Raw genomic sequence first — 120572 nt, forward strand, 5'->3', positions numbered from 1 at the left:
TGAGCTGAGATGGCTTACACTTCAGGATGTCTTACCTCCAGCAAGCCCAGGTTTGAGGCTGCTCCCTAGCAGCATTCACAATGTTCATTCATATTTACATGTATTATTCTCCATGTCAATTTTCGTGTGTGTGTGTGTGTGTGTGTGTGTGTGTGTGTGTGTGATCTCTACTCAATTTCAGTTTCACGTGGGTTAGGGCAGGGACTAAGTATGTATTGGCTCAGAAGGGCCAGCTCTCATCAATTCTTTTAACACAAGTGAATGAGGAAACAGACTTAGGACAGAGGTAAACATCTTGATTTTGTAATTCGCTATAACTTATTTTCTCCAGTTCTTACCTGCCTGAGTAGCAGAACTCCATGGACTGTGATTCAGAGCCTGCCCATAGTGAAAGAGCTAGGCTTCTAGATCTGGCACAGAATCAGCTTATACTGCCAGGTAAGTAATAGGAGTAGAGTGAACCCAGGCTCACAGTTTTGCTCAAAAAGAAGAGTGCTTGCTTCGCAAGTACTAGGTGGTACTTGTGAAAAGCACATGTTTATATTAGACATGTTAGGCTCTCTGGTTCACAATAATATACTGTAGTCTTGAGCAAGCATCACGAGCAAATCTGGTATAAACCGAAGAAAGGATTATGATATTAAACGTTTGCATTTTCCAGATGTCCTTTTATGAATACACTACTGTTGGTCTGGAGTCTCTGGGTGATGCAAACAGTTGATCAGCTTAGCTACTAACTGAAAGGTTGGAGGTTCAGGTCCACCCAGCGGTAGTTTAGAAGAAAGGTCTGTTGATCTACTTCTGAAAAAAACAGCCATTTGAAAACCTTATGGAGTATAGTTCCACTCTGACACACACGTGGTCACCATGAGTCAGACTCAACTCAATGGCAATTGGACCTGGTACTAGTAATATTAGTCTGGGAGCATCTTATACAACCTGCTAACTACACTTGTAGAAAAAAAAAAACTGCCTAACTCTATGACACTCATGATCTTGAACTGGTTTTTAATTTCTCTGTACTTCATCATCCTTATCTCTCAAAGGAAGTTAATGAGAGTTACCCACTTTCTACAATTTTTCTAAACATAGCCTAGCTCCGTGAGTGTCTTAATTTCTTAGTGCTGCTATAACAGAAATTCCACAAGTGGGTGGCTTTAATGAACAGAAATTTATTTTCTCACAGTTTAGGAGACTAGATGTCAGAATTCAGGGCACCATTTCTAGGAGACTTTCTCTCTCTGTCAGCTCTGGGGGATGGTACTTGTCTCTTTTCAGCTTCTGTTACTCCATCCATGTGTCCTGGCATCTATCTTCCCCCACCTGTGCTTCCTCATCTCTGTGCCTAATCTGTTTTTTATATCTCAAAAATGGTTGGTTTAACACAACCTAAACTGGTATGACCTCATTGACATAGCAAAGAAAATCCTATTCCCAAATGGGATCACATCCACAGGTGTAGGGGTTAGGATTTATGATACGTATTTTGGGGGGACACGATTCAATTCATAACAGTAAGGTACAAACCAAAAACATAAAGAATTAGGCATTATCGTTATTGTTAAATAAATATGTAAATAGCATTGTTACTTAGAGGAAGGCCTTTGTGTTAGTGATGTTGCACACACTAGTGCCAGATTCAGCATCTATTTAAATCAACTGCAATCCTCTGCTTTATTGATGGTGATAAATAATTTCAACTGTGACAGGGAGAGTTTTTTTCTGTCTTCAGGATGAGGTTTATCCAAAGGTTTTAGCAAGACTATTTAAAGGTTGATGATGGTCAAAATGTTTGCCATAGTAATACGTAAGTTTGGGGAAGGCACAGAGGTCTTAGAGAAAGACAGATCCTAGTATGAGTGGCTCCAAGACTCAGGGAATCAGGGAAAGGAAAATTGCACCCTGAAGAACCTTTTTTCTAATAGCAGCAGAAATGCAGAAGGAGCACTCTCAGCTGGAAGTGTTAATTTATCTCAATTGTGCAGCAGTTTGTTGGTAGCCATACCACCCTAACACCAACTTTAGGTTAACATACCTGCTCATATTTTGGAAGGTTTTCTCAGAGGAGAAGCAAAGGCTCTTCCTCCAGAACGTTGGGCCTTAACAAGACTAAAGAAAGAAGCACATTCCTGTCAGTAAGAAACAGAAGTTATGGAGGAACGAAACCTCACAAAGAATCTCAGCCAGGAAAGCAGAAAAAAATTCTAGATCCTGGTCTTGTGATCATACTCACTGTGACCCTATAGGATAGAGCAGAACTGCCCCATATAAGCTCCTGGTGGGTTAAGAACTGCTAACCTTTTGGTTAGCAGCTATAGGTCTTAACTGCTATACCACCAGGGTTTCCAATCAACTCAATGGCAGTGGGCTTGGTTTTTTTGGTTGGTCTCATGATAAGCCATGTCATGGCCCACATCAAGATGAATCACAGATAAACCCCACTCTTGGGTAAGGAATAGCAACTCTACCTCAACTTAATTTTGCTCCAGCCTTCTTAGCCTAGGGGAAGGCAGACTCCTATGGACAGATATTGGAAAAGGAGAAGTGCAATAACAAACTCTAATCTCTGCTTGACAGGTAAAGGCAATCTCAAAAAGAAGAGAGAGAAATGATGTTTCATGTTGATACTGTCCCAGGGCTCTTCATAGACACTGGGGCCGATAGTTTTAGCAATTTTCCTCCACGGTCTTCAACTGAAATGTCTAAAAGCTTTGCTTTTCACATTTAAGCCTTAATCCAACTGGAATAAATTTTTGTGTGTTTTAAAGTCTGTAATATATAAAATTGTATCAGTACTACTTAATGAAGAGTTCATATTCCTGTTCTAATCTATGTCACCTATGTCAGATACCACGTTTCATTATTTTCTTTGGCCTAAATTTGTGCTATCCATTCTGTTCCATTGATTTATTTATCTTTCTCTGAAGAAAAAATGCGTATTAATTACTACCTCTTACAATACACCTAATATTTAGAAGGGCAAGAAGCTCTACCATCTTCTTCTTTTTAAAAATGATCTAGATTGCTGAAGTTATTTTATTCTTCCAAGTATGCAAATCTGTTGAGATTTTGGTTGAAATTTCATTGTGTGTATGTGTGCATGAATATACATACATATAAAATTTAAGAGGTAATTTTTATTCGATTGAACTTCTGTTTTCACTAACATGGTGTATCTCTGCATTTAAGTATTTAAGTATTTTTTTATATCTATCAATAATCTTATGCATATTTTCTAATATTAAACCATCCTAACAAACTAGGATTTCTCTCCCCCCATGGAATAAATAATCGTATTTTTCTTTGCATAATTTTCTATAGGTCTTATTATTTCAATCCCAAAATCATCCACTGTTTATTAAAATTTCCTGTCAGAGTTTTTAACTGCACCCAGGTTCCTCTCAATTTCATCTCTTTGAAGAATTCTTCCTCAGACATTTATGAAATTGTCTTAGTTATCTAGTGCTGCTACAACAGAAATACCACAAGTGGATGGCTCTAACAAAGGGAAATTTATTTTCCCACAGTCTAGTAGGCTAGAAGTCCATATTCAGGGTGCCAGCTCCAGGGGAAGGCTTTCTCTCTTTGTTGGCTCTGGAGGAAGGTCTTTCTCGTCAATCTTCCCCTGGACTAGGAGCTTCTCTGCACAGGAACCCAGGGTCTAAAGGATGCTCTCTGCTCCTGGTGCTTCTTTCTTGGTGGTGTGAGGTCCCCAACTCTCTGCTTGCTTCCCTTTCCTTTTATCTCTTGAGAGATAAAAGGTGGTGCAGGCCACACCCCAGGTAAACTCCCTTTACCTTGGATCAGGGAGGTGACCTGAGTAAGGGTGGTGTTACAATCCCACTCGAATCCTCTCAACATAAAATTACAATCACAAAATGGAGGACAACCACACAATATGGGGAATAATGGCCTAACCAAGTGGATACACACATTTGGGGGGGGGGGGACATAATTCAATCCATGACAGAAATCTTCCTGTCTGCTCTACTTTCCCTCTATATTGTATATACACTTATCCCTGTCATCCTGGAGTATCCTTCCACTTCTCTCTTATATTGCCTTTGCATCTCAGAGTATCTGTAAGGTATTTCTTAAGTTACTTTTTCACTTTGGTGGAGCATATCCTCCAATATATTCTCAGAAAGGGAGAATGGGAGGTAAATTTTATAAAACAATGTGTATTTCAAAATGTCTCAATTTACTCTCACACTTGATGGGTACTTAGATTGGGTGTAGAATCCTAGGATGGATTTCATTGTCCTTTGGATTTGAACCCATTGCTTTATTGTCTTCTAGCTTCCAGTGTTGATCTTCCGAAGTCAGTTATTCTGGTTACTGATTCTTTTTGTGACTCGTTTTTCCCTCTCTGAAATGTGTTATGCTCTTCTCTGTTTCCTCAATAATGGGGTAGGTATATGTATCATTTTACCCATTTTCCTGACTATCTAGAAATTACTTTTGTTTAGTGCTGTGAAACATACCTGATTTTTTTGAAGTTTATCTTACATTTTTCCTGTTTATTTTTGGAAGTAATACTGATTAGATATTGCACATCCTGAACTTTCCTCTAATATTTTTTTCTTGCTCTTTCATCATTTTTTGTCCTATTTACCAGTGTGTTGTTATATTTTATGATCTACTTATTGAATTTTTCATTTATAATATTTTTTTATTGCTAAAAAGGCTTTTTCCTTTTGCAATTACACCTACCCTTATTGCAATATTCACTGTGGTCTCCCATCTCTCTGAGTATATTTATATTGGCTTATTATTAGCATTGTTCTACCTATGTAGCCTTTGTTGCACAAGTTACTTATCTCTCCGAGCCCCCCGACCCCTGTCTTTTGGTACCTTTCTTAAACATTTTCTTATGATATATGGTGATTCTGATTTTTCTATCCATAGTTAAGATTAGAAAGTTGGTTGGAAGCTCTGACTTTTTGGAAGGAACTTGTCCATTGAGAGTGGACGTGGGGTTGAAGGGATCTGGGAAGGCTCACTGTGTAAGGTAAAGATTTTCGTAGGTTTCTCTTGCTGTCGGTATGGAACCTCGGCTTCAAATGCATCACATGCCTTCCAAGCCAGAGATCCCCTGTTTTATCCTCTTGGTAGAATAAATCTGGAGTCTTCTTCCAGAGAACTCCCGGCCAGGAGCTAGGAGTGCCTGACTTTCTGGGTAAGAGAATGTGAGTCTCCCCAGTTGTCACTAGGTTGATGTCACACAGTGCGGTAACTCATGGTGTCACACTTCCCCCCGCCCCCCACCCCGCCATGGACCTCCTCTCCTACCAGACCATACGGAATCCTTAGAAATGTTTTTTTGTGCTAATGTTACTCTTAAACTGTAATTCCCGTGTATCGCTGAATGTAATGGCAATACTCTTGACTTCACCAACAAGCGAAATTAAATTACACTTATAAATTACAATATCAACCGCACAGCTGAGCCGGCTGGGGGCAACCAGGATATCGGGTTACTCAAGGACACGTGAATCTCCGTTGCAAAAGCAAAAAATAAGCAGTAATTTACACTGCGGGGACTTGGGGAAAAGAGCCGGAACACAGCCACTCATTTCCTCCTGGGTGGCTGAGCTCTGGGCTCTCAAAATGGACCTTCATGCTCCCTAGGGTCCACAGATGAGGAAGAGATGGTGCAAGGGAAGGGGCTGGGGCCCGGCAGTGTCACACCCAACCGTGGCCGCAGTGGAGCAGCCCCCGAGCAGCAGCGACCGGTGCAGAGCCCCCTGGCCGGGAAGAGCTGGGCTGGGCTGGTGCGGGAGGGAGCCGCGACCTCTAGGCTGTGGGATGAAGTCCCAGGCGCCCTCGGGAGGAAATGGGGCCTCGCGGTGCTGTGGGGTGATCCCATGGCACCGCCCTGGCAAGGGCCCTGGCACCTCGGGGGCGGCAGTAGGCCCTTCTCCCTAGTAGGCCAGGCCGTGCTGGCCCTCGGGGCGACCCTGCGGGTTCGTCCGCAGCTCCGCCGGCGCTAGTGGCTCTCAGCAGCCACTAACCTTTGCGAGACCTTTCGCTTCCCTGCCGCCGAGGGATATTTTTATTTAAAAATAATAATAAATTTCTGCTGAAACCAAACCCAGAAAAAAAAGCCGTTGCCGTCGAGTCGATGCCCACTCCTAGTGACCCTATAGGACACAGCAGAACTGCCCCACAGAGTTTCCAAGGTGAGCCTGGAGGACTCGAGCTGCCCAGCTCCTGGTTAGCAGCCGTAGGACTTAAATACTGTGCCGTCAGGGTTTCCGAATCTCACTCCCACAGCAAAGTAGGGAAACGAAGAAATGACGAGGATCGGATTCGAACCCACGCGTGCAAAGCACAATGGATTAGCAGTCCATCGCCTTAACCACTCGGCCACCTCGTCTGCTTCTGCTAAAACGCTGCACAAAAATTTTATAGGTGGTCGTTTTGCTATCACCCCCTTCTTGACAGTGTCACCCGGTGTGGCTCGCACCCTCCACCCATTTCCCTAGTGACGCCACTGAGTTCTCCAGAAATGATTCTGGGAGTGGCTGAAGGGGCTGCCTTCCATCCTTACCCACCCACACCTTTCCTTGGAGTTGCTTCTAATTTGAGACCTAAGGCTTCTGCCTTTTGACCTAAATCGTATCCTCATCCCTCCACGCCAGTTTTACAATTTCGGGTACCCCTGCGTATTGTATTTAGTGAATGGAAACATTCATGCCTCACTGAAAGCTATTCCTTCTGGACCTTACAATACCTAGAAGGAACAGAAATGACAAGAGTGTTCTGTGACAAACTGCACTATGCCCCCAATGCTAAGCAGTGTACAAAAGTGGATCTCCCAAAGAAAAGCTGGGGAAGAATAAGCAATTCTGTTCAACATCACACTCGGTAGAAAACGAAACAAACAAAAACATCTCTACTTGCTCTCAAAAGGAAAAGCAAGTGTTGGCTCCACTGGGGATCGAACCCAGGACCTTCTGCGTGTAAAGCAGACGTGCTAACCACTACACTATGGAACCGCGACAGAGAGTGATGGATCTTGTTTTCAAATACAAAAGTTACCGAACAAATACATCGGTGAAGGTCTACAGTTATTTCATTCAAAACCAACGGCCTCACTAGAGGAGTGTGGGGGTGCAAGCCGCACCTCCTGACACTGTCAGAGGTGGTGACACCAAAATGACCCCCAGGCTCTCGGCGGCGGCAGGCGAGCCAGCCCAGCCAGGGGAGGGGCTGCCAAGGCAGTGGCAACACTGGCTTTGGTGTCACCAGTCACCCAGTGCGGTACATCGTCACCGTCACCACTACCCCTCCCCCATCACCCGCCAGTCAGGGTGCCAGAGGCTGAATTCGAGGGGGGAGGAGCTGCGGGGAGACGCGGGGGGAGGGGGCGGGAGGCGGGGCCGGAAGGGGCGGGCCAGGAGCGCGGCGCTCTGTCCTGCGCGGGGTGGAGCAGGGCCGGGACGCTCCGCCCATCAGGGGTGTTCCGCCTACCGGCCCCGCCCACCCAAGTTGTGGGGGGGTGACACCAGCCCTCTTGACGCCATTGTTCAAAAGGAGTCCTGGTGGCGCAGTGGTTAAGCACCCAGTTGATAACTGAAAGTTCACTGGTTCAAATCCACTAGCCGGAGGCTCCAAGGGAGAAAGATGTGGCAGTGGCTTCCATAAAGATTTACGGACTTGGAACCCCTATGGGACAGTTTTACTCAACTGGAAGGCAACAGGCTTGATTTGATTCAAAGACAGATAACCTTGTTTGAATATATACGTCTGTTCCATATATATATGTATATTTGTGGAATCCCCGTGCTAAATTACCTTTCCAGCGCATCTCGTACACAAGCTACGCTTCTGCGAACATTTGTAGACTAATCTATATACAGCCATTCATCCAAAATATAAATTTTTTTCAGCACCTACCTCATGCCAAACACTTGGTGAGGTGCTACAGATAGAGCACTGTAACAGTCAAAAATCCCTGCAGGTATGGACCTTACATTCTAGCTCTTACCAAATAACAGATGCTGAATAAATCTCTCTTTCACCTCCTCACCCCAGGTGTCCTATTCTGTGACACACTATAGTTCTGACAGGTCTTCCTCAAGCTTTGGGATGAATTAAACTGTGTACTTGGCCCTTCTCTATAGAGCCTTAGTGAAGAGTTGGCGTTTCCAAAGTCAAGCAGCCAAATAGAGGCTGTTTCTTGCAGGCCACAAAATTCTGTTTGATCCTTTGTCTGAACCTAGCGTCATAAGAATCGGCCTTGGGCTGTTGATGCTCATAATGACTCTCTCTCCCCTGTTGAAGTTAGAGGAGGTCAGACATGCCTCTACCCTCCAAACTTTTTACCAGTTCTGACACCAGTCGACCCTCTCACGGCACCGTCTACTTCTCTGCTGGGTTCGAATTCGTTGTAATGATCACACAGAACTCACAGACCATACTGACGATTACAGGCTTTATTTGGGAAGTAACAGGTTACAATCCAGGTTCAGGAATGCTCAGGTTACGGTTCTTCCATCAGGACAGCCCCTTATTAGTTGTGCCACAGGCAGGCCTTTCCCCTGGCCCTTGGCCTCTCCGTCCCAGGCCTGGATTCTGTCCTGCATGGGAAAGTGTTACAAAGCTTTTTTAGCTCTGCTAGTAAGGGCCCGAAAGCACCCCACTCTGGCAGCAAACCCCAGCCCAAAGGCACTCAGCTGTCTTGCTCCATAGGCCAGGAAGCCTGTTGTGCTGTCTCCTGCCAGTCTTCTGGTACTGCTGCCGCTGCTTCTCACCATCTCCAGTGTTACAGCTCTCATTCTATGTCCTGGTTCTGCTGCCTCTGCTGCCTCTCTGTCTTCCATGTTGCAGCTCCTCTTTCTATCTCCAAGTCTCCCTTCACTGGCAAAACAGGTCATTTCATTAAATATGTAATCACATGAAAGTGTGAGGAGGTTTAGATAAAGTAATTGCAGGATGCTACATGAACACCCACATCTCCTGAGCTCCTTACTAAGCTGACACTTTGGGTCAATTTGGGCACAAGAAGACACAACTTCAACAGATTGCCATATGAAAAACCATCTAATGCTGCCCGATACACCCCACTAGACCCAAGGTGATTTTGCCAGGTTTTTCTTCCTCATCAGAACTCACTGCTTTTACCCTCTTCTTCAGGGATGGCTCAATATTGTACCTAATAAAGCAAGCGTTTTCTGAGTCAAATTTGGGTACCTCCAGTGGGGTTATATGGAGATAGTGCAAATATTTTATAACTAGCCCCACAGTTAGCCCAACTGCTGTAGTCTGGAGGATACAAAGACAGTATCCAGGCCACAGGGAGTTCAGGGGAAAGTCATGGAAGTGGATGTAAGGATTGAACCTCTGACCTTGATAGCCCTTCCCACCAAAAAAATCCCATGGGAGAGCTCGTTACTAACAAATTCCTGGGCCCCTCACAATATGTGTACTAATTGCTTAATAAGAAACTAATTTGTTCTGTAAACCGTCATCTAAAAAGTACAATTTTAAAAAGTAAAAAAAAAAAAATCAATAAACAAGATTGTATCATTGGGAGAAAAAAAAAATCCTGGGCCCCACCAGCAACAGTTCTGACTCAGTAGGCCTGGACTTGAGCCAGGAATGACTTTTTCCTGAGTGCACCCACCTGATTGTGATGGCCACCTTGCTGGGACTGGGATTGGTGGTAACCAACTTGCAGGAGAAAGGGCCCTCTGCTAGGTTTCTGGAGCCAGCATTCTCCGAATATTCCAGTGTGATGGTCCTCAGTGTCAACTGCACGTTAGCATCTGCAAGTGAGCTTTTCTAATACACTTATCGTGATGGATCTATGTCCCAAATGTGAAAAGAAAACCTATACCTGTACATTCATTTTTCCTTTTTAATAGAGGAGGACATTTTTGACCTCTCGTTGTTGTTGTTAGGTGCCTTCTAGTCTATTCCAACTCACAGTCACCACTATAGGACAGGGTAGAAGTGCCCCATAGGGTTTCCAAGGAGCAGCTGATGGCTTTGAACTGCCTACCTTTTGGTTAGCAGCTGAGCTGTTAACCACTACACCACCAGAGCTCCATTGTTTTGACCTAGTAGCAAGGAAAATAACCCTTTAAACATAACTTCAGAAGTACAAACCATAAGAGAGTAAAAACATAAATTTGATTACCACCTGCTGTTAATTTTGTGGTTGACAAAGTCAATAGAAAGGTGAAGGAGTGGTCTAAATATTACCATATTACAAGGTCTAAAAGTCAATAAATTAAGGTCTTTTTTTTTTTTAGAACATATAATATTCCCCCATGTGCCTCAACACAAAAACTACTTCAACGTCAACAAAAACATGAGCAAATTATGGGAAAAATCAATGCACATAAGATGCAATTCAAACACCTAATAAAGGTATAAACAGATACCCAAAATGTTTAGAAAACATATAAGCTAAAAAAAAATGAGATTCATTACTACACAGATTACAAAGCAGAAAACTGGATGATGTTAAGAGCTGACAGGGTTAAAAGGATACACAGTGCTGGTGGCAGTGTAGACTAGAGAATAAATTGGGATTAATCAGCCATTTTGCTCTTATGTATATATCCCACAGATACCCTCACGCAGGTACATAAAGAAGCATGGATGAGGAAGCAGTGTTATTTGGAGTGGAGGCAATCTTTGGGTCCATCACTGGGACAGAAGATAGGAAAGACAAGTTGAATGCCCACCATGGGATTTTATACAGCAGTTAAAACCAATGAGTTAGGTGTACACTGGTCAACTTTGATGGATCTTAAAGTTGTAATGCTTAATAAAAGACACGAGAATATATAATGTACCAATTATAGAAAATTAAAATATACAAGCACAAAACAAAAATGTCAGTTTTGCACAACAACGTATAACCAAAGTAATACACAATGAATACATTAGGAAGACTGCTATGTAAGGAGAGGAATGGCAGTGGGACATGGGGACATAAGGCAATAAATCTTGAACTGCTGTAAGAAAGAACAATTAAGCACAGACTAGCCTGGGCAGAGAGAGCTGGGAACCCAGGTCTAGGGGGGCTGTATCAAAAGGAGAACTCACAAGTGATTTCTCATCCCTCCAGGGCCTTGCACCTAGTACATGCTCAGTGAATGCCTCTGTCCTTCCTCATCCCTCTTCATACAGCCCTAGGCAGTTATTGAAATATTCAGAATGCTGGTCTCATCTGTCCTTCCCCAGGCTAACCTGTATTTGGCCAAACATGCCAAAACCCCTTTTACATGTCCTGTTTAAACATGGAATCTGAGGTTTCCATGGGCTTTACAAAAGCTGGTCTCACCTAATGGGAAGGTTGTGGTATTCTACTAGGATACTCTTTCGGCCAAGTCGACGTTAGGAGCTCCCACAGCACCCTGTGGGGTTTGTTGATCACAACGTACTCTAGTTTTCTCTTTACTTCTTTGTATCCTCCACTCAGTTTTACAGTCTATGAGGACAAGAATCAAATCTGTTGTAACCCAACAGGACAATGAGCAGAACAAGACTGTTGCAGGTGCAAAGATATTCTATCTTGCGGAATTTCAGGCTTAAGCAATAGATCCCCTGTTTGGGGGGCGCCAAAGCTGTCTGAGAAATCTTGACGGTGCCTGGTTTGGGCAAACGGGAGAGGTGGCTGCGAATCTCCTCTCCATCAGCGTGTCCTCACCTGGACTTGCTTTCTTGTGCCAGGTGAGATAAAATAGAAGGAAGCGAGACAGTCTCGCTCAAGTGCGGTGAATTAGCTCAGAAAGTCGCTCCGTGGGTTCTGTAACTGCGCGGAAATTGGCAAATTTTTTAAATCTTACTCTGTCTCCCTCTAGAATATGAACTCTATAAGGGAAAGACCTTTTGTCTGTTTTATTCCTTGTCCTATCTTCAATACCTAGAAAAGTACTAACACACAGTAGTGGCTCAACATTTGTGGACAAAATAAATTAACGAAGAAATAAATGTACAGTATGGCGCAATATCCAATATTTCCTCTGGGGGGCGATAGTCACCGCGAAATAAGATGCCTTCATTTCCTTTTGAAATCATTTTTAAATTTGCTTTAAGGAATGCTTTTTTTTTTTTTTTTTTCTTAATATAGAAGTTTCTGCTTTGGTACGGGTACTGCAACATAGATGTGTTTCCTTTATCATGAATTTAAGTAAGTTTCTGGCAAATTGCCACATTTCATAGAAAAGTTATGAATACGATGTAAGTGAGCATCCTCAGGAGGGGCCCTGTGGCTTAGCTGGTCAAAGCGCCTGTCTAGTAAACAGGAGATCCTGGGTTCGAATCCCAGCGGGGCCTTCGTTGTTAAGTTTTGTGTTTTCACTTGCATGTTCCCTCTAAATAAGTCGGAGATGCTTGAAGAAATGTATAGCCGGTTGTATTGAATTGCTATTCCAATCATGGGGAGGCTATTTCCAAGAAATAAGATCTACAATATGAAAGGTTGAGATGAAGGGAAAAGGTAATGTGATTTCTCTAGTTGATGGAAAACAATGGGTTTGCAGAGAGTGGAGGAAAGGATAGTTACAAAGACTATCATATACTAGTTATGGAAAAATTCACTTTCAGTACATGATAAAGAATGACATTTAAAATTCTGTCTTGGAAGTTCATTGTCAGATCTCTTAATCTCTGATCTCCAGCATTTTCAACTAAATTATGGAGTTTGAGTGTCAGTGTCAGCCTAAGAATAAATAAGCCACAGCATTTGGTTTTGGGTCAGACTCATTTTTATTTTTGAGGTTAAGAGAGCACTGGTGACCTTTAGGCTCTCACCATGTTTACTTTGTACAATGCGAAGAATTGTCACATTTGTTTGTGTATCACTAGAAATTATCGGAACTCAATAACATTTTGAGGAAATAAATCAATAAATGGAGTATCACTACCTTGAATCTTAAGAGACCTTGTAGTCTAAAATGTGCTCTGTGTTAACCCTGCCCTGCACACTGAGCTTCTAAATTTTATCTAAAGAGATTCAGTTTATGATTGGAGTTCAGCCAGTCATTGTCTTTGCACTTTATTAAAAGTAGTCACTCATTATGCCTGAAATCCACTTTACATCTCCCATTAAAATTGATTTCAGTGTCCTGATACTATTCATACCAGTTCCCTTCTGTCTTAGTTGTCTAGTGCCGCTGTAACAGAAATACCACAAATGGATGTCTTTAATAAACAAAAGTTTGTTCTCTCACAGTCCAGTAGGCTAGAAGTCCTAATTCAGGGCATCAGCTCCTGGAGAAGGCTTCCTCTGTGTGTTGGCTCTGGAGGAAGGCCCTTGTCATCAGTCTTCCCCTGGACTAGGAGCTTCTCAGCACAGGGACCCCGAGTCCAAAGGATGTGGTTTGCTCCTGTCATTACTTTCTTGGTAGTATGAGGTTCCCCTATCTCTCTGCTCGCTTATCTCTTTTATATTCTCAAAAGAAATTGGTTTAAGACAACTTAATCTTGTAAATTGAATCTCATCAACATAACTGCTGCTAATCCCATCTCATTAACATCATAGAGACAGGATTTACAACATATAAGAAAATCACATCAGGTGACAAAATGGTGGACAATCACACAATACTGGCAATCATGGCCTAGCCAAGTTGATAGATATTTCTGGGGAACACAATTCAATCCATGATACCGTCCATCTGCTTCCAAAGAAATTCAAGCAAAAGAGATGGCCACAAGCCTAATGTAACTTTAAGAAACAACAAAGTGCTGTCCCCTTCTTGTGAACTGAATCCAGGGAAGCCAGACAGTATCTGTAGAACTATGTTATATATTAAAGCCTTATTCCTGCCCTATACTTACCAAAGCTCAGCCAGGGAGGGACAAATATGTTCTCAGGTACATATCAGTAAGCGACCCCAAAAAATCTTTGTCTGAAATATTAAATGGAGTACATAAATCAGAAGCCAAACTCTGTTAGTTACTCCAAACTCAGCCTACACATTGAAGGGAGGCTTCCTCCTGTATTAAAATATTTCTGGGCTACCTCATAGCTTAGTTGAATGATAAAACCAAAAAAGCAAACCAAACCCCTTGCAGGTCGAGTTGATGGCAGGAGATGAGACAGGATATATGGCACCCAAGTTATTTAAAGTTTCAGAAGGTAACTGAGATTCAATGAAGATCTTTTTTATAGGGGAATGATATGAAATCTGCTTAGAAAAAATAGCCTTTAAAACAGAATCAAGAGAGCAAACCAGACAAGCCAAAATAAAGGACTTTAAGCAAAAAGAAAAATATACTTTGAGAATAGAACGTATGACAGCTTATTAGCATTTGCTCTGGATTTATATATAAAACTCTGAAAATTATTTATAATGCTTTTTCTGTTTTTACACATTCTAAAACAGAAAGAATACTCCTCCCACAGAGGATTACATCCCAAGGGCCTCCTGCTCCTTGCTTTAATTCTCCAATGGGCTCATCGATTCACCTGGGAGTGCAGACAATCGCCAAAAGACTTGTATTTAAAGAGCGCTTTGACTTGGAATGCTGCTGTTGATAAACATTACAAGCAATTAATTAAACTGTCTTGAATATTTATGTATCTAAAACTAGTAACTTGGAATGCTTGTTCCATTAGCAAACAATTTCAGCACAGATTTGAAAATGGGTACTTACGAACAATTCAAACATACTACAGATGAATATATTACATGTTAATAACATTTTAGTAATATGAAATTAGTTCTGATCCTGCAGATCCCTGAGGTCAATTCTGAAGTAAAGCATCAGATTGTTCCAGAAAATTAAGAAGTATAAGGACAAAATTTAGAAATGAATTTTATTTGCCTTGGTTTAAAATACCTGTGTTTGAAAAGACATGTAGATAATCTGCTTAGATAGCAAAATACTCTGCGTTTAGTAAATAATAAGGAAAAATAATAAGTCTTTTAAAAGTCCAGTCTGAGATTGCTTATGAAAACTTCAAGTAAAATAAACTTAAAAAGGCCTATATGCTGCACTTACATAGATAATCAGGCTAGATTATGTTGTAATTCTACGTTTAACTTTTTGAGGAACCATCAAACTGTTTCTATAATGGCTACGTCATTTTGCATTCCCACCAGCAATGTATGAAGGTTCCAATTTCTCTACATCCTGGTCAACAGTTATCGTTATTAGGTACCATCGAGTCAGTTCCAACTCATAGTGACCTTGTGTATAACAGAACCAAACATTGCCCGGTCCAGCACCATCCATACAATCGTTGCTGTTTGAGCCCTTTGTTGCTGACATTATGTCAATTCATCTCTTTGAGGGTCTTTCTCTTTTTCACCCCCAAAAAAGCCAAATCCAGTGTGGTCCAGTCGATTCCAACACATAGCGACCCTACAGGACAGAGTAGAACTGCCCCACAGAGTTTCCAAGGAGCACCTGGCGAATTCAAACTGCCAAACCTTTAGTTAGCAGGTGTAGCACTCAACGACTATGCCACCAGGGTTTCCTCTCTTTTTCACTGTCCCTCTGTTTCACCAAGTAAGATGTCCTTCTCCCTGGATTGGTCCCTCCTGATAACATGTCAAAAATGAGGTGAAGTCTTGCTATCCTCGCTTCTAAGAAGCATTCTGGCTTGTACTTCTTCCAAGATAGATTTGTTTGTTCTTCTGGCTGTCCAAGGTATAATCAATATTCTTTGCCAACATCATAATTTATATGCATCAATTCTTCTTTGGCCTTCCTTATTCATTGTCCAGTTTTCACATGCGTATGAGGCATGTGAAAAATACCATGGTTATTTCCTCCTTTTTTTTTTTTACTGTAATTCTAAACCAAAAAAAAAAAAAAAAAAAAAACTATTGCCAGTGAGTCTGACTCACAGTGAACTGCCCCACAGGGCTTCCATGGAGGAGGTGGTGGACTCCACCATTCTACCGGTAGTGGGGTTCGAATCCACGTGGACACAGGCCCGTGGGATCTTAAGTCCAAAGCCTTAACCACTGAGCCATCCTGGGGATGCAATCACTCCAGTTGGTGTAAAGTGGTGCCTTGTTGTGGCTATGAGTCAAATTGACTGGAAGGCAACAGGTTTGGTTTGGTTTTGGAATGACCAGTAGGAGTCCTGGAGCCCTAAAGCCCTGGCAGCACAGTGGTTAAGAGCTACAGCTGCTAACCAATAAGTTGACAGAATCCACCAGCCACTCCTTGGAAACCCTATGGGGAAGTTCCACTCTGTTCTATAGGGTCGCTATGAGTCGGAATCGACTCGACAGCATACAATGACTGATGATGTTGGGCATCTTTTCATCTATTTATCAGTCATTTGTATGTCTACTTTGAATAAATGTTTATTCAAACCTTTTGCTTATTTATTAATTGGATGTTTGTTGTTTTATTGTTGAGTTTTAAGAGTTCTTAGTATATTCTGGATAGTAGACCCTTACCGGATACTGTACGATTTTCAAATATTTTCTTCCATTCTGTAGGTTGTCTTTTCACTGTCTTGATAGTGTCCTTTGACGTAGAAAAATTTTTAGTTTTGTTGAAGTCCAATAAATCTATTTTTTTCTCTTGGTTTTGTTATCCCATCTAAGAAATCGTTGTCAAATTGAAAGTTATGATGATTTACCCCTATGTTTTTTTTTTTTTTTTCTTCTAAGAGTTTTATAGTTTTAGCTTTTCAGGACTTTTATCTGAGTTAGTTTTTACATATAGTGTGAGGTAGGAGTCCAACTTTATTCTTTTGCATCTGGATATCCAGTTGTTCCAGCACCATTTGTTAAAAAGCCTATTTTTTTTCCTGTTGAATAGTCTTCCCTCGTCAAAACTAATTGGCCATCAATGTGTGGGTTTATTTCTGGATCCTCAATCCTATTTCATTGGTTTATATGTCTATTCTTATGCCAGTATGTTATATAAATGAGCCAAAAATTGTATTGGCCCCAAGTGGTTCACTTCTTCATAACAAGATGGAACCTATTAGCACCCCCCCCAAAAAAATACCCACCAGCTGCAAATTCAAATTTGTACATATGCGATTTTTTTAAATATAGCCCAAGTAAGCAGATTTTAGCCATTTGGAGCCTACCTGATGTACATATCTCACCAACCTGCACCGAACATATGCTAACCCTAAAAAAAACCATTGCCATCTGGCAAGTCAATTCCAACTCAGAGCAACCCTACAGGTCAGAGTAGAACTGCTTCACAGGGTTTCTGAGGAATGGCCGGTGGATTTGAAATGCCAACTTTTTAGTTAGCCACAGAGCTCTTTGGCACTATGCCACCAGGGTTCCCTGCTAACCCCCCTAAAGATTAACAACAACAACAACAACAAAAACTGTAGTTGTAAGGTCTTTAAAACCAAACCCATTGCGGTTGAGTAGATTCAATTCCCACTCACAGTGACCCTATAGGATGGGATAGGACTGCCCCAAAGGGTTTCCAAGAAGCGCCTGGTGGATTTGATCTGCCAACCTTTTGGTTAGCAGCCGTTTTTATACCACCAGGGTTTCCTGTAAGGAATTTAGGATGCTGCTATTCTTTGGAGCTCTCTGACCCAGAGACTCCCTACCTTGCTGCAGGAGAACATTGCATAAAGACAGGTAAGCTTTCTCCCTTCCCTTCCCTTCTCCTCTTCCCCATGGTTTTTCATGCCCTCTTCCCCCTCTGGTGGCTCCCTTTGCCCTTGCCTCTGGTAGACCTCCTGCTGTGTGGCCCTAAATTCATAATCCCCAATAAATAGCTTGCTGTGCAACACTGCTATCTTGTAGTCACATATTTTTCATTGATCAGCCTCAGATTCCCTCACTACACAGTACAACACTGTTCTGATTACTGAAGCTTTGTATCAAGTTTTGGAATCAGGCGTTATGAGTCTTACAACTTTGTTTTTCTTTTTCAAGATTGTTTTGACTATTCAAGGTCCCTTGCAATTTCATAGGAATTTTAGAATCAGCTTCTCCATTTTTGCAAAAAAGGTCATTGGGATTTTGATAAAGATTGCACTGAGTCTGTAAATTGCTTTAGGTAGTATTGCCATCTGTCTTAGTTGTCTAGTGCTGCTATAACAGAAATACACAAGTGGAAGTCTTTAACAAACAGAAACTTATTATCTCACAGTTTAGGAGGCTAAAAGTACAAAGTCAGACTGCCAGCTCCAGGAAAAGCTTTCTTTCTCTGTTGGCTCTGGAAGAAAGTCCTTGTCATCAATCTTCCCCTGGTCTAGGAGCTTCTCAGCACAGGGACCATGGGTCCAAAGGCCTCACTCCGATTCCAGCTCTTCTTTCTTGGTGGTAGGAAGTCCTTCTCCTCTCTGCTCAATTCCCTCTTTTATATGTCAAAAGAGATTGACTCAAGATACTACCTAATCCTGTAGATTTTGTCCTGCCTCATTAACACAACTGCCTCTAATCTTGCCTCATTAACATGTTGTTGTTGTTGTTTGGTGCCATTGAATCGGTTCCAACTCATGGCGACCCTATGCACAACAGAACAAAACACTACCCAATCCTCTGCCATTCTCAAAATTGTTGCTATGCTTGAGCCCATTGTTGCAGCCACCGTGTCAATCCATCTCATTGAGGGTCTTCCTTTCTCCACTGTCCGTCTACTTTACCAAGCATGATGTCCTTCTCCAGAAACTGATCCCTCCTGATTACATGTCCAAAGCATGTGAGACGTAGTCTCGCCATCCTTGCTTCTAATGAGCATTCTGGTTGAACTTCTTCCAAGACAGATTTGTTCATTCTTTTGGCAGTCCATGGTATATTCAATATTCTTCGCCAACATTGCATTCAATTCTTCTTCTGTCTTCTTTATTCATTGTCCAGCTTTAACATGCATATGAGGTGACTGAAAACACCTTGGCTTGGGTGAGATGCACCTTAGTCCTCAAAGTAATATCTTCGCTTTTCAGTGCTTTAAAGAGGCCAACTGACTAGAAGAGATCCATATTTATGCCTAGTCAATTACCTTCACAGAGGTTAGGATTTACAACACATAGAATAATCATATCAGATCACAAAATGGAGCACAACATACAATACTGGGAATCATGGCCTAGCCAAATTGACACACATTTTGGGGGGACCCTATTCAATCTATAACACCATCTAAACAATTTTAAGTCTTCCAATCCGTGAACATGGGATGCCTTTCCATTTACTTAGGTCGTCTTTAATTTCTTTCAGCAATGTTTTATAGTTTTCAGCGTACAAGTCTTACACCTCCTTGGTTAAATTTATTTCTAAGTATTTTATTATTTTTTATCATGTATTCATTTTCATATCTGCATGAGAGTCATGCTTTTACCTTTTTACATCTTTTAACGAGTGAATATGTAGTTTCCTTTGATCAACAGGGGGCTTTGGAGCCCCTGTGGTAGGACTTCTTGAAGTATCACATGGCTTCACACAGAAAATGCTTTATTCACATAGAACTGAGGGTGCAATCGGACTTCCCTCTCTTCAGTCCTGCTTGTATACTTCACATTCCTTAGTGGTGGGGTGAATTTAAAGACCCCAGATATTCAACTTCTGGTGGTTAGATCAACTTTGTTTCTGTAGAGTATATAATGTCAAATGTGCTATTTGAAACCTTCATAAGTGTTGATAAATTAGAGACCTCCAAAGTACATAAAGTGAAAAAATCAGAATGCAAAGTGTCTAATGTTATGTTTTATATAACTAGAAAGGAAAAATAAAACGTATATCCATATTTAAGGAGCCCAGGTGGTGCAAGAGATTTTCAATTGGCTGCTAAACTAAAGGCTGGTGGTTTTAACCTACCAGCAGTTCTGCTGAAGAAAAGGCCCAGTGACCTGCTTCCATAAAGATTACAGCCAAGAAAACCTTATGAAGCAGTTCTATCCTGTCACATGGGGTTACCATGAGTCGGGGCCACTTGAAAGCAGGGAACAACCACAGCATATGCACATTTACGTCTATATGCATAAGGAAAATCAGAAAGGATACATATAAAACTAATAGCTACATGTGGGAGATAAGGCTGAGAAGTGGGCAGATAGAGTTGAGAGAAATGAAAACTCTTCACTATTTAGAGTTTCTGATTTTTGAACCATGTGAATATATTACCTTATGTCAGAACATATGCGTGTGCGTGTGTGTGTATCTCCTTAATTTGTATGTGGATCCTTGGATTGTACTAAAGGAGGCTTTTTTTGTTTGTTATTCTTATGTGTTGATATTGTTGAAAACTCTTTTCTCATTTAAAATTGTATTTTCTCTTACATTCACTGGTGATAGAAAAATGACCCAGGGTACAGTAGTAAGAAATATACAGAAAGGTTTACAATTTCTATTTGCATTCATTTTCTAAGGCTGATGTAACATATTAGCACAAAATTAGCAGCTTAAAACAATATCCATTTATTATCTCACAGTTTTGCTGTTTAGAAGTGCAAGAGGGGCTTCACTCGACTAATATCAAGGTGTTGGCAGAGTTGTATTCCCTCCTGGGGACTCTAGGGGAAAATCCGATTTCCAACTCATTCAGGTTATTGGCAGAATTCAGCTCCATGTGATTGTAGGACTGGTTTCCTTGAAGGCTGTCATCTGGAGGTCAGTCTCAGCTTCTAGTGGCCACCTGCATTCGCTGGCTGGTGGCCCCCACATCTTCAAAGCCAGCAACAGTCTGTCGAGTTCTTCTCCTACTTTGAATCTTTCTGCCTCGTCTCTCCTGTCATGTCTTCCCTTACATCTCTCTTCTACTTGCAGCCAGAGATATTTCTGTTTTTAAGGGTCTATGTGATTCAGCTGGGCCTACCCAGACAAGCCAAGATTATCTCCCCATTTTAGATTTCACAACCTTAGTCACATCTGCGAAGTCCCTTTTGCCAAGTAATGTAACATGTTCACAGGTTCTGGGGAACCATTATTCTGCTACCACACTTGTAAAAGAAGAAACAATCCAAATAATCAAGCTTTTTCACCATGAATCCATTTCCAATTAGATAGAAATGTAGCCTTCTGGGCCTTTTTCTCTGCTCACTTGATGCAGTTCAGCAGTTTTGTGGATGGAGAGGATGTACTCCTAGAACAAAAAAGAAAGAAAGAAAAAATTACCTGGAAGAACACTGCATCAAGATCAGACTGCTGAGAACCAGGGTTAATGCAGTGCCTTAAATCAACCAGCTAATCACCGTACCCAGATAAGCCCTAAACGGGAAAAGGAGGTTCAGCATGAAGGCTGACAACAACCTTGGCTCAGAGCCTGGGTTTTCTCCTGCAGGATTTAAGAGACCTGCGTGTTGGGGCACTAAACTTAGAAATCATTATCGGAAGTTTTTTTTTTTTTTTTTTTTTAAGGGATCAGAGTAGGCACATTGAATGTAAATGTCATTTTATTAAAAGAAAAAAATGTAGAGAGATTGGTAATTGGGTTTGTTCTTCTGTCTGTAAGGAAGGGAGGATGAAAGTACTAAAATGAAGGTGCAATTCCTACTTAGGTGAATAAAATCCATTGTTCCGGTTTCCAAATAATACAGTATGTGTCCATTATGAGATGTCCTGATTAAAGCACATTACTTAATCTCTCTTCACTTTCCTGCCCTCATCTGTAAGATGAGGATGATAACAATAGTTAATAATACAAGCATGTAGAACAGTGACTGGCACATAGTCCGTATTAGGTAGTCTTTGCTACTATATAATTATAATTCCCATTCCACAAACGCTTATACAGCTGCCGCTAGAAATATATTAAGAGATCTGAGGTTGAAAAGAAAGAATACAATACATCCATCCCCTGCCCGACTCTTGGCCTAAATGGAAAGAGACCATCAGAGCACCTGTAATGCATGCTTACATCACATGTGAGAGTCACCAGGCCAATGAAAAGATTAATTGTTCTGTAGTCAGACAGAGCTGGATTTTAACTCATTTATTTGCTGTGTAGCCTTAAACAACTTAACTTTTCTGAGCCTCAGTTTCATTACCAGTAGCGTAAAAAGAAATACTAGCTATCTCATGGGATTGCTATGAAAATAACATTAACAATACTGATAAATAATGGTGTAAGTAATGGCTCCAAGCACAGGGCCATAGACATAGTAGGTGATCAATAAAGCCAAAAAGAACAATAACTGGCTTAAAGTCTGCACCTGGAAAAAAAATTTTTTTAGTATGAATTAATAAGTGGTACCTATTTTTTTTTCTTACCTACTACTCCATTGTCTAACAGATAATACATTTACATATTACACTTACACTTTTAAATAAGAAAAGGGTAAAAATAATTGGGATACTGAGGGACAGTGCAAGAGAGGAGGACAGAGACAGGTAAAGAGGAGATGCGTGCCAGACACACGGAGACTCTGGCCAGACTCCGAGAAATGGACAGGACAGGGAGAGTGAGGCGCTTAGATCAAGAGTGGTTTCAGAGACTCTCCCCCACTGCTCACTCCATTTTCATCATTTAAATCTGCGACTCAAAGCTTTTACATCTGTTCAAAAAAATTCAGACGATTTGGAAATAGCTTGGTAAGTGGCAGCACCGAGGACAACGGTCAGATGTAACCAAAAAGCAACCACCAATCCAGATTACACAGCGAAGTATTGATTGTCGGTTGCAGACGTCGTGACAAGCCGGGTACATTCCCACATACCGGAAAAGAGAAAGCAACCTTTGGCCCGTACGGGGATCGAACCCGCGACCTTAGCGTTATTAGCACCACGCTCTAACCAACTGAGCTAACCGGCCACCGCCAATGCACAGTTTTTATTTTGAAAGTTTAAAACGCGCCAAAACCGTACTATCTCAAGAACTTCTGAAATAGTTTTTCCTATTCCCACCTTCTGTAAATACACTCGCCCTACCTCAGTTTCTTTTAAAAACTACATCCTAACTTTCATACGTTATTTCTTTAAAAAAGGAAGGGGAGGGAACCTTAAAAGTAAAATTGCTCTAGCGAATTAACCACTGAATGAACAGACTGACCGGGTTTTGGTTTAAGTGTAGCGACTTGAGGTCTGTAGCTGGATGTGAGAAGGCAGCGTCTACAAAAGACGTGCTAGGCAGAAACATAAAAATTGCACCGCTCTGCCGAGTGGCCCGTACGGGGATCGAACCCGCGACCTTGGCGTTATTAGCACCACGCTCTAACCAACTGAGCTAACCGGCCCCCGCGGCGTTGTCATTTTTTTTTCCTGTGTCTCTTTATACTACATCTAACTAATGTCCGCTGGTGCTTCTGCGCAAAAGATAAAAGATGCTTTTCCTTTTATTTCCCCTTTTTTTTCTCCTTCGCGTAAGGAAAAGGAAAGGAGAAAAACCCACCGCTGGCACAAATAAATCTTGTCCCTTCCGGGGAAACTTAGTCTTTCTCAAACTGGCAATACTGACCCGAGAAGACTCAAATTAAACGTCCCGGAGCGGAGCTTCCTTCCTCCTACCCCGGGAAGGCCCGGGGCAACGCGAAGCTGCTCCGAGCCTGAGATCGTGGCGGGCGGATCACAGAACTGGCCAAGCGTGGTCGAAGAACTTGGCTTCAGCGCACAGAGTGCGGATTCTTCTCCGCTCCTGGAGACCATTCCGGGCAGGTAGGCTCTCCGCAGAAGCCTTGGAACCCGGGATCTTTCCCCCTCTCGCGGCCTCAAGGGCCCTGAAATTGCAGCTGCGCACTCCGGACCTCCTGCTCTGCGCTCGGGAAATTCACAGACGTGGCGCTGCAGCTCCAATCACCAGACACCTGGGGGCGCCCGAGTGCCGGGTTGGAGTCAGCTAGTGAGAAAGGACCGTAGGCAGGGCCTCTCTCCAAAGTCTCTGACCTTTTCCAGGGCAGAACCAAGACCCCGAAATCAACAACAAGGGAAGTCAAGGACAGGGCACTTCTGGAGTCAGAGGCCGTTATCTAGACCAGGGGAGAAACGCCGAGATCTGAGAGGCGCGGCGTCGCGGAGGCCCTAGTCGGTCGGTTCGGAGGAAGGAGGCGGGAAACACCAGTAACCTTGAGAGGTGCGCTCCTCCCAGACCTGGCCTGATCCCCTTGATGGCAGATGTCAACCCAGGGAGAGTCCGAAAGGTCAAATAATTCCTGACTCATTCTCCTTTTGTTCTCTTTACTCTGCTGGACCCTGTAACCTACTTCCCCTCCCCGCTTCTTTACTACTTTTCTGTTCGTTTGTTGCTTGTCTGAACACACACACATCTTAATAAGACTTGAAGGACACTCCCCCCCCCCCCTTTTTTTCAAATTCTTTTTGAGAAAGAGATGACACACATTTTGATGAGCCAGGTCGACTCTTCATTTACTTATTTTCCATTTTGGAATTTATAATTTTTGTTTTTAATTAAAAAAAAAAAAAAGCTGTAGATCATGGTCGTGATCTTTGGCACAGCTCTTTAAATTTGTTTTTGCATCCTCCGTATGAACCCTGCATTTGCCCTGTCTTCCCGTAAAAATGCGTTGAAAGGTGAGTGAGAAAACCAGTTTTTTTTTTTACTAAGTACTTGCTCTCTGTAGTTCCTTGTCTTCTGTTTGTGCTTTACTGCTGCCCCTCCAGCTTTCCAAACCCTGTGAAATCTGTCTCTGATTTACTGCCTGGGAGCCAGTTGTTTCGATGGCTGGACATCCTTCAGAATGTCTGGGGTGGAGAATGGGGTTGGGGAGGGACATTCTCTCAACTCTTCCACCCCATGCCCGGCCTGGCCTGGCCTGGCCCTTAAAACCAAAAAGCCAAACCCTTTTCGGTCAAGTCCGATTCATAGCGACCCTATAGGACAGAGTAGAACTACCCCGTAGGGTTTCCAGGGCTGTAAATCTTTATGAAAGCCTACTGCCACGTTCTTTCTCCTGCCGAAGAGCCGGTAGGTTCGAGCCATCGATCTTTCGATTAACAGCCAAGGGCTTAACCACTACACCACCAGGGCTCATTTCAACCTTTAAACCGAACCGGTCGCCATCAAGTCGATTCCGATTCACAGCGATTCTGTAGGACAGAGTTGAACTGCCCCACAGGGTTTCCAAGGAGTGGCTGGTGGATTCGAACTGCTGACTTTTGTTTAGAAGCCGAGCTTTTACACACACAAAAAAAACCAAGCCCAGTGCCCTCAAGTCGATTCCGACTCATAGCGGAGCTTTTAGCAGCCTAAAATCCAAAGATCCCTGAATCTTAATTTCTCTCCCATGCCCCCCAATTTCGGAAGGTCCTGCACTTGGGAGTGCATCAGTAGTATTTCTCTCAGTCCCCATACTCCCTTTTGGTGTACTCTACATGCATCATCAGGGATAATCTGCGGTTGTTGAAGCTACTGGGAATTCTAATCTGTCCAACAGGTCCGCAGGCAAGCCTTAAAAATCTCTTAAAATTTTAGCTGATTTCTGCTAACCTGGTCTTCGTGGTTTCTCCTCTACTGTGCCTCTGCCCATCTGCCAGGAATAGGGGGAGACAGAGGCCTTTTTTCTCCTGTGAAGACCTGTTCCTGGAGTTTAGTTTATTTAGATTCCTTTGTATCCTCAACTCCTCAGCTATTGTTCTAGCTTCCAGTTCACTGATTTTCTTCTGTCCCCTCCATTCTGTTGTTGAGCCCATGCCCTTAGTTCTTATTTCAGTTGTTGAATTTTTCAATTCTAAAATACCCATTTTGTTCCTCTTCATATTTTCTACTTCTTTGCTGAGACTTTCTATTTTTCATTTGTTTCAGACATGTTTGTAATTGTTCACTGAAGCATTTTTATATGGCTGCTTTAAAATCATTGTCAGATAATCCTAACACCTTTTTCTACTTGGTGTTGGGCTCCATTGTCTTTTTTCACTCAGTTTGAGATCTTCCTGGTTCTTATTTGACTAGTGGTTTTCAAGTGTGATTTAGGAGATAATATTGGACCCATTTTTCCCTGTACTAGAATGTGTCCCAGTTGGAGCTGGACTCACAAGGATTCACAAGGACACATCTACTGGGCCCTGAGGTATAAAGACAAAAAAAAAGAAAAAAAAACCTTGCCGTGGAGTACATTCTGACTCAAACAACCCAATAAGATGGAATAGAACTGCCCCATAGGGTTTCCAAGGAGCAGCTGGTGGATTCAAACTGCCAACCTTTTGGTTGGCAGCCATAGCTCACTGTAACTCTCAACCACTGGGCCACCATAATGACAATAACTAGGACAATCTTGGAAAACATCTTTCAGGGAACCTTTCAAATAAACTAATAAAACAGCACAAAAGACCCACATACTTTCCACTCTTATCTTTTTCTATAGCATTTATCGAATAGCAAGATTTGTTGGACCAGTGTAGACCCTCCTGACTGTTGTTACTGAAACCTATACCACTGATTGTTAAGAAAGATGACTCCAAATGTAGAATCACAATGACTTAACAGTGTTTAGCTCGTCTGTGAAAAGGTGAAGCTTTCAATGGCTTTGCCCATTTTGTAATGTTGATATATACTGGTTATTCTGTAATATCCCTCAGACTCAGGCAGACATGGCTCTGGCAGCCTGGTTGCTGGTTTTCCCACTTTTGTCTATTCTGCAATGTTTCTCGGATTTGAGCAGACATGGCTATAGCAGCATGCTGTCCATTTCCTACTTTTGCCTCTTTGAATACATGCCTAATAAAACCTTTCTTTTTGCTTTACTAAACTTTGTCGTACTTTTACCCTAAAACAAGTGAAACCAGGGCACTATGGATGTATGAGGTTCTGGCTGGTATTTAAACCCTCTGTTCTAGCTGACTTTCTGCAACTCCACTCTGGCAGGTTAAAAGGGGGACACCTCTTCATTAATGCCAGGTGGAGTTAAGAAGTCCAGGTTTCCCACTCTTAATTCTTCTGGAATCCACATTTCTGGGCCCATGGAGTTAGGATGATCCACCCAGGCCATTTGCCCTTGGGTGTCCTTTGAAACCTTGAGCCTTGGAGAAACTGGTTCCTGGGGGCTGCCTTTGAGTTAAACAATGGTCTAAATAAACTAGTAACATTGTTTTGCCTTGGGCATTATGCTCTTTTGAAGCATTTAGTCAGTTTTGGGAAACAGATTCCAAGGGTTAGACTGAAAGCTATGTTTAGGGTAAATTGGTAATTATTTTAATTATTTTTCAAGATAATGCTGTAGGAAAATCCCTCCCAACCACAAATTTGTTTATCCATTCTGTTCCAATCCTTTTTTCCATGGCAATGTCAGTAAGATTTGGTATAAGTGTTTCAAGGTTCTCTCATCTTCAGAACATTTTTGACTCTGTAGGGGAAATGCTACCCTGATTTGCAAATCATATATTAAATAAACTTCAATCAACTTTTATTATTGGCTTAATATGATTTTTGGTTTAACACCACTCAGTCTCCACTCCTGCTGGAAGGTGGTGAGAATTTCATCTCCCCAAGTGGTCCCTAGGGACAATGCAGTGATGAGGGGACGCAGTTACCACTGTGCAGTGGTGAAAGTTTTGACCCTCCACTAGGCCTCTTCAGACACTATCCCAGCAAGGAGAGAGAGGAATGTATTATTACTGCTGGGTGGTCATGGAAGTTCTGATTTCCTACCTGGTTTTATCTGACACTACCCCAACAAGGGTATTGGATCTCCTTGCTACAGTCTCACAATGGTAGGAGCCTAGGCTCCCCACTGGCACAGTATTTTCTGTGATATTTGGCTGGAGTAGAATAGTTATTGTCTAAAACTTTTCTGTGTTGGTCCTTTGGCTAAAGGGAGACTTCCTTAGACCTTTTTTTTTTTTGTACACATCCATTGGTGTTTTGGTTTCCTGGACTCCTCAGCTCTAATCTAGGATACGTGAAGCAAAAAGAAAACTTGGGGAACTTACCAGCATGTCTTTCCCCTGACCCGCAAGTTCCCCCCAGCGAGTCTGCCTTCTTCCCTCCACCTTTCAGAGTATTCTTATCTTTGTTTTATATATAATGTTCACAATTCTTGAGGTCCCTGAGTGGTGCCGTTTATGCTCGTCTACTAACCCAGAAGCACCATGGAAGAAAGGCCTGGTGATCTACTTCCAAAAAGATTACAGCCAAGAAAACCCTATGGAGCTCAATTCTACTCTGTAACACATGGAGTCACCGTTATTCAGAATTTACTCAACAGCAACGGGTTAGGCTTTGTTTCGGGGATATTAGTTGCACTTAACAGGAAGAATAGAGAAAAGCACATCAATCCATTTTCCCAGAAGCCCTGATAGGTTTTTATATCTGTATTTATTTTTCTTATCCCCAATGCAAATTTGAGGTTTCTGGAACAGATATCAGAATTATTATTACAGACACAGGGGGCACCAAGTCAGTTCCTTTTGCCTCAACTCTACCCCCTCAATGTGATGAGAGCCAGAGGTTGCCTTACATGTACAGAGATCTGAACTGTAGGAGAAGAACCTTGATATTAGGAATCTGGGAGCTGATATCCAGAAACTAGCAGGACCGAAATTAGTGGCAACACATAGACATTTACAAGCAGCTTTTCCTTTTTTGTAAAGGTCAAATACCTGAAACATTTTTTAAAAACCCGAAAGACTCATGAAGAAAGTTCACCCTTCACCTGTATCCCCTTAACCTGAGTGGAGAAATATGTTTTATATGAATAGTGCTTAGTGGATAGCACTATCAAATAGAACAACAATTCAATTTTAATAAGATTCATAAGCATCATGATTGTGAAAGACATTACTTTGTATGATTCTCTGTTACTATCTAGAGGCCATACTCATCATAATTCCTGCCTTAAAGGGATTAACTTCTCAGGAATATCTACTTGGTTATCTAGTTATCTTATCTAGTTAGCTTGGTTATCTTAGTTATCTAGTTATCTTGGTTATCTTAGTTATCTAGTGCTGCTATAACAGAAATACCACAAGTGGATGGCTTTAACAAAGAGAAATTTATTTTCTCACAGTAAAGTAGGCTAAAAGTCCAAATTCAGTGTGTCAGCTCCAGGGGAAGCCTTTCTCTCTGTGTCCACTCTGGAGGAAGGTCCTTCGACCTTCATCTGTTTGAGCAGATTCTCAGGGGCAGGACCCCATGTCCAAAGGATGTGCTCTGCTCCTGGTGCTGCTTTCTTGGTGATATGAAGTCCCCAACTCTCTGCTTGTTTCCCTTTCCTTTTATCTCTTGAGAGATAAAAGGTGGTGGAGGTCACACCCCAGTGAAGCTACCTTACATTGGATCAGGGAGGTGACCTGGGTAAGGGTGGTGTTACAGTCCCACTCTAATCCTCTCAACATAAAATTACAATTAAAAAAATGCAGGACAACCACACAATACTGGGAATCATGGCCTACCAAGCTGATACACATATTTTTGGGAGGGACATAAGTCAATCCATGACAGGGTATATCCTATTCTTTTTTTGTGGGTATTAGCTCTAGTAATGACCTTGGATTTGAAATACTGGCTAGGTATTGTCATAGACTAAACACATGGAGTCTGCTTAAAATCAAAATAGGAGATTTATCGAAAGCAAAAAGACACCTCAAGCCGGGGACACACTAGATCTCATGAAAATGAAACCATGCACTCCTGATAGGCAGTTACAAAAGCATAATTATAGGGTTACACCAGGAATTTGGGCTGCAGTATTCTGATTGGTTGGCGAGCGATTAGCGGATCTGGGGGCAGGACGTCTGGGAAGGGGGGGGCTTTTGCTAGGATTGGTCTAGAGAGTATACGCAGATGGAGGGTATTGGATACGGTGCATAATTGCACAGCTACGTGCTGAATGGGGGGTATCACAGGGTGGTCACAAGGTGATTATAGAATAGATTTTCCTAAAACACATTGTTAAAATATCTATCTTAAGGCAAACATTTCCCTAGAACAAAGGGTTTCAATAAATGTTTAAGCAAAGATCCCCAGCGAGCATCCTTTGGACATTCTTTTAGGTTAACCACAGAGAAAGACATTTCTTTAGCTACATGATTAAGTCTGTTCAAAGGTTAGGTATTGTTAGGGTAAAAGCAGAAGTAACGAAATGGAGTCAAACCCAAGCCTGGGTCAGCCATTTCAGATACACCAGGCTTGTGCAGTACTTTTAGATTGGTCACAAACTCATCATAAGCCAAGCTCTCAGTGCACTGCTGAGTTTTCCCAATGTCAAGAAATCCAGCAATTACCCTTCAGTCAATGTTTTCCTCTTCTTGAAGCAACAGCAGAATTTGATCAGGAGTATTCCAAGCCTCCCTACTAGCAGCTTTTGACAGGCTTCACCTTCCTTGTGCTTGTAAGCGATGGAACAGTTCCAATGGCTGGCTGCAGAGGACCCCAAAGAGTTGCCACAGCCTTGACTTGGTTGAAGACAAAACAAGTATACAGCTAAAAAGAAAAACCAAAAAAAAAAAAGAAAACCAAGCCCGTTGCCATAAAGTCGATTCTGACTCATAGCAACCCTATAGGACAGAGTAGAACTGCCCCATAGGGTTTCCAAGGAGCACCTGGTGGATTCAAGCTAAAAAAAAAAAAAAAAAAGCCAAATTCCATCATCTGCAAGTTATCTGGTTTTCTAATATTACTCTCAGGTCTCCTGTGGCACAAATGGTTTACAGTCAGCTTGGAGCCCTGGTGACACAGTGGTTAAGAACTTGCCTGCTAACTGAGAGGTGAGCAGTTCAAATCCATCATCTGCTCCTTGGAAACCTTATGGGGCAGTTTTACTCTGTTCTATAGGGTTGCTATGAGTTGGAATCACTCTGAATTGGGATCGACTAAATGGCAACAGGCTTGGGTTTTTGGTTTTTACTAACCTAAATGTGGTCAGTTTGAACCCACCAAGCAGCACTGCAGAAGAAAGGCTTGGTAATCTACTTCCATAAAGATTACAGCCAAGAAAACCCCAAGGAATTCTCAGAGGTCGCCTTTCAGCCAAGTAATAGATTGCTCTATAAAACAAACAATAACGCCCGTGAGGAATGTGCTCCTTTAAACAACCAACTATAGAAACCAAGTAGTCAACATTTACCCAAAAGCAAAGATGAGAAGGCAAGGAGGGGCAGGGGAACCAGACTGATGGGAACAGAGAAGGGAGGGTGGAAATGGTGAGAGTGCTAATACATTTTGGGAATTGTAACCAATATCATGGAACAATTTGTTGAATTGTTGAATGGGAATCTAATTTGGTGTGTAAACTTTCACCTAAAACACAGTAAAATATTTTTTTAGGTGCAAAACAAAAACAATCTTATGGAGCAGTTCTACTCTAACACATGGGTCTCCATGAGTTGCAATTGACTGATGGCAATGAGTTTAATATTACTTTAGGGGTCTGAATTATCTTATTTAGCTGTTTTCTTGGTTGTTGCAGGTAAGTAAGCAACAGTGGCAGGAATTGGGTTTTGTTCATTATTGTATCTCTCTGGTGGTAGAGTGGTTAAAAGCGTAGCTACCAACAAAAAGGTCAGCATTTCAAATCCACCAATTGCTCTTCGGAAACCCTGTGGACAGTTCTATTCTGTTCTATAGGGTCACTAAGAGTTGGAATCAACTGGACAGCATGGGGTTTTGTTTTTTGTTTTTTGTTTTTTTTTTTTAATCTCCCTATATCTCCAGTTTTTTTTTTATATCTCCAGGGCTTTTAGCTGCATACTACTCTGTACTGTTTGCATTCCTGACCATTTGCTTGAATTGCCTATACTATTATTTCCTCCTGAACCATTCCCTCCCCCCGCCAACCCCCGCGGCCCCAATGGCTTCTGTGACTTCAGTTGTCTGGCTTTCTTCCTGACACTTTTCTCAGTCTTCTTCTTAGGAGCCTTCTGCATACTTTCCAGGGCTCCCTCCTCAGCCTGTTTCTCTCTACACCAATGTGTCTTAGACTTTTCTGGGTCTTAGATCCCTTTGAGAGTCTAAAGTATTCCATGGACTCTTTCCCAAATTGCCTTCCACAAAGGCTGTCAGGGTGAGGACAACCTTCTCCAACTCCCACACAAGGAGACTGAGGACCCGCATTGCTGCTGCCACCCCAGTGCCCAAGTTGCCACAGGCCAGTGAACTGCACCCATGATTAACCTTTCCACTGCTGCAGAGGGGCAGATGCCCCTTCTTCTTCAAGATACTGGGGCAAAGACCACTGTTTTAAAAGACCACTTGGACTGGAATGCTGCTGTTGAACTTGTAGTGAGGTTCTATTTAGTACTTCTTGAAGATTAAATACTTTTAAATAATAACTGGCAAATGTTTTTACCCTACCAAACAATTTCTAAAGAAGTGCAAGACACTCAAAAATGTATGTCTTTACTAAAATGTTTCTCCCTGAATGAAAATATACTATTTTCCCTCCCTGGTCTCAGTAATTTTTTCCTCAAAAAATTTCTTCATTCTTCAGGTCTTGTTAAACCTCACCAAGTCTCTGATCCACTAGCCAGAATGGCCCACAACACTTTTGACCTCATGGTCTTTTACCCAAATAAAAACAAGGCTTTGTTAATCTATTTGCATATTTGGCTGCAGGGCAAATATAAATTTTTAAAAATTGAGCCAAGAAATTTCTTACTGATCCCACAAAACTATTGGCCTGAGATAATCTTTAAACCTTAAATGGAAACTATCCCCTGAAGTCGTCTTTAAACCAATTTTTTTTTTTTTTAATTGTCAATGAGTTGACTCATAGGGACCCTATAGGACAGAGTAGAACTGCCCCAGAAGTTCCCTGGCTGTAATCTTTACAGAAGCAGATTGCCACATCTTTCTCCCAGGGAGACATTGGTGTGTTCCAACTGCCAAACTTTTGGTTAGCAGCCAAGTGATTGACCGCTATGCAACCAGGGCTCCTGGTTTAGTTTAATTAGTAAAGAATGTCTGCCTTGAGTATGGAACTGTTTTAAAGATTTATCAATATGCGATCAAAGTGACCACAGCAACTTAAAAAGTTAGATGAGAAGCTTAGGGAGCAGTGAGTTTATCTTAATAGTGCAGGAATAATTTGGAAAGGAATAACGAGAATAGTTGCAGTTTGAAAAATGTAATCAATGTCACTGAGTTATACATGTAGAAATTATTGAATTGGTTATGTTTTGCTGTGTATATTTTTGCCAAAAAATACGTAAAACAAAAAGAAATGTCTTACCAAAGAAAATGAGATCATAACCTGCTAAATATCCTACACACCTTATACACAACACTGGTGTAAAAGGACGTGATTTGCTCACCTGTGATACTGAGGTTTTCAAAATTAAAGATTTTGGTCTCCTCAAAATGGGCAAAAATAATGAGAACTTTTGACTGCATAGAAACAGGAGGTTATAGCCTTCTTAAACATGAGCCTATTAGGTGGTTATCATTGTTGCTGGTGATAGGCAAAATGTCAAAATATTAACCTGACATAAAAATCACAAAGTTGTAATTTCAAATGTTCACATCTGGAGGTGCTGCCACCCCGCCCTTCAAATTGATTGTCATTTGAGTCTAAATGAGTCTTAAGCGTCATCAAATGAGCAATCTTCTAATATTTTCTTCTTTATTCCGACCTTTTCCTGAGATTGAGAGAGGAAGTTGCCTGAGAAAGACCCTTAGAAAGTCAAATTTTAAAATCAAGCTTTGAAGCTTTACAGAAAATAATTTACCGGCTAGTTCTCCATTCAACTTTTTGCCTTTGGTAGGGTCCACACTCAAAGAACCTTTTGCCTTACACACAGCTGTTAGACAAAAAAAAAAAAAACCAAACCCAGTGCCGTCAAGTTGATTCTGACTCAGTCAGCGGGAGTGAGTTTTAGGGGAAAGAGAAAAGACATCGCCTGGGGGAACGTTGACGTATAGAAGAACGCCGCGGGCTCAAGGGATCAGGGAGGGTCTGAGAAACCGCTTAGAATTGAACGGGATCCCTGAAGAAGCCCGAGGAAGAGGCGGGGAGAAAGGAAAAGATGGACAGTAGTTCCTTTGGGTGGCGTCATTTTAAACAAACGGCCCTCCTTTCTAAATTTTTCTTTTCTTTTTTTTTTGGGGGGGGGGGGTGTCTCTCCTAAATCCCTTGGTAAAGTAGAAGGACTTGGGAGAAAATAAAAATCTAGGTGAGAAAAACTCGCAAACATTCCCTCCCCCACGGTCTTCGTTGCAGGAAACTTTAAAGTCTCCAGTGCGTCCTGTCAGGGGCACTGGAAAGCTAACCAGTGAAGCCGCCGAGCGCTTTGCCCTCGGCTGGTCCGGAGATTTGCTGCAGAACCGTCAACTGGTTTAATGGAAAAGCTGGGGATGGGGAACCGAACATTTGAACAGAGCTTTATTCCACTCCCTGCTCTTTGCAACTAAGCGGAGAGAGGATCTCCCGTGAGGTGGAGCGGGCATTTATCTTGGAAACTGGTGTAAGGAGAGCTACGCCCGGGCCAAGACCGAAACAGAAAATAGAAAAACAATACGAAACAAAGCACGCACACAAACTTTTAAAGCCGTACTTCATATACGAAGGAAGAAGTTTAGGCTATTTAAATTTTGCGGATTTGGGCAAAATAATCCACGGAGATTATATTGTGGAGAGGGACTATCTTCTTGCTTCCCTTAGAATATTCTAGACAAATGAGGCAACTGCCCAAAGGGCTTCAAATCAGGTCTTGTAGATGGTGGGTCTGGTCCTCAGAGCTTCCATATGGCCATGCCTGCACAAACACCGCTCTCAAATGAAAGATTCAATTTTGTGTCTGAAGAATATTCCAGGGTGGTCTGAGAATCTGATATTCTAGAAGAATCTCCCAGCTTTCCTTTGACCTGCGGGTCCAGGACCAGCCTTGGATGCAATTTGGGAATCTTCTCTCCTTTTTGCCTCAGGCTCCTGGGACAGCCTCAAGTCTCATTTATGTGACTTAGTTCCCTATGGGACACCAGGTGAGGCCTCTTTCAGAGCCCCTCTTATAGCCAAGTTCCAGAACCATGGCTCTAGTCACCATTCCACAGAGGAGTGGAGGAGGTCTCTTGTAAGAACAGTTTTTCTCCCCACTCCTCTCTTTTATAGTGTTTTCTTTAATTTTAATTCTTTTGAATAGGTAACATTTGAAGCCGAAAAAAGCATGCAGTGATCTTTTCCCTCCTGCTCCTGAACCCTATTCCCTCGTGAACCCCATCTTCTCACTCTAGCCCCTCAACTAGTTGCTGTTGTTATGAGTTTATTATCTTCCGAGAGTTTTTTGTAAAATATATATATAATATAATGCAAATGTATCTCCCATGATAGCATTCCGTACACATTGCTCTAAATCTTACTTTTATTTTAAAATATATATGCACACATAGTAATTTTCTTCGTAATCTTTTAAATATGCACGAAACTGCATTGTGTAGATGCGCCATAATCTAAGTAAATAATTCTGAACAATTAGGTTTCCAGTCTCGCTGTTACAAATAATGCTGCAGACACATTATATATATATATATACACAGTATAACCTCTCATGTGTACAAAAAAAAAAAAAAAAAAAAACCCGTTGATGTCGAGTTCGACTCACAGTGACCCTATAGGACAGGATAGAACTGCCCATAGGATTTCCAAGAAGCAGCTGGTGAATTCGAACTGTCGACCTTTGGGCCAGCAGCCGTAGCACTTATCCCCTGCGTCACCACGGTTCCCATGTGTATAAATATGAGAAAATTAAAAATCAGGCATTCTTGTGGCGCTGGAATGTTGCATCCTGTCAGAGAGGTGAGATTTAGCAGAAGGGGTCTGAGGAGATGGATGAAATTGAGTGAGGGTAGGAAGGGATTGAGTGGAGAGGTCTGAGGATGAGCCTTGGAGAATGACTTCTTTTTGTGTACTCCTGAAAGAAAACATGCCAAATATACCACAGTAGAAGAAACTCAAATAACGCCAGTGAAACTGGAGAGCAAAACTGGGGTGTGGAGATGGCAACGTATTTTCAGTATACAAGATGAATCCCACCATCAGGCTGTGATGGCCGAGTGGTTAAGGCGTTGGACTCGAAATCCAATGGGGGTTCCCCACGCAGGTTCAAATCCTGCTCACAGCGTTCGTCTTTTTCTGAGTTACAAACCCAAGTCAACACAAATCACGGTGACTCTCAGCTTTATTAGTAGCGAGCGCTTAACCATTGCTCCACCAGGGTTCCTTTCCACAAGCATGTTGTTGTTGTTAGGTATCCTTGAGTCGTTTCCAACTCATAGCGATACCATGTACAATAGACCAAACACTGCCCGACTCTGCGCCATCCTCATAATCGTTGCAGTGTTTGAGCCCATTGTTGCAACCACTACTATGTCAGTCCAGCTCGTTGACCCTCTACTTTACTAAGCATGATGTCCTTCTCCAGGGACTGGCCACTCCTGATAACATGTCCAAAGTATGTGAGACGTAGTCTTGCCATCCTTGCTTCTAATGAGCATTCTGGCTGTACTTCTTCCAAAACAGATTTGTTCGTTCTTTTGGCAGTCCACTGTATATTCAATATTCTTCACCAACACCATAATTCAAATGCATCAAGTCATAAATTCAAATGCATCAAATCTTCTTCAGTCTTCCTTACTCAAGCATAAAACCAAAATCCAAACCTGTTGCCGCCCAGTCGACTCTTATTCATAGAGCTGCCCAGTAGAGTTTCCAAAGACGCACTGGTGGATTCGAACTGTTGACACTGGTGGATTCGAACTGTTGACCTTTGAGGTAGCAGCCTGACGCTTAACCACTCTGCCAACAGAGCGTGAGTTCAAAGCAGCAGAACGTTTCAACAGGGCCGCCCTCTGCCCCGAGCCTTATGTTGATCCTCCCACCTCTTCAGTACACGCCTCTTCTCTTGTTGACTATCATTCAATACATAAACCCTATTTCAGCCCTTATATTCTGCTCTTCCCAGACCAGAGCATCTGTGAACCCCTGAGCCCAGGACCGTGATCTACAGCCTGCCACTGTCCACTCCAAGTTCCGGACTTAAGTAGTGTGCGCTCAGAATAGCCGGTTGTTCTGTGTTGAGATTGTTAAATCTGAAAGCAGCGGCAAATCCAGATGACAAAGAGAAACTGAGGAAATTTTGTTTTAAAAAATCTGGGAATAAACTTCCTCCTGCTGATAATAGAAATGCAGGTAGCTTCCTTGAAGAGTTCTCTGGTACGGTACTTTGGAAAAAAAAAAAAAAAGTCATATTGTAAGGGCTAGTGGGAGCCATAAAGGTCTACTGGTATTATAAATATCCATTAGATAGCGAGCACGCCAGAGTCTTGTAAAAATACTGTACAGAAATGAGGAAATCAAGGCAAAAAAAGGATACACAACTTGGCCAAAGCCACAGATCTACCAGGAAAGAGTCGAGATAAGGGCCATATGCATCCTGGTTGCACTGGCCTGTATACTCGGCCCCTAACTATTGCTCTTCTCCCTCCCAGAGGAGAAGGCAGCCCTCGCTTGTAAATACTTCACTATTTTCACGTGCCTATTTTTTTTTATTATTATTTTACCTACATTGACTCCTTTAATATTTACCCAGGGACAACAGATCTGCTTTAATTTTATACTTATGTCAACTCTGACCTTTAAGTTTCTAAGTGAATTTGGTTCTTAAAAAGTGTATCTTTATACATTTCTTGCCTGCGTTTTGCCTCATTTTGGGGGTGGGTGTTTTCGAACGTCTTTATCTGCTGCATCGAGTCTGAAATGATTTTCTCCTTAGTGAGTTACAGCTCTTAGGAGAGTGAGATGGAAAATATATGATTAATACCACAACAACGTATTTCATTCCACTTTAATTTTCATTGTAGCGTAATTAAAAATTACATGGATCACTAATTACTGATCCACACACAGCATCAGTATCCAATGTAAGAAACATGAAATTGTTCCAGGGACGGACAGATGAACCGACTAAACAAATTGAAATGTTGGCGAGTAGAAACAATAGATACAAACAAGCACGCACACAAAAGAAAAAAAAAAAAAAGCTTTGATGAAAGGACAGTCGCTCTATTGCATACACCGTGTTCAAAGGGTGAAATTTCCTTTTTTACGTATATTAGGGAATGTAACTCCTGTAAAATAAACAGAAAAGAAATTGGTCTGTTTTACCGGAACCCACGTGATCTTGCGCACTTCATTTCTGTCTGCATATTGGTAATGAACAGTAGAAAATCGACCTAAACCTTAGCGTGAGGGCCAGTGGCGCAATGGATAACGCGTCTGACTACGGATCAGAAGATTCTAGGTTCGACTCCTGGCTGGCTCGTTACCTTTTAATAGGTGGGGGGAAATACTCTATGTGTCTGTTGTTCTGTTTACATTTGAAAGGAATCCCAGGCAAAAGTTAAGCACCCAGGGAGGAGTGAGGACGTAAGGAAGACAGGGGAAGTGTAGCAGGTTTTGGTTGATGTCTCTTTCTACAGAAGGACCTCCTTTCTAGGTGTTCTTGAAAGAGACTCCTGACGTTTGGGGCCGAGTGGAGGGGCTTAGGAGGGAAAATAAAGGTGAAACCGGAAAAAAGTACACGAACCAGCAAAACTGTGGGTGTACGCCTATTTATCTTACAGGAGTTGATTGAACAGTGTGCTCTGTAAGGGGCGCTGGGAATGAAAAGAATGAACCCACCACGCTCTCAGATCTCGTTTGATCCACAGTCTGTTGAACTGTGAGCGGGTTAAAAGCGAGGGGAGAATAGCCCAAAGGATTTGGAGCTTCCTGAAATGAATGTTTCTCAAATTTTAGGGTGCAGGACAATCACTTGGAGGAACGGTTAAACTTAATTTTCTGGGCCCCACCCCCCAGGGACTCTACGTTGGTTCTAGGACTTCTAGCAAGTTAATTTTGGTGCTGCTATTCCACAGATCACACTTACAACTGAACTGGTGCGTTATATTTTATTACCCAATTTTACAGCTGACAGGGACAGATAACTTTCAAAGAAGAAAAGAAAAAATGAAGCATCTATATGGGGGTCAAACCCACAGTCTCAACATTAGTACCACCAAGCTTTAACCAACAAGGTAACTGACCTTCTACTCTCAAGCTGTTCTTTTGTTTGTATGTTTTGTTTTTAATTCTCTTTAATAGAAGTGTACATTTCGTCAGATTTTCTTTTTTTTTGGTGTAATTTGTTTTAGAAAGAAGTCTGTTTCCACTTCTCCCTCCAACAAAGAACTTTATATAATAAGCACACTCACATTCTTGGACCTGATGGAAAAAATTGAGGCTTATTTTGACCTACATGCTGGGACAAAAAAAAAAAAAAAAAAAACTACAGAGATTATATTGTGAAGACCAAAAATCGGTTGCCATCAAGACAATTCCCTCTGTAAAACAGAGTAGAACTACCCCATAGTGTCTCCACCAAGCAACTGGTGAATTCCAACTGCCAGCCTCTTGGTCAGCAGCCATGTGCTTAACCACTGTACCACCAGGGCTCCATATTATGAAGACAGAATATTTTCCACCTCCCCAGAATGTTCTGAAGCTGTAGCCACTATCAAATGTTTCAAAGACTTGTACTAAAAAAAAAAAAAAAAAGACAATATCTCAGTATTTTATATTGATTATATATATATTTTTCTTATATATTAAGATGACTATATTTGGGGTTAAAACATTAAAATAAACTTTACCTGTTAATTTTTATTTTTTAAATGTAGCTACTAGAAAATTTTTAATTATTTCTTATACTATATCACATCATATATCATATCATGTATTAACTCTCACATCTTGCAGTGAGTGATTTGGTGACATCAATAAAGTGGAATCAATTTGCCAGGAACAGTTCTTTTTGGCAGACTCCATGGCTGTGTCTTACTCTAAAGAATTTTTGTTTGTTTTTTACTTAAGATGTGTATTCTACTCCCAAAGCAATATTCCTAGTGTGAGAAAATAGCAAATTTCACATATTACATTTCTTCTGCTATTTTTCCTTATTCATTCAAGAGGCTGCTTGACTTGGCTGATTAAGGACCCTATCTAGTAAACAAAGGATCCTAGGTTGCAATTTGGTGAGGCTGTCATTGTAGGTCAGAATGCTCCTTAGAAGAGAGGATGGCAATACTTCATCGTATGCATTTTGGGCATGTTATCAGGAGGGCCCAGTTCTTAGGACATCGTAGTTGGTACTTAAGTGGAGGGTCATCAAACAAGAGGAAGATGCATTGACACAGTGGCTTCAGCAATGGGCTCAAGCATAACAATGATTATGAGGATGGCCCAGGACCGGGCAGCTTTTGGTTCTACTGTATATAGCGTTGCTATGAGTCAGAACTGACTAAAAAAAAAAAATTTTTTTTTTTTTTTTAGGACACTTAAAAACAGCTTACTGTAGGCTTTTGTAATTTTGAAAAGTGTTAGCCCTGGTTTTGTTGAAGACAGCTTGGGGAATTTATTCTTGATGAAACTTCTGTTATTTGATTATTTCCTGGTGTGGAAAACTGAGAAATGGCGATGTGGTTTCTGAGGGTGGCAGTGGCCCAAGTTTCTAAGGAGAAGAGAGGAAGAAAGCCTGAACTATCTGAAAAGTTGCATAAAGAAAATCACCCCCCACATGGCAGGACTGAAACACTTTAAATTTTTTCTTGAATACCAGACAATTCAGAATTTTCTTTGATGACAATCTCTTTCCCTTGTACCATGCAATGATCAATGATTTGCTTTGCAAACATTGAATATTTTGTCTTTGATCTTATTATGACTCTATAATTTAAGAACTTATGATAAAAGCTCCAGCAGTTACTGAAATAATTGCTTTGTTGTATTATTCCCACAAGTGATCTTAATTCTTCTTTGCATCCTGAAATATTCACCATGCATAGCGTCCAATAAATATTTGTGAATGGATCGATGAACATCTATTTTCTTTTCTCAAATTTCACTGAGGTCATTAGAATGGAGCTGGGCACTAGAGAAGCTGAGAAGGCTACAGGAGCTGCTAGAACCAGAAAGTACAATCTTTTTTCCTCCTGCAGTGTCTCTTCAGCACCCTCTATTGACAAAACTTCAGTGCTAGATGGCACCGGAAATAGAAAGTGTTTTAAAAACCCAGGCCCATTTTCACAAAGCAGTATAAAAGGGTGAATTCTGAGCTGAGATAAACAGCACAAATAGTTACATAATCACCAGGTTCCCAGAACAGCTCCCCCTAAACCACCTTCTTCCCACTAATAACAAAATGAAAACTGCAAAATGGGTCCCATCAATTAAGCACTTTGTAAACAGTGCTCCGAACACGTGCTCTGTCTGTAATTGACCTGTTTACGCATTCCCTGAGATTTTTCACTTCATATGTCCTGGACAGATGAAGAAAAAGAGAAAAGAAAGGAACAAAGAATAGAAGGAACACATAGAAAACAACTAGCAAGATAGTAGATTTTAATGCAAATGTCAGTAATTCATTAAATACAAATTGTTTAAACACACCAATTACAGACATAGTTTGTTGACTGGATAAAAAAGAAAGACCCAACTATATGCTGTTTACAAGAAACCAAATTTAAATATAATCATATAGTTAGGTTAAAAAGTAAAAGGGTTCAAAATTATATGCCCTCAAAACACCAATCAAAAGAAGATCGGGGAGTCTATACTAATTTCAGACAAAATAGGCTTCATGTAAAAAGACCAGACTTAATGGTCAGACAGGGACTAGAAGGACCCTAGAGATCATGGCCCCCAGACCTTCTGTTACCCCAAGACAAGAACCATTACCAAAGCCAACTCTTCAGACAGGGATTGGACTGGAATATGAGATGGAAAATGATACTGGTGAAGAACGAGCTTCTTGGATCAAGTAGACACATGAGACTATGTTGGCATCTCCTGTCTGGAGGGGAGACGAGAGGGCAGAGCGGGCCAGAAGCTACCCAAATGGACATGAGGAGAGAGAGTGGAGGAAAGAACTGTGCTATCTCTCTAACATGAAGCCACAGTAAAACATGACAGGGTGATATTAGGATATTTGATACGACCTCTCTCAAAAAATGATAAATAAGACTATCCAAGTGAAAAATTTCTTCTCTGGAAAATTCATTGTTAAGAAAACAAAAGACGAGTTATATACACTGAGATAAAATGTTTACAAAACACGTATTTGATAATGGTGATGTGTCTATGGTGATGTGTCTAGAAATATAAAGAACTCTCAAAACTCAATAATTAGAAAACAAGCTAATTAAAAATGGACGAATATTTGAACAGACATTTTACCAAAGAATATATCTGGCTGCCTAATAATGGCATAAAAAGATGCTCAACATCATTAGCCTTTAGGGAAAAGCAAAGTAAAATCACAATAAGATACTATCCACCACAGGCACTAAAATGACTAAAAATTTAAAAGATCCTTAAAAGTACCAAGTGTTGGTGAGAAACTTTAATACATTGCTGGTGGGAATGTAAGACGGTATAGCTGCTTTGGAAAACATTCTGGCAGTTTCTCATAAAATTTGTAATGCAAAAGTAATAAGTCCTACGTTAAAGCCCAGTATCACTATGAGGAAGAACAGAAAAAAAATCCTAAAAATATCAGGGGCCAAAGAATAACTCTTTACAGCCATCCCATCCAAGAATAGTCTCATCACAATCTAATTAAATACTGAATGTTTTTCTTTTGTGAAAACTCTAACCATTCCGAATAGCACCGAATAGTATTTCCTTTCACCTCCCTTTCTTCAGGAATGGTTAACTACTAGGTCCTTCTCACTAAAAGTTAAATGGAAAAGCATATTATTTGGTTATTGATAATTTTCTCTTCTTTGGAGAGCACTTAAAAAAAAAAAAGTGTTTCCTCTGACAAATTCGCCCGCACCTTGGGGATGATTCTACCTATTTGGCGCTCTTACACCGGACACTGGGTCTAAAGACGAGAGCCATCCCCATAGCTTTAATGAAGAGTTGGCCTTTTGTGAGTCCAACCCCAAAAATATATATATATATATTATTATTTTATTGAGTCCAGTTATCCAGAAATAAAAAGAGCCAGTGCTGTACCTGGAACCGGTTGCCGTCGAGTCGATTCCGACCCATAGCGAGCCAGTGCCGGAGGGACTCAATGCCTTGTGCCTGTCTGTGCCTTGGATAACCAGAAGCTTTCTGCTGCCGAAGGACTAAAATCTCACCGTTTCCTTCCTCTTGGAGCTTAATTGTCTGGAGAATTCAGTTCTCTTTAGGTAGAACATTTACTTAGGCTTTTTTGTATTTGCTACATACCTGTAGCCCAAATGCACAAAGTTAGAAATACCTTCTTAATATTGGCCCACGAGGTATTTCCGCAGAAAGGCAGTACAATATTTAATACCCAGTTGTCTTTTGGAATGTTTGGAATCATTAAATCGGTTTCCATACAAAGATTCTAGCTCCTAAAAACTAACTAACTAACCCGCTCCTAGATTTGCACTAAGAATTGTCGTCAGGTAAAATACCTGTTAAAATTGCTTTACCGGGAGTGGGGTTCGAACCCACGCGGACATACGTCCATTGGATCTTAAGTCCAACGCCTTAACCACTCGGCCATCCCGGTGACGGATAAATGCTGTGCTGTCAATTATTATCTTGTTAAAATGAATGTGTTTATTGCTAGTCCCTGGGAAATTGTGATTAGTTTTGTATCTGTGAAACCTGAGACCAGGCTTCAAAGAGCGTAAGGAAGAAGCAAATCCTTTCGATACTCCTTGGAAAGAGACTATGAAAAAGTTTATTTTCAACAAGTATTTATTAATTAGATCACTGAGTGTTAGGGAAAGACTGAACATACCCTGATTTCATGGACTTGCATTAAAATTAAGAAGATTATGACCAAAAGTCAAACAAACAGAAAACAAGATGATACAGGAATACTCTTTTTCAGACGCACCTCATTTTTTCACCCTTTATGCTCAAGAAAAGGCACTTCTTTTAGTGGGTCTGGAAATAAAAACCAAAGGGAAAACAGTAATGAGAATGGGAAAAATACAGTCAAATCACCTCATGTCTCACTCCAAACCTGGGGAATCTCACTCACCTGGTGAGGACTTCGGGTCGGGGGCCCCAGAATGGTTATATTGAGACAAGCTCCCCTTTGAGTAGGTTTGGAAAACCCTAGTGGATGCAAACGAAATTTGAATCTGTGATATTTCAACTGTTCGCAAATAAAACATATCTTTCCTGAGTCCCCACTATGTGCTGGGCACATATAAGCTACCAAGTCAGTAGAACTCTGCCGGAGACTTCAGGAATGGGATGGGGGGGGGGGTGGAATTGTTTAAAAACTCATTAAACTTGTGCCTCCTTTTTAGTCATGGGAAGGACCAGATGCAATAACTTTTCCTTCACTTTAGAGGGAATATCTCCACATGCCCCACACCACCCGACTCCTAGAAATTTCTATGAGGTGGAAGGTGCCTAAGTTTTTGTGGGATTAATTTCCCACCCTCTAGCATGCAAACATTTTACAGTAAGTCCAGAGTCATTGACACTTCTTCCTTACTAGGTCCTATCAGCATAATGTATCAATGTAATAGGCCAGTGTGACTTCTTGTGGAAGGGATAGGTGATCAAGGTCCCTGCAGACTAAATTATAACATAGGGCTGTGTGTTGGAGTAGCCCTAAGGTAGGCAATTGAAGGTGTATTGCCAGCCTTGCCAGCTGAAGGTAAACTCCTTCTGGTGGTCCATTGGAAGCAGGTATGGAGAAAAAGGCATTAGGCAGATCAATAGCTGCCTACCAGGTGCCAGGAGATGTATTAACTTGCTCAAGCAGTGAAGCCCCATCTGAAACACTAGATAACTAAGACTCCAATGGGTATTTGGGAGATTGTGTTGAAAATCTGTAAAAGGTTCTGGAATCAGAGAAGAAATTAAGTCTTAAATTAGGATTTGGAATGGAATTAATTTATAAACATCATAAAACACCCACTGAAAGTCACCAAAAGAAAATGTCCCTCTGTTATTTGGTTATCAGGGGAAAGAACTACAGTATGAGAGGGTTGTGTCATCTGAACCAGGTACACATGGAAGATCCAAGGACAACTCTCCCCAGGCTTATAACCATTCATGCAGGAAGGGTCTCACCTTTGCTGGGAATACAAAGTTTAATAGGTTCACACATGAATTTTCTTTTATTTATTTATAATTGAACTTTAGCTGAAGGTTTACAGAACAAACTAGTGTCTCATCATTAGTACACACATTGTTGTATGACATTGGTTAACAACCCTGTGACATGTTAGCACTCTCCTTTCTCAACCCTGGGTTCCCTATTACCAGCTTTCCTGTTCTCTCCTACTTGCTTTCCAGTCCCTGCCCCAGGGCAGGTGTGCCACTTTAGTCTTGTTTTGTTTCAAGGTCTGTTCAATCTTTGGCTGCAGGGTGAACCTCAGGAGTGGCCTCATTATGGAGCTCAAAGGGTGTCCAGGGGCCGTACTCTCAGGGTTTCTCCAGTGTCTCTCAGGCTAGCAAGTCTGGCTTTTCTTTTTGAGTTAGAATTTTGTTCTGCCTGTTCCTCCAGCTCTGCCCAGGATCTTCTATTGTGATCCCTGTCAGAGCAGTCAGTGATGGTAGTCAGGCACCATCTAGCTGTACTGGACTCAGTCTGGTGGAGGCTGTAGCAGATGCAGTCAATTAGTCCTTTGGACTAATCTTCCCTGTGTCTTTAATTTTCTTCATTATTTCTTGCTCCCGAAGGAGTGAGACCAGGGGAGTGTCCTAGATGGCTGCTCACAAGCTTTTAAGACCCCAGATGATACTCACCAAAGGGTAAAACATTTTATTTTTAAACTATGTTATGCCAACTAAGCTAGATGATCCCTGAGACCATGGTCCCGACAGCCCTCAGCCCAGCAATTTGGTCCCTCAGGGAATTTGGGTATGTCTAGGGAGCTACTGCGACCCTGCCTTGTACAGGCTGTGCTGTCTTCCCCAGTATTGTGTACTGTCTTACCCTTCACCAAAGTTACCACTTACCTATTGTCTATTAAGTGTTGCTCCATCCCCACCCCTCCCCACCCTCATAACCATGAAAGACTCTTTCTTTTTGTATGTAAACCTTTCCAAGAGTTTTTACAGTAGTGGTCTCATACAATATTTGTCCTTTTGTGATTGACTTACTTCACTCAGCATAATGTCCTCCAGATGCACCCATGTTATGCAATGCTTCACAGATTCATCCTTGTTCTTCAGTGTTGTGTAATACTTCACTGTGTGTATGTACCAGGGTTTGTTTACCCATTCATCTGTTGATGGGCATCTAGGTTATTTCCATCTTTTTGCTATTGTGAACAATGCTGCAATGGACATGGGTGTACATGTATTTTTCATGTGATGACTCTTATTTCTCTAGGATATATGCCTAGGGGTGGGGTTGCTGGACCATATTATATTTCTATTTCTAGCATTCTAAGGAAGCACCATAGCATTTTCCAAAATCATTGTATCATTTTTCATTCCCACCAGCAGTGCATAAGAGTTCCCATCTCCCTGCAGCCTCTCCGTTTGTTATTTTCTCTTTTATTGATTCATGCCAGTAATGCCGGGGTGAGATGCTATCTCATTGTGGTTTTGATTTGCATTTCTCTGATGCCAAAGATTGAGAAAGAGCATTTCTTAGTGTGTCTTTTGGCCACTTGAATGTCTTCTTTGGTGAAATGTCTGTTCATATCCTTTGTCCATTTTTTAATTGGATTATTTGTCTTTTTGTTGTAGAGGTGTTGGATTTTCTTGTAGATTTTAGAGATTAGATCTTTTTATTATTTGTAATAGCCAAAATTTTTTTCCCAGTCTGTAGGTTCTCTTTTTACTCGTTTGGTGAAGTCTTTTGATGAACGTGAGTGTTTAATTTTTAGAAGATCCCAGTTATCTAGCTTATCCCCTGGAGCTTGTGTGTTGTTGGTTGTGATATGTATCCTGTTAATGCCATGTGTTAGGGCCTCTAGTGTTGATCCTATTTTTTCTTCTATGAACTTCATAGTTTTTGGCTTTATATTTAGGTCTTTGATCTATTTTGAGTTAGTTTTTGTATATGGTGTGAGTTATGGGTCCTGTTTCATTTTTTTTGCAGACGGACTTCCAGTTTTTCCAGCATCATTTGTTAAAAAGACTGCCTTTTCCCCATTTGATGGACTTTGGGCCCTTCTTGAAGATCAGGTGACCATAGGTGCATGGATTTACATCTGGGTTCTCAATTCTGTCCCACTGGTCAGCGTATCTGTTGTTGTACCAGTACCAGGCTGTTTTGACTACCGTAGCTGTATAGTAGGTTCTGAGATCAGGTAGTGTGAGTCCTCCTACTTCATTCTTCTTCTTCAGTAGTGCTTTACTTATCCGGGACCTCTTCCCTTTCCATATAAAGGTAATGATAAGTTTTTCCATCTCTTTAAAGAGTGTCGTTGGTATTTGGATTGGTATTGCATTGTATTTGTAAATCGCTTTGGGTACTATTGTCATTTTCACAATGTTGAGTCTACCTATCCATGAGCATGGTATGTTTTTCCATTTATGTAGATCTCATTTGGTTTCTCGCAGTAGTGTTTTGTAGTTTTCTTTGTATAGGTCTTTTACATCCCTGGTTAGACTTATTCTCAAGTATTTTATTTTTTCAGGGGACTATTATAAATGGTATTGTTTTCTTGATTTCCTTTTCATCATTCTCTTTATTGGTGTGTAGGAATCCAGCTGATTTTTGTACTTTGATCTTATATCCTGCTACTCTGCTGACTCTTTCTATTAGTTCCAGTAGTTTTCTGATGAAGTCTTTTTTTTTTTTCTAAGTATAGTATCATATCATCCACAAATAGGGAGAGTTGAACTTCTTCATTACCGATTTGGATGCCCGTTATTTCTGTTTCTTGCCTTATTGCTCTAGCTAAGACTTCCAAAAAAAAAAGAAGTTAAATAGGAGTGGTGATAAAGGGCATCCTTGTCTTGTTCCTGTTCTCAAGGGGAATGAGAATGATATTGGCTGTTGGTTTTGCACATGTGTCCTTTGTTATGTTGAGAAATTTCCCTTCTATACACATTTTATTGAGAGTTTTTATCAGGAATAGGTGTTGGATTTTGTCAAATGCCCTTCCTGTATTGGTTGAGATGATCGTGTGATTCTTTTCTTTCCTTTTATTTATGTGGAGGATTACGTTGATTGATTTTCTAATGTTGGACCATCCTTGCATACCTGGTATAAATCCTACTTGGTCATTTTTTTTTTTTTAATATGATGCTGAATTCTATTGGCTAGAATTCTGTTGAGAATTTTTGCATCTATATTCATGAGAGATATTGGTCTGTAATTTTCTTTTTTTGTTGTGTCATTGCCTGGTTTTGGTAACAGGGTTATGCTGGCTTCATAGAATGGATTTGGAAGTACTGCTTCCTTTTCTATATTCTGAAATAGTTTGAGTAGTACTGGTGTAAGCTCTTCTCTGAATGTTTGGTAGAGTTCTCCAGTGAAGTCTTCTGGGCCAGGGCTTTTTTGGGTTGGGAGTTTTTTGTTTTTTACCTTTTTGATCTCTTCTTTTGTTATGGGTCTGTTCAGATTTTCAACATCATTTTGTGTTAGTTTGGGTAGGTAGTGTGTCTCTAGAAATTTGTCCATTTCCTCTAGGTTTTCAAATTTGTTGGAGTATAGTTTTTCATAATACTGTTTTATGATCCTTTTTATTTCAGTTGGGTCTGTTGTAATGTCCCTCATTTCATTTCTTATTTAGGTTATTTGTGTTCTCTCCTGTTTTTCTTTTGTCAGTTTGGTCAGTGGTTTGTCGATTTTGTTGATCCTTTTAAATAAGGAATTTTTGGTTTTGTTGATCCTTTCTCTATTGTTTTTCTATTCTCTATTTCACTTATTTCTATTCTGATCTTTATTATTTCCTTTCTTCTGGCACGCACATATTTCCGTTATTGACAGATGAAGCCATGATAAAGGAATGCATCACTTAGTTCCTTGGTCCATCCACCTCAGAGTTTTATCTTTGGCCTTTTACTTCATCTGTGCCAGGGATCAAAGAGGTGGCCTGAGAGATTCTTGCATTTGCCAAATATTGAGGAAAATCTACACCTGTCAGTGCTAGGATCAGAGCTGGAGTGGGAAGAGTGAGTGGTGAGTGCAAAAAAACAGCATATCAGAAAAAGGAGTTTTCTCACACAATGACATATACAAGAGTTTTCATACTATCCTCTTATTGTGATTCTTAATATTCACTATACAGTAGAATCATCTGTAGAGTTTATAGAATATAATTATCTAGAAAGTTTTTTTTTTTTTTAGAAAGTTTAAATACTAAATACGATGGGTCAAAAAATTAAGTCAGTAGAAATTTTATCTGGAAAAATATCTTTATGACTTAGAAGACAGAAAATGACCTTCAAGGAACGCTTCAAAACCACAAACAGTACAGTAAGACATTGCTATAGTTTACTTAACTCCTTGCAGTTGAGCCGATTTTGACTCATAGTGACCCTACAGGATAGAAAAGAACTCCTCCATAGGGTTTCCAAGGAGCGGCTGGTGGATTTGAACTGTTAATCTTTTGGTTAGCACCCGAGCTTTTACTACAACTTCTAACCAAAAGATCGGCAGTTCAAGTGCACCAGCGGCTCCTTGGAAACCCTATGGAGCAGTTCTACTCTGCCCTATAGGGTCGCTATGAGTGGAAATGGACTCTACCACAATGGGTTTGTATAGTTCACTTTGTCCAAATCCAAGATATGTTCAATAAAAGCCGCGAGGAAAAAGTAAATAGACAGGTGTGACAAAAGTAGAAGATACTGGAAATGTTTATGTCACAACAGCTTAATCTATACAATGTAGTAAGAAGCCAAGAAAATTAGCAAGATCTTGCAGCAAGCTCAACAGAAAATAGATAAAGAATATAGACAGATACGTGTCAAACCCAGGGTACAGAGGAATCTGGAAAGACAAAAAAAAATTTTAAACAATATTATTAGTAATCCATAAAAATGCAAAAAAAAAATGAGATAATACTCTACCTACATTGGATTGGCAGACTCGGAAGCTAGATGTATCAGTTATTGCAGGAATGGGAATATAAGAACTTTCACGTTCTGGTGGAAGTGCATACTGATGTAGCATTCTGGGGAGCAGTCTCATACTTTACTCAAGATTATTCCTACACAATGACCCAGGTAGTCTGCTCCTAGGTGTATATGCCTCACACTCCCAAATCTTACTAAAGTATAAAATAGATAGTACCATATATGCTTGTTAATGCAGCATTATTTTTAGTCTTTTAGAATCAAATTCAACACTGATACCATCATCAGACAGTAGATTGGTAAAGCGTGGTAAATGTATTATGCAACTGTAAGATGTAACAGAATAAATGTACATGTAACAATATTTATAAATCTTATGAAGCTCAAAAAGATATTTAACACAGTAATTTTTTGTAAATTAAAATATATGAGCAAAAAATACCTACATATAAAAATCGCAAACAAAATGATACTCATTAAATCTATATAAACTGGTAGGATAACGAGTTGGGGATATTGGGATAAAAAAGAAACAATGCCTGAATATAGTCATTGATATTCAGTTGGGTTTGGTGAAATGGGAGTGGTGCATAGATAGAATTTAGAGGGGATTTCTGGAAATTGGATAGGAAATGATCTAGCCCCCAAAGGAGCTGTCACACCACTTCAAGACCTTGTATGTTAAAAAAAAAAAAAAAAAAAATTTGTATGTTAGTGTATGTATGTTAAAAAAAAAAAAGTGTTAGTGCTCAGTAAATAAATGCTTCAGTCCTCCTTCCAATTTGCACAAGCCAGCCCTGCGAAGATTACAGGATAATCCTCTCAACCAACATATCTCAAAAGTACACTTCAGATCAAACAGCCCAGTTTGAGAAAGTTGTGACCTAGCCGAGACCACTCCTCATCCAGTTTATCTTCCCCTTTTGATCCCTCACCGCTTCTCCCTCCAGGAAATAATTATCCTTTCTGTATTCTCACAGCACCCCAAAACCTCAGCTGAGTTAGTGTTTGTCAGTCTGTACCCTGATTCTAACTATCCTAGCTTTCGCTCAATTTTAGAATCTGTACAGACACAGGCTGTATATACCTCGTTTCGAAAAAAAAAGAAGGGACAGTTTTTTACTGCTTTTTGCCGTAGGGCCAAAGAATAAAACAAACCAGCAGTTAAACTAAGCAAGTCAGGATGGCCGAGCGGTCTAAGGCGCTGCGTTCAGGTCGCAGTCTCCCCTGGAGGCGTGGGTTCGAATCCCACTCCTGACAGCAAAGGTTTTGTTTGGAGCCTTGGTGGAACAGAGGTAAAAGCCCTCGGCTGCTAACTGAAAGATCGGCGGTTCGAACCCACCAGCCGCACTGAGAAAGAAAAAAAAAAAAAAGCGGCAGTTCTGCTTCGGTAAAGGTTTACAGACCTGGAAACCCTATGGAGCAGTTCTATTCTGTCTTGTTAGGGGTGCTATGAGTCGGGATTGACTCCACCGCAGTGAGTTTGAATTGAAACCCGGGTGGCGCAACCCTGGTAGACCTCTGCTGATAGTCAAAAACGGACGGCAGCTCGAATCCACCAACCGCTCTTTGGAAACTTGAGAGGGCAATTCTACTATGAGTCAGAGTCGACTCCACGGCAACGGATTTATCTTTTAGTTTATATATATATACATATATATATAATCCATAAACCAAACCCGCTGCCGTCGAGATTCCGGCTCATAGCGACCCTAGAACTGCCCCCATAGAGTTTCCAAGGAGTGCCTGGTGGATTCGAACTGCTGGCCTTTTGGTTAGCAGCCGGAGCATTTAACCACTACGTCACCAGGGTTTCCATATTATCCATATAAACATAAAAATTAAATATATATATCGTAAACAACAGAGATTTTTCACCTTGCGATGCTTCATGAAAATTAGCCAATTTCCCTTGATTGAAAATTAGCTAGTTCCCCCACCGTCTGTCGGTTTGACGTGTTGTGGGAGCTTCCGAGTTGGCTGTGACGCTGGAAGCTATGCCATTGACATGCAAATACAGCAGGGTCACCCATGGCGGACTTGTTTCAGCTGAGCTTCTAGACTTCTAGACTAGGACAGACTAGGAAGAAGGACCTGGCAGTGTACGTCTGAAAAGAATTAGCCAGTGAAAACCTTATGAACAGCAACGGAACATTTTCTGATATACTGCTGAAAGATGAGCCTCCCAGGTTGGAAAGCACTCAAAAGACGACTGGGGAAGACCTGCGTCCTCAAAGTAGAGTGGACCTTAATGACATGGATGGAGTCAAGCTTTCGGAACCTTCATGTACTGATGTGGCACGACTCAAAATGAGAAGAAACGTGGACTCAAACATAACAACAATTGTGAACATATGGCGCAGGACCGGGCGGTGTTTCGTTTTGTTGTGCATGGGGTCGTTACGAGTAGGAACACAGTTGACGGCATTTAACAACAACAGCCTTGACGGAAGGTGTGAGGCTTTCTCAGAGGGAGTCAAGCAATGATGGCTGAAACCACTTCAGGTTCAGCATGAAGCTTCTCTGACAGCAGGCCCTACTGGGCTGAATTAAAATAAGATGAAAAATTACTTACAGTAGGGATAAGCCTGTAAGATTATTTGAGGTAGCTCAAATAGCAGTGCCTTTCCCACTCGATAGCAATATATATATATATATATATAATTTGTTAAGCATAAAAGAGGTGGCAAGGACTCTTGGGGAAATGTCACTGTGACTGATTAGAGCAGTTTTGGTGGAGTGGTGGCACCAAAACCTGATTGGCACTTAATTAATTGTACATGTAGAAACGGTTGAATAGGTGTATGTTTTGCTGTGTATATTCTCAACAAGAACAACAAAAAAATGAATAAGATATGTATAATGTATATGTATACACATACCTATGTATACATAAAATGATTGGAGTGGAGTTAAGGGAGAGGGGGTGTAGACCAATTGAAGATAGCAAATATGGATACATTTTAGAGAGATTTTCTCCAAAATGAGCTGGCAAAATGGCCACAGGTGAATCGAGAAATTAGATTAATAAATTTTTTTTTTTTAAGATCTGAGAAATAATTAACATATTTGTATGCTAGTGCAACTGATCTATTATAGAGAAGAAAATGGCTGGAATAATGTTCTGGAGTATGTTGTTGTTTTTAGGTGGCATCGCGTTGATTACCAATCATAGCGACCCCGTGAACAACAGAACAAAACCTACTTGGTCCATCAGAAAATGTTCTACTGCTATTTATAAGGTTTCCACTGGCCGGTTTTTTTAGAAGTAGATTTCCAGGCCCTTTTTCCTAATCTGTCTTAGTCTGGAAGCTCTGGTTAAATCTGTCCACCATGGTGATCCTGCTGGTATTTGAAATATCTATGGCATAGCTTCCAGTATCACAGCAACACGAAAGTACATGCAACACAAAAAACAGACAAGTGGTTGTCCTTGAGTATGGTGCAGGAGGTAAGCTCTATTGTAGAAGTGAATAGATTAAATTGGCGCATAGGTCATTAAACCCTCATAGAAATAAAGTAGCTTGGCATAGAGACTCGCAGTTGTGTAAATATTTGTGGAAATTCTCTATTGGTTGCTTCACATTCTTTAGTAGAGTGCAATTCATCAGCTAAGAGTGAAGGTGGTTGAGAAGGTGGAGGAAATCTGAGGAGAGCAGATAAAGTGTGAAATGATCATCTAGGAAAAATTTAATGGAATAAAGGCAAATAGGATGACTGACTAGCAGCATTAGAGGCCCGCTTGTCATAGATATATAAGGAGACAAATGTGTTTTTCACCAGCATTATTCAACTGCTCACATGCAGGCACAGAATAGGGAGAGCTGGGTTTATCCTGCATTGTAGCTTTATTAAAAAGTGTAAAGTGAAAGAACGGCAAGAGTTTTGAGACCGTATGCAAGGAAGTGGCTATAATTTAAGTGAATAGAGAAGGAAAAGAGAACATGAAGAAATTATATTACAGTGAAAATGTAATACTACCAGACAAATTTCTGTGCTTTGGAAAGTTGGAAATTAGCTAAATGATTAGACAGTAGTTATCAGGGCTGGGACTAGGTGCAAAATTTAACTCAGTAATCAAGTTAAATTATATTCTAATGCAATTTTTTAAAATTTTTATTGTGCGTTAGGGGAAAGTTTACAAGTCAAGTCAGGCTCTCATACAAAAATTTATACACACCTTGCTATATACTCCTAATTGCTCTCGTCTCAATGAGACAGCACAATCATTCCCTCCATCCTCTCTTTTCATGTCCATTCAGCCAGTCCCTGACCCCCTCCACCCTCTCCTCTCCCCTCCAGACAGAAGATGCCAACGTAGTCTCAAGTGTCTACCTGATCCAAGAAGCCCACTCTTCACCAGCATCATTTTCTATCCCATTGTCCAGTCCAATTCCTGTCTGAAGAGTTGGCTTTGGGAATGGTTCCTGTCTTGGGCTAACAGAAGGTCTGGGGACCATGACCACTGGGGTCCTTCTAGTCTCAATCAGACCATTAATCTGGTCTTTCTATGAGAATTTGAGGTCTGCATCCCACTGTTCTGCAGCTCCCTTGGGGGTTCTGTGTTGTGTTTCCTGTCAGGGCAGTCGTCAGTTGTAGCCAGGCACCATCTAGTTCTTTTGGTCTCAGGCTGATGTAGTCTCTGGTTTATGTGGCCCTTTCTGTGTCTTGGGCTCATAACTACCTTGTATGTTTGTTGTTCTTCATTCTCCTTTGCTCCAGGTGGGCTGAGACCAATTGATGTCTAATGCAATATTTTTAAAAATTAGAATAAATGCAAAAAATTCACGATGAGCAAACATCACCGTTTTGAATAAAGACAAGATAAGTATTACTAATTTTTCCTTTGTCTCAGATTCCAGTATGGCTCTTCTAGGCATGCCCTCTACTCAGGAGCTCCAAGTTGAATGGGGAGAAATGAATATATGTAACAGCACCCTGGGGAAGTCCTGAGGAGCCCTGAGATGGAAGAGAAGGAGGCAGGGTTAAAAAAAATAATAACTTTTTCAGATCGAGGAGGAGAATTCATCATGCACTTGTTTCCCATCCTTACTTATTAATCTACCTTCTAATTGGAAAAAAGAGAGAGATCTAGCCTGTCAGTACATGTGCTTGGTTCAGGGGAAAGCTTTGACTTCAAAACAGGAATAATGAGAATCTCGATTCCTCCATGTCAAAGTGGCCTTAATGATTTTCTGTAGTGAGTCTCCATCTCCCCACATCCATAAACCAAAACCTATTGCTGTCGAGTCGATTCTGACTGACAGCAGCTCTATTGGACAAGGTAGAACTACCCCATACAGTTTGCAAGGAGGGCCCAGTGGGTCTGAACTGCCAACCTTCTGGGCTAGCAGCTATGTCTCTTAACCACTACACCACCAGGATTTCCACAAAGGTACAGTAGTAAACAAACACATATGTCTCCACCCTCATAGAGCTTACATTCCAGTGATAAAGACAGTACACAAAATGATTAAGTAAATCACATAGTTTGTTAAAAATAGATAAGTGTTTTGGAGAAAAAAATCAGGGAAGAAGATGATGTGTTCAGGAACGGTGGAAGTCTGGAAGTTCAGAATGGCTTCAATAATAATGTGATATTTGAAGATATTAGAAACCCTGGTGGTGTACTGGTAAAGTGCTACGGCTGCTAACCAAAAGGTCAGCAGTTCAAATCCACCGGGTGCTCCTTGGAAATTCTACAGGGCAGTTCTACTCTGTCCTATAGGGTTGCTATGAGTCAGAATCAACTCCATGGCAGTGGGTTTGGTTTTTTTGGTTTTGAAGATCAGTTAGTTATACACATATCAGAAAAGAGTGTTGCAAGCAAAGAGAATTGTCAGTGCAAATGTCCTGAGGCAGAAGAATGTGTGGTGTATTTAAAGTAGAGCAAGTAAGTCATAACTGCAGCAGAGAGAGCAAGAGGGATAGTAGTAGCAGAAAAGGTCAGAGAGGATTGAATGGGATGCACGGAGATTATGTAGAGCCTTCTAAGTCATTATAAGGGTTTTGGCTTTTTTTCTTTCTTTCTTTTTTCTAAGTGCAATAAGGAGCCATTGCTGGATTTTAACTGAAGACTACAATAAGGAGCCATCGTTGTGTTTTAAGTGTTCTGTAGAAAGTATCTTGCTAAACCAAAATGGAGGAAAACTCAAGACATATTTATTAGACATTAATAATATTCCACATCAGAGAATATTATGGCTTGGGCCAGGCTGGTGGTAATGGAAGTGTCGAGAAGTGGCCAAATTCCATATATATTTTGAAGAATAAGCAAAGAAGATTTCATGAGTGATTGGATATGGGGAATAGGGCAAAAATGGAGGCAATGAAGGACCCAGTTTCTTAGTCCTAAACTGCTGGAAGGATGGAGTTACGGTTCAATAAGACAGGGATCAATATGGTTGGAACAGTTTCAGAGAACAGATATGAATTCCAGTTTGGGATATGTTCAATTTAAGATGCTTATTATAAGACTGGGATTACAATAAGCATGGGATTGGGTTGCTCAGTAATTTCTTTAAAGTAAGTATTAAAGCAAATTGTTGAGAAATGTTAACAAACATATGTTTTAAATGGAATCTCTGTTTATCCCGTTGATCTGATCTCAAAACAAATGAGAGTGAGGCTGGAGATTGTGCTAGTGAAAAACATGCTTTCGCCTCCTTTACTCACAATATTTTCATCAGGTCGTGTTTTAGCTGCCACAAGAAGGAGATTGAATGTGACCTTTCTCAGAGGCTGAGAAGGCTGTCTTGTCACGAGTTACTCTGGGAACAAGCACATTTTCACTGCTGAGCACCTTCACGCAGACACAGCCTTCAGAGTGTTTAATTTTAGAACCTAGCGGACAGCAGATTACTTCCAGTGACTTAAGACAATTGAATGGAATGAATAAAAAAGAAGAGTCAGGTACAACACAATGGTCATCTTCCTGCTATAAAACAGATTAAAGGATATCGGACACCAAATTTACACGTTCCACAGCAGAAAACATGATTGATACAGAGCTGAAGTGTTCATTTGACAGCACATAGACTCACTCGCTAAAGATGCCACTTCCACAAAGTCCCCACCACCCACGACCCTCCTTGACAGACAACTCTGCACAGCGCTACACCCACACTCTCTGCTCCTCGGTCTCTCCCTCTAATGCCGGGGCACAAAGTGCAGAAGGCTTACTGAGCTCCTAGTTCCTACAGGTTCATGTTCAGTCATCTGGAGATGAAGAACATTGCGTCTTACACCGGCAGAGAATTGAGCCTAGAATTTTTCAAGAAATTTCTTAGAATTTGCCCGAGATTTCCCTACCTGGTGCTTGTGAAGGAACTGGGACCCTGGGAGTAGCCTTTGCTTGGCTATGATTTATCTTGCTCTGATACTGTTAATACTAAGAATTGGAAAGTGTAAGGGGAAAAAAAAAAACGCTCTTCAATCATGCAAATGTCCTGAAGAAAATCACAAAATTTCAGATTAATCAATTTTGAAACAAAATGGTACTTCGGTAAGCGAGTTTCCGTGGTGTAGTGGTTATCACATTCGCCTAACACGCGAAAGGTCCCCGGTTCGAAACCGGGCGGAAACATATAAGTTGCTCTTTTTGTGAACTCTGAATTCAGCACCAGGAACTCTCCATCTGAATAGGCTTTGGTTTCAACCAAGCCCCTAACCTTCATGTTCCTTTTGGAGTACCAGACTTTAAATTAAAAGAATCATGTAACTGACTTGCCCGGGCCCAGTTGCTTGTCAGGTTCTCCGTTTTCTATTGAGTTAGAAAAGATTCCGCACCCTCTGCAGCGGCTTTCCAATAGGAAAGGCCAGGTCTCCTTCGGTTCCGGGCACAGAATTCAGAGTGAAGGGTCCTGAGACAATAATGTGGCTGCTTGTACGGAAAAAAAAAAAAAAAAAAGGCTTTACCTTAGAGTCAATTCGGACTCACAGTAACACCTATAAAAAAAAAAAAAAAAACACCTATAGGACGGAGTATATTTGCCCCATTGGTTTTCCAAGGAGCGGCTAGTGGATTCGAATTGCCAACTTTTGGATAACTGCCAAGCTCTGAGCCACTGCACCATCAGGACCCTGGACATGACATGACATAGGAAAAAAAAAAAAAAAGGGCACCTTAAAAATCAAATAGGTGCTTGGCCAGAAGTAGTGAGGGTGAAGTAGAGTCCAGGGACTTGAATCGACTTTTATATAAAAGTTTGTCAAGGGGTTGTGGTTAATGCTGAAATCCATTATGTGTGAACATTTGTTAAAATCATTAGGAAAAGTTCCAGAAAGAAATGAGAGTACAAACTAAAACTCATTGTTTTTCATACCTAGGGGAAGAATGTTCAAGAAGGGTACTTTATCTTAGCCAATAAAGAGGCTATGCCAAGTGGAAGTTAGGCTCTCACGAAGGTGCGTGTTACAATATCCTTTTGACTAACCTGAGAACCCACTGCAAATCACTAAGCCAGGAACAGATCTTGTTCCCAAGGAAACCTCACCATAGTAACTCAATGGAATCTAGCCAACAAAGACTCCTTAATCACGTATGCCCATATAGTACATTACCAACCTTTGAAGATGATGTAATTTCTCTTAATTTACACCCATAATTTACATATTTACATAATTTTAACTATAACTAAATAATACCATTTTATCAAGCTTCTCTTTATGTTTCCTATTTCCCCTTTCCGCACTCCAGCAGAAAGAAAAAGAAACACAGAAACTCTACCTCAGGAGAAATGAACTTCGCTCCTCCATTGCAAAATAAGACGTTCTGGAGCTCGTCGATTTCGTCCCAAGAGAAACGTTCACTAGAGTGGGCTCCTTCGTCCTACTCTGGGAAGCCTTTGAGAAGGATCCAGACACCCCCGAGAAGAATATGGTCGATTTGGTCCCCACTCACGAAGTGAGAATTCCGCTCCAGAAAGGAAGGAACGTTCCTGGTGGATCTGCCGACCCTGTTTCTAAATCCTGGAGAGATTCCCCTTCTCTGTGTTCGGTGAAAAAGCCCTGCCGCTTGGATCTCTGTAGGTCCATTTTGCGATTTAATTGTCATTAACTGCTTATGCTCCTCTTTCCTTTCCCTAAGGCTGAGGACTGTGTTGTCTCGTTCTTTACTCCTCTGGTATCCCGGGTGCCCGCACAGGGTGGTGGGTTGCTCAATAATTTCAGCTTGCGAAACGGAAAAAGCGTCCAGAATATTGTCTTTGCTGAGGATCAGGTTTTAGAAAAATGAACAAAGGCTCTAGATTTTACTAACCGGCCAATATATTCTTTTAATCATTGCCTGCAACATTCAAACAGTGGAGGTCACAACGCTCAGGTTATTTTGCAGATGTGAAGCTACTCTCTCTGTCCCAGCCACCCCCAGAAAAAACAGACTCTGGGGTAAAGAAGCGCAGACACCACCATCTTTTCCCTACTGATCTGGGGGCAACTGCCATCTCTACGCTAGGTACTGAGTGTGTGGGTCGGCTATACTAAGTGATGCTTAAGGCAAACCTTGAAAAAGGCAGCTCCCTTCTAGCTAAGCAAAAATGGAATGTTAAGGGGAGATAGTGAAAACGAAGGGAAGAAGAAAGAAAAGAAAAATATATCAGAGTTTTCGTTCTACTCCAGTAAATCAAATAAATGCAACAAAGAAGCTGCAGACAAACTTCCAAGAAATAGGCATGTGTGAAGCCGAATATAAAGACGTTTGATGTCCCAGGAATGGACAATATAGAGTCCAGTCTTGCTAATCACTCCCACTCCATGTATCTGCCCTGCAGGTTGACATTCCAGGGTGTATCCCTGCAGCAGTCCAGCCCCTACTGCGGATCCATGGGCCTCCAGAGTTCGGTCTGGGCCCCTGGGTCCTAAAGAGTAATTTTCTTTCACTAGAGAGGTATAAACAAGAGTAATTTCCATGGGACAATATTGAGAAGTTTCTTGAAATCATATGATCCCTCACCTCTCACCAGCCTGCCTGTGTTTGTAAAGGAATCCGGTCCATTGACAGTTAAGAGCAGTGGAGTTTGGTTGTTAATTTTAACACGCAAAAAGTATGAGTGAAAGAAGCGTACTGTGACTGTGAGAGTTTCCTGGAGGAAAAGACTGCTTTGAGATTATCCAGTCTGTGGCATCTAAAAAAACTCTATTCTGTAGAGGGAACTTGCGACTCAAGGCCAGTTTCATTGTAATCGTGGTTATCGGGTTTGCCCAATATAGGAAAGGCCTTGCTATGAAATAAGGTGGGAAAACACGTTTTTGAATTTTGTATTGAACTAATTTTACACGGGACTTTCTCCCTCGTAACCCAAAGTACGGAAACCCTGGTGGCGTAGTGGTTAAGAGCTACAGCTGCTAGCCAAAAGGTAAGCAGTTCGAATCCACCAGGCGCTCTTTGGAAACCATATGGGGCAGTTCTACTCTCTCCTGTAGGGCCGTTATGGGTAGCAACCGACTTGACAGCAGTGGGTTTTGGGTTAAACCAACTTAACAACAACAACAACAAAAAAACCAAACCCAGTGCTGTGGAGTCAATTCCAACTCATAGCGACCCTATGGGACAGAGTAGAACTGCCCCATAGAGTTTCCAAGGACTGCCTGGCGGATGCGAACTGCCAACCCTTTGATTAGCAGCTGTAGCACTTAACCGCTACGCCACCAGGCTTTACTCAAACCGCTTGACCAACGCACGAATCCTCCTTCCCTCCGTGTGGTCCTGGGCTACATTGTGCCCTTTGGGACTCTGACTCTCAGGTCTTCGCCCCGCCTCCAGCGAGTGCCAGCCCCTCCCCTGCCTGGTTTCTCTCTGTTTCCGTGGTTTCCAAGCGGGTGGAGGCGGGTGTCAATAGAAAAAGGCGCCCGCCCCATAGATGCCCGTCTGCATGGAACGGGTGGACTTGGTTCCTTTCAGATTCAGAGCGTGGGACGTACAGGTTTTCTGCCAAGTGAGGATCTCAAATGCTTAGAGGGAAAGGGCTCCGCTTTGAAATCGAGCGCTAGGGCCTTCTGGTGTCAAGTCAAATGTCATCAGGAGTCTCCATCAATTTTTTTCTTCTTTCCAAAGGACTTGTTCATCTGGTTTAATTAACATGATGTCATTAATATGTTAATGATTCTTAAAAGTGAAAGACTTCATGGGAATTATATAACTAATGTAAGGCTAAATAAAGTAAATTTAAAAAAACTTTATATGAAAATACTTTTAAGCATAATGATTGACATTAATTTCAAAGAGCTTTAGACATATAATAATCTTGGAGCATAATATTAAATAGGACATACCAAGAATATATTAAGATCATTAAGTTTTTTAACTTCTGAACAGTAATAAAAATTTCATGCGTAAACAATGTGAATTTCCCAGTTAAAACACTTCCGTGCCATGTTGGAAAGAAACTGTCCACAAACATTTTTGGGATCTCAGGATTCTTGGGAGGAGACTTTCTCCACTGAAAGGTTTTGCTGCTCTCCAGTGGGGGTTGGTGTAACGTTGAAAAATAAAATAAAAGTTCTTTGAGGAACATTCACTAAGGTAGGAAGCTTAGGTATGAGGCAATGCATCCAGGAAGTCTGGTTGGGTTAAAGTTTTGTCTCTTTTAGCTTTTGTACAGCAAGATAAGTCTTATAAGCATATTTGTGGATTTCTGTATAATTGTTAAGGAGCCCTGGTGGCTTTGAGTTTTGTGTGTGTGTGATATTTGAAAACTAATGCAACCAAACGGATTTTGCAGCATATTTGAAAAGTTTTACATTTTTTGGAACATATGTTGCCCACAAAGTATGTATCAAAATCCACAATTCAAAACATAAAATCAGAAAGGCTTTTTGATTCAACATGACTTCCATTACTGAATAGACATAGCATCACAATTTTTTTTCAAAGGACAAAGTAATAGGGTCTGGTTTGCTGTCACAAAGGAGCGTATTGCAATTTCCTTGTGACTGACCTGAGAACCCCTAGCAAGTCACTAAGCCAAGAGCAGATGTTGCCGGGTTGTTCCCAAAAACACCTTCCTATAGTAACTGAACAGCGTCTACCAACAAAAACTCCTTAAACCAACCATGTGTCCATATATGTTATATTTCCCACCTTTGAAATGATGTAAGGTTTCTTAATTTGCTTCCTTCTGTAATAGTATATTAGAGACTGTCTGTGATTCTGTGGATTCTCCTGGTTTCTTGTGCCCAGTGCATGCTGGAAGATCCCTCATTGCAATGATCGTCTTTGTTTTTGCTGAACAAAAATCTCTGAACAGACAGACCGGGCCATGCAGGGAGATTAGTTGAATCAGTACCCCGTGCACAGAGAGCTCACAGATTCTTTGACATAGAAGTGCCCAATAAAGCACCAAAGTTTTGAGGCTGTTGGAAATAACAATTTAAACAGACTGGGCTCAATTTAGGGTCGAGTGAGGACAAGGAAACCTGATAAGCACAGGAACTCATTACAAAACTTGGGATGGCCCACCACCCCTCTGAAAGATTTGGGTTCCACAACAATTCAGTATGAACGATTTATTTTGGCACTTCCAGACAAGATAAAAAGCCATCTAAGAGCATAATTCCATCCAAGATGTTGCTGGTTCTTAAATCCAACAGCTTAGCTTCTTGCCCATCACAGTTTTGGGGTAATGCCACTATCCCAGGCCAAACACAAGTTCAGTTAAATGGACTTTCAAATCAGTAAAGAACTGATTCTGAGAGAAGAATTTAGTAAAACTGTCCCATAGGTTTTCCAAGGAGTAGCTGGTAGATTCAGACTACTGACCTTCTGGTTAGCAACCAAGCAATGGAAACTAGGACTATTTCTTTTAAGAATTTTGAAATATGGAAGCTATTTACGATGTTAAGATAATAATTTTAGATGAATGTGGTGTTAGATGAAATGATTACTGTGCAATGACTTGCTTTCGTTTAAAATGGTCAAGATTAATACTCCTCAATATCATTTTAAATGGCTTCTTTTCCTACAAGGAAGAATAAGTAATCCTTAGTCAGGGCCAGTAGTGAAAAGGAAATCCATGTGACTGTGGGTGAAATCAATTTTGAAGACAGTGTCTAAAGCAGAAGCTGTCCTAACAGGCTGTAGAACTCTGCTGTCCTTAATGAGCTATTTTTAAAATATGTTAAAGAACAAAATTAAGCAAAATATTGACAAAATTAAACTAGTACTATTTTTTATTACCAAAAATATTTATTTTAGAAAATTCAATCAATTTCTATAAATGAAAACTAGGAATGAATTTATTTTCGCTAAGATATTTAGCCAGTCAGAGTTGAACACAGAATCTTCTGACTCATAGCCAAGTAATGGTTTCCGACTCATAGCGGCCCTTTTCACAAAAATACCCAGGCAATTCAATACAGAAAGGATAACCTTTTCAAAAAATAGTGCTGGGACAGTTGGATATCCACACACAAAAAGATAAATTTAGAGCCTTACCTCAAACCATACACAAATGTTAACTCAGAATGGATCACAGACCTAAATGTAAGAGCTTAAATTATAAAAGTTTTGGGTGAAAACATTAGAGAAAATCTTTGTGACCTTGGGTTAGACAGAGTTCTTAACTATAATGCCAAAAGCACTATCCATAAAGAAAAAACTGACAAACTAGACTAAATTAAAATGTTTTGCACTTCAAAAGGCACCATTAGGAAAAGGAAAAGACAAATGATAGGCTGGAGGAAAATATCTGTGAATCATGTATCTCATGAAGGATTTGTATCCAGAATATGTAAAGAACTTCTACAAATCAATAATAAGATAAACAACCAAATTTAAAACAGACAAAAGATTTGAATAAACATTTCTCCAAAGAAGACATACAAATGTCTAATGAGCAGAGAGAAAGATATTCAACACCACAGTTATTAAAAAAAAAAAAAAAACTCATTGCTGTCTAGTCCATTTGGACTCATAATGAGTATATAGGGCAGAGTAGAACTGCCCCATAGAGTTTCCAAGCAGGGCTGGTGGATTTGAACTGCTGACCTTTTGGTTAGCAGCTGTAGCTCTTAACCACTATGCCACCAGTGCTCTTCATAGTCATTATGGATGTACAAAAGAAACCACAATGAGATACCACTTCACACCTACTTGCATGTCTATACCTGGAAACATAGAGAATAACCTGTGTTGCCTAGGATGTGGAGAAATTGGTAGTCTCATATGGTGCTGGTGGGAATGTAAAATGACACAGCCACTTTAGAGAACAGTTTGACAGTTTTTTGAAAGGTTAATTGTAATTTTAAAGTATTGTTACAGATGGAACTGTATCCTCCAAAAATATGTGTTGTAAATTCTAACACATATAACTGTGGATGAAATCCCATTTGGAAATAGGGTTTGTTTGTCCTGTCAGTGAGGCCATATCGGTGTAGGGTATGTCCTAAATCTACTAACTTCTGAGATGAAAACAGCAGATTAGACACAGAGACAAGAGAGCACACACCCAGAAGACAAGAGAAGCAGGTGAATCTACAAGCAAGCACAGGAAGCAGACCAGAGCACACACCCAGAAGACAAGAGAAGCAGGTGAATCTACAAGCAAGCACAGGAAGCAGACCGCTAAAAGCTTGAGTTGGCCCCACTGGGGATTGAACCCAGGATCTTCTGCGTGTAAAGCAGACGTGCTAACCACTACACCATGGAACCTCAACAACCATACCCCCATGGACTGCCAGAAGAACTAACAAATCTCTCTTGGAAGAAATACAGCCAGAATTCTCATTAGAGGTGAAGATGGTGAGACTTGTGTCACATATTTTGGGTATGTTACCAGGAGGGACCAGTCCTTGGAGAAGGACATTATGCTTGGTAAATTAGAGGGTCAACAAAAAAGAAAAACCTTCAACAAGATGGATTGACAGAGTGGCTGCTACAATGACCTCAAGCATAACTATGATTGTGAGGATGGCACAGGACCGGGCAGTGTTTCATTCTGTTGAAGGGTCTGCTATGAATCGGTACCAACTCCCCAGCACCTAAAAACAACAAAAATCTAAACTAGAAAAGGAAGGACCTCCCCATAGAGACACATGTTGAATTTTGCCTTCTAGCCTCCTGAACTATGAAAAAGAAAAAAGAAAAAAATTCTGTTCTCTATAAGCCACCCACTTGTGGTATTTTAGTCACAGCAGCACTGGGAAACTAAGACATCATTATGTCAGGAACCACATCTGTATTGCCACCTTTGTATTGGCAGTGACTGGCACACAATAGCATATCAATACCTGTTGCTATCAAGCCAATTCACAACTCCTTAGTGTTTCTATGGAGCAGTTGACATTTTAGTTAGCAGCTGAGCTCTTAACCACCATGCCGCCAGGGCTCCTGCTACATCAATATCTCTGCTGAATGCAGGAGGAAATCCTTCAGCTGCTTTGGGGAGGTGAGGCGGACACAAAATTTTTGTGAGGTATGAGCCCATGGAGCTGTGGCTAAAGATTAAATCTTTCCCTCAGGAGCAATTCTCGTGGCTCAAGTGTTGTCCAATCAACTCTCAGAATGAGTTCCTCACTGATTTGAAAGTCCATTTAACTAAACTTGTCTTTGGTCTGGGATAGTGTCATTACCCCAAAAGTGTAAGGGACAAGTAGTTAAGTTGTTGGGTTTAAAAACCAGCAGCATCTGGATGGAATTATGTTTATATATGGCTATTTATCTTGTCTGGAAATGCAGAAATAAGTCGTTCATACCGAATTGTTGTGAAACCCAAATCTTTCAGAAGGATGGTGGGCCATCCCAAGTTTTGTATTGAGCTCCCGTGCTAATCAGGCCTCCTTTTCTCCTTCACCACTGAACTGAGCACAATCTGTTTAAGCTGTATTTCCACACCCTTAAAACTTTGGCATTTACACTGTGCACTTTTAGGTCAAAGAATCTGTAAGCTCTCTATGCAAGGGGTGCTGATTCAGCCTAGTGTCCCACATAGTACAGTCTTCATGTTCAGAAATGCTGGACATAATGTGAGGAAGCTGTTACACTTGATAGCTGCTGATGGGAAAGCTGATTTCAAACAGTGTGAAGGCAAAAGAAAGTTAAAACTCTCTTTCTGATAATAGAAACTAAACTGGAAGTGAGGGGTGTCCCAGGGTGAAATCATCACAAAGTTATAATAAAAGCAAGTAGAAAGAGTCTGTTCAGCAAATGTTTAAAAAGGCAAACATGGAACACAGGCAAGCATGCTGTCAGAGCCATGTCTGCCAGAGTCCAAGGAATGTTACAGAATCATCAGTATGCATTAACATTACAAATGGGTAAAATCATTAAAAGTTTCACCTTTGCAAACTGGCTAAAAACTGCTAAATACATGTGATTCTACATTTTGAATTGCCTTTCTTAATAATCATTGGTTCAGATTTCAGTAATGACAGGAGGGTCTTCATTGGTCCAACAAATCTTACTATTTACTAAATGCTAAAAATAAAAAATTTGGTTTTTTTTTTTGGTGGAATAGACAAAGATAACAGTCAAAAATATGTGGGTCTCCTGTGCTCTGTTTAAGATTTGTTTATATGAAAGTTTCCCTAAAAGATGTTTTCTAGGATATCCTAGCTATTGTTTTTATACCTCAGGACCTAGCTGATGTGTCCTTGTGAGTCCAGCTCCAGGTAGGTCACTTTCTTTATACTTAACCAAAGGGAATAATGGCTCCAGTTTTAACTCCTGGGTCACAAGGACCCTGTCCCTTCCCCTCTTCTGCCAACACGCTCACCTCCAATAACCTTGGTACAGTAGAAGGAACCCAAGGATGAAAACAAGTCACATCTCTTTTAATACAAAATTTATTACATTGTTACAGAAAAGGGAAAATCAATAATCTTTCTAGGTTTCATTTTCATCATCTGTGAGATGAGAAATTTAAAAATGCTCCCCAGAAGGGAAGATGTTGAGGCTTCGTCGTACCTGATTTGGACATGTTATCAGGAGGGACCAGTCCCTGGAGAAGGTCGTCATGCTTGGTAGAGAGTCAGCAAAAAAAGGAAGACTCTCAATGAAATGGATTGACAAGTTGGCTGCAACAATGAGCTCAAACATAGCAATGATTGTGAGGATTGTACAGGGCTGGGCAGTGTTTCCTTTTGTGGTACATGGAGTGGCTATAAGACTGCACATAACAACAACAACTACATTCTGTGCCAGGGATCGTTCTATTAACAAATGCTACAGTAGAAAACAAATACAGACAAAAGTTTTTTCCCTCAATGTAAAACAAAACTCAAATTCTTAACAAACAACAGATTTACTGAACTGATAGAGATTATGGCCCTAACTTGGAACCGAAGTCACCCCCAGATGTATCCTTTCAGTCAAATAATAGATTGGCTTGTAAAATAAATATCACCTGTGAAGAATGTGCTCTATTTGACAATCAAGAGCAAACAGTCAACAATTACCCAAACATTAGAAGGCAAAGAATGGTAGAGAAGCTAGATAAACGGACACAGAACAAACAGAATGGAAATAATGAGAGTGCTGGCACATTGCAAAAATTGTAACCAACATCACGGAACAATTTGCACAAAAATTGTAAAACGGGAACCTAATTTGCTGTGTAAAGCTTCACTGAAAACAAAATATTTTTAAAAAGAAAAAAAAAATCTTTCCAGCATAGACCTTACATTCCAGTGTTAAAGAAAGGCAATACACAAAATGATTATGTAAATTACATATTTTATTAAAAGTACATAAGCATATTGAAGAAAAAAATTAGGAATGACAGGCATTCAGGAGTAGTGAAAGTCTGAAAGTTCACGGTGGATTCACTAATAACGTGGTATTTGAAGAAGATGTGTTAGTTGTACACATATCTGGAATAGAGTGTTGAAAGCAAAGGGAATAGTCAGTGCAAACGTCCTGAGGCAGAAGGATGTCTAATGTATTTAAAGTACAGCAAGAAGGTCAATAATAACTTTAGCAGAGTGAGCAAGGGGGAGAGCAGTAGGAGAAAAGGTCAGAGAGGAAATTGAGTGGGGATGGGGGGATTAAGTAAAGCCTTGTAGATCATTATAAGGATTTCGGCTTTTTTTTTTTTTTTTTTCCTGAGTATAGTAAGGATCCATTGATGCATTTTAAGTAGGGAGAACAATAAGTAGTGCGCCTTGAAGGCTAAAGTTGATTAATTCCTATTTAGGGCAAAATGTAATAGACAGAGTACCTCTGTGAAAGCATCTAAAGAGACTTTCATCTGCTGAGCCTTATATTGTCCGTGGTTATTAAGGCTGTCTGGACATTTGTAGAAGATAACGTTGATTCACTATATTAACCGTCATAGGAATAGAGAGTAATCCAGCTTCAAAATCCCATTTAATGTATGGTTTCTTGGACCACTCTTGGCACAAACTGTATTCACGTGGATTAGGTATCTGTGCCCAGAATGTTTTTAGGGAATGCTATGTGAAGAACAGCAGTGAGGGAGTAAGTGAAGCAAGATTAGAAGGGAAAAATTTGGCAGGCAGCAACATAGGCCTGAGTTGATCCCTTGAGGAGCTCTGGAAATGGGATGGCTCTTCAGAGTTGAGGCAAGAGAGTCAGGCTTTTATAGACATGTATTGAGCATTCAGTACTGTGAACTGCTTTTAGAGAGGGGATATGACCTTGACTGAGGCAGTTCCTTTTAGCTGAGGGCAGTTTCTAGAGAGGGCCTCAACTTTGTGCCATGATGGAGCAACACTCCTGGCAGCTGGGGAAATAAATGCCTTGGTCCTGAAAGGAGGAAATCTGGGTGGCACAACCCAGCACACAACACAGAGAAGAAGGTTGGAGGCAGGCTTAGCAGGCAGCTGCTAACCAGCAGGAGGAAGGTTGTTAGGCTACTGCAGTAATTCAGGCAAGAGATGCAGGTAGTTTGGGCCAGATTCGTAACTGTTCTGGAGTGGAGAATGTTGTATCATTTTGAAGTAGCACCAACAGGACATCCTGACAGGAAGAAATGTGATGCCTACGTGAGAAGTGTATTTCTTTTGATTTTTGATTTTACTGGGTAAGTGAGTCATAAAACATTATATCCAGTTTATGATTAATATGCACATGAACCTTAATATTCAAAAATAATGGAAATGAAATTAGAAATTCTACCATCGATCCAATTCTTGAAATGCTCATAAAAAAATGAAAATAGAAAAATATAATCCTTAAGAATATAATCATGCTATGACTATTTCTTTTATATAGAAATTTGAAATATGGAAGTTATTTATTATATTAAGATAATAGCTTTAGATGAATGTGGTATTAGATGAATTGATCATTTGGCTTCTTTTCCTATAAAATGGTAAGATTATAAGCTTATAAAACATAAGATGATGATCTTAGCCAGGAATTTATAATAAATAGAGAGGAGAAGAAGTCTAAGGATTGAGCTCTGAGACAATCCAGTATTGACCCAAAAGCCCAAGAGGTCTTTGGATCAAAATGGGCAACGTCATGTTCCTCTTTAAAGCAGTCGCTTCTTTCCTACTCATCATATTCAAATTAAAATCTAAACTCTGTACTGTGGAGAACCCTCCCTGACCTCCACTTTCCTGCACCTGCTATTCTACTTCTCTTCTCTGAGGGCTCTGATCCAAACATATACCTGAACCTCTCCATACTCCACTTATTCTCTATCATATTCACCCAAGACCAAAAATCCCCTCCATTCAACTTCTCGTCAACCAACTCAGCTTTTTAATTTCTTTAAATTAACTGAAGTATTGATGAGCCACCAATTTCCACAGCAAGCCCTGATCATTAGGACTGAGGGTGATGCCCCTTTTCTGTGCTCCTGTGAGGAAACCCTGTAATTTTTATCTGTCACTCTACTCAGCAATTTTATTTTTTATTGTGCTTTATATGAAGGTTTACAGAACAAACTAGTTTCTCATCAAACAGTACACACACAAATCAAGTGAAGGCTTGCTGGGCCTGTCAAAGTATAAAAATAACAAGAATTCTGTAAGGAGAGAAATAATAAAATTTTGTTGTCAAATATTAACAGCAACCCAGATTGGGGGAGCATTGGAAAGTGCTCCAATTTTGGAAAGGGGAGAAAGATTTTTACACATGAGTTTTGAGTGTTACACATGAGATATATATGAGTCACATGTAAATCTTTCATAATGTCAGTTAGTAATCACAGATTTTCTGGAGGCAAATTTTGTACATAAACATCCTTCCTTTTAATTAATTTTTATTGTGCTTTAAGGGAAAGTTTACAAATCAAGTCAGTCTCTCATAAAAAATTTATGTACACCTTGCTATATACTCCTAACTGGTCTCGCCCTAATGAGACAGCACACTCCTTCCCTCCACTCTCTCTTTAGTGTCCATTCGGCCAGCTTCTGGCCCCCTCTGCCCTCTTGTCTCTCCTCCAGAAAGGAGATGCCAACATAGTCTCATGTGTCTACTTGATCCAAGAGGCTCGTTCTTCACCAGCATCATTTTCTATCCCATACTCCAGTCCAATCCCTGTCTGAAGAGTTGGCTTTGGGAATGGATCCTGTCTTGGGCTAACGGAAGGTCTGAGGAACATGACCTCTGGGTTTCTTCTAGTCTCAGTCAAACCATTAAGACTCCTCTTTTTTCGAGAATTTGGGGTCTGTTATCCCACTGCTCTCCTGCTGCCTCAGGGCAGTCATCAGTTGTAGCCGGGCACCATCTAGTTCTTCTGGTCTCAGGCTGATGTAGTCTCTGGTTTATGTGGCCCTTTCTGTCTCTTGGGCTCATAATTACCTTGTGCCTTTGGTGTTCTTCATTTTCCCTTGCTCCAGGTGGGCTGAGACCAATTGATGCATCTTAGATGGCCGCTGACGGCACTCTCCAAAGTGGGATGCAGAATGTTTTCTTAATAGATTTTATTATGTCAATTGACTTAGATGTCCCCTGAAATCATGGTCCCCAAATCCCCGCCCCTGCTATGCTGGCTTTCGCAGCATTCATTCAGAAAACTTCTTAGCTTTTGGTTTAGTCCTGTTGTGCTGACCTCTCCTGTATTGTGTGTTGTCTTTCCCTTCACCTAAAATGAAACTTCTCTGCTATCTAATTAGTGGAAACCCCTCCTCCTCCCTCCCTCCCCTATCTTGTAACCATCAAGGAATATTTTCTTCTCTGTTTAAACTATTTCTCCAGTTCTTATAATAGTGGTCTTATACAATATTTGTCCTTTTGGAATAGACTGATTTCACTCAGCATAATGCCTTCCAGATTCCTCCATGTTAATGAAATGTTTCATGGATTCATCACCATTCTTTATTGATTGGTAGTATTCCATTGTGTGAATATACCATAATTTATTTATCCATTCATCTGTTGATGGGCACCTTGGTTGCTTCCATCTTTTTGCTATTGTGAACAGTGCTGCAATGTATCTGTTTGTGTAAAGGCTCTTATATCTCTAGGATATATTCCTAGGAGTTGGATTGCTGAAGAGTATGGTAGCTCTATTTCTAGTTTTTTGAGGAAGCACCAAATTGATTTCCAAAGGGTTGTACCATTTTACATTCCCACCAGCAGATGTATAAGTGTTCCAGTCTCTCCAACATTTATTATTTTTGTTTTTTGGATTAATGCCAGCCTTGTTAGAGTGAGATGGAATCTGATTGTAGTTTTGATTTGCATTTCTCTGATGGCTAATGACCATGACCATTTCCTCATGTATCTGTTAGCTGCCTGAATGTCTTCTTTAGTGAAGTACATGTTAATATCTTTTGCCCATTTTTTAATCGGGTTATTTGTCTTTTTGTAGTTGAGTTCTTGCAGTATCATGTAGATTTCAGAGATCAAGCACTGATTGGAAATGTCATAGCTAAAATCTTTTTCCCAGTCTGTAGGTAGTCTTTTCACCGTTTTGGTGAAGTCTTTGCATGAGCATAGATGTTTGATTTTTAGGAGCTTCCAGTTATCTGGTTTCTCTTCTGCATTGTTAGTAATGTTTTGTGTACTGTTTATGCCATGTATTAGGAATCCTAGCATTGTCCCTAACTTTTCTTCCATGATCTTTATCCTTTTAGATTTTATATTTAGATCTTTGATCCATTTTGAGTTCATTTTTGTGCATGGTGTGAGGTATGGGTCTTGTTTCATTTTTTTGCAGATGGATATCCAGTTATGCCAGCACCATTTGTTAAAAAGACTGTCTTTTCCCCCATTTAACTGACTTTGGGTCTTTGTCAAATATCAGCTGCTCATATGTGGATAGATTTATGTCTGAATTCTCAATTCTGTTCCATTGGTCCATATATCTGTTGTACCAGTACCAGGCTCTTTTGACTACTGGGGTGGTATAGAAAAAAAAAAGAAAAAAACCCACTGCCTTCAAGTCAGTTACGACTCACAGGGACCCTATAGGGCAGAGTAAAACTTCCCCGTAGAATTTCCAAGGAGTGTCTGGCAGATTAGAACTGCCGACTTCTTGGTTAGCAGCCATAACACTTAACCACTAAGCCACCAGTGTTTCCATAAAGATTATAACCTTGGAACCCTGTGGGGCAGCTCTACTATGTTCTATAGGGATAATGTAGGCATACAGATGATTGAAACCATGAGAATGGGTGAGATTACCAGGGAGTGAATGTATATAGAGAAAGGGTTCAAGGACCAATCTGTGAGATAGTCTTCTATAGAATAGGTGAGAAGAGGGGAAACAAACAAAAACTGTTCAGAAGGATGAGCCAGTGAGGTAGAAAGAGAGTCAGGACAGCAGTGTCTTGAAAGTCAAGTTAAAAAAAAAAAAAAAAAAAAGCTTTAAGACAGTAAGTGTGTGTATTGACACTGAGAAGTTGTCTTAATTCCTTAAAAGAAATACCACAATTGTTTTCTTTAAGGAACAGAAATTGATTTTCTCACAGGAAGTGGAAGTCCAAATTCAGGGCACGGTTCTCGGGGAATTCTCTCTCTCTATTGGCCCTGGAGGAAGATCCTTGCCTCAGTTTCCATAGCCTTAGAGTTCCTGGGGTCCTTATTGATCCTTAACGTGCTTCTGTCATCCTCGGTTTGTCCTCCCTTGTGTCAGTGCCTAATCTGTTCTTTTTGTATCTCGGAGGTGATTACATTTAAGACATACTCTACACTGATAATGTCCTCATTAACATAACAAAGAAAACTGATTCCTAAAGGGGATCAAATCCCCAGGTATAGGGGTTTGGATTTCAACACAAATTTTGGGGGGACACAATTAAATCCACAAACAAAAGCCGAGGAAGAGAAGGTCTTGAAAAAGTGAGAAAAAATCATTGATGATCTTGACAAGAAGTTTCCATGAACAGGTGGTGTCAAAAAAACAGAATATAGTGGATATCAAAACAACAGGAGAGAAAACCGGAGATAGCAAATCTGGATAACTCTTTAGAGGAGACTTTGTTATGAAGCCATCTAAGGAACAGGGTAGTAGCTAGAGGGATATGTTGGGTAAAGAGAAGCCCGTTTCAGATAGAGACAAAGAGCATATGTGAATGTTCATGAGAATAAGAGAATAGTAAGGAGAAAATCCAAAGGTTTCACACATTCACTCTGACTTTGGCACAGTTCTAGGTCCTGGGAATCTAGAAAAAAAAAAAATCTGTCTTCACGGGCAGAATTATACTGGAAGCCAACCTGTAGTTAAAAAAAAAAAAAAAAAAAGCAGTAGATTTGACTGTCCTTATTTTAATAACTAGAAATACCAACTTCAAGAGTAGGAAAGCACAGTGTAAGGGATGAATGGACACTCAGGGAGAGGAGATAATCAGGTGAAGTGCTTGACGGCCACACGGAGACACACTGAGCTGGACCCTGAGGAAGGGATAAGGAGAATGAGATGCTCAAATGGACAGCGGCCGTCAGAAGCACACCCCATCTCCAAGACCATCCCCACTCTTAGCTGGTTTTCTTCACTAAAATTTCTATCTTCAAGCTTTATGTCAGTTGTTCCAAAAAAAACCTTTTTTCTTCCCCTCACTCCCTCCCCCAAAAGAGGGCGAAGAAGTTCTAGGTGTCACTACCATTAAAAACTATGTATAAAAAATAAAATTAAAAAAAAAACTATTAAAGATTAAGGAAATTAAGACATTTGATACAGATTTGATGTCACAGAGGCTATTTTCAAGTGTAAAGTGAGCACAGCAAGATCTTTTATTTTTTGATGAAAAAGCGACTCTTTCTCGTGGCCCGTACGGGGATCGAACCCGCGACCTTGGCGTTATTAGCACCACGCTCTAACCAACTGAGCTAACCGGCCACCTGGAAGGCAATGCTCTTTGATATTCCAAAAGTAGAACTATTGTTCACTCTTCATTCATCCAAAAGACACTGGCTTTTACATAATCTTAACCTTTTTTTTTAACCATGGTTAAATGACACTACTTTTTCAAGCTTCTCTTTATGTTTTCTATTCCCCTTTCCTCACTCCTGCAAAAAGAAAAAGAAACACAAAGTCTCTACCTCCGACAGAGATGAATTCTCTCCTCCTGTGGAAAATAAGACTTACTGGAGTCCTTTGATTTCATCCCAAGAGAAACATTCACTAGAGAGGGCTCCTTCATCCTACTCCGGGAAGCCTTTGAGAAGGGTTCAGACTCCCCCCCGCCGGGAAGGATTTGGTCGATTTGTTCCCCGATCAAGTCATAAGAACTTCCCTCCAAATAGGAAGGAAGTCCCTGGTGAATCTCTCCTGCCTGTTCCTAAATCCTGGGCAGATGCCCCTTCACTGTGTTCGGTGAAAACGCCCTGCGGCGTGGATCTCTGTGGGTCCATTTTGAGATTTTATTGTCATTAACCGCTCACGCCCCTCTTTCCAAGGCCCAGGACTGTGTTGTCTCCTTCTTTACTCCCCTAGGGTCCCGGGTGCCCGCACAGCATAGTGGGTTGCTTAATAATTTCAGTTCACGAATGGGAAAAAGCGTACAGAATATCATCATTGCGGAGGATCAGGTTTTAGAAAAATAAACAAAGGCTCTAGATTTTGCTAACTGGCCAATATATTCTTTTAATCATTACCTGCAGTATTCAAACAGGGGAGGTCACGACGTTCTGATTCTTTCGGAGGTTTCAAGCTACTCTCTCTGACCCAGCCATCTCCAGAAAAAATGGACTGTGGAGTGGAGAAGCGCAGACGCCACCATCTTCTCCCTACTGATCTGGGGGCAACTGCCAGCTCTAAACTAAGTACAGAGTGTGTGGGTCAGCTATACTAAGCGATGCTTAAGGCAGAACCTGGAAAAAGGCAGCTCCCTTCTAGCTAAGCAAAAATGCAATGTTAAGGGAAGATAGTGAAAACGGAGGGAAGAAGAGAGAAAAGAAAAATACATCAGAATTTTCGTTCTCCTCCAGTAAATCAAATAAATGTAACAAGAAACTACAAATTTCATAAAATTAGGCATGTGTGAAGCCAAGTATAAAGATGTATGAAGTCCTAGGGATGGACAATATAGAGTCCAGTCTTGCAAATCACCCCCACCGCATGTATCTAGGCTTCAGCTTGACATTACAGGGCCACATCCCTGCTGCTACTGGGCCCCTAGTGCAGACCCACGGGCCTCCAGACTTCGGTCCTGAGGGCCTGGGTCCCTGGTTCTTAAAGGATAATTTTCTTTCACTAGAGAGGTATACACATGGGACAATATTGAGGAGTTTCTTAAAATTAAATAATCCCTTCCCTCTCGGCAGCCTGCCTGTGTTTGTAAAGGAATCGGGTCCACGAGAGAAAACTTTGATTGTTATGAGTTTGGTTGCTTATTTTAATATGCAAAAAGTATGAGTGAAAGAAGTGTACCTTCACTGTGAGAATTTCTTGGAGGAAAAGACAGCTTTGAGATTATCCAGCTTGGGGCATGTAGAAAAACTCTATTCTGTAGAGGGAACTTGCGACTGAAGGCTAGTTTCATCGTAATTGCGGTGATTGCGTTTGCCCAATATAGGAAAGACCTTGCTGTGAAACAGGGTGGGAAAACATCTGTTGAACTTAGAAATGAACTAATTTTATACGGGAGATTCTCCCTGCTAACGCAGCATTTAAGAGCGTATATATTGTGACCAACGCAGGAACTCTCCTGCCCTCTGTGTGGTCCTGGGCTGGAAAGCAGTACATCTTGTCCCTAGATTCGCTGAAACTCTGGTCTTCCACCCGCCCCCCAGCGATTGCAAGCTCCTCTCCTGCCCGGTTACTCTGTTTCGGTGGTTTCCAAGCGGGCGGAGGCGGGTCTCAGGAGCAGATGGTGCCCGCCCCATAGATCCCGGTCTGTGTGGAACGGGTGGACCTGGCTCAGTTCAGATTCAGAGCGTGGCATGTCCAGGTTTTCTGTCAAGTGAGGATTTCAAATGCTTAGAAGAAAACGGCTCCGCTTTGAAATGGAGCGCTATGGCGTCGGTGTCAAGTGTCATTAGCTGTCTCCGTCATTTTTTTTCTTCTTTCCAAAAGTCTTGTTCATCTGGTTTAATTAACATGATGGTGTTAATAATTCTTAAAAGTGAAAGACTTTAGGGGAATTATTTATATAACTAAAAAAACCAAAAACCAAACCCCGTGCCCGAGTCGTTTCTGACTCATAGCGACCCTACAGGACAGAGTAGAACTGCCGCATAGTTTCCAAGGAGCGTTGGCGTATTCGAACCGCTGACCCTTTGGTTAGCAGCCGTAGCACTTAACCACTACGCCACCAGGATTTCCTTATATAGCTAATGTAAGGCTAAATAAACTTAAAAATTTGTATTTGACAATATTTTTAAACATAATGATTAACATTAATGTCAAAGAGCTTTAGATATAACATGACAATCTTGGAACGTAATATTAAATAGGACATATCAAGATTAAAAAAAATTTTTTTTTATCAAGATTATTAAGTTTTTTAACTTCTGAATAGTAATAAAAAAAAATCATGGGTTAAAAATGTGAATTTCCCAGTTAAAACACATTCATGAAGCCGTGGAAAGAAAGTGTCCACAAACATTTTTGGGATCTCAGGATTCTTGGAAGGCGGCTTTCCCAATGAAAGTGTTTGCTGCCCTCCAGTGGGGGTTGGTGTGATGCTGAAAAAAGGAAGAAAAGTTCTTTGGGGAATATTCACTAAGGTAGAAGGCTTAGGTATGAGGCAGTGCATCCAGAAAGTCTGGTTGGGTCAAACTTTTGTCTCTTTTGGCTTTTGTACAGCAGGATAAGTCTTATAAGCATATTTATGGATTCCTGTGTGTGATAGGGAGCCCTGGTGACTTTGGGTTGTGGGTGTGTATACCTGTGTGCGTGTGTGTGATATTTGAAAAATCAATGCAACTAAATGGTTTTTGCAGCTTGTGTTGGAACATATGTTGCCCCAAAATTACATATCAAAATTCATGACTCAAAACATAAATTCAGAAAGACTTCTTGATTCAACATGACTGAAAACACACAGCATCTAATTTTTTTTCAAAGAACAAAGCAATCAAGCCTTGAAAGGCAAAACTATCAATGTTGATATTAGATTTAAATGAAGCCGTAACTGTATCTAAGTCAGCAGTTGAGATAATAAAATCATGACATACAAATTTTAACTCAAAGAAAAGTTGTTAATCTCAATTTGACATTATGTTTCATGTAACTCATAACATATTAAATAAACTTTTGTAGTATTTTGTCTTTATGAAATAGAAACAAATCTTTTGTGGTTTTCTATGAGATTTCAAAATCGTGAGGTGTTTATCACGTCTGGGAAATTATTGTGTTAAAACGCTTACTTTGAAGGCAGATTGCACAAGAATAAAACAACTCCTCAACCCAGTAAACAAGGAAAAGTTTGTTATTTTAACAGAAGAAGTTCAATTCTCTCTTTTGTTTTTTGATTTTAAGGTTTTTAAAAATTCTCATGAATTAACTCATCAAACCTTCAGCTGTAGCAATATAAGAACTTCAGCTACATCAATCAAATTCATTCTTTAACAAATGTTTCAATTTTTTTGTCTTTGTTACCTATTTCTCATTTCATAATCCTTCAATGTACATACACAAACCCTCAATACACACAAATATACCCTTTTTATGTGGCATACTAACTTTCTATCTGAACTTCTTTTAACTTTCTATAACTTTGAGTATCCATCTAAATTCTTTTCCCATGCTTTTCTTTTTCTCATCTCAGCTACTTAACCTCCTTTTTATTTTCTACAAGTTTCCTCTGACCTTCTACAAATATCTATATCCATCCAAATTCTTTTAAGAAAACACATGCCATATGTTTAATCTAGTCTGAGTTACTTAAAGACATGTTGGAGACTACTTTTAATTTGACATATTAAGAAAACATTACATCTTATGTGAAAGATTTTGTCAGAACAAATTCACTTTCACTAATTCTTGGCAATATTAGAACTATTCAATTTTTATAAGCACTTTTTATCATTTTATAATCTAAGCTTTTACATTAAGGTCTATGATTCATTGAGTTAATGTTTGTGAATGGTTTGAGATAAGGCTCTAAATTCAGCTTTTTGGGTGTGGTTATCCAATTGCCCCGGCACTATTTGTTGAAAAGACAGTCCTTTCTGTGTTAACTTGCCTGGGCATCGTTGTTTAAAAAAAAAAAAAAAAAAAATCAATTTCCTCTGATCAGAAGATTCTGTGTTTGACTCCGGCTGGCTAAATATCTTACAGGAAACAAAATTTGTATTTTTCATGTACAGAAATTAGGTTAATTTTCTAAAATTAATATTTTTGGTTATAAAAATAGTATTAACTTCATTTTGTTAATATTTTTCTCTTTGTTTTTTTCTTTAAAATGTTTTTAAAATATCTCACTAGGGACAACAGAGTTTTACAGTCTGGTGAAACAGATTCTGCTTTAGATTTTGTGTTCAATATTGATTTCATTCATAGTCGGATACATCTCCTTCACACCACTGGCACTTACTAAGGGTTACATAGTCTTCTTTGTGGTTAAAAGAAGCTATTTAAAAGAATATTGAGGAATATTAATCTCTATCAATTTATATGGAAGCAAGCCAGTGGCATAGTAATCAGTCCATCTAGTACCACATTCATCTAAACCTGCTGTCTTAACACAATAACTTCTATGTTTCAAAGTTATAAACTCATAGCATGATTATAATTTTAGGGATTGTACTTTTCTATTTTAATTACCTATGAGCATTTCAAGAATTGCATTAGTGGTAGAATTTCTAATTTCATTCCCATTATTTTTCAGTATGAAGATTCCTGTGCATATAAATTATAAATTGGATATAATATTGTTTTATGACTCACCTATCCTCCAAAATCAAAAGCAGGACAATGAAATACACTTCCACATAGGCATCACAACCTTTCTTCCTGTCAGGATGTCCTGTTGGTGCTACTTCAAAATGATACAGAATTCTCAACTGCTGAACTGCTACCAATCTGGCTGAAGCTACCTGCATTTCTTGCCTGAATTACTGCATAAACCTAACAACCTTCTTACTGCTGGTTAGCAGCTGCCTGCTAAGCCTTCCTCCACCCTTGTTCTCTGTGTTGTGTGCTGAGTTGTGCCTACTAGATCCCCTCCTTTCAGGACCAAGGCATTCATTTCCTCGGCTGCCAGAAGTGTTGTGTCCTCATGGCACAAAATTGAGGGCCATTCTAGGAACTGCCCTCAGCTGAAAGGAACTGCCTCAGTTAAGGACATGTCCCCTCTCTGAAAGCAACCCACAGTAACGACTACTCAATACATGCCTATAAAGGTCTGACTCTCTGAAGGGCCATGCCATTTCCAGAGATCCTCATGGAATCAGCTCAAGCCTCTGTTGCTAGCTGTTGACTTTTCCTCTTCTAATCCTGCTTCTCTCACTCCTTTACAGGTGTTGTTCCCATAGCATTCCCTCATAAACTTTCTGCATGCAAATATCTAATCCATGTGAATACAGCTTTTCCCAGGAGTGGTCCAAGAAACCATACCTTAAGTGGAATTTTGTAGCTGGCTTCGTCTCTATTCATATAGCAATGAAGACACCATTCCTAGTGGTAGGTAGAATATGGGTGTCCTCAGTGTGTCGTAGTAGTGCAATTCTTAAGACATCCATTAGTGTAAAACTGGGATAGGATGCCAGTGGATCCAGTGGATACCATAATGCAGACATTTCATTGCTCTGGGGAAGTAGTGGGATTGATGTCTCTCCTTGAGTGTCATTGATCCACTAAAAAAAAAAGAGAGAGAGAAGCTAAAGTTGATTAATTTCCAATTTAGGGCAAAATGTAATAGGCTGAGTACCTCTGTGAAACATCTAAAGAGACTTTTATCTCCTGACCCTTATATTCTCCATGGATATTTGGACTGTCAGGACAGCTGTAGAGGATAACACTATAATACATCATTTTCATTAAACCAAATGAACGAAACATTTGGGAAGAAGAAAAAAAATGATGGAGACTTCTAATGTCTACCTGTAGGGCCAGATACTTGGGGTAGGATTGGTTTGTAAGACTGGACTCTATGGAGTCCATCCCTGGGACATTCAACATCCTTATATGGTGCTTCACACATGCCTAATTCTTTGAAATGATACAGGGAAGTTAAGCTCTCACAAATGAACATATTGCTATTTCCTTGTAACTGAGCTGAGAACCAGTTGCAAGTCACTAAACCAAGAGCAGATATTGCCAGGCTGTTCCCAAGGAAACCTTCCCATAGTAACTAAATGGAACCTAGCCAGCAAAGAATCCTTAAACCAATCATGTGTTTCCATATGTTACATTTCCCACCTTTGACAAAGATGCGATTTTTCTTAATTTACTATCTTCTGTAATACTATATTAGAGACTCCCTGATTGCAATTCAGTGAATTCTGCTAGTCTTTTGTGCCCAGTGCACACTGGAAAATCCCTCATTGAAATGATTGTCTTTGTCATTGTTTTTACTTAATAAAAATCTCTTTTGATTAAATTTAAGTCTGGGGTCTTTTCCCTTATGATGGACAAGATGGTGACAGGCAAGGTAGTGAGAAGTAGTCAGACTTTGCACATGTTTTAAAGATAGAGATGAGAAATTTCTGACAAATTGGATGTGAGGTGTGAAAGAAAGAGTGGAATCGATGATGGCTTGAACATTTTTTTTGCCTAAAAAAGCAGAAGAACAAAGTTGCCATTAACTAAATGGATATAACAGAATTATTAAAGAAATAATTGGTTCCGTTTTAGACATGATAACTTTTATATGCCTGGTATAAAACATCTAAGTGGTAATGCCGAGGAATCAGTTGTAATGTACAAGAACAGAGTTTAGTGTAGTGGTCTGGACTGTAAATATAACTTTGTGAGTTATAGGCATATAAACCAAAAAACCAAAGACATTAGTGTCAAGTGGTAAGTGCTTGGCTGCTATGAAAAGGTCACCAGTTCAAATGGTCCAGCCAACCCACAGGAGAAAGGTGTGGCAATCAACTTCCATAAAGATTCAAACCCTACAAAACGCATTGCTGTTGAGCCATTTCTGACTCAAACTAACCTATAGGACAGAGTAGAGCTGCCCCATAAGGTTTCCAAGGCTGTAATTTTTGTGATGCTTGGTTGCTAAACAGAAGGTCAGCAGCCCGAATCCACCAGCCTTGGAAACCCTATAGGGCAGTTCTACTCTGTCCTATAGGATCACTATTTAGGCATATAGATGATTTTAAACCATGAGAATGGGTGAGATTACTAGGGGGTGAGTGTATTTACAGAAGAGGTTCAAGGACCAATCTGTGAGACATTCTACCATAGAACAGATTAAGGGAGGTGAAAGAAACAAAAAATATTGAAATGGGTGAGGCAGGGAGGTAGGTAGAAAGACAGTCAGGACTGCAGTGTCTTGGAAGGAAAAAAAAAGTTTTAAGACAGTAAGTGTGTTTATTGACACTGAGAAGTTGTCTTAGCATCTTAGTGCTGCTGTAACAGCAATACCACAAATGGTTTTCTTTAAGGAACAGAAATTTATTTTTCACAGTTTGGGAAGTTGGAAGTCCAATTTCAGGGCACAACTCACGGTAAGGCTCTCTGTGTCTGTCAGCCCTAGGGAAAATCCCTGTCTCAGTTTCTATAACCCCAGAGTTTCTGGGTTCCAGGATGATCCTCACATGTGCTTCTGTCTTCCCCAGTATGTCCTCTCAGTGCCTAATGTGTTCTTTCTGTATCTCAAAAGCGGTTACATTTAAGACACACCCTACACTGACATGGCCTCATTAACATAATAAAGAAAACCCAGTTCCCAAATGAGATTAAATCCCCATTACAGGGGTTTGGATTCCAACATGTATTTTGGTAGGGCACAATTGAATCCATAACAGAGGTCAGGGAAGAGAAGTTCTTGGAAAAGTGAGAAGAGGTCACTGGTAATCTTGACAGGAAGTTTCCATGAACTGGGGGTGTCAAAAAAACAGAATATAGTGGATTTAAAAACAGCAGGAGAGAAACTGGAAATAGCAAATCTGGACAACTCTTTAGAGGAGGTTGTTTTATAAAGCCATCTGAGAAATAGGGTAGTACCCGGAGGGAAGTGTTGGGTCAAGAGAAGCTTTTTTAAGATAGGAGACAAATGTCATATTTGAATGTTCGTGGGAGTAACACGATAGTCAGGAGAAGATCAAGAGGTTTCACACATTCACTCTGACTTTGGCACCGCTCTAGGTCGTGGAGATTCAGAAAAGGAAAAAAGAAAAAAAAAAATCTGTCTTCATGGACAGAAATTACAGTGGAAGCCAACTGATAGCTTAAAAAAAAGAAAGAAGGAAGGAAGGAAAATATGCATTGTGTTTGACTGTGATTACCATAAAACTAGAAATGTCAATTTCAGCGGTAAGAAAGAGCAGTGCGAGGAGTGAAGAGACAATCAGGTAGAGAAGATAATCAGATAGAGAAAGTGCTTGACAGTCACATGGAAACACAGTATGTTGGACCCTGAAGAAGGGACAAAGAGAAGGAGATGTCAGATGTCAGATGGACAATGGCCTCCACATACACACCCCATCCCCAAGGCCATTCCCACTCCTAGCCTACTTTTCTCCACTAAAATTTCTAGCTTAAGGTTTTATGTCACTTGTTCCAAAAAACTGTTTTTTTCTTCTCTTCACCATGCTCACTTTTGAGGGGGAGCAAAAAGGGTAGGTGTCGCTACTGAGGATTGAAGACATAAAGTTGACATTTGACCTAGATTTTATGTCAGAATATCTATTTTCTGGTGTGAAGTGAGTGCAGCAAAGTTTTATTACTTTTTTTAATCTCTCATGGGTTGAATAGTTTCCCCCCAAATTATCTGCCAACTTGGCTAGGTCATGATTCCCTTGTACAATTGTGTGATTGTCTACCATTTTATCTTCTGATGTGATTTCCCTATGTGTTGTAATTCTTAGCACTATGACTTAATAAAATGACTTAGAAAATGGATTAGCACCAGTTATATTGATGAGGCCTACAAGATTAGGTAGTGTCTTAAGCCAATCTCTTTTGAGATATAAAAGAGAGAAGCAAGCAGAGAGACGTGGGAACTTCATACTACCAAGAAGGCAGTACCGGGACCAGAGTGAGTCCTTTGGACCTGAGGTTCCTGTGCTGAGATGCTCCCAGACCAAGGAAAGACTGATGACAAGGAACTTCCTCCAGATCTGACAGAAAGAAAAAGGCTTCCCCTGGATCTGACACGTTGCGTTTGGACTTGTAGCCTATTCAATTGTGAGAAAATTAACTTCTCTTTGTTAAAGCCATCCACTTGTGGTATTTCTGTTACAGCAGCACTAGATGACTAAGGCAAAATCAAAAGAAAACTTGTTTTCTTGGCCCATACAAGGACCGAACCTGTGAACTTGGCTTATTAGTACCATGCTCTAACCAGCTCAGGTAACCAACACCTGTAAAAGTTCTCTTTTACAGTTCAGAAAGACCTATGTTTGTTTTCTGCCTCTTCAGTTATCTAAAGGAGACTGTCATTTCCATAATCTTAACTATTTCTAAATGACACTATTTTTTTCAAGCTTCTCCCTATGTTTTCTATTTCACCTTTCTGCACTCCCATGAAAAGAAAAGAAAAGAAACACAAAACTACCTTGAGCAGAAATGAACTTCACTCCTCCATTGCAAAATAAGACTTTCAGGAGCTTGTCTATTTCTTTCCAAGAGAAACATTCACTAAAGTGTGCTCCTTCATCCTACCACAGGAAGCCTTTGAGAAGGATACTGAGATCCCTGAAAGGATCAGGTCGATGTGTGAGGATTCCTCTCCAGACGAGAAAGAAAATCCCTGGTGGATCAGCCCTGTGTGTTCCTAAATCCTGAGGAGATGCCTCTTCTTTGTACTCCGTGAAAGGCTAAAGTTGATTAATTTCCAACTTAGGACAAAATGTAGTATGCAGAGTACCTCTTTGAAAGCATCTAAAGAGATTTTTTATTTCCTGAGCCTTGGATAACATTGGCTCACTATATTAATGACATATGATTTATTGCCATATGAATAGAGAGTAATCCGGCTCCAAAATCCCATTTAGTGTATGGTTTCTTGGACCACTCCTGGCACAAGCTGTATTCACGTGGATTAGATATCTGTGTGCACGAAGTTTATTAGGGAATGCTGTGGGAACAACACCTGTGAGAGAGTGAGGGAAGAAGGATTACAAGGGGAAAAGTTAACAGGCAGCGACAGAGGCCTGAGCTGATCCCATGAGGAGCTCCGGAAATGAGATGGTCCTTGAGAGTTGAGGCAAGAGAGTCAGACCTTTATAGGCAAGTACTGAGCAGTCATTACTGTGGGCTACTTTCAGAGGGGTGACATGACCTTGAATGAGGCAGTTCCTTTCAGCTGAGGGCAATTCCTCCAGAGGGCCTCAAATTTGTGCCATGATGGAGCAACACTCCTGGCAACTGGGGAAATGAATGCCTTGGTCCTGAAAGGAGGGAATCTGGGTGGCACAACCCAGCACACAACACAGAGAACAAGGTTGGAGGCAGGCTTAGCAGGTAGCAGCTAACCAGCAGTAGGAAGGTTGTTAGGTTACTGCAGTAACTCAGGCAAGAGATGCAGGTAGTTTGGGGCAGACTGGCAGCAGTTCAGGAGTTGAGAATTTTGTATCTTTTTGAAATAGCACCATCAGGATGTTCTGACAGGAAGAAAGTTTGTGATGCCTGCATGATAAGTGTATTTCATTGTCCAGCTTTTGATTTTAGAGGATACGTGACTCATGAAACAATACTATATCCAATTGATTAATATGCACATGAACCTTAATACTAAAAAAAAGTGGAAATGAAATTAGAAATTCTACCTTTGATCAAATTCTTAAAATGCTCATAGGTAACGAAAGGAGAAAAATATAATCCCTAAAATTATAATCATCCTATAACTGTTTCTTTTATATAGAATTTTGAAATACAGAAGTTATTTACTATATTAAGATAATAATTTTAGATGAATGTGGTATAAGATGAATAGATTACTGCGTCAATGGCTTGCTTTCATTTAAAATGGTAGAGATTAACATGCCTCAATAGTATTTTAAATGGCTATTTTCCCACAAGGAAGAATAAGTAATCCTTAGTCAGAGCCAGTGGTGCAGAGAAAATCCACCCGTGAATGAAATCAATTTTGAAGGCAGTGTTTAAGCAGAATCTGTACTAACAGGCTGTAGAACTCTGTTGTCCTTAATGAGCTATTTTAAAACATTTTAAAGAATAAAACAAAGAGAAAAATATGGACAAAATTAAGGTAGTACCATTTTTTAATGACCCAAAATGTTCATTTTAGAAAATTAAACCAACTTCTATAAATGAAAACTAGTAATGAATTTTTTTCTATAAGATTAAATGAAGAAACATAGAATCTTCTGATTCATAGCCAAGTCATGGTTCCCAACCGACACATTTCACAAAAATACCCAGGTAATTCAGCACAGAAAGGATAGCCTTTTCAAAAATTAGTGCTGGGACAATTGGATATCCACACACAAAAAGATTAATTTAGAGTCTTACCTCAAACCATACTCAAATGTTAACTCAGAATGAATCATAGACCTAAATGTAAGAGCTTATATTATAAACGTTTTAGGTGAACACACTGGCGAAAATCTTTGTGACCTTGGGTGAGGCAGAGTTCTTAGATATAATACCAAAAGCACTATCCATAAAGGAAAAAATTGACCAACTGGCTTAAATCAAAATTAATATCCTTTGCACTTCAAAAGACACCATTAGGAAAATGAAAAGACAAATCATAGGCTGGGAGGAAATATCTGTGAATCTTATAAAGGACTTGCATCCAGAATATGTAGAGAACTTTGAAAAGAAATAAGATAAACAACGAAATTTAAAACAGACAAAAGATTTGAATAGACATTTCTCCGAAGAGGGCATACGAATGGCTAATGAGTACATGAAAAGATGTTCAACGTCATAGTCGTTAGACAAAAAAAACCCAAGTTCACCGCTGTCGAGTTGATTCTGACTCATAGCGACCATATAGGACAGAGTTGAACTGTCCCATAGCGTTTCCAAGCAGGGCTGGTGGATTCGAACTGCTGACCTTTTGGATAGCAGCTATAGCTCTTAACCACTATGCCACCAGTGCTCCTCACAGGCATTATGGATGCACAAAATGAAACCACAATGAGATACCACTACACACCTACTTGCATGTCTGTACCTGTGTTGCCAACGATGTGGAGAAACTGGCACTCTCACAGTGCTGGTGGGAATGTAAAATGACACAGCCACTTTAGAAAACAGTTTGACAGTTTTTTTTAAATGTTAATTATAATTTTAATGTATTGTTATGGATGAACTGTATGCTCCAAGAATATGGGCTGTAAATTCTAACCCCTAGGCCTGTGGATGAAATCCCATTTGGGAATGGGGGTTCTTTGTTGTGTCAGTGAGGACATATCAGTGTGGAGTGTATCCTAAACCTACTAACACTTGAGATAAAAAGAGCAGATTTGACACAGAGACAATGGAGCACACACTGCGGGGAGGCAGATGCTATGGGAAGACCACAGACACAGATCTACAAACCAGTACAGGAAGTAGAAGGATTACAGTCTGCTAAAAGCTCAAGTTGTCTCCACCCTGGGATTGAACCCAGGATCTTCTATGTGTAAAGCAGATGTGTTAACCACTACATCATGGAACCACAACAAACACACTGCCATGGACGGCCAGAAGGAGTAACAAATCTGTCTTGGAAGAAGTACAGCCAGAATGCTCATTAGAAGCAAGGATGGCAAGACTTCCTCTCACATACTTTGGACATGTTATCAGGAGGGACCAGTCCTTGGAGAAGGACATTATGCTTGAAAAATGAGAGGATCAGAGAAAAACAGGAAGACCTTCAAAGAGATGGACTAACGCCGTGGCTGCTACAATGGCCTCAAGCATAAAAATGATTGTGAGGATGGCTCAGTATGGGGCAGTGTTTCCTTCTGTTGTAGGGTCTGCTATGAGTCAGAACCCACTCCACCGCACCTAAAAACAACAATAGAAAGCAAAACTAGATAAGGAACGACCTCCCCCTAGAGACAAACATTGAGTTTGACGTTCTAGCCTCCTGAACTGTAAGAAAGAAAGAAAGAAAAGAATCTGTTCTTTAAGCCACGCACTTGTGGTATTTCAGTCACAGCAGCACTAGGAAACTAAGACATCATCATGTCCTTTTGTCAGGAACCACATTCGTTTTGCCACCTTTGTATTGGCAGTGACTGGCACACAATAGTATATCAATACCTGTTACCATCAAGCCGATTCACTGCTCCATATGGTTTCTGTGGAACGACTGACATTTTAGTTAGCAGCTGAGCTCTTAACCACTATGGCACCAGGGCTCCTACTACACCAATATCTCTGCTAAACATTGGAGGAAATCCTTCAGCTGTCTTGGGGAGGTGAAGCAGACACTAAATTTCAGTGTGGTGCGAAGCCCATGGAGATGTGGCTAGTCTAAAGATGAAATTTTTCCCTCAGGAGAGATTCTCTGTGGGTTCAAGCATGGTCCAATCTTCTCTCACAATCAGTTCTTCACTGATTTGAAAATCTATTTAACTAACTAGTTTTTGGTCTGGGATAGTGTTGTTACCCCAAAAGTATGAAGGACAAGTACCTAAGCTGTTGGATTTAAAAACCAGCAATATATGAATGGAATTATGTTTTTATTTTTATCTTGTCTGGAAATGCAGAAATAAATTGTTCATTCTGGATTATTGTGAAACCCAAATCTTTCAGAAGGATGGTGGGCCATGCCAAGTTTTATAATGAGTTCCTGTGCTAATCAGGCCTCCTTGTCCTCATTTACCCCTGAGCTAAGCTCCATCTGTTTAAGTTGTATTTCCAACACCCTGAAAACTTTGGTGCTTATATTGTGCACTTTTAGGTCAAAGAATCTGTGAGTTCCCTATGCATGGGGTGCTGATTCAGCCTAGCCTTCCCACATGGTCCAGTCTGCATGTTCAGAAATGCTGGATGTGATGTGAGGAAGTTATTAACACTTGATAGGTGCTCATGGAAAAGCTGATCCCAAACAGTGTGAAGGAAAAAAAAGAGTTAAAAACCTCTGTTTCTGATAATAGAAACTAACCTGGAAGTGAGGGATATGTTGGGGTGAAATCATCACAAAGTTAAAATGAAGCAAGAAGAGTCTGTTCAGCAAATGTTCAAAGAGGCAGAAATGGGAAACCAACAAACATGCTGCCAGAGCCATGTCTGCCAGAGTCCATGGAATGTTACAGAATCATCAATGCATATTAACATTACAAAAATGGGTAAAATCATTAAAGGTTTCACCTTTTCAGATCGGCTAAAAACTGCTAATTCTACATTTTTGAATTGTCTTTCTTAATAATCATTGGTTCATATTTGAGTAATGACAGTCAGGAAGGTCTTCATTAGTCCAACAAATCTTACTATTTACTAATTTTTTTAATAGACAAAGATAAGAGTGAAAAATATATGGGTCTTTGGTGCTCTTTTGTAGGATTCATTTATGTGAAAATTTCCCTGAAAGATGTTTTTAAGGTTTTCATAGCTATTGGTTTTCTATCTCAGGACCCAGTTGATGTGTCCTTGTGATTCCAGCTCCAGCTAGGTTACTTTCTTCATACTCAAGGACAGGGAATAATGGTTCCAACTGTAATTCCTAGGTCAGGAGGACACCATTCCTTCACCTCTTCTGCCAACATACTCACCTCCAATAACCTTGGAACAGTAGAAGGAAACAAAGGTGTGAAATCCAGTCACACTGTTTCAACATAAAATTTATTACATTGTTACAGAAAAGGGAAAATCAATCATCTTTCTAGGCCTCATTTACATCATCTGCTAGATAAGAAATGTAAGCCAGAATGTTTCTCAGAAGGAAAGATGTTGAGACTTTGTCTTACATGCTTTGGACATGTTACCAGGAAGGACCAGTCCCTGGAGAAGGTCATCATGCTTGATAAAGTAGAGAGTCAGCAAAAAACAGGAAGACCCTTAATGACATGGATTGACACAGTGGCTGCAACAGTGAGCTCGAACATAGCAATGATTCTGAGGATGGTGCAGGACCAGTCAGTGTTTCCTTCTGTTGTACGTGGAGTCCCTATAAGACTGCACCTAACAACAACAACTACACTCTGTGCCAGGCATGGTTCTATTAAATGCTACAGTAGTAAGCAAACACAAGCAAAAGTCTTTTCCCTCATACACCCTACATTCCAGTGATAAAAAAAGGCAGTACACAAAATAATTAAGTGGGTTACATAGTTTATTAAAAATAGATAAGTATATTGAAGAAAAAAAAATCAGGATTTAGGGTGAGGCATTAGGCAGTAGTGAAAGTCTGGAAGTTCAGGGTGGCTTCACTAATTACATGATATTTGAAGAAGATGAGTTAGTTGTACACTTATCTGGAACAGAGTGCTGTAAGCAAAGGGTATCATCAGTGCAAAGGCCCTGAAACAGAAGGACGTCTAGTGCATTTAAAGTACAGCAACAAGGTCAATAGTAACTGCAGCAGAGTGAGCAAAGGGGAGAGCAGTAGGAGAAAAGGTCAGAGAGGAAATTGAGTGGGGACCAGGCAATTATGTAGAGCCTTGCATGTCATTATAAGGATTTTGGCTTTTTTTCCTGATTAGAGTAAGAAGCCACTGACGGATTTTAAGTAGAGAGTACAATAAGGAGTTGTTGTTGGGTTTTAAATATTCTGGAGAAATTATTTTGTTTAAAATAAAATGGAGGAAAACTCAACACATAATAAGAGACACTGATAATATTCCAGAGCCCTCGTGGTGCAGTGGTTAAGAGCTTGTCAGCTACTAACCAAAAGGTCAGCAGTTGGAATCCACCAGCCACTTGGAAACCTGATGGGTCAGTTCTACTCTGCTCTACAGAGTCACTATTAGACAGACTTGACTCCGTAGAACCGGTAAGAATATTCTACATGTAGAGAATATTATGACTTTGGCCAGGCTAGTAGTAATGGAAGTGTTGAGAACTGGCAATATTCCAGATATATTTTGAAGATAAAGCAAACAAGATTTTCTGAATGATTGGATATGGGAAATAGAGTAAAATGGAGTCAGTGAAGGTCCCAAATGCTTAGTCCTAAACAGCTGGAAGGATGGAGTTGCCGTTAAATGAGATAGGGATCAATACGGTTAGAACAGTTTCAGAGGATAGATATGAACTTCACTTTGGGATATGTTAAATTTAAGATGCTTACTGTAAGACTTCGAAGAGGAGATAAATCAGTAGACTAGAGATACACGATGGTACTCGAACGAAGACCATGTAAAATGTAAACCATGAGATGAGGAGCTTAGCCAGGGAATGACACAGACTCATCCTTTCAAAAGTTTAATTTTAGAGCCCTGATGCGGTAGTGGTTAAGAGCTCAGCTGCTAACCAAAAAGTTGGCAGTTCAAATCCACCAGCAGCTCCTAGGAAAGCCAACGGGACAAGTGTACTGTGTCCTATAGGGTCCCTATGAGTCGGAACCGACTGCACGGCACCTAACAACAACAACAATAGAAGGCAGATTTCTTTCAGTCTCCAAGGCAGGGACAGTGACTTAAGACAGTTGAGATGAAACGAATTCCAAAGAAGTGTCAGATACATCACAATGGTCATCTTCCTGCTACAAAACAGATTAAAGGATATCGGACACCGAGTGAGTTTACACGTTCCAGAGCAGAAAACATGAGTGACACAGAATTGAACTTCGTTTGACGTTCAGAGTAGAACTCCATTTGACGTCTAGTAGACTCACTTCGCCACAGATGATACTTCCATAAAGTCTCCTCCACCCGAGACCCTCGGTTAGTAGAAAACTGGACACAGGCCGACACCCACACCCTCTGCCCCTCGGTCTCTCCGACTAGTGCCAGGGCACAAATTGCCGAAAGCCTTCCGAACTCAGCCACTTCGCCCTAGGTCCTAAAGGTTCACGTTCACTCATCGGGAGATGAAGATCATTGCTTCTTGCACCCGCAGAGAAATGAGACTTGAACTTATCAAGAAATTTCTTGGAACTTGCCAAAGATTTTCCTGGTGCTTGTGAAGGAATTGGGACCCTGAGAGTAGCATTTGCTTGGCTATGATTTATCAAGTTTTGATATTGTTGATTCTAAGAATGGGAAATTACAAGGGGAAAAAATGTTTCTCAGCCATGAAAATATCCTGAAGGAAAGCACAAATTTTATGTTAACCAACTACGAAACGAAAATTGTTTCAAGAGCTGGGTTTCCGTAGTGTAGCGGTTATCACGTTCGCCTAACACGCGAAAGGTCCCCGGTTCGAAACCGGGCGGAAACAAGCAAAACTTCTTTCTTCTTCTTTTTGTAATTCAGAATTTAGCTCCAGAAACTCTTTGTCTGAACACGTTTACTTTCCAAACAAGCCCCTAATCTTCACCTTTCTTTGCAACACCAGACTTTAAATAAAAAGAATAACATCGTTGACTTGCCTCCTCGTCCTCCCCCAGATGTTTGACAGGTTTTGTTTTTATTGGGTTAGAAAAGATTCTGCACCGTCTGCAGCCGCTCTCCATAGTAAAGGCGAGGTCTACATTGTTTCAAGGCACAGGATTTAGAGTGAAGGAAGGGTCCAGAGACGATAGTGTGGCTGCTCTATGTACCGAAAAAAGCCACTGACGTCGAGTCAATTCCGACTCATCGCTACCCTGTGTGTAGAACTACCCCATAGAGTCTCCAAGGAGTGCCTGGCGGATTCGAACTGCCCACCCTTTGGTTAGCAGCCGTAGCACTTAAACACTGCACCACCAGGGTTTCCGCTCTATGTAAGAACAGTCAAAAAGCCAAATTGTAACTGCACCACAGTGAGGTGGAGAGAATAGTGAAAAAAAAAAAAAAAAATTTTTTTTTTTTTTAGGAGCAGACAAATCAAGTGAAGGCTTGCTGGGCCTGTCAAAGTGCAAAAATAACAAGAATTCTGTAAGGAGAGAAATAATAAAATTTTGTTGTCAGATATAAACAGCAACCCAGATTGGGGGAGCACTGGTAAAGGCTCCAAATTTGGAAACGGAAGAAAGATCTCTACACATGAGTTTGGAGTGTTACACATGAGATATATATGAGTCACATGTAAATCTTTCATAATATCAGTTAATTATCACAGATTTTCTGGAGGCAAATTTTGTACATAAACATCTTTTTTAAATTCATTTTTATTGTGCTTTAGGGGAAAGTTTACAAATCAAGTCAGTCTCTCATACAAAAATTTATATACACCTTGCTATACTCTTATATGCAAGCAAAATTTTGCTGAAGATCATTCAAAAACAGCTGCAGCAGTATATTGACAGAGAGCTGCCAGAAATTCAGGCCGATTTCAGAAGAGGACGTGGAACCAGGGATGTCATTGCTGATGTCAGATGGATCCTGGCTGAAAGCAGAGAATACTAGAAGGATGTTTACCTGTGTTTTATTGATTATGCAAAGGCATTCGACTGTGTGGATCATAACAAATTATGGATAACATTGAGAAGAATGGGAATTTCAGAACACTTAATTGTGCTCATGAGGAACCTTTAAGTAGATCAAGAGGCAGTTGTTCGGACAGAACAAGGGGATACGGATTAGTTTAAAGTCAGGAAGGGTGTGCGTCAGGGTTGTATTCTTTCACCATACCTATTCAATCTGTATGTTGAGCAAATAATCCTAGAAGCTGGACTATATGAAGAAGAACGGGGCATCAGGAGTGGAGGAAGACTCATTAACAACCTTCGTTATGCAGATGACACAACCTTGCTTGCTGAAAGTGAAAAGGAGTTGAAGCACTTACTAATGAAGATCAAAGACCACAGCCTTCAGTATGGATTGCACCTCTGTAAAGATTAAAAAAAACCCAAAGATTACAGCCTTGGAAATCCTATGGGGCAATTTTACTCTGCTCTTTAGGTTTTATAGGGTCTCTGTGAGATGATGAAGGCGTACAGATGATTCAAACATTGAGAATGAGTGAAATTAGCAGGGAAGGAGTGTATGTAGAGAAGAGGGTCAAGGACAAATCTTTGAGACAGTCTACTATAGAAAGGGTGAGGAGAGGGGAAACAAGCAAAGGATATTGAGAAAGACAAGCCAGTGAGGTAGAAAGACAGAACAGCAGTCTGTTGGAAGTCAAATGGAAAAAGAAATTTTTTTCTTAAGACGCTAAGTGTGTTTATTGACATTGAGAAGTTGTCGTAGTTTCTTAGTGCTGTCATAACCAAGATACTACAAGTGGTTTTCTTTAAGGAATGTTAATTTATTTTCTCACAGTTTAGGAGGCCGAAAGTCCAAATTCAGGGCACAGCTCAAGGGAAGGCTCTCTCTCTGTCAGACCTGGGGGAAGATCCTTGTCTCAGTTTCTTTAGCCCCAGAGTTCTGTGGTTCCTTGATGATCCTCACATGTGCTTCTGTCTTCCCCAGTTTGTCTTCCCTTGACTCAGTGCCTAATGTGATTTTGTTTTTTTGTATCTCAAGAGTGATTAAATTTAAGACATACCCTGCACTGATATGGTTTCATTAACATAGCAAAGAAAATCCAATTCCAAAATGGGATTAAATTCACAGATATAGGGGGTGGACTGTAACATGTACTTTGGGAGGACAACATAGAATTCATAACAGAAATCAAGGATGATAGGTCTTGGAAAAGTGATAAGAGGTCATTGGTGATCTTGAGAGGTTTCCATGAACTTGTGGTGTCAAAAAGCAGAAATGTAGTGGATTTAAAAACAGCAGGAGAGAAATCAGAGATAATAAATCTGGTTAACTTTTGCGTGTGTGTGTGTTTTAGATGAATGTTACAGAGCAACTTAGTTTCTCATTAAACTTTAATAAACATTGTTTCATGACATTCATTGCCAACCTTGTTTTGTGTCAGCACTTTCCCTTTCTTGACCTTAGTTTCCTCATTTCCATTAGTCCAGTTTTCTTGCCCCTTCCTGCCTTCTTGTCCTTGACCCTGGGCTGGTATTCCCATTTAGTCTTGTGTGTATATATAGTTGAGGTATGAGTTTTATTGTTCTGTCTAATCTTTGGCTAAAGGGTTGATCCTCAGGGGTGACTTCAGTACTGAGTTAAAAGAGCCATGCTCTCAGGGTTTCTCTCGTCTCTCTTAGACCAGTAATTCCAATCTTTTTTTGTGAGTTAGAATTTTGTTCCATATTTTTCTCCTCTATTGCGATTCCTCTCAGGGCAGTCAGTGAAGGCAGTTGGGCACCATCTAGTTTTGCTGGACTCAGTCTGGTGGAGGCTTTGGTAGTTGTGGTACATTAGTCCTTTGGACTAATCTTTCCCTTGTGTCTTCAGTTTTCTTTTTTCTCTTTTGCCCCAGACAGGGTGGGGCCAGTGGAGTATCCCAGATGGCCACTCACAAGCTTTCAAGACCCCAGATACAACTTACCAAAGTATGATGTAGAACATTTTCTCTATAAAATATGTCATGCCAACTGACCTAGATGTCCCCCGACACAATGGTCCCCAGCCCTCAGCCCAGTAATTTGGTTCCTCGGGGAGTTTGGATGTGTCTATTGAAGCTTCTATGACTTTGCCTTGATCAAGTTGTTCTGATTTCCCCAGCACTGTGTATTGTCTTACCGTTCACCAAAGTTACCACTTATCTATTGTCTAGCTGTTGTTTTCCTCCCTCTTAACCATCAAAGACTGTTTATTTCTGTGCGTAAAGCTTTTCATGAGTTTTTATAGTAGTGGTCTCATACAGCATTTAGCCTTTTGTGGTTGACTTATTTCAGTCAGCATAATGCACTCCAGATTCATCCATGTTGTGAAATGTGTCCCAGATTCATCATTGTTCTTTATTGTTGGGTATTATTCCATTGTGTCCATGTACCATAGTTTGTTTATCCATTCATCTGTTATGGGCACTTAGGTTGTTTTCATCTTTGCTATTGCAAATAACATGGGTAACTCTTTAGAGGAGACTTTTTTTAATAAAGCCATCTGAGAAATAGGGTAGTAGCTAGAGGGAAATGTTGGGTCAAGATAAACCTTTTTAAGATAGGAGACAAATAGCACATTTGAATGTTCAGGAGAATAACACCACAGTCAGGAGAAAATCAAGAGGTTTCACACATCCACTCTGACTTTGGCACCGTTCTAGGTCCTGGTGATCCAGAATAAATAAATAAATATATCTTCATGGGCAGAAATTATAGTGGAAGCCAATTGATAGCTTAAAAAAAAGAAAGAAAGAAAATATGTATTGTGTCTGAGAGTTATTACCATAAAACTAAACCAAAAATAAATAAAACCTGTGGCTGTACCATCAAAACTGGAAGGACCACCTTCAGAGATAAGAAAGGGCAGCACAAGTGGTAAGTAGACAGTCAGATAGGGGAGATAAAAAGCGCTTGACAGTCACAGAGAAATACAGTGCGTAGGACCTTGAAAAAGGGACAAGGAGAATGAAACGCTCAAATGGACAGCAGCCATCAAACGCATATCCCTTCTCCAAAACCATCCCCACTCATTGCCTGTTTCCTTCACAAAAGTTTCTAACTTAAGGCTTTATGTCACTTGTTCCAAAAAACTATTTTTTTCTTCTCTCCACCCTGTGCCCATTTGAGGGAGAGCAAAAAGGGTGTCAATACTGAGGATTAAGGAAATAAAACTGACGTTTGATCTAGATTTTATGTCAGACTGGCTATTTTCGAAGTGCACCTGGGTGTGGAGGGCAGCAAGGTTTTTTCCTTTTTAACAAACCGAACGTCTTCTCTTGGCCTGTAGGCAGATCGAACCCACTGGTGGCTAAATCCACAAATTCTCTCCACTGGGGATCAAATCCAGGATCTTCTGTGTGTGAAGTGGACGTGTTAACCACTACGCTGTGGAACCACAGTAAATACACTGATATGGGCAGCCAGAAGAACTAACAGACCTTTCTTGGAAGAAGTACAGCCAATATGCTCATTAGAAGCCAGGATGGCGAGACTTCGTCTCACATATTTTGGACATGTTATCAAGAGGGACCAGTCCTTGGAGAAGGACATTGTGCTTGGTAAATTAGAAGATCAGTGAAAAAGAGGAAGACCTTCAACAAGATGGTTTGACACAATGGCTGCTAACATGGCCTCAAGCATAGCAACCATTGTGAGGATGGCACAGGACCAGGCAGTGTTTTGTTCTGTTGTAGAGTCACTATGAGTCGGAACTGACTGGAAGACATCTAAAAACAACAACAAAAATCTGAACTAGAGGAAGAAGGACCTCCCCCTAGAGACACACATTGAATTTGGCCTTCTAGCTCGTGCCTGTTCTGTCATTGTACCTTTGGAAACAAGTAACTTGTATTCTAGATTACACAGATGAAGAGGAATTTTTGAATTTTGGACTTGGAGTTAAGACTTTTCCTATGATATGATGGGGTGATTATGTTTTGCTCATTGCCAAGATGTGATTTTGGAGGGGGGCAAAGGGTGAAATGCCGTGGATTGAATTATGTCCCCCCAAAAATATGTGCATCAGTTTGGCTGGGCCATGATTCCTGGTATTATGTGATTTTCCTATATGTTGTAAATCTTGCCTCTATAATGTTAATGAGGGAAGATGGGCGGCAGTTGTGTTAGTGAGGCAGGACTCAATCTACACCACTGGATTGTGCCTTGAGGCAATCTCTTGAGATAGAAAAGAAAGAAGTGAGCAGAGAGACAAGAAATACCACCAAGAAAGCAGTGCCTGGAGCAGAGCGAGTCCTTTGAATCCAGGTTCTCGTGCAGAGAAGCTCCTATTCTGGGGAAAGATTGAGGAGAAGGCCAACAGAGATAGAAAGCCTTCCCCTGGAGCTGACACCCTGAATTTGGACTTTTAGTCTACTTTACTGTGAAGAAATAAATTTATTTTTGTTAAAGCCATCCCCTTCTGATATTTCTGGTATAGCAGCACTAGATGACCAAGACAAAACTGTGAGGGGAAAAAAAATTCCATTCTTTAAGCCACCCACTTGTGGTATTTCAGTCACAGCAGCACTAGGAAACTAAGACCTCATTGTGTCATTATGTCAGGCACCACATCTGTTTAGGCACCTTTGTATTGGCAGTGACTGGCACACAATAGAACATCAGCGCCTGTTGCTGTCATTTCGAATCATAACAAACCACAGAGTAGAACTCTGTTCCATAGGGTTTCCATGGAGGAACTAGTGGATTCGAACTGCTGACCTTTTAGTTAGCAGCAAAGCTCTTAACCAGTGTGTCAAAGGGCTCCGAAACTAGTTGGCCTTCCAATTGATTCTGACCCATAGCGTACATCGATATCCATTGCCATTGAGTTGATTTTGACTCATAGTGGTCCTATCAATATCTCTACTAAATGTTGGAGGAAGTCCTTCAGCTGTCTTGGGGAGGTGAGGCAGACACAGAATTTTAGTGTGGTGTGAGGCCCATGGAGCTGTGGCTAGTCTAAAGATTAAATCTTTCCTTAGGAGCGATTCTCTGTGGGGCCAAGCACGGTCCAATCTTCTTTCAGAATCTGTTCCTCACTGATTTAAAAGCTCGTTTAACTGAACTTGTCTTTAGTCTCGGATAGCGTCATTACCCCAACTATGAAGGACAAGTAGTTAAGCTGTTGGATTTAAAAACCAGCAGCAACTGGACGGAATTACATTTTATATGGCTATTTATCTAGTCTAGAAATGCAGAAATAAATTGTTCATACTAAATTCTTGTGGAACCCAAACCTTTCAGAAGATTTGTATTGATTTCCTGTGCTAATCAGGCCTCCTTTTCTCATTCAATACTGAACTGAGCCCAATCTGTTTAAACAGTATTTCCAACATCCTCAAAACTTTGGCGATTATATGGGCACTTTTAGGGCAAAGAATCTGTGAGCTCCCTATGCACAGGGTGCTGATTCAGCCTAGTCTCGCCACATAGTCCAGGCTGCATGTTCAGAAATGCTGGATGTGATGTGAGGAAGTTGTAACATTTGATACCTGCTGATGAGAAAGGCGATTTCAAAAGGCATGAAGAAAAAAAAAAGTTAAAAACCTCTCTTTCTGATAATGGAAACTAATCTGGAGGTGAGAAATGTCCTGGGGTAAAATCACCACAAAGTTATAAGAAAGCCAGAAGAAAAGAGTCTGTTCGGCAAAAGTTCAAAGAGGCAGGAAAACAGACGAGCATGCTGCCAGAGCCATGTCTGCGGAAGTCCAAGGAATGTTGCAGAATCATCAGTATATGTTAACATTATAAAAGGGTAAAATCGTTAAAAGTTTCACCTTTTCAGATTGGCTAAAAACTGTTAAATATAAGTGATTCTACATTTTGAAGTATCTTAAAAATCATTGATATAGATTTCAGTAATGACAGGGGGGTCTTCATTGGTCCAACAAATCTTACTCTTTATTAAATGCTGAAAGACAAAGCTAACAGTGGAAAATATGAGGTCTTTTGTGCTCTGTTTAAGATTTGTTTATGTGAACGTTTCCCTAAAAGATGTTTTCTAGGTTTTCCTAGCTATTATTTTTATATCTCAGGACCCAGGTCATCTCTCCTTGTGAGTTCAGCTCCAGCTAGGTCACATTCTTTATACTCACAGACAGGGAAAAATGGCTTCAATTTTAACTCCTAAATCAGGGTGACCCCATCCCCTTCACCTCTTCTGCCAACACATTTACCTATGATAACTGTGGTTTAGTAGAAGGTACCTGAGGCATGAAATCCAGTCACATTTGTTTTAGCATAAGATGTAGTCTATTCTTACAGGAAAGGGAAAATCAATAATCATTCTAGATCTCATTTTCACCATCCTATAGATGAGAACTTTAAGCCAGAATGTTTCTTAGAATGGAGGATGGTGAGACTTTCTCTTACATGCTATAGACACATTATCAGGAGATACCAGTCCCTGGAGAAGATCATCATGCTTGGTAAAGTTGAGGGTCAAAGACCCTCAACGAGATGGATTCACAAAGTGGCTAAAACTATGGGTTCATATGTAGCAAGGACTGTGAAGATGCTGCAGGACCACGCAGTATTTCCTCCTGTTGTACCTGAGGTTGCTATTTGATGGCACCTTTTTTTTTTTTTAACAACAACACTCTGTGCCAGAAATTGTTCTTTTTACAAAGGCTGCAGTAGTAAACAAATACAAACAAAAGTTTTTGCCCTCATAGACCTTACATTCCAGTGGTAAAGAAACACAGTACCCAAGATGATTAAGTAAATGACATTGTTGTTGTTGTTGCTGTTAGGTGCAGTCGAGTTGGTTCCAACTCATATCGACCCTACGTACAACAGAAGAAAACACTGCCAGGTCTTGCACCATCCTCACAATTTTTATTATGCTTGAGCCCCTTGTTGCAGCCACTGTGTCAATCCATCTCATTGAGGGTCTTCCTCTATTTCATCAACGCTCTAGTTTACCAAGCATGAGGTCCTTCTCCAGGGACTGATCCCTCCTGATAACATGTCCAAAGTATGTGAGATGTAGTCTCACCATCCTTGCTTCTAAGGAGCATTCTTGTTGTACTTCTTCCAGGACAGATTTGTTCGTTCTTTTGGCAGTATTCAATACTCTTGTATATTCAATAGTCTTCACCAGCATCACAATTGAAAGGCATCAATTCTTCTTTGGTCTTCCTTATTCATTGTCTAGTTTTCGAATACATATAAGGCGATTCAGAACACCATGGCTTGAGTAAGGCACACCTTAGTCTTCAAGGTGACTGCTTTACTTTTCAATACTTTAAAGAGGTTTTTTGCAGCAGAATTGCACAACATGATGCATCTTTTAATTTCTTGATTGCTGCTTCCATGGGTGTTGATTGTGGACCCAAGTAAAATGAAGTCCTTGACAACTTCAATCTCTTTTCCATTTATCATGATGTTGCTTATTTGTCCAGTTGTGAAGGTTTTTGTTTTCTTTATGCTGGTGTAATCCATACTGAAGGCTTTAGTCTTTGACCTTCATCAGTAAGGGCTTCAAATTGTCTTCACTTTCACCAAGCAAGGCTGTGTCATCTGCACAGCACAGGTTGTTAATGAATCTTCCTCCCATCTTGATGTCCCATGCTTCTTCATACAGTATAGCTTCTCGGATTATTTGCTCAGCACACAGACTGAATAGGTATGATGACAGGATAAAATCCCTTGTTCTGTTTGAATGACTGCCTCTTGATCTATGTACAGATCCCCATATACACAGTTAAGTGTTCTGGAATTCTCATTCTTCCCAATGTTATCCATAATTTGTTATGATCCACACAGTTGAATGCCTTTGCACAGTCAGTAAAACACAGGTAAGTAATTTTCTGGTATTCCGTGCTTTCAGCCAGGATCCATCTGACATTAGCAATAACAACCCTGGTTCCACGTTCCCTTCTGAATCCACCTTCAATTTCTGGTAGTTCCCTGTTGATACAGCAGCCACTTTTGAATGATCTTCAGCAAAATTTTACTTGTGTGTGATATTAATGATATTGTTCAACAATTTCCTCAATTGGTTGGGTCACCTTTCTTGGGAATAGGCATGAATAAGGATCTCTTCCAGTCAGTTGGCCAGGTAGCTGTCTTTCAAGTTTCATGGCATAGATGAGTGAGCACTTGCAGTACTGCATCCATTTGTTGAAACATCTCAGTTGGTAATAGAGTCGGCCTTAATGAAGTGGATGGAGTCAAGATTTTAGGACCTTCATTTGCTGACATGACACGACTCAAAATAAGAAGAAACAGCTACAAACATCCATTAATAATCAGAAGGTGGATTGCATGAAGTATGAATCTAGAAAAACTGGAAATGGTCAAAATAAAATGGAACACATAAACATTGATGTCCTAGGCATTAGTGAGCTGAAATGGACTGGTATTGGCCATTTTGAATTAGGTAATTATATAGTCTACTATGCCAGGAGTGACAACATGAAGAGGAATGGTGTTGCATTCATCACCAAAAACAAAATCACAAGATCTGTTTGAAGTACAATGCTGTCAGTGATAGGATAATATCCATATGCATACAAGGAAAACCAGTAAATGCAACTATTATTCAAATTTACGCACCAACTTCTAAGGCCAAAGATGAAGAAATTGAAGACTTTTACCAACTTCTGCAGCCTGAAATTTATAAAACATGCAATCAGGATGCATTGATAATTACTGGTGAATAGAATGTGAAAGCTGGAAGCAAAGAAGGATCGGTAACGGGAAATTTTGGCTTTGGTGATAGAAACTTGCAGGAGATTGCATGATAGAATTCTGCAAGATCAACAACTTCTTATTTGCAAATACGTTTTTTTGCCGGCATAAACGATGACCATACACATGGGATTCCCCAGATGGAATACCCAGGAATCAAATCGACACTGGAAAAGCTCAATATCCTCAGTTAGAACAAGACTACTGGCAGACTGCAGAACAGACCATCAATTGGTTATATGCAAGTTCACGCTGAAACTGAAGAAAATTAAAACAAGTCCACAGGAGCCAAAGTACATCCTTGAGTATATACTACCTGAAGTTAGAGACCATCTCAAGACTAGATTTGTTGTATTAAACAGTAATGACCGAAGACCGCACGAGTTGTGGAATGACATCAGGACACCATACATGAAGAAAGTGAGAGGTCATTAAAAAGACAGGAAAGAAAGAAAAGACCAAAACGGATGTCAGAAGACACTCTGAAAATTGCTTTTGAATATTGAGTAGCTAAAGCAAAAGGAAGAAATGATGAAGTAAAAGCTGAACAGAAGATTTCAAACGACATTTCGAGAAGACAAAATAAAGTATTATAATGACATGTGCGAAGACCTCGAGATAAAAAACCAAAAGGAAAGAACATGCTTGGCATTTCTCAAGCTGAAAGAACTGAAGGATAAAATTCAAGTTTTGAGTGGCAAAAGCAAAGGATTCAATGGGGAAAATAGTAAACGATGTAGGAAGCATAAAAAGGAGATGGAAGGAATACACAGAGTCAGTGTATCAAAAAGAATTGGTCGACGTTCAACCATTTCAGGAGGTAGCATATGATCAGGAACCGACGGCACTGAAGGCATTGACAAAAAACAAGGCTCTGCGAATTGACAGAATTTGAATTACATAGTTCATTAAAAGTAGATAAGTGTCTTGCAGAAGAAAACTTTTTTTGTTGATTATGAGTGTGGGGAGGGAGAGAGAAGGGATTCACTAACTAGTAGACAAGAATTAGGTGAAGGGAAAGACAACACCCAATCGAGGGAAAGTCAGCACAACTGAACTAAACCAAAAGCTAATAAGTTTCCTGAATACAACCAAACACTTCGAGGGACAGAGTAGCAGGGGCAGGGGCCTGAGGACCATGTTTTCAGGGACATTCTAGGTCAATTGGCATAACAAAGTTTACCAAGAAAATGTGCTGCATCCCACATTGGTGACTGGTGTCAAGGGTCTTAAAAGCTAGCGAGCGCCCATTTAAGATGCACCAATTGGTTCCAAACCACCTGGAGCAAAGGAAAATGAAGAACATCAAAGACAACAAGGAAAATATGACCTCATAAGACAGAAAGGGCCACGTAAACCTGAGACTCCATCAGTCTGACACCAGAACTAGATGGTGCTCGGCTACCACCAATGACAGCCCTGACAGGAAACAGAGAGTCCCTGACAGAGCAGGACAAAAGTGGGGTATAGAACTCAAATTCTTGTAAAAAGACTAGACTTACCGGAAGACACAGATCCTGGACTCTCTGTTAGCCCAAAACTAAAACCATTCGGGAAGCCAACACTTCAAAGATTAGACTGGACTATAACATACAAAATGATACTTGTAACGAGTGTGCTTCTTAAGCTCAGGTAGATACAGGAGACTAAATGGGCAGCTCCTGTCTGGAGCCAAGATGAGAAAGAAGAAATGAATATGAGCTGGTTGAATGGATACTGGAAATCTGGGGTGGAAAGGAGAAGTGTGCTGTCACATTACTGGGAGAGCAACTAGGGTCACATAGCAATAAGTATATAAACTTTTGTATGAGAAACTAACATGAACTGTAAACTTTCACTTAAAGCACAATTTAAAAAGAAACTAGACTGTTTTGAAGAAAAAAATCACAGATGAGAATGAGGAGTTAAGGAGTAGTGGAAGTCTGGAAGTTCAGGGTGGCTTCACTAATACTTTGATATTTGAAGAAGATGAGTTAGTTATATACATATCCTGAAAAGAGCATTGCGAGCTAAGGCAATAGTCAGTGCAAAGGCCCTGAGGTAGACGGATGTCTGGTGTATTTAAAGTAGAGCAAAAAGGTCTTTGTAACTGTAGCAGCATGAATAACTGTTACCGCGAATCACAGGTTCCAGCTGTCTGCCGCAAACCCAATACTGAGACAGCAGGAGGTAAGCACTAAGAGGCCTTTATTGAATACTGGTATTCAAGAGACAGGGGTGGTTAAATTTCTCCCCAATTCTGTCTACCCTAAAGGGTTGATGGGAGGGTTTTATATGGGGAAGATCAGGGTTACCTAATGTTTTGAGCACGTAGTCCACAGATGTCTTATACATCACAAAACAACTACAAAAAAATTCTATTAAACTAAAGATAAGCATGTCAGGCATCCGGACTGTAATCAGTATATTTGTAGCAGACTGAAAAACTCACGTAAGAATCTCTCGGCTAGTGGAACTATTTTGCCAAGTCCACTGTGGCTGAGATAGGGAGCAAGAAAGAAAGTTGCAGATTAAAAAAATGCCAGATAGCCTTCCTCTTGGTTTGCAGGCTGAAGGCCGTTTCTCAAGAGAACAAAGAAAGAAGAATAAAGACCAAGGCCACAGGAGCTGAGATAGCTCCGCACCCTTTTGGAAGAGATCGGTGCAGCTGGTGCAAAAAAAAAAAAAAGGTTTGATATTACATAGAGCATCATTATGGCGTTAGTCGTGTCAAGCTCTCAAGCATCTATTTTGAATAGAGGAAAACATGTTGTAAGTTTTTAGGTTGTTTGTTATGTTTCAGAGTGGAACAGGCTGCTCAGCTGTATTTTGAACAAAGGCTGCACCATTTTCCAAGGACTAGAGATTAATCACAGTTTATAGAGCTATACTAAAATAAAAGAGAAAATATATTCTCTCTAATATTAAAACACTAAAGAAAATGCATTTTTTGCCACTTCATAAGGGGAAGAGCAGTAGGAGACTAGGTCAGAGAACAAACTGAGTGGGAAGCGGGGAGATTATGTAGAGCCTTGTAGGTCATTACAAGGATTTGGGCTTTTTTTTCTTTTCTGAGTACAGTAAGAAGCCAAGCAGAGAGTACAATAAGGATTAATTGTTGGGTTTTATATGTTCTGTGGAAACCCTGGTGGTGTAGTGGTTAAGTGCTATGGCTGCTAACCAAAGGATCAGCAGTTCGAATTCGCCAGGTGCTCCTTGGAAACTCTGTGGGGTAGTTCTACTCTATCCTATAGGGTCGCTGTGAGTCCGAATCGACTCGACAGCACTGGGTTTGGTTTTTTTTTTTTGGTTTTTTATATGTTCTGTAGAAAGTATCTTGATGAAGGAAATGGAGGAAACTCCGGACATATTAAGAGACATTAATAATATTCTGGAGCCCTGGTTCAAATCCACCAGCTGTTCCTTGGAGACTCTTTGGGGTTACTGTGAGTTGGAAGTGACTCCATGACAACAGGTAATAATATTCCACATCAGAGAATATTATGGTTTGGGGCAGGTTGTTAGTATTGGAAGTGTTGAGAAGTGGCCATATTCCAGATGCATTTTGAAGATAACACAAAAAAGATGTTTTGAATGATTGGATATGGGGAATACAGTAAAAATAGAGTCAATGAAGTCCCAAATTCTTTGTCACAAACAACAGGAAGGATCAAGTCATAGTTAAAGGAGAGAGGGATCAATATGATTAGAACAGTTTCAGAGGATAAATATGAATTCCAGCTTGGGATATGTTAAGTTTAAGATGCTTATTTTAAGACTTCTAAGAAGAGATACCCAGCAGGCTAGAGATACACAGTGGTACTCAAGTGAAGACCATGTAAAACGTAAACCATGAGATGACAAGCTTAGCCAGGTAATTTGAATAAATAGAGAAGAGGCTTAAGGATTGAACTCTGAGGCTGTCCAATGTTTACCCAAAAGCCAAAGAGATCTTTGGATCAAAATGGGCAACATCATGTTCCTATTTAACAGAGTCACTTCTTTCCTACTCATCACATTCAGATTAAAATCTAACCTTCATACTGTGGAGGGCCCTCTTTAACCTACCTGTTCCTGCATCTATTATTCTACTTACTTTCTCTTCTCTACCCACTCAGATTCAAACTTACAACTGAAGCTCCCCACACCCCACCTACTCTCTTCCATATTCACCCAAGGCCAGAATCCCCCATCTATTTAACTGCTCTTCAACCACTTCATTTTTTTTTTTAATCCACTGAAGTATAGGTTAGTCACCAATTTCCCCAGCAAGTCCTGATCATTAGGACTAGGTTTGGTGCCCCTTTTTTGTGCTTCTGTGGGAAAATCCTGTGATTTTTACCTGTCATCCTACTCAGCAATTTTATTGTAAGGAAATTACCATAGTAAAATTTGTTCTAATGATCAGTTTAGGTGCCTCTTCCCTCTTTCTAGTTTGCCATTTCCCTAAGGACATCAGGTACTTCTAGTGACCAGCATAGGACTGGGCTGCTCAATAATTTCTTTAAAATAAATACTGAACAAAATTGTTGAGCAAGGTTAATAAACAAACCTACGTGTTAAATGTAATTGCTATTTATCCTGCTGATATGATATCAGAACAAAAAGGGTGAGGGTGGAGACTGTGCTAGTGAGAAACTTGTTTTTCCCATGTTTATCCACAGTATTTCCATCAAGTATGTGACCCTTCTCAGAGTCTTAGAAGCCTCTCTCTTGTCACGAGTTTCTAATTCTTTGGGAAAAGCATATTTTGACTACTGAGCATATTTAACTGGACTCAGCCTTATGAAAATTTAATTTTAGAACCTAATAGACAGGAGATTGTTTCCAATACCAGGGTAAGGACAGTGACTTAAGACAGTTGAGATGGAATGAATAACAAAGAAGGGTCTTCTACTTTTTTTTTTTGGCGTAACAAGACTTTACTGAAAACAGAAAACCGGGGAAAGCAAGGATTACATACAGGAATGTGGACGCTTGGCAAAACAAAACAAATAAAAACTCAGAACAAAAATGGGTAAGGGTGTCTCGAGGATAGAAGGAGAGAGAGAGAGCTGGGGGCGGGGGGAGGAGTTTTTCTTTTCTTTTTTCTTCTTCCCATTTCTTTAAAAAACCATCACAAGAAAACACACGCACAAGACCAACGTTTGTTCACGAGTGGAAACAAATATGGCACAATCGAACCCTGTTTTCCTCTCTTCCAAAGGCAAAAACAAAACAAGGAAAAGGGAAAGCAGAGTGCCTGCTGCACGACTGCGGAATCCCGGTCCGCGGCCGTGTGCCAAGAGGCGGCCTTGGCTCGCGGGTTTGTACAACATGGGCCCGCCACTCGCGGGGTGCAGAGGCAGCTCGAGGGCTAGGGGACCTGTGTTCACCCCCATCCCCCCCCCCCCCCCGGGGAGCGGTGGTCCTGCTTGTCCAGTCCCTGGTGCCCGCTCCAAGCACGCGCTCTCAGGGGCTACTAGGGCCTGCCCCGTTTCCAAGTGCGGGACGCCCACGCCCCCCGTGCCCACCGAGCCGGCCCCTAGCGGGCTCAGCACGAGGGCACCTGGTGCTGAGACAGCAGCTGCCAGACGCTGTTGACGTGGCTGAGGACCTTCTGCTTGAACCGCGCCACCTGATCGCGCAGCAAGCTGGCAGTGGACGCCGGCTCGGTGTTCTAGTGAGCGTCTTCGGTTTCTCCTCCAGGCGCGAGATGCTCTCCAGCTTTCCCTGGCGGCACGTGGAGGCGGCGATGCGATTGAGCCGCAGTTTGCATTCTGCCCTTAAGCGGTCCTGCCTGTCCCTGTCGATGGGCGACTGCAGCGGGCTCTTGCTGAAGCTCAGTACCACGGGCACCGTCTGCGGCTTGTCCTTGAGAGCTGCCAGGCGCGGCGGCGGCCACAGCGGTCCCAGTGGAGGCGGTGGAAAGGCCCCCCGCTGGGCAGCGAAGGCCACTGTGGCGGCGCCCCTAGCTGAGCCCGAGCCGCTCCATGTAGCTGCTCAAGTTTACATGTTCCAGAGCAGAAAATATGGCTCTTATAGAACAGAGGTGTTCATTAGACGTCTAATAGATTCACTCGCCACAGATTCCACTTCCATAAAATCCCCCCCCCCCCCCCCACGCCCATGACCTTCCCTTGGCAGACAACTGGGAACAGACTTACACCCGCACTCTCAGCCCCTCGGTCTCTCCCGCAAGAGCCAAGGCACAAAGTGCAGAAGGCATACTGAGCTCAGCCCGTTTGTCCTAGTTCCTAAAGAATCAAGTTCAGTCATCGAGCATTGAAGATCATAGCGTCTTACACCGGCAGAGAAATGAATCAAAAAATTTCTTGAAACTTGACCGAGATTTCCCTACCTGGTGCTAGTGAAGGAATTGGGACCCTGCGAGTAGCATTTGCTTGGCTATGATTTATCTTGTTCTGATACTGTTAATTCTAAAAATTGGAAAGTGTAAAGGAAAAAAAACGCTCCTCAACCATGAAAATATCCTGAAAGCACAAATTTCAGATTAATCAACTTTAAAATAGAATATTGCTTTGGTAGGCAAGTTTCCGTGGTGTAGTGGTTATCACGTTCGCCTAACACGCGAAAGGTCCCCGATTCGAAACCGGGCGGAAACAAGCTGGCCACTGTTTCTGTGAATTCTAAATTTACCTCCAGAAATTCATAATCTGAACCTGCTTCAACCAAGCCCCTAATCTTCACGCTCATTTTGTAGCACCAGACTTTAAATTAAAAGAACAATGTAATTGACTTCCCTCCTTGCCCGCTTCTAGATGCTTGTCAGGTACTCCCTTTTTCATCGTTTTACAAAAGATTCTGCGCCCGCTAGAAAGGCAAGGTCTCCATGGTCTTCCGACACAGGATTCAAAGCGAAGAGTCCTGAGACAGTACTGTGGCTGCTGTATGCAAAAAAAAAAAAAAAAAAAAAAACTTTCCGTCGAGTCAATTGAGACGCTATAGGACAGAGCATAACGGCCCCATTTATTGATTTTCCCAGAGCGGCTCGTGAATTCCAACTATCGACCTTATGGATAACAGCCAAGCCCTTAACCAAATCGTCACCAAGGCTCGGCACAAGAAAGAAACCAAGAAATAAACCCGTTGCCCCTCGAGTCGATTCGGACTCATAGCGATCCTAGAGAACCAATTACCGTCGAGTCTATTCGGACTCATAGCGAACCTATAGGACAGAGTAGAACTCCCACATAGAGTTCCCAAGGAACGCCAGATGGATTCGGAACCGCTGACCTTTTGGTTAGCAGCCATAGCTCTTAACCACTATGCAACCATAGTTTCCGAAAGGTGCAGGGAAAAACTCTCCCATAGTCTCCCAAGGAGCTGCTGGTGGATATGAACTCCTGAGCTTTTAGTTAGCTACACTACCAAAAAAAAACCCAAACAAATAAACAAACCCATTGCCCTGGAGTTAATTCTGACTCATAGCGTCTTACGCCGGCAGAGAAATGAGCCAAAAGATTTCTTGGAACTTGACCGAGATTTCCCTACCTGGTGCTAGTGAAGGAATTGAGACTCTGCCAGTAGGAAAGAGTAGAACTGCCCCCAAAGGGTTTCCAAGGAGCGTCTGGTGGATTTCAACTGCCCACATTTCGGTTAGCAGTCATAGCATTTTAAGTACACTCCCAGGGTTTCCGAATATGAAACAGGGGCACTTAAAAGGTATATAGCTGCTTGGCCAGGAGTAGTGAGGCTGAAGCAGAGTGCATGGGTTATAGTTAATGTTAGAAACCATTATATGTGAGGGTTTGTTAAAATCATTATGCAAAGTTCCAGAAAGGAATAACAGTACAAGATGAAACTTATTGTTTTACTGTTTCCTTATCTAGGAGTGGAATGTTCCATGAAGGGTACGTTGTGTTAAACAACAAAGAACTATGCCACAGGGAAGTTATGCTCTCACAAACAAGCCTATTGGAATTTCTTTTGTACTGGCCAGAGAACCCGTTGCAGTCACCAAGCCAAGAACAGATGTTGCCAGGCTATTCCCAAGGAAACCTCGCCATAGTAACTAAATGGAACCTACCCAACAAAAAACCCAACAAAGACTCCTTAAATTACTAATGTATTCCAGTAAGATATGTTTCCCACCTTTGACAATAATGTAATTTTTCTTAATTTACTTCCTTCTGTAATAGTATATTGGAGATTCCCTGATTGTGATTCAGTGGATTCAGCTAGTCTCTTGTGCCCAGTGCACAATGGCAAACCCTCATTGCAATAATTATCTTAGTCCTTGCTTAATAAAAATCTCTTTTAATTAAATCTTTTTCTAGGGTCATTTTCCCCTTGACAGACCAGATGGTGGCTGTCAAGGTAGCAGAAGTAGTCATAGACTAGATGTATTTTGAAGACAGAGAGAAGAGAAATTTCTAACAAACTGGTTGTGAGGTATGAGAGAGAGAGTGAAATAAATGATGATTTCAAGATTTTTTTTTTTTTTGCCTGAAAGAGTGGAAGAACTCAGTTGCCATTAACCATTAACTGAAATGGTGAAGATTGGATGTAGCAGGATTATTAGAGAAAAATGGGAGTTCAGTTTTAGACACAATAACTGTTAGATGTCTAGTATAAATCGTCCAAGTGGTAATACCAAGGAATCAGTTGTACATACAAAACATGAGGTTAATGGGGTGGTCTAGACTGCAGATACACATTTGTGAGTTGAAGGCATATAAACCAAAAAACCAAACTCGTTTTCGCCAAGTAGTTAAGGGCTTGGCTACTAGCCAAAAGGCACCAGTTCAAACCCACCAACCACTACATGGGAGAAAGATGTGGCAGTATGCTTCCATGAATATCATAGCCTTCGAAACCCTATGGGGCAGCTCTACTCTGTCCTATAATGTTCCCATGAGATGATGTAGGCATACAGATGATTTAAATCATGAGAATGGGTGAGATTACCAGGGAGTGAGTGTATACCAGAGGTTCAAGGACCAATTTGTGGGACATTCTACTGTGGAATGGGTGAGGAGAGGCAAAACAAACACAAGATATTGAGAAGGATGAGCCAGTGACAGCAATGTTTTGGAAGTCAAATGAAAAAAAAAGTTTTAAGACAGTAAGTGTGTTTACTGACACTGCAAAAGAAGTCTTAATTTCTTAGTGCTGCTGTGTTTTTCACTTTGCTGTAACAGAAATACCACAAGTAGTTTTCTTTAAGGAACAGAAATTCATTTTTTCACAATTTAGGAGTCCAGATTCAGGGTGAGCTCTATGGGAATACTCTGTCTCTGTTGGCCCTTGGGGAAAAGCTTTGTCTTGGTTTCTATAGCCCCAGAGTTCCTGGGTTCCTTGGTAATCCTCACATGGACTTCTGTCTTCTTCCCTGTTTGTTCTCCCTTATCTCAGTGCCAATCTGTTATTTTTGTATCTCAAAAGTGATTAAATTTAAGAGATACCCTACACTGTTATGGCCTCATTAACACAACAAAGGAAACCTATTCCAAAATGGGATTAAATCTCCAGGTATAGGGGTTTGGATTCCAACACATATTTTGGGGGGACATAATTGAGTCCATAAGAGAAGTTAAGGAAGATAAAATCTTGAAAAAGTGAGAAAAGGTCATTGGTGATCTTGACAAGCAGTTTCCATGAACTGGTGGTGTCAAAAAAATGGAATCTAGTGGATTTAAAAACAGCAGGAGAAAAACCGAAGTTAGTAAATTTGCATAACCCTTTACAGAAGATTTTTTATAAGGCTATCTGAGAAACAGCGTAGTAAATAGTAGCTAGAGGGATATGTTGGGTCAAGAGAAACCGTGTTAAGATAGGAGATGAATAGCGTATTTGAATGTTCATGGGAATACCACGATAGGAGCAAACTGAGAAGTTCCACACATTCACTCTCATTTTGGCACCATTCTAGGTAATGATAATCCAGAAAAAAAAAAGTCCCTTCATGGACAAAAATCATAGTGTAAGCCAACTGATAGTTAAAATTTTTTTAAAAAAAAAAGGAAAATATGCATTATGTCTGACTGTGATTATTTTAACAACTAAAAATATCAATTTCAACAGTATGAAACAGCAGTGCAAGGAGTGAGTAGACAGTCAGACAGAGGACATAATCAGACGGAGAAAGTGCTTGAGGGCCACACGGAAATACTGTGTGTTTGACCCTGAAAAAGGGACAAAAAGAATGAGATAGTCAAATGGACAGCCACCATCAGACATACACCCCATTCCCGAAACCACTCCCAGTCCAAACCTGGTTTTCTTCACTAAAATTTCTATCTTAAGGGTTTATGTCACGTGTTCCAAAACAATGTTCTTTCTCCCCCCTCCCCCTTTAGAGGGGGAGCAAAGAGGATATAGGCGTGACAACTGAGGATTTAGGAAATTAAGTCAACATTTGATCCAGATTTGATGTCACAGAGGTTTCTTTCAAAGCGAAGCTGCTTGGGAAGTGAGGACAGCAAAATCTTTTTAAAGAAAAACCAACTTCTCTCTTTGGCCTGTAGGCGGGATCAAGCCCGCCACCTTAGCATCATTAGCACTACGTTCTAACCAGCTGAGCTAACCGGCCATCTGTATTACCTTTCACACTCAGAAAGTACAAAGATTGCTCACTCCCTCTTCACTCATCCAAGGATACTCTCTTTTACATAATCTTAACCATGACTAAATGACAGTATGTTTTCAAGCTTCTGTTCATGTTTTCTATTTCTCCTTTCCTCACTCCCGCAAAAAGAAACAAAAACTCTACCTTCAACAGAAATGAATTCGCACCTACACGTTCTGGAGCTCTTCCATTTCGTCCCCACAGAAACATTCACTAGAGAGGGCTCCCTTATCCTACCCAGGAAGCCTTTGAGAAGGATCCAGAACCCACCCACCCCCACCTCCCCCACCCCCCGCCCCGCGCAAGGATTTGTTCCCCGCTCAGGGCGTGACGAATTCTTTCCAGACAGGAAGGAACCTCTTGGGCGGATCTGCCCTGCCTGTTCCTGTATTCCGTGGTGATGCCCTCTCTCTGCGCTTCGTGAAAACGTCCTGCGGTGTGAATCTCTGTTGGTCCATTTTGCGATTTTATTGTCGTTAACTGTTTAGTTTCTTCCTTCTTTTCTCTGAGCACGAGAACTGTGTTATCTTGTTCTTTCTCCTCTGGTGGCCCCGGTGTCCGCACAGCGTAGAGGTTGGCTCAATAAATTAAGTTCACGAATGGAAAAAAGCGTACAGGGAAATCATATTTGCTGACCATCAGGTCCTCCACCAAAAACCCACTGCCGTCGAGTCGCTTCCGACTCATAGCGACCCTACAGGACAGAGTAGAACTGCCCCATAGAGTTTCCAAGGAGCGCCTGGCGGATTCGAACTGCCGACCTTTTGGTTCAGGTCCTCGAAAAATAAAAAAGGCTCTAGATTTTGCTAACCTGAAAATATATTCTTTTAATCATTACCTGCAATATTCAAACAGTGGAGTTCAAGACGCTCAGATTATTTCGGAGGTGTCTACCTGCCCTTTCGGTCCCAGTCACCCCCAGAAAAAAATGCACTCTGGAGTGGAGAAATGCAGACACCACCATGTTCTCTCAACTGATCGGGGGGCAATTGCCGTCTCTAAACTCAGCACAAAGCATGTGGGTCATCCATGCCAAGTGATGCTTAAGGCAGAACCTGGAAAAAGGCAGCTGCTTCCAGCTAAGAAAAAAAAGAAAGGCTTGTTAGGGGCAGATAGTGAAAAGGAAGGGTAGAAGAAAGAAAAAGAAATATATATCAGAGTTTTCATTCTCCTCCAGTATATCAAATAAATAGAACAAGGAAACTGCAGACACATTTCAAAGAATTAGGCGTGAGTGAGGCATAATAGAAGGAAGTTTGATGCCTCATGAATGGACAGTAGAGAGTCCAGGCTTGTAAACCACCTCAATCCCATATATCTGGCCATGCGGCTTGACATTCTGAGGTCGTATCCCTGCAGCTGCCCAGACCCATGTGCGGACCTAGGGGCCTCCAGAGTTCAGTCCTAAGGACCTTGAGCCCTGGCTTCTAAATGGTAATTTTCTTTCACTAGAAAGCGTACACAATAGAAACTGCCATAGGACAATATTCAGGAGTTTGTAGAAATCAAATCCCCCCTTCCCTGTGCCAGCCTGTCTGGTTTGTAAAGGAATTGGTTACTTAGTGAAGATATTGACTGTTACGAGTAATAATTTTAATACATAAATAGTATGAGTGAAAGAAATGTACCATCACCATGACAGTTCCCTGGTGGAAAAGGCTTTGAGATTATCCAGCCTGAGACATCTAGAAAAACTTACTTTATCCTGTGGAGGGAAGTCGCGACTGAAAGCAAGTTTCCTTGTAGATGCAGGTATCACGTTTGCCCAATGCAGGAAAGGCCTTGCTTTGCAACCAGTTTGGAAAACGTCTATTCTTCGAAAGTTAGAATTGAACTAATTTTATATTGGAGATTCTCCCTTCTAGCCCCACCAATAAAAACCAAACCAAATCAATTGTGGTCTAGTAGATTCCGACTCATAGCGACTCTATAGGACAGAGTAGAACTGCTCCAGAGAGATTCCAAGTAGCGCCTGGTGGATATGGTTAGCAGCCTTAGCGTTTAGCCACTTTACCACTAGGGTTTCCACCCAGCATATGAGTGTATGTATTTTGACCAACGTACAAGAAACCTCATGCCCTCTCTGCAGTCCTGGGCTTGAAAGCTGCGTATTGTGTCCCTAGAGACATTGACACTTGGGTGATTGCCCCACCCCCAGGGCATGCCAGACCTTCCCTCCACCATTTCTCTCTGATTCCCTGGACTTCAAGTGGGTGGAGGTGGGTGTCAACAGTATGAGGTGCCTTCCCCATTAATCCCAGGCTGCACAGGATGGGTGGATCAGACTCCATTCAGAATCCAGAGGGATGGATTTCCTGCTTTATGGCAAGTGAAGATTTCAAATTCTGGAAGGAAAGGGATCCTCTTTGAAACCTAATGCTGGGGCCTTCGGGTCAAGACCAATGTCATTAGGAGTCTCCATCAATTTTTCTCTTCTTGCCGAAAGCCTTGTTCATTTGGTCTAATTAACATGATGTTATTAATATTGTGAGAAGGACATCTGGTGCATTATATAGCAGAATGAAGTCTCGTGTAATTAAAGTAGACCAAGAAGGTCAAGAGTAACTGCAGCACAGTGCAATGGGGAGAGTAGTAGGAGAAAATGTCAGACAGGAGATTGAGTGGGGAGCAGGGTGATTATGTAGAGACTTGCAGGTCATTACACGACTTTTGACTTTTTCTTTTATTTATTTATTTTTGGGTGTAGTAATGAGCCATTGCTGGATTTTAAGCAGTGAGTACAATAAGGAGTCCTTTTGGGGTTTTGGACCCCATTAAAAGTTCTGCAAAAACCATCATGTCAAAGGAAATGGAGAAAACCTCAAAACATATTAAGAGACACTAATAATGTTCCACGTCAGAGAATATTATGGCTTGGGGAATGCTAGTGAAAATTAAAGTGTGGAGAAGTGGCCAAATTCCAGATATATTTTAAAGATAAAGCAATGAAAGTTTTCTGAGTGATTGGATGGGGGAATAGAGCAAAAATGGAGTCAGTGAAGATGCTAAATTCTTAGTCCTAACCAGCTGGAGGAAGAGAGCTGCAGCTAAGTGAGACAGGGATCAATACGGTTGGATCAGTTTCAGAGGATACATATGAATTCCAGGTTGGGATATGTTAACTATACAATGTTTATTGTGAGACTTCAAAGAGGAGCTACCCATTAGGCTAGAGGTACACAATGGTACTCAAATGAAGACCATGTAAAGTGTAAATCATTAGACAATGAGCTTAGCCAGGGGTTTAGAATAAATGGAGAAGAGAAGAGGCCTAAGGATTGAGCTCTGAGCCATTACAATGTTTACCCAAAAGCCAAAGAGGTCTTTGGACGAAAATGGGCAATGTTGTGTTCCTCCATAAAACAGTCACTTTTTCCTACTCACCACATTCAGATTAAAATCTAACCTGCATACTATGGAGGACCCTCCCTGACCTCCCTGCTCCTGCACCTATTATCACACTTACCTTCCCTCTCTGCCCACTCTGATTGAAACCTACAGCCGCAGCTCCCCACACTCCACTTACTCTCTATTGCATATTCACCCAAGGCCAGAATCCTCCCTCCATTCAACTGCTCTTCAACCACTTATTTTTTAATCAAGTAAAGTATAGATTAGCCGACAATTAGTCCAGCAAGTTGTGATCATTAGGACTCGGGATGATGCCTCTTTTCTGTGCTTCTGGGAGGAAAATCTGTGATTTGTATCTGTCTTTCTACTCAGCAAGTTTATTATAACTGAGTACTATGGGAACATTTGTCTTAATGATCAGTTGAGGTGCCCCTTTCCTCTTTCTAGTTTGCCATTTCCCTAAAGACATCAGGTACTTCCAGTGACCACCATGGGATTGGGCTGCTCAATAGTTTCTTTAAAATAAGTACTAAAGCAAGTTTTTGAGAAAAGTTAACAAACTAACATGTGTGTTAAAAGGAATCTCTGTTTATCCTGCTGACAGGATTTCAAAACAAAGTAGAGTCAGGCCTGAGATTGTGCTAATAAGAAAGAAACATGCTTTTCACCTCCTTTAGCCACGATATTTTCATCAGTTCGTGTTTTAGCTGCCACAGAAGGAGACATAATGTGACCTTTCTCAGAGGCTGAGAAATCTCTCCTATCAAGAGTTTCTAGTGCTTCCCGGACAAGCACATTTTTGCCGGTGACCACTTTCACCAAGACTCCACTTTCGGTAAGTTTAATTTAGAACCTAGTAGAAAGCCCATTGTTTCCAACATCCGGGGTAAGGACAGTGATTTAAGATAGCTGAAATGGAATAAATAACAAAGAAGAGTCAGGTACATTATAAAGGTCATTTACCCGCTATAAAAGAAAAGATACCGACACCGAGTTTTTCGGATATGAGTGAGACAAAACTGAAGAGAAGTTCATTTGACGTGTAATAGACTCACTCGCCACAGATTTCGCTTTCACAAAGTCCACACCACGCCCACAACACACAACTGGGCACAACCTGACACGCATACCCTGTGCCCCTTAATTGCTCCCGCTACTGACAGGGCACAAAGTGCGGAAGCCCCACTGAGCTCAGATGGTTCGTACTAGTTCCTAAAGATTCAAGTTCTGTCATCTGGAGATGAAGATAATTGCATCTTGCACCGGCAGAGAAATGAACCTAGAACTTATCAAGAAATTTCTTGGAACTCGCCCGAGATTTTTCTACCTGGTGCTTGTGAAGGAATTGGGTCCTTGGGAGTAGCATTTGCTTTGTTATGATTTATCTTGTTTTGATATTGTTGATTGTGAGAATCGGAAAGTGTGAGGGGGAAAAAATGCCCTTCAATCATGAAGACACATCCTAATACAAAGGCACAAATTTCAGATTCAGCATCTTTCAAGCAAAAAGGTATCAACACAAAGAGGTTTCCGTAGTGTAGTGGTTATCACATTCGCCTAACACGCGAAAGGTCCCCGGTTCGAAACCGGGCGGAAACAGACGGGTCCTTCCTTTTGTGAATTCTGAATTTGCTCCAGAAACTCTTCATCTGCATATGCTTACGTTTCAACCAACCCCATAAGCTTCACGTTGCCTTTTCAACCCCAGACTTTAAATTACCAGAATAACATAGCCCACTTGCTTCCTTGTCCTCCCACAGCACTTTGCCAGGTCCTCGGTTTTCTATTCGGTTAGAATGTATTGTGCACCCGCTGCAGTAGCTAGCCATAGGAGGAGGCGAGGTTCCCATCAGTTCTGGGCATAAGATTCAGAGTGAAGGGTCCTGAGACTGCAGTGTGGCTGCTGTATGCAGGAAGGATCAAGAAGCCAATTGTACCTGAAGCAGAGTGAGCAAGGCGGAGAGAGTAGTAAAAAAAAAAAAAAAAGTAAGAGTAGTAGGAGCAAACAAATCCAGTGGATGCTTGTTAGGTCTGTCAAAGCGTCAATGTAAGGAGAATTTTCTAAGAAGAGAAATGATAGTGTTTTATTGCGGAATAGGTAACAACAACAACAACCCAGGTCAGTGAATCACTGGGAGGTCTTCAAATTCTGAAAGAAGAGAAGCATTTTTATGCATGAGGGCTAGGGACCACAGATGAGATAGGTAAACCTGTTGTTGTCAAGTTGATTCAGACTCAGGACGACCTATGGGACAGAGAACTGTCCCACAGGATTTCCAAGGAGAGGCTGGTGGATTCTAACTGCTGACCTTTTGGCTAGCAGCCAAGGTCTTTGCTTTTTTGAATATTTTTATTGTGCTTTAAGTGAAAGCTTACAAATCAAGTCAGTCTCTCATACAAAACCTAATATACACCTTGCTATATATCCTTTTTTTTTTTTTTTTTATATATCCTAGGTGCTGTCCCAGTAATGAGACAGCACACTCCTTCTCTCCACCGTGTGTTTCCATGTCCATTCAGCCAGCTTCTGTCCCCCTCAGCCTTTACATCTCCCCTCCAGACAGGAGCTGCACACATAGTCTCATGTGTCTACTTGACCCAAGAAGCCCAATCCTCAGCAGTATCATTTTCTGTCTTATATTCCGCTCCAATCCCTGTGTGAAGAATTGGCTTCAGGAATGGTTCCTGCCTTGGGCTAACAGAAGGTCTGGGGGCAATGACCTCCATGGTCCCTCTGGTCTCAGTCAGACCATTAAGTCTGTTTTCTTAATGAGAATTAGAGGTCTGCATCCCACTGTTGTCCTGCTCCTTCAGGGATTCATTGTTGTGCTCCCTGTCAGGGCAGTCATCGGTTGTAGCCAAGCATCTCAGGCTGATGTAGTCTATGATTTATGTGGCCCATTCTGACTCTTGGGGTCATACTTATCTTGTGTCTCTGGTGTTCTTCATTCTCCTTTGCTCCAGGCGGGCTGAGACCAGTTGTTGCCTCTTAGATAGCGGCTTGCTAGTGTTTGAGACCCAAGATACCACTCTCCAAAATGGGATGCAGAATGTTTTCTTAATAGATTTTATCATGCCAATTGACCTAGATGTCCCCTGAAACCATGGTCCCCAAACCCTGGCCCCTGCTACACTGGCCTTTGAAGCACGCGGTTTATTCAGGAAAGTTCTTTAGCAGCCAGGTTCTTAACCACTTCGCCACCCAGGCTCCATGAGATACATATAAGGTGTAAATAAGCCTTCCATAATGTCAGTTAATGATCACAGATTTTGGGAGAAAAATGGCATACATAAACATCATTTCAGGGAATATTCTCATCTTTCCCTTTCTAGAACATTCTTATCACTTGCTTATGCATAAACCACAATTTTGCCATACATCAGTTACAAGTGATCTTTCTGAGATCAAAAATATTTTTATCGTAATATGACTATGTAGTTGTTCACTTAAGGTGGGGTTCACGTATTTTGAAAGCAGAAGAAAAAGGATAAATCACAAAGGGAAGTTTCAATTCAAATCCACGCGAGTCTGTCATGCCAGTAACCCCAGTTTTAAGGTGCTGTTTCACAAATAACCCTTCTGATCATGAATCTCTGCAGAGATTTCTTGACACCATTATAAGAGTGCTTTCTTGTCCCTGGGGCCCTGGAGGTGCAGTGGTTAAGTGTTTGGCTGCTAAATACATGATCAGCATTTCCAGTTCAACAGCAGCTCCTTGGAAACCCTATTGGTACTCTGTTCATAGGGCTGCTATGGGCCAGGATCAACTCAAAAGCAATGGATTTGGGTGTTTTTTGTTTTCTTTTCTTTTATATGGATGTACTGTATGGATGTTTTCCTTCTGTACTTATAATATCATATACAGACCCCCTGCTTTACCATGCCGTAACACGTATTCTCTACTTCTGTGATCTTCTGGTTGGGGGCACATATAGAAAAAAAAAGAGCAAGGCCAAATTTGGAGGAATAACTTGGCTTTTCCAAAATACTAACTCAAGGTTTGAAACTAGAGTTTCCTACAAATTAGTTTTTTTAGGGATATTAAGAAAAGGAATACCAGGCATAGGAGGCATTGAATGAAGTTAAGTAGCTTTTTGGTGAATTTTCCTAATATGTTTTGTATTTCTCCCTGCAGTATTTACCTAGCCATAATAAGAAGTATTAGCAATGGCACAGACAAATACTAAACAAAGCCCTTAAATTTCAGGGGGGTGCATGAGGTCTCATTCCTTGATCTGAAGTTATCTACTTCAGATATAACCTGCTTCTGGCCACTGGGGCCTTTGGATAGAATCTTGAAGTCCCCAGAAGGATGGTGTGTCCAAAGAGTTGTTTTGGCTTTCTTAAATTGAGATTAAAAGATCCAAGGTTTAATGTTTGGAGTTCGCTTGTACATGGAATGGTGAGGAGAACTAATTATGATCTTTTTCATAAGTACAATATAGTAAAATTATTGAAATATTATGGTCAAACATTCTCAGGGAAAAAGTAAAATTTACTTTCAAATGACAATCTTAAAAATGGCTATGGATGACTTATTATAATAATTCTAAAAAGTGATAGACTTGATGGAAATTTATTATATAACTAATATAAGGTCAATCAAATTCAATAAAAAAATTCCTTAGATGAAAATATTGTTAAACATAATGATTAACCTTAATTTCAAAATGCTTTAGGTATAACATGTAATCATCTTGGGACGTAATATTAAACAGTTAGGATATACCGAGAATGTACCAAGATTACTAAGTTTTTTTTTTTTTAATCATCTGAATAGTAATAAAAAATTTCCTGGGTAAATAATGTGAATTTCCCAGTTAAAACCCTTTCATGACATGTGGGACAGAACCTGCCCACAAAAATTTTCAGGATCTCAGGTTTCTTGGGAGGGTATTTTCGCACTGAAAATATTTGCTGCCCTCCAGTGGGGGCTTGATTAATGTTGAAAATATGAAAGAAAAGTTCTTTGGTGAATATTCACTAAGGTAGGAGGCTTAGGTAGGAGACAGTATTACCAGGAAGTGTGATTGGGTCAAATTCTTATCTTTTTTGGCTTTTGTACAGCTTGATAAGTCTTATAAGCACATTTATAGCTTTTTGTTAGTTTTAAAGCACCCTGGTGTCTTTATATTTTGCGCGTGTGTCATATTTGAAAATCCAGTGCAACCAAATGGATTTTGCCCATGCTTGAAAAGTTTTATGTCTTGCTCACAAATTATGTATCAAAATTTATAATTCAAAACCTAAATTCAGAAAGACTTCTTGATTCAATATGCCTTCCATTACTGAAAACACATAGCATCAAAATTTTTCCAAAGGATAAAGTAATAGGGTCTTGGCAATATTAGATTTAAAAGAAGCAATAACTGTAACTAAGTCAGCAATTG

General features: G+C 40.7%; 15 non-coding genes across 15 annotated transcripts; 8 read left to right on the forward strand and 7 right to left on the reverse strand.

Moving 5' to 3' along the window:
• Window positions 1-6297: 6297 nt before the first annotated feature.
• On the reverse strand, window positions 6298-6379 carry TRNAS-GCU (transfer RNA serine (anticodon GCU)). The gene has a single exon. It is a non-coding gene; the product is annotated as a tRNA-Ser (tRNA).
• Window positions 6380-6928: 549 nt separating this feature from the next.
• On the reverse strand, window positions 6929-7001 carry TRNAV-UAC (transfer RNA valine (anticodon UAC)). The gene has a single exon. It is a non-coding gene; the product is annotated as a tRNA-Val (tRNA).
• A 5222-nt stretch (window positions 7002-12223) lies between these two features.
• On the forward strand, window positions 12224-12297 carry TRNAT-AGU (transfer RNA threonine (anticodon AGU)). Its single transcript has one exon. It is a non-coding gene; the product is annotated as a tRNA-Thr (tRNA).
• A 10291-nt stretch (window positions 12298-22588) lies between these two features.
• TRNAI-AAU (transfer RNA isoleucine (anticodon AAU)) lies at window positions 22589-22662 on the reverse strand. Its single transcript has one exon. It is a non-coding gene; the product is annotated as a tRNA-Ile (tRNA).
• Window positions 22663-23009: 347 nt separating this feature from the next.
• Window positions 23010-23083, reverse strand: TRNAI-AAU (transfer RNA isoleucine (anticodon AAU)). Its single transcript has one exon. It is a non-coding gene; the product is annotated as a tRNA-Ile (tRNA).
• Window positions 23084-35767: 12684 nt separating this feature from the next.
• Window positions 35768-35849, forward strand: TRNAS-CGA (transfer RNA serine (anticodon CGA)). Its single transcript has one exon. It is a non-coding gene; the product is annotated as a tRNA-Ser (tRNA).
• A 2126-nt stretch (window positions 35850-37975) lies between these two features.
• Window positions 37976-38048, forward strand: TRNAR-ACG (transfer RNA arginine (anticodon ACG)). Its single transcript has one exon. It is a non-coding gene; the product is annotated as a tRNA-Arg (tRNA).
• A 5179-nt stretch (window positions 38049-43227) lies between these two features.
• Window positions 43228-43310, reverse strand: TRNAL-UAA (transfer RNA leucine (anticodon UAA)). Its single transcript has one exon. It is a non-coding gene; the product is annotated as a tRNA-Leu (tRNA).
• Window positions 43311-50927: 7617 nt separating this feature from the next.
• Window positions 50928-51010, forward strand: TRNAL-CAG (transfer RNA leucine (anticodon CAG)). The gene has a single exon. It is a non-coding gene; the product is annotated as a tRNA-Leu (tRNA).
• Window positions 51011-57262: 6252 nt separating this feature from the next.
• On the forward strand, window positions 57263-57335 carry TRNAV-AAC (transfer RNA valine (anticodon AAC)). The gene has a single exon. It is a non-coding gene; the product is annotated as a tRNA-Val (tRNA).
• Window positions 57336-64324: 6989 nt separating this feature from the next.
• TRNAV-UAC (transfer RNA valine (anticodon UAC)) lies at window positions 64325-64397 on the reverse strand. Its single transcript has one exon. It is a non-coding gene; the product is annotated as a tRNA-Val (tRNA).
• A 9467-nt stretch (window positions 64398-73864) lies between these two features.
• TRNAI-AAU (transfer RNA isoleucine (anticodon AAU)) lies at window positions 73865-73938 on the reverse strand. Its single transcript has one exon. It is a non-coding gene; the product is annotated as a tRNA-Ile (tRNA).
• Window positions 73939-91367: 17429 nt separating this feature from the next.
• On the forward strand, window positions 91368-91440 carry TRNAV-AAC (transfer RNA valine (anticodon AAC)). The gene has a single exon. It is a non-coding gene; the product is annotated as a tRNA-Val (tRNA).
• A 16352-nt stretch (window positions 91441-107792) lies between these two features.
• Window positions 107793-107865, forward strand: TRNAV-AAC (transfer RNA valine (anticodon AAC)). The gene has a single exon. It is a non-coding gene; the product is annotated as a tRNA-Val (tRNA).
• An 8842-nt stretch (window positions 107866-116707) lies between these two features.
• Window positions 116708-116780, forward strand: TRNAV-AAC (transfer RNA valine (anticodon AAC)). The gene has a single exon. It is a non-coding gene; the product is annotated as a tRNA-Val (tRNA).
• Window positions 116781-120572: the final 3792 nt, after the last annotated feature.

The sequence above is a fragment of the Elephas maximus genome, chromosome 1, assembly GCF_024166365.1.
Source record: "Elephas maximus indicus isolate mEleMax1 chromosome 1, mEleMax1 primary haplotype, whole genome shotgun sequence".
In the NCBI taxonomy this organism is placed as follows: Eukaryota; Metazoa; Chordata; class Mammalia; order Proboscidea; family Elephantidae; genus Elephas; species Elephas maximus.